This window comes from Vigna umbellata, chromosome 11, assembly GCF_029865625.1.
Source record: "Vigna umbellata cultivar VRB3 chromosome 11, Vumbellata_1.0, whole genome shotgun sequence".
Taxonomy (NCBI): Eukaryota; Viridiplantae; Streptophyta; class Magnoliopsida; order Fabales; family Fabaceae; genus Vigna; species Vigna umbellata.
This window is the reverse complement of record NC_142175.1, coordinates 32,147,647-32,289,581: the sequence shown is the minus strand read 5'-3', so window position 1 is coordinate 32,289,581 and position 141,935 is coordinate 32,147,647. Positions and strand designations below refer to the sequence as shown.

The 141,935-nt window shown below is 31.0% G+C and overlaps 15 protein-coding genes across 31 annotated transcripts; 2 read left to right on the top strand and 13 right to left on the bottom strand.

Annotated features, from left to right (window-relative positions):
* Positions 1 to 4,674: 4,674 nt before the first annotated feature.
* LOC124846626 (stem 28 kDa glycoprotein-like) lies at positions 4,675 to 5,845 on the bottom strand. The gene is made up of 3 exons (XM_047323916.2): positions 5,385 to 5,845; positions 5,104 to 5,313; positions 4,675 to 4,984 (listed from the first exon to the last, which is right to left on the bottom strand). Exons 1-3 carry the CDS (start codon positions 5,768 to 5,770, stop codon positions 4,807 to 4,809), a joined length of 774 nt encoding a protein of 257 aa, XP_047179872.1. The 5' UTR covers positions 5,771 to 5,845; the 3' UTR covers positions 4,675 to 4,806.
* Positions 5,846 to 18,442: 12,597 nt separating this feature from the next.
* On the bottom strand, positions 18,443 to 20,767 carry LOC124829783 (stem 28 kDa glycoprotein-like). Of its 2 annotated transcripts, none has more exons than XM_047303351.2 (3): positions 20,358 to 20,767; positions 19,527 to 19,736; positions 18,443 to 18,741 (listed from the first exon to the last, which is right to left on the bottom strand). In XM_047303351.2, exons 1-3 carry the CDS (start codon positions 20,756 to 20,758, stop codon positions 18,561 to 18,563), a joined length of 792 nt encoding a protein of 263 aa, XP_047159307.1. In that variant the 5' UTR covers positions 20,759 to 20,767; the 3' UTR covers positions 18,443 to 18,560. The 2 variants fall into 2 exon arrangements, 1 of the variants encoding a protein (XP_047159307.1); XR_015783050.1 differs by having other exon boundaries at positions 18,605 to 18,741; positions 18,881 to 19,736.
* A 13,183-nt stretch (positions 20,768 to 33,950) lies between these two features.
* Positions 33,951 to 35,192, bottom strand: LOC124829782 (stem 28 kDa glycoprotein-like). Its single transcript, XM_047303350.2, has 3 exons — positions 34,756 to 35,192; positions 34,427 to 34,639; positions 33,951 to 34,337 (listed from the first exon to the last, which is right to left on the bottom strand). Exons 1-3 carry the CDS (start codon positions 35,130 to 35,132, stop codon positions 34,163 to 34,165), a joined length of 765 nt encoding a protein of 254 aa, XP_047159306.1. The 5' UTR covers positions 35,133 to 35,192; the 3' UTR covers positions 33,951 to 34,162.
* An 11,305-nt stretch (positions 35,193 to 46,497) lies between these two features.
* Positions 46,498 to 47,695, bottom strand: LOC124829781 (stem 31 kDa glycoprotein-like). The gene is made up of 3 exons (XM_047303349.2): positions 47,276 to 47,695; positions 46,970 to 47,179; positions 46,498 to 46,886 (listed from the first exon to the last, which is right to left on the bottom strand). Exons 1-3 carry the CDS (start codon positions 47,650 to 47,652, stop codon positions 46,709 to 46,711), a joined length of 765 nt encoding a protein of 254 aa, XP_047159305.1. The 5' UTR covers positions 47,653 to 47,695; the 3' UTR covers positions 46,498 to 46,708.
* A 2,210-nt stretch (positions 47,696 to 49,905) lies between these two features.
* On the bottom strand, positions 49,906 to 51,081 carry LOC124829780 (stem 28 kDa glycoprotein-like). Its single transcript, XM_047303348.2, has 3 exons — positions 50,657 to 51,081; positions 50,343 to 50,552; positions 49,906 to 50,246 (listed from the first exon to the last, which is right to left on the bottom strand). The coding sequence occupies exons 1-3, from the start codon at positions 51,022 to 51,024 to the stop codon at positions 50,066 to 50,068; spliced, it is 759 nt and encodes a 252-aa protein (XP_047159304.1). The 5' UTR covers positions 51,025 to 51,081; the 3' UTR covers positions 49,906 to 50,065.
* Positions 51,082 to 58,344: 7,263 nt separating this feature from the next.
* On the bottom strand, positions 58,345 to 59,619 carry LOC124829779 (receptor-interacting protein). Its single transcript, XM_047303347.2, has 2 exons — positions 59,229 to 59,619; positions 58,345 to 59,085 (listed from the first exon to the last, which is right to left on the bottom strand). The coding sequence occupies exons 1-2, from the start codon at positions 59,478 to 59,480 to the stop codon at positions 58,918 to 58,920; spliced, it is 420 nt and encodes a 139-aa protein (XP_047159303.1). The 5' UTR covers positions 59,481 to 59,619; the 3' UTR covers positions 58,345 to 58,917.
* A 383-nt stretch (positions 59,620 to 60,002) lies between these two features.
* Positions 60,003 to 65,349, bottom strand: LOC124829778 (mitochondrial-processing peptidase subunit alpha-like). Its single transcript, XM_047303346.2, has 13 exons — positions 65,178 to 65,349; positions 64,579 to 64,818; positions 63,827 to 64,123; positions 63,191 to 63,358; positions 62,871 to 63,038; positions 62,679 to 62,759; positions 62,500 to 62,566; positions 62,209 to 62,306; positions 61,562 to 61,634; positions 61,407 to 61,477; positions 60,723 to 60,772; positions 60,472 to 60,584; positions 60,003 to 60,385 (listed from the first exon to the last, which is right to left on the bottom strand). Exons 1-13 carry the CDS (start codon positions 65,217 to 65,219, stop codon positions 60,333 to 60,335), a joined length of 1,521 nt encoding a protein of 506 aa, XP_047159302.1. The 5' UTR covers positions 65,220 to 65,349; the 3' UTR covers positions 60,003 to 60,332.
* Positions 65,350 to 68,684: 3,335 nt separating this feature from the next.
* LOC124829777 (uncharacterized) lies at positions 68,685 to 76,820 on the bottom strand. Of its 6 annotated transcripts, none has more exons than XM_088102027.1 (15): positions 76,226 to 76,817; positions 74,836 to 74,891; positions 74,119 to 74,177; positions 73,916 to 73,983; positions 73,538 to 73,604; positions 73,247 to 73,354; positions 72,930 to 72,992; positions 72,700 to 72,780; positions 71,791 to 71,856; positions 70,958 to 71,113; positions 70,355 to 70,432; positions 70,198 to 70,236; positions 69,564 to 69,646; positions 69,298 to 69,370; positions 68,685 to 69,029 (listed from the first exon to the last, which is right to left on the bottom strand). In XM_088102027.1, exons 1-15 carry the CDS (start codon positions 76,708 to 76,710, stop codon positions 68,844 to 68,846), a joined length of 1,668 nt encoding a protein of 555 aa, XP_087958153.1. In that variant the 5' UTR covers positions 76,711 to 76,817; the 3' UTR covers positions 68,685 to 68,843. The 6 variants fall into 6 exon arrangements, 3 of the variants coding, with proteins under 3 accessions (XP_087958153.1, XP_087958152.1, XP_087958154.1); XM_088102026.1 differs by having other exon boundaries at positions 73,524 to 73,604; positions 73,916 to 73,987; positions 76,226 to 76,816; XM_088102028.1 differs by having other exon boundaries at positions 73,524 to 73,604; positions 73,954 to 73,983; positions 76,226 to 76,816.
* Positions 76,821 to 78,754: 1,934 nt separating this feature from the next.
* On the top strand, positions 78,755 to 82,080 carry LOC124829775 (protein CHUP1, chloroplastic-like). Of its 4 annotated transcripts, none has more exons than XM_047303340.2 (5): positions 78,755 to 78,907; positions 79,253 to 79,525; positions 79,615 to 79,703; positions 79,865 to 80,644; positions 81,019 to 82,080. In XM_047303340.2, the coding sequence occupies exons 2-5, from the start codon at positions 79,351 to 79,353 to the stop codon at positions 81,868 to 81,870; spliced, it is 1,896 nt and encodes a 631-aa protein (XP_047159296.1). In that variant the 5' UTR covers positions 78,755 to 78,907; positions 79,253 to 79,350; the 3' UTR covers positions 81,871 to 82,080. The 4 variants fall into 4 exon arrangements, with proteins under 4 accessions (XP_047159296.1, XP_047159297.1, XP_087958050.1 ...); XM_047303341.2 differs by having other exon boundaries at positions 78,768 to 78,893; XM_088101924.1 differs by having other exon boundaries at positions 78,791 to 78,952.
* Positions 82,081 to 82,495: 415 nt separating this feature from the next.
* LOC124829776 (GDSL esterase/lipase APG-like) lies at positions 82,496 to 84,310 on the bottom strand. Its single transcript, XM_047303342.2, has 5 exons — positions 84,031 to 84,310; positions 83,771 to 83,901; positions 83,458 to 83,691; positions 82,954 to 83,209; positions 82,496 to 82,879 (listed from the first exon to the last, which is right to left on the bottom strand). Exons 1-5 carry the CDS (start codon positions 84,272 to 84,274, stop codon positions 82,683 to 82,685), a joined length of 1,062 nt encoding a protein of 353 aa, XP_047159298.1. The 5' UTR covers positions 84,275 to 84,310; the 3' UTR covers positions 82,496 to 82,682.
* A 5,672-nt stretch (positions 84,311 to 89,982) lies between these two features.
* On the bottom strand, positions 89,983 to 93,319 carry LOC124829774 (inositol oxygenase 1-like). The gene is made up of 11 exons (XM_047303339.2): positions 93,081 to 93,319; positions 92,724 to 92,826; positions 91,809 to 91,893; positions 91,431 to 91,635; positions 91,266 to 91,325; positions 91,101 to 91,153; positions 90,885 to 91,007; positions 90,702 to 90,771; positions 90,521 to 90,599; positions 90,342 to 90,423; positions 89,983 to 90,207 (listed from the first exon to the last, which is right to left on the bottom strand). The coding sequence occupies exons 1-11, from the start codon at positions 93,112 to 93,114 to the stop codon at positions 90,181 to 90,183; spliced, it is 921 nt and encodes a 306-aa protein (XP_047159295.2). The 5' UTR covers positions 93,115 to 93,319; the 3' UTR covers positions 89,983 to 90,180.
* Positions 93,320 to 99,284: 5,965 nt separating this feature from the next.
* MED6 (RNA polymerase transcriptional regulation mediator-like protein) lies at positions 99,285 to 103,272 on the bottom strand. The gene is made up of 5 exons (XM_047303337.2): positions 102,904 to 103,272; positions 102,631 to 102,805; positions 101,817 to 101,886; positions 100,093 to 100,211; positions 99,285 to 99,701 (listed from the first exon to the last, which is right to left on the bottom strand). The coding sequence occupies exons 1-5, from the start codon at positions 103,131 to 103,133 to the stop codon at positions 99,540 to 99,542; spliced, it is 756 nt and encodes a 251-aa protein (XP_047159293.1). The 5' UTR covers positions 103,134 to 103,272; the 3' UTR covers positions 99,285 to 99,539.
* A 3-nt stretch (positions 103,273 to 103,275) lies between these two features.
* LOC124829772 (Tetratricopeptide repeat (TPR)-like superfamily protein) lies at positions 103,276 to 106,445 on the top strand. 8 transcript variants are annotated; one of them, XR_015782929.1, is made up of 3 exons: positions 103,276 to 104,676; positions 104,767 to 105,651; positions 105,909 to 106,445. XR_015782929.1 is itself a non-coding variant. In XM_047303335.2 (2 exons), the coding sequence occupies exon 1, from the start codon at positions 103,405 to 103,407 to the stop codon at positions 104,965 to 104,967; it is 1,563 nt and encodes a 520-aa protein (XP_047159291.1). In that variant the 5' UTR covers positions 103,276 to 103,404; the 3' UTR covers positions 104,968 to 104,989; positions 105,928 to 106,445. The 8 variants fall into 8 exon arrangements, 2 of the variants coding, with proteins under 2 accessions (XP_047159291.1, XP_087957940.1); XR_015782928.1 differs by having other exon boundaries at positions 103,276 to 104,989; positions 105,582 to 105,651; positions 105,928 to 106,445; XR_015782927.1 differs by having other exon boundaries at positions 103,276 to 104,989; positions 105,582 to 105,651.
* Positions 106,446 to 107,818: 1,373 nt separating this feature from the next.
* On the bottom strand, positions 107,819 to 112,503 carry LOC124829771 (glucose-6-phosphate 1-dehydrogenase, chloroplastic-like). Its single transcript, XM_047303334.2, has 10 exons — positions 112,170 to 112,503; positions 111,042 to 111,232; positions 110,815 to 110,909; positions 110,466 to 110,580; positions 109,698 to 109,903; positions 109,478 to 109,627; positions 109,257 to 109,377; positions 108,871 to 109,100; positions 108,573 to 108,773; positions 107,819 to 108,281 (listed from the first exon to the last, which is right to left on the bottom strand). The coding sequence occupies exons 1-10, from the start codon at positions 112,378 to 112,380 to the stop codon at positions 108,032 to 108,034; spliced, it is 1,770 nt and encodes a 589-aa protein (XP_047159290.1). The 5' UTR covers positions 112,381 to 112,503; the 3' UTR covers positions 107,819 to 108,031.
* A 13,136-nt stretch (positions 112,504 to 125,639) lies between these two features.
* UBP7 (ubiquitin carboxyl-terminal hydrolase) lies at positions 125,640 to 134,971 on the bottom strand. The gene is made up of 18 exons (XM_047291633.2): positions 134,811 to 134,971; positions 133,981 to 134,126; positions 133,794 to 133,829; positions 133,593 to 133,700; positions 132,117 to 132,217; positions 131,889 to 132,015; positions 131,386 to 131,445; positions 131,228 to 131,295; positions 130,896 to 130,946; positions 129,254 to 129,362; positions 128,530 to 128,618; positions 127,960 to 128,029; positions 127,747 to 127,827; positions 127,546 to 127,641; positions 126,664 to 126,712; positions 126,433 to 126,543; positions 126,274 to 126,348; positions 125,640 to 126,015 (listed from the first exon to the last, which is right to left on the bottom strand). The coding sequence occupies exons 1-18, from the start codon at positions 134,818 to 134,820 to the stop codon at positions 125,960 to 125,962; spliced, it is 1,443 nt and encodes a 480-aa protein (XP_047147589.2). The 5' UTR covers positions 134,821 to 134,971; the 3' UTR covers positions 125,640 to 125,959.
* Between the last annotated feature and the right edge of the window lie 6,964 nt (positions 134,972 to 141,935).

Here is a 141,935-nt window from a genome sequence, read left to right as displayed (position 1 = left end):
TCAAACTTTTTAAACAAGGTTAACACACTATATATAAAGCACTTCTGCAACTTTATATATATTAATTCCTCTGAATACTAATAGATAGGTTATCGCTTACACAAAATAATTACATTTATTAAATACAGATATTCATTTCAATTACTTTTAGTTTGTTCAGTGATTTTTTCTTCAAAATATCTTATCTTTCACTGATATTCGACAATTTGTTACACCATCATAATGTTTTTTTAATGGAAAATAAAAAAATAATAAAATTTACTGTAGTTAATTGACATATTAATATCTATGGAGTTATTTTTTACTTATAGAGATAATATGTCTTAACTTACTTATTTTGTGAACTATCAGAGTAAATTTCGCGAAAAATATGTTACCGAGTACTTCTTCAAATTCTTTTCAAAATTGAAAATTTCCCGAAAAGTATATATATAGTATGGGCCTTCAGTAGGCCTTGTCTGTAGCGATGTGCCCTACACACAGATCCTCTACGAGTTTGTCATTGATGAGTCTTTTTGACATGAGGGAGTTGCTCCCTCCACCCCCACACATCTCTTCCTTCACCTCTCCAATTTTCTAAAATGTCAATTATATCCTTCTAAAATGACAATTATATCCTCAAAAGTTAAAATGGAGTAAAAAATATACAGCATTATACAATGCAGCAGAAAGCCTCTGTATAATAGACTCCAGTTTAGAATAAATGCTACAAGTAACCCATTAAAACAGATGGCCATGAATGCTATAGTCTTAAGAGAATATAACAATGCGACCTTTTTTTCCGTTTCTAGCATTTACCCTTCACCCAGTACACATGCAGTAGTTGGTTGGGTTCAAGTACAGAAAATCGCACTTTAAGACCCACTGCTGTGCTTTTGCTGTCAACCACCACAACCATTAGACTGATCATGTTCTCACTTATCACTGTGCTACCCACGCAAGATCATGTTCTAAACCTATTCTCCTTTCTCTGATAAAACCTATATCCGTTTTCTCTTTAGAATGTCGGAATCATTCATCTTGGATGTTCACACTTAGCACCATGACCACTGGAACCAATTCTCTTTTTCTTTCAAATTTCAAGTTCAGCAACTTGGCTTATGAACACACTGTAACCTTTTCTTTAGATAATGCAAAATAATTTCTTGAGGACTAGAGTCGGATTGTGTGAGTGAGTTCGAATCTGGAACGAATTGAAGATATTGTGATTATTGGTTGTACCAGATATATACTGTTTGGAGGTACACATATAATATATCACATGCAGTAGTTCTGGAGAGTCTGACAGAACATGAAATCCTCCCTCAAACGGATGTCGACATCCGTTTCGCCTTAAACGGATGTCGACATCCGTTTCGCCTTAAACGGATGTTGACATCCGTTGAAGGATGTCATCCTCCAGAGGCAGCGTTGCTTTTTCGTTTCGTTTTTATTTTATGGCTCATGATTATAGGCTTGGATATTAAAAGGATTATTGGAAGTATGAGAAGGGTTTAGGGTTTAGGATTATAGGAAGGATTATGACTACGTACTTGGAGAGGAACCACGACAAGGACACTACACCATAAACGCACTGCACCACCTACTGTACCGAGAACAAGAGGAAGATTGCTTGATAATTCTTTTCACGATCACCAAGCTTTGCAGAAAAATATTTTACTCATACAAGGAACTACGTAGGTTATCAGTGAAATATGTTATAAATGAATAAAATTAAAAAACAATAATTTTAAAAATAAAATTTTACTGAGGGGCAAAATAGTAAAGGAAAGATGGAGGAAGGGGCAAAAAAGTAAAGGGGAGGTGGAGGAAGAGATGTGTGGGGGTGGAGGGAGCAACTCCCTTGACGTGAACATATGATATTGGTCCAATCCAATGGGCTCATCATTCAAGAGCCCATTTCCTCTGTCCGTACGGCCCAGCAGCTAGGTTTCGTTATAGCCTATTTTTGGGGAGTTTTGCTCCCTCCACCACCACCAAATACTCCCTGCACCATTCATATCTAATTTGTCCTTGTTATAAAACGGATGTCAATATCCATTTCGCCTTCAAGGATATGTTGACATCCATGAACGGATGTTGACATCCGTTTACATATTTTATATTTTTTTTATTGTTTTTATTTAAAGAAAAAGAAAATTTCAACCTATTTTAATTATTATTTAAATAATAATACATAAATTAAATTAATAATAATTATTTTATTAAATAAATTAATATTAATTTAAAAATAATTAAGTAATAATTTTAAAAAAATTAAATAATATTTATATATTAATTTAAAATAGAATAAATTAAAAAATTAAAAACTAAAAAGAAAAAAAAAACTTCAACGGTGACGACATCCGTTTTAATAAATTTTTAATAAATATTTTAATTATTATTTAAATAATAATACATAAATTAAATTAATAATAATTTTTATTAAATAAAATAAAATTAATTTATAAATAATTAAGTAATAATTTTAAAAAATTAAATAATATTTACAGATTAATTTAAAATACAATAAATTAAAAAATTACGGATGTGGCACATCCGTTTTAATAGATTTATAAAAAATATTTTAATAATTATTTAAATAATAATACATAAATTAAATTAATAATAATTATTTTATTAAATAAAATAAAATTATTTTATAAATAGTTAAGTAATAATTTTTAAAAAATTAAATAATATTTATATATTAATTTAAAATATAATAAATTAAAAAACTAAAAACTAAAAAAAACTTACAGCGACATCCGTTTTAATAGATTTATAAAAAATATTTTAATTATTATTTAAATAATAATATATAAATTAAATTAATTATTATTATTTTATTAAATAAAATAAAATTAATTTATAAATAATTAAGTAATAATTTTAAAAAATTAAATAATATTTATATATTAATTTAAAATACAATAAATTAAAAAACTAAAAACTAAAAAAAACCTCAACGAATGTGGCACATCCGTTGAAAAATGACATCCGTTTAAATAAAAAGATGAAAGTGTAGAATATTTTAAAATATAAATAATCGTTTTGAAATTTTATAAAAATGTTGTGATGCAAAAAATAATGTGGAGTGGTGTAGGAAATAACCCTCGATTTTGGGGTCAACATTTACCCCATACACAGGATTTAGGAAGAGGTGATTTTGAGGCATGAATGTCTAACAGTGTCATGAACAGTGCATTTTGTTTTTTTAATAATGGTTTCATTATTCATTTGTACATTCATTTTCATTTGACACATAAGAATAAATAATTATAAAAAAACATATTTTTATATTTTAAGAAAAAAAATAAAAAAATATTAAATAAATATAAAAGTTTAATTTATCTCAAATTCATTTCTCTTTTGTCTTTTTCTTTTTCTCTTTACTTTTTATGTGAGGGATTGGCGAAAGCTGATTGGGTGTGATTTGTGGTGTCTTCTTGTGCTGTCATTTTACATTTTGTTTCCTTTCGAAAAAAAACATCTTTGTTGTCTCTATCTATTTATCCGCGGATCTTGTTCCAAATCAATTATCTTGTTTCATTTTCTAATGAAAACGACTTCAAATTTTCAAATTCATGTATCAATCAAATCAATTCTCTTCCTTATTGGTTTCATCGTTTTTCTCTCTTAACAATTAACCTTCTTTTGTTTTTTTCTATATCTATAATAATAATTTTATATTTTTCTTTTCTATAATTTTAACTTCATTTGGTCTCTATATCTTTTAGAAACACTTAATTTCTGCACGTCAAATCGAATCCGTCGTCACACTCAGGGAAGAGAAGAAAAAACAGCACAAAATAAACCACGTTGCTTATTCAGCTGTGTCTGGAAAGCAACGAAAAATTCATTATTGGTTTTGTTTCTATAGCTAAAACATTAATCTAGTTTAATATCTACGTAACATTTTTTTTTTCATGATTTAAAGCAAAAGTTAATTTATTATATAAGATAAATTTTGACCTTTCAAAAGAGCAGGAGTTTACAAATATTCATCTATATAGATTAAAAATAATTAAGATAAGAGATTTATTTGGATATATTTTTCACAAGAATTAAAGTTAATTTATACATATAAGAAATAACTTTTGAAATACATAAAAACTAATTATAACTTTTGAAATACATAAAAACTAATCATAACTTTTGATATACATATAAGCAGTAACTTTTTAAATACGTATAATTACATGCGTTTTTTTATCGTCGTCTTATACGTAACATGTTCCTTTGTTAAATTTTCTTTCTTTCCAAACAAACCGTACATCTTCTGAGCCGAATCATCATAAATATTCATCACAATAAAAAAAAGAAAAGAAACAACTCTTAATAATAAATAAAAAAAATATATTGACATAATTAATAAAATTTTAATACAACATGCGTGTATTTTTTTTACTGATTTATTATATTATCATATTTTAAACTTAATAAAAAAATTATAAATTTACTATCTTAAAATATTGTAAAAAAAATATATTAACTTATCATTATCCGATTAATAACGGATGAATTTGTAAAGTTAAAAAAGGACATATATAATTAGGAAAAAGTTTTTTTTATAATTTTTTGATAATCTGTTACAAATATTTATATAAATTAAATTCAAACCGACCAATAAAATGATATGTTTTGTTGTAAAAAAATGGTTAAAAAAAAATTCAAAGGGAAGAGAAAATAATATGGCGCATGTGGAATCTCTTAGATGATTTGTGTCTCAGATAAAGTCACATATACATGTGCCCTAGGTTAACCATGTGGCTCCATTATTCTTACATATCTTATCTTCTTCGTAGAAGCAAGCCAGTTACAGTCTCAACTAATATAGTACATGGGATCAGGAAGTTTAAAGGTCCTACCCCCAACATTGGTTCCCAAAATATCACTCCACTGGTCTCCGATGTTTCCGATGATGTTGTATCCCTGTTCCTCTATCTTCCTCCTCTCGTTTGATTTGTATGTAACTGCTGTCTTACCATTGTAAGACGGATCCCTGCAACAAAATCCACTTTTGTTTGAATTTTACTTTTTACATAAATTTATAACATTAAAAGGAAAAAAAAATAATGTTATGTTGTGAATATACAGTATAATGTGAAGGTGAAAACTCACTTGGTAATTAGCTTATCCCATTTGTAATATCCAGCTTTCTTCAAGTTTGAAGCTGTTACGTCGAGTTGAGACAGTGGTCTGCCTGTTATGAACACAATCTTTATGCCAAGAGACACCAGTTTTCTGTACAGTTTCAGACTCTCAGGCAGCGGCGGCGCCACCCCACGAAACACCCACTCATTAAACGCCGTAGAGTTATATGGTTCCGCTCTATCATGTTTCAAAGTCATAAATTATTAAATAATAATCAGAATACCATGTGAAAAAGAAAAAGAACATACCCAAATCCATGATCGGCATAATATGGGAGATTACAGAGCGTGGTCTCGTCTATATCAAACACCCACGCGTCTTTGCTACTGATGTTTAAGGTTTTGACGTAGAAATAAGCTTCCCGACACACGGTTTTGGAGTCTGATCTATACTGGTCACCTACGAGGTAGTTCCCTATGTATCCTACGCAGTCTTTAGGAACACTCGAGAATCCGATGATGTTATGTGCTTCCACACCAAGCATCCAACTTTGGCATGAGATCTCCGGAATGTAGTGGCCACCGAGCCCGGATTTCATTCGGAGTGGGAAAACTTGGAAGTTGACGCCATGGTCATCACCTTGGCATTGCCATGCTGCTACAGCTATGGCAACAAATAAAACAAACACCTTCATTTTCCTCACTACTGTAATTTTTGCTGCTTCCTCCTGTTTTCTTCCTTATATAGAGTAACTTCTATTTTGCTAGCTCCATAGAGGATAAAATATCTGTGGACAACGTTTTCTTGTCAGAAACATGATAAATGGGAATTAAGAACAACTTATGTTAAAAACATGTTTGTGTATTAATTATAATCCTATGATAGTGTTTATGCTGCTTTTTAAAGGAAAAACAGAATGATCGTGATGATAGTTGAATAAATAGAAGTGTTATATTTTTGTTTTCTACCATATGTAGATATCATTTTTTATTCTCTTTATTAATTTAACTAATTTTTTATTCATTTTAAAAAATTTCCTTTTTTTTCTCATGCAATGTTCAATTTTTTTTAAGAAAATGAGGCTTAGACGAGTTTGATGTCTTTTTCCCACTTGTACAAAAATTCAGACATATCATTCTCACCTAGAAATTTGTTCCAGTGATAAATAATTGAGTATGGTGGTTTTTTGTCCTTGGTAAAATTAATATTGAATGGATAAAAAAAAACTTTGATTCATATGATCTTCCATATGAAATTTTATAAAAGTTAATAAATTCACTACATATAATAATTTATAAATAAATAAACTTTTTATATTTTCAACACGTAACCTATTTTTAATATATTTTTTTCCCGGAATTCTGCAATCGAAAAATCATAACATAATGTTTAGTCGTACAGATATTCTACACTCGATCTAGTCACTGTTATGTGTAAGTTGCTTTAACTTCTACAATGACTATATATTGCACTTTGAAAAAGTCGTATTGGAGAATTGACTGATGATTTTAACTTTATTCTGGTTACTATTTTTTTTTCCACAAATGAAAATAATTATGAGTAAAGGAATTATATCTACTTTATGATAAGATGTAATCATCATTTCAAATAGTTTTAGCTTCTCAGTGTTAAACATATTTTAAAAAAATTCATTTTTTCAACATTAAAAATATCGTCATCATTTGATCTCAAAGGTGAGAATAACATTTTTCAAATTAATAAACATTTATTTCACATTTTTTACAATATATAATAATATTTATTTTATTTAATTAATTATATTTATTTTTTAACTCAAAATTTAATATTGAAATTATGCTTTATGTTATAGTTTTTTAATTTTTAAAAAAACTAATAATAACAAGATTAATTTCAAATTAATCATAAATCAAAATTACTCTCCCTTAAATTATTATTGATTTTATTGCTTCTCTTGAAACAATTAAAATTTGAATACATTATTTTTATCTAATTTCAATTTTAATATTTTTTTATTTTTGAAATTCGTTCTCAAACAAAACAACCTAGAAAACTTGCATGAATTTAGCTTCTTGAAATTATTATTTATTTTATTTCTTCTCTTAAAACAATTGAAATTTAAATTCTAATTATTTTAAATGATTTTTGTCTATTTTCAATTTTTATATTTTATTTTTTATTTTTGAAATTAACTCTCTTTTTTGAAAAACAAAAAGAACGTAGAAAACTTTCTTGGAATTCGCTGACTTACCAAAAATTAATCCTTAACTGCTACGTACTAAATTTACAATGTTAGACTAGATATATTTCATGAATTTAAGAAAAGAAAATTGAGAAAAATAAATTTTAATTTATTTTCAAAGAATGATGCTCTGTTTTTCAATTTTTCACTTTTTTTTTATTTTGTACGTTTAGCATGCAGTAGTCACTTTCAAATGTCAGACTTTTCAGTATCAAACGTGGACCAGTCCTTCCTCTGCAAATGTCTCAAAAATCACACAGATACTTTTTTTTAACCTAAAGTAATATTTAAACAACTCACGAACCACGTTTTCTAAAAAAACAATATTATCCAAATCCAGTCACTATTTGGGAAAAAAATCAATTAAGCAATGTTGGCGAATTTTTGGATTAATAAAATTCAATTAATATGAATAAAAATCGTGTAAAAAAGTTTAGTTCACACTAATAAAATGGTAGAATTTGAAGTCTACTTTAATAAGATAATAAGTTATAAAAAACTACTACTACTACTACTACTACTATTATTATTATTATTATTATTATTATTATTATTATTATTATTATTATTATTATTATTATTTTTGTTTCTTGAAGTATTAAAAGCGTCCGGAATCTGGAACACATTTACGTTCCCACAAGTTATATGATAGCAAAATTCAGTAAGATTTTTCCATACTTTGGATAAGACGAAATGGAGTCCAGATTTTTTTATTGGATTTTCTTTTTGAGTTCTCAATGTTAAACTTTAAGAAATACATTAATATTAATATATTATAGTTTTTTATATATTTTAAGATATTAAAATCAGTATATTTAAAGACAACACCTAAAATAAAATTCAAATTCCAGAAAATAAGTAAACGAAGTTGAAGAAAAGAAAAGTAAATGACTGGAAAGAAGTGAAATATTATTTTATAAGTGATAGTTATTATAAAAATAAAAAACAAAAAAGAAAAAGATAAAAAAAAAGAGACACCGTAATCAATTATAACTATTTTTTTATTACAAACTTGCGTATTGCATTTTACCTATACTTGCTGCACTTTTCCTCTTAAATTTTTGTACGCTAATTAAATTCTTATGAAAGCAACCTGTTTTATTAAAATAATATTCATTTTCAATACAAAACCCCTAATAAAAAAAAAAGTTGTAATTTTGAGTATATAATCATATCTAATGAGATAAATTATTTTATGATCAATGCTAAAAGATCACGTTTGGCTAAATGTCATTTTACTAGTTATCAGGAGTGGTCTTTCGATACAATTATTATGCTTTGTTCACATTAGATGATTTGTGGGAAATGATTTGGGAAGAGTGATGGAATGAATTTGAAGGTAAAATTTTTGTTGTTTGGTTGAGTGGATTTGGAAGTGAATTTGAAAGTAAAGTCTCTAAGGATTAGTGTAGAATTTGATTGATGTGATTTATTTAAAAAATTTGTTTAATTGGTAGAAATTAAAATTAGCAAAATGTCCTTAGTTATTAAAGTAATATAAAATGATATTTGTTAATGTTATATTTAATTGAAAAATGTTTATAAAGAGTAAAAAATTTAGAATAATTATTAAAATAAATTTTTAAAAAGTAAAAAAATTATATATGTACTGCAATTATTAAAATAAAAAGTAAAAAAATTATATATGTACTGTAATTATATATTAAAATAATTATTAAAATAAATTTTTAAAAAGTAAAAAGAAAACCACAAATGACCTTCTCTTCCTGTCTCTCGCCTTCGGCCTCTCTCTCTCAGCCGCCGCAACCCTTCCATTCCAACTCCAAACCCAAACCTTACTCTCCACTCTCTCCCCCACCCACCCACCCTCTCACGGCCCGAAGCCGAAGCCCTTGCAAACCCCGATCTGGATGATGCTCTCTCCCTTAACCTGCACCACTTAGATGCACTCTCCTCTGATAAAACCCCGGAGCAGCTCTTCCATAGTGAAGTACAGAATGGCAGAGTTGAAATCATTCCACCATCAGAAGCCACCACCCACCCTGCTCCGAAGTGTGCTGGAACCGAATACACCCGCTGAACCAACGCTTGGAACCAAATACAAGCAAGCGAAATCGAATACAACACCCAACTTTCCTCTCACTCTGCAACGTATCCGAATACGCACACCCCATAACCGAATACACAACCCTTCATGCTTTGCTTCTCCATCTTCAACGCCTCTTCCTGCTATACGCAAATAGCTTTTGCATTAATATTTATTATCCATTCCTGGAATCGATTATCCAGTTACGGAATCGAATTGGTTGCATGTTCTCAGCTGGTATTATCATATGTGTTAAGGGTAAAAAAGTCATTTGCCTTCAATTCATCGCAAATCTTCTCGGCACAGCGAGTGATACAAAAAGGAGATATCCCGCAAATTTCTTTAATTCCATCGTTACAAATCCGCAAAAATGAACAACACTGTGGTTTGGATTTATTGCTCGTAAACCCGCATGAATAGTAAAATCTGTTCATGCGAACACGACGTTAATGATTTAGATACAGCACATTTTAGCTATCAGACAATGTGAAAAAGTTAAAGATCACTGTCTATAAAGTGGAACTAAAGTAATCGATATAAGAATTTTGTGGAGAGAAAAATCACAGAAACTCTATTAGTAGATTTTCAATTAAAACTTCAAAAGAATATCTCAACTCTCAAAATATTCTTAACATAGTAGCTGAAGAATGAGTTGTAACCAGACATAATATTGTACTTACAGATAGAAAAGAGAGACCAAAAAGAAAAAAATAAATTAAAATTTTCATAAATAAAAATAAACTTTGAAAAGAATGAAAGACATCGAGCTAAAGACAAAAATTAAATTTGTTAACATATATTGATTATAGGATGATAATTGTATTATTATTATTTATAAATTATAAACTTGTTTATCGGCATGAACACACTCTTTCACACTAATATTATAAACTTGTTTCTCTAAATGGATGTAATTAAGAACTTAAGGTTAAATTATTATTATTTCTTTTGGTTTTGATCAAATCTTTGGTTTATCCAAATGAAATATCTAATGTCTTAAATGGTTACATAGCATTAAATATATATTTTATCATTATTAAATAAAGATTTATTCTTCTCACATTAAAATGGTACCACCAAATTAAAAAAAACAGTAAATATGTTAGTCGCAAGAGTATGTAACACTGCTATTTATGATCACCTAAAAAAGTTACTCGTGCATAAATGAATAAATGAATGTTTATGAGAGAAACTTCTTTTATTATGAAAATAAAAAATATTATAAATCTTGCAATTATACTATTGAAACAGAGAAGCGGGTTACAGAAAGAGAGCAAAACAGCAGCAGAGATATGAATGAATTAATGGGATATGATATATTGCAAAGTTTAAAAGTAAAGCTTATATACAGGGTTCAGTTACTGATAATACAGTAACAGAAAGTAACAGAAAAAACGAACTTATATTGTTTGAATTACACCACAATACTCTTCCTTAATTCAAACTGCATTCAGAGAAACAACACCAATTCTTCTTTTCAAAAAATCAAATCTTTCACCAGTCAACGCTTTAGTAAACACGTCTGCCAACTGCTCCTCAGTTTTGCAATGTGAAAGCTCAATTCTCTCTTTATTCACCATGTCCCGCAAGAAGTGGTACTTCACTTCTATATGTTTGCTTCTCCCATGCTTCACAGGATTATTTGCCAGATTGATGGCAGAGGTATTGTCCATCATTAATTTCACAGCATTCTCCCTCGTAACCTTCAGTTCTGACAGTAATTCTTTAAGCCAAATACCTTGGCAAGCTCCATAACATCCTGCTATATATTCAGCCTCGCAACTGGACAGTGCAACTATGGACTGCTTCTTTGAACACCACGAGATAGGTGCATCGTTCAGGAAGAAGATGTATCCTGAAGTGCTCTTCCTTTCTACCAAATCTCCTCCATAATCCGAGTCACAAAAACCTATCAACTCCAGCTCACGTTTCTTTCTTCCATAAGGAAATAAGATTCCAGTATTCAAAGTGCCCTTTATGTACCTGATTATGCGTTTCACAGCAAGCAAATGACTTCTCCTGGGCTGATTCATGAATCTGCTCGTTATACCAACACAGAATGCCAGATCAGGTCTACTATTGCACAAAAATCTCAGTGATCCAATCATTCGTTTATACATCGTTTCATCTACTGTTTCTTCTGCTTCATCATTCATCAACTTGACATTTACCTCCAATGGACTTTTCACAGCGTTGCACTGATTCATTTTAAATCTCTCAAGCAGATCTTTTACATACTTACGCTGATGCATAATCATTCCAGCTTCGGTATGCACGAATTCCATCCCAAGAAAATAACTGAGTTTGCCGAGATCTGTCATCTCAAACTCAGTCTGCATCTTCTTCTTAAAATCTTCAATATCTACTATGTTTGAACCTGTTATCAAAAGATCATCTACATACAAACAGATGATTACCAATTCTCCTCCCGAGGCTTTAACATATACTCCATGTTCAACGATACACTTGTTGAAGCCGAGATCAAGCAGATACGAATCAATTCTTTTATTCCAGGCCCTGGGTGCCTGTCTTAGACCATATAGAGCTTTGTGCAGCCTATACACCATGTGCTCTTTACCCTTTTCACTGAATCCGGGAGGTTGATGAACAAACACTTCTTCCTCCAATGCTCCATGCAAGAATGCTGACTTAACATCCAATTGAAACAGCTGCCAATTTCTTTCACATGCAATTGCAACAACCAAGCGAATGGTTTCCAATCTGGCTACAGGAGCAAAGACTTCAGTAAAATCCACACCTTGTTTCTGCAGAAACCCTCTGGCTACTAATCTTGCTTTATGCTTTGACACAGTGCCGTCTGGGTTTAGTTTCCGTTTGAAGACCCACTTCACACCGATACACCGCTTTCCAGGTGGCAAATCTACAAGTTGCCATGTTTTGTTCTTCTCGATTGATCGAAGCTCATCAATCATTGCTTCCTTCCACACAGGTTGCTTTAAAGCTTCATCCACCTCCACGGGCTCTGCTCCAGCCATAAGTGCTATATGTAGCACATCTCCTTCTTCATTTATCTCTGCATCTGAATATAGCTCATAGTCAGAAAACCTTGACGGTCTTACCGTTTGTCTCTTTGATCTCTGCATTGTTTCATTAGAACCAAGACTGCTGCTTTCAATGGTTGGTTCATTTCTCTGTTGTACAAACTCATCTGTTAGTCCATGCACCAGTGTCTTCTTCAAGCTTGAATGCATGTGTTTCCAGTCCCATTGTTCATTCTCCAACACGACGACATCTCTACTAATCACCATCTTCTTGTTGACTGGATCATACAATTTATACGCTCCAGTCACATGATATCCTACAAACACCATCGGCTCTCCCTTATCTTCGAGTTTGGATCGCTTCTGGTCTGCAACATGCACGAATGATAACGATCCGAACACCTTAAAGTGCGTTACAGATGGCTTCTCCCCAGTCCAAACTTCAAGTGGAACTTTACCCTCTACTTTCTTTGTAGGACACCTGTTTAATATGTACACAGCTGTTGACACAGCTTCTGCCCAAAATTCTCGTGGCAACCCTTTTTCTTTGATGAGACATCTTGCCATATTCATGATGGTACGGTTTCTTCTTTCCACCACACCATTGTGCTGAGGCGTATAAGGTGCAATAACTTCATGCATGATTCCATTATTCTGACAAAAGCTCTCAAAATCAAGTGAGGTGTATTCTCCTCCTCCATCAGTTCTGAGAATTTTCAACACCTTATTACTCTCCTTTTCTACACGAGTCTTATACCTTTTGAACAATTCCAGGACTTCGCTTCTTGCTTTGATCAAGTACACCCACATCATTTTGCTATGCTCATCAACAAATGCAAGGAAATATCTGTTGCCTGCCAAAGAGGGTATCTCAATCGGACCACAGACATCAGAATATACTATCTCAAGACACTCCTTCGATCTCTTCTTTGACTGAGTTTTGAAAGGCTTTCTGGTTTGCTTTCCTATCAAACACGACTCGCATGCATTTACTGGTACAGATATATTTGGCATACCTGATACCATACCATTCGCACCAAGTCTCTGCAAGTCTCTGAAGTTCAAATGACCAAAACGTAAGTGCCACAACCAACTATCTTCTTCCTTTACAGTAGAAAAACACTGCAGATTTTCAAACGCCTCCAAACTGACTTGAAAGGTTCTGTTCTTTGAGATTTTGCTTCTCAAAATCAGCTTCTTATGATTGTCAAAGAGCTCCACCCTATCATTGTTTCCCATGATCACAGTATATCCCTTCTCGACTAGCTGCCCAATGCTAAGAAGGTTACACTTCATCGCTGGAACAAGCAAAACATTGGAAATAACTGCCTGTGAACCATTTCTTCGTTTGATGATTATATCGCCCATACCTTCAACCATCAACGTACTATTATCTGCAAACTTGACTCTGCTTTTCTTGGTGCTGTCAAAATTAATCAGCCATTCCCGGTTATACGTCATGTGGTTCGAGCAGCCCGAATCAAGATACCAATTATTGGTCAACGGTTCCAAGCAATCAGTAGTTGTCATTACCATCAAGGTCAATGGCTCTGAATCTGATTCTTCTTGCGCAATGTGAGCTTCTTTACCTTGAAATCTTTTCTTCTGTTTGCCTTTTCCAGAGAAACATTCGTATGCAAAATGCCCGAGTTTATGGCAGTTGAAGCATTCAATGTTTCGTTTATCTTTCTTCTTCCAACCCTTCTCAAATTTGTTCTTCTTTTCTACAGTATCAGATTTTTCATCTGATTCATCCGCACCACTACTTTCTTTCCTCCATTTTCCTTTCCTTGACTTACCTTTCCACTGCTTAACATTCTTTTTCTCATCATTCTTGACATGGTGAACTTTTAGAGCCTGCTCATTAACCTGGACAGAGTTCCTCTCATGCATTCTCATCTCGTGAGCCTCCAAAGAACTTTGGAGTTCTTCTACTTTTAACTTTTCAAGATCCCGTGATTCCTCGATTGCCACCACAATGTGATCAAACTTCTGAGGCAACGATCTCATTATCTTCTCTATGACCATGAGATCAGAAATCGTTTCACCGCATCTCTTCATTTGGTTTGAAGTCGTCAACACTTTGTTGAAGTATTCACTCACCTTTTCTCCTTCATCCATCTGCAGATGCTCATACTGCCTCCTTAACGTTTGTAACTTCACTTTTCTTATTTTATCTCCTCCGGCATGACGTCTCACCAGTATACCCCAAGCCTCTCTTGCTGTGGCTGCATTCTGAATCATCTCAAAATGCTCATCATCCACGCATTGATGGATGATAAACAAAGCCTTAACATCTTTCTTAAGCTCCTCCTTCTGCTCCTCCGTGTCATCTCCAAGACCAGACTCATACCCCCTTTCTTCCACAATTGCACTGACGCCTTGATAACGAAACAAAACTTTCATTTGTGCACTCCACCTGCTCCAGTTTTTATCTGTGAGAACAGGGAAACTCGTAGCAGGGATATCGGCCATGACACCTTCTCTTTTCTTGCCCAAGAACTATCTTCTTGATTTCCTTCAACCGTCTCAACCACTCCCTTAGCCACCACAGTATCACCGTGAAGGAAGTTGAAGACGTCACTCACAGGTTTCTATAACCTACGCTCTGGATACCACTATTGAAACGGAGAAGCGGGTTACAGAAAGAGAGCAAAACAGCAGCAGAGATATGAATGAATTAATGGGATATGATATATTGCAAAGTTTAAAAGTAAAGCTTATATACAGGGTTCAGTTACTGATAATACAGTAACAGAAAGTAACAGAAAAAACGAACTTATATTGTTTGAATTACACCACAATATATACAAGAATACTCAAGTAAAAAAAATAATAATCACACTATATTACTTAAAAAATATCATGATCTATACATTAATGTGTTATTATAAATTAAAAAGATTATTGTGTACAGTTTATAAAATCTACGTAGAGGATGACCTTTTTACATGTTCTAGTGTTAGTAACTTTATTACATGAATGAGGAAGGAGAATGTATTGCATAGAACTTATATGAAAGAAAAAGTAGAGAAATCTTACATGAGAAACTGAAACAGAATCATCCTTTCTCCTCCTCTCAGCAGCTGTGTTGTGGTTGTGTTCTTATGTTCTCCTTTAGCTTCTTTTATAACAAGAAAAAACCAGTAGGCTCATATTTTAAAATTACTTCTCCTTCCTCTTTAATGTTACAGTTAATATTCTTGGTACATGATTCTGACCTTTTAAAAATACTTCTACTATTTTCATGAATAATTATGATTTTTTCCAAAATGATACACCAAGATTATTAATTGTGTCATAAATGATGGAGCAGAAATTTTCAAATGTCACACAGTAGAAATTTTCAAATGTCACAAATCTGTACTCTTCTTCTTGGAGTAGGATATGAGAAGAAAAAACAATATAATACAATATAATACAAAAAGAGAGTAAAAGGAGATATAAATTTCGGAAAGATTTTTCTAATAGAAGAAAATTAAAAGATAATACAATATAATACGTATTTTTAAAAATTTGATTTTAGTAAAACGAATACAAATTAAAATTCAAATATAATATATTATTAAATAACCAGTTTATAAAATATAAAATTAATATTTACATTCTTTGTCAATAATATTTCACAAAATTATAAAATTTTTGTATAATTAAATTTTAATGTAAATTCATACTTTATAAATTTTTAATTTATTTTATTAATATTTATTTTACAATGAAAAAGTAAACAATACTATGTTAACGTCCAATTAAAGTTAACTTATTTCAATTTAAATGAAAATCGTAAGTGATTGAAAATTTTAAATCAGCCATTAAATTTAAAACTGATATCTTTTTAAAATTTGAAACTAATAAACAAATAAATATATATATAAATAAAATTGATCTGCTTAAGTTATATGCATATAATTATTGGAGAAATATATATTTTAGATTTAACTTAATTTTTTATGCTATAATTGATCATAAATAACTGGCAACCACGATTTCCGAAAGTTGATTATACATATACTTTTATGAAAAAACAATTGGCACCACTCTTTTTAATTCGGTGGCATATTTCTGGGACAATAAATTCATACAAATATGAAAAATATTGTTTTGATTTAAGATATTATTGACATAAGATTTCATAATTTTATCACTTTTTTTTCAAAATTTTTAAAAAATTATCTAAATTAATTTTAATCTCAATTTTCAATACCTATTGAATATAACTTAAATATGTTTTTTAGCTTAACCAATATAAAAACATATAAATAACCCGTGTTTCAAACTATTCAAAGTTTCTAAATAAAATATCAGATGTGATGGAGGATCGCATCCGAATTTAGTCATTGATTAACACTATGCAATGATTTAGATTTTCACTATAATATTCTACAATATAATATAGATAAACAGAAATATTAAATTATTTACAGTAATTATAAAAGAAATTTTATATACAAATCAACTAAACAAAACTATACACATGTGTTGATTCTTTTTCCAAAACTTGTTCGACTGAAATCTCACCACTCTCTACTCATATTTATCAAATTATTATAATCAAGAACAAGAACATATAACAATGAAAACATAAATAAAAAGAAAGTTGTAATATTGAGTATATAGTTATATCTAAATTATTTTATGATCAATGCTAAAAGATCACGTTTGGCTAAGTGTAATTTTACTAGTTATTAGGGTGGTCCTTGGATACAACTATTGGTGGTCTAGATCACTTATATGAGTAGTCAGCCTGGTCTTCAATTAAAACTTCAAATTTTTTTGATAAAAATATTTACTTACTTGAAATTAATCGAAGAAAATAAAACTTTAAAAAGTAAATTGTATTAATTAAAATTCTGATAATATAATAAATAATTAGAACTTAAAAACATAGATACCTTTGTACTTAATTTTAAATATTCCAGCTAAACAACCTAAAACTAATAGCAAAATGGTGCGATGACGACAAGAGCAGTGTGCTCTTCACCTCATTGCTTTCTCTCATTTATCTCCTCCCATTTTCTCTCACTAAAAAAAGTATAATATCTCAACTCTCAAAATATTCTTAATATCCTCTGTAGCTCAAGAATGACTTGCAACAAGTCTCAACGAGTTCTAAGTGGGCGTTTTATTCTTCTATTCCACTCGCTATCGGATTGTTATTGGACAACCAAATTTCTACTATCACGCACGAGATGTCTATACCTCGACGTGGAGGGAGTGTGTTGAAAGTCCCACATCGACTAGAGATAAAACCAAATTATAATATAAGTGAGGTGCAAACCTCACCTTACAAGCCGGTTTTGTGGATTGAGTTAGGCTTTAAACCCACTTTCTAATATGGTATCAGAGCCATAGTTAGAACCTATCCTAGCGAGTTCTAAGTGGGCATTTTATTCTTGTATTCCACACGCTATTTGGCCGATATTGGACCATCCAATTTCTACTATCGCGCACGAGATGTCTATACTTCGGCGTGAAGGGGTGTGTTGGAAATTCCACATCGACTAGAGATAAGGCCAAATTATAATATATAAATGAGGTGCAAACCTTATCTTACAAGCTGGTTTTGTGGGGTTGAGTTAGGCTTAAAACTCACCTTCTAATAACAAGACATATATATATATATACTTACATATAGACAAGAGAGAATAAAATATAAAAATAAATTAAACTTTTTTATAAATAAAAATAAACTTTCAAAATAATGAAATATAACGAGCTAAACAAAAAAGTAAATTTGTTAAGATAATTTTAATTCAATATTATAAAATTGATTTTTTAAATTAAGGGTTTACATTTATTATTGTAAACTTATTTTATTGTTAGTCGACATGCAATCTTCAACACACCATCATGATATATATACTTACTGAGAATAAAATAAGATGTCAATTGATAATCATTTAGCTATTGACAAATCTTTCAATAATTAATAATATAATAGACCGATCAAATAACAAGGATAGATTTAAATTCATAACTATGACATGTATTATAAGTTTGTTTTATTCTCTCATCGTGTGTGTATATATATATATATATATATATATATATATTTATATTATTGGTTAAAAATAAATACTCATAGAAATTCATGACTTCAGCAATTGGTGCGTTTAGTTGATAGAAAAGAGACAAGGTCACATACACAGCAATTACTGTTACATGTATGCATCTTATTCCGTTCATAGGAGCAAGGCAGTTGCTAGTTAGAGTGTCAACTAATATAGTACATAGGATCGGGAAGCTTAAAGGTCCTGTCACCGGTGTTGGTTCCCAAAATATCACTCCATTGATCTCCAATGTTTCCGATGATGTTATATCCCTCTTCCTCCAGCTTTTTTCTCTCACTTGATTTGTATGTAACTGCTGTCTTACCATCGTATATAGATGTATCCCTATAACAAAAAAAAAAAAAAAAGACAGTTTATATCACGTTCTTTTCTAATTATTCTTATGCACAAAAGTCTGCAAATTCTGATGCCGAAACATGCCAAGTTGTGGACAAACAAGATGATGAAAAAAATCTTAACTGACCTATGTATGTGTTTCTTTTCAAGATTCGTTGTTTTCCTTGCCCTACCAACCTCCTTTACCACCACCCTACCTTTGTCCTCTACTCCTATTGCTTGCCAACGCCATCATCAATAATTACCAGACTTATCACTATGGCCTTTTGTAACATTATTTCTCAAACGATTTTTAAGAAAATATTATACAAACAAGTTAGTATTAATTAATATGTTTAAAATGAAAGATACTCAGCATGTTCTTTCTTTGATGCACAACAAATACTACAAATATATTTAAAACCTACTTAATGTTTTCTACACGTCACTAATTGTTGCTTATCTATCCACGCCATACATTTTCTTTTCAGAACACATGCCGGTTGATCTTTTAGTTATATAATAATAATGAAAATTCATGGCATCAAAGAGTCATCAAATCAATAAACATATATTTCATGGACTAAACATCAATAAGTTTCAAAAAATAAAAAGTCGATATTGTGAAGAGATGGATTTTAAATTTATAATAATTTTATAATGGCTTATAAGTTGGAAAGTCATGTTATCTTTGTTGAATGTAAAATTTTCAAGACATAAAAATTAGAAGAAAATTATTTGGAGTGAAATATGGATGCATGGTTATGGAAATTTTATAGTGAAAAGAAGCACACTTTACGATAATCTTCTCCCATTTGTGGTATCCTGCAATCCTTAAGTTGGTAACTGTGACAGCCTTCTGTTCCAGTGGTCTTCCTGTCAAGAACACAATCTTGATGCCAAGCGACAACAATTTCTTGTACAGTTTTAGACTCTCAGGCAGTGCTGGTGCCTCACCGATATCAACCCATTCATTAAACAATGTCGAATTATATGGTTCCACCCTATGCATCACCAGTTCAAATTACACCAGGTACAAAAAATCACATAATAATCATAAACAATATCAATTTACACATATATTAATTATATGAAAGCGTTTCATTCCATCCTAAACTCAATCAACTAGTGAGATATTAGGTTGTTTAATTCAAAACCTAACTGTTCTCTAAATGGATGTAATTATTATTATTTCTTTTAGTTTCTATCAAATCTTTGGTTTATCCGAATGAAATATCTAATGTCTTAGATGGTGACATAGCATTAAATATTTTATCATTTATATCATTATCTAATAAAAATTTACTCTTCTCACATTAAAATGGTACCACCAAATTAAAAAAAAAAAACAGTAAACACTTAAAAAAGTTACTCTTATATAAATGAGTGTGTGTGAGAAAGAACTTCCTTTACTAAGAAAAACCAAAAATATTATAAATCTTGTAATTATACAAGAATATTTAAACAAAATAAAAAAAAATAATAATCACATTATATTACTTAAAATTATCATCATCATGTGTGTACTATAAAATAAGAAGATTATTATGTATAATTTAAAAAATCTATATATAAGAAGAAATGAACTATGATTAGTAACAGAAAAAAAAGAAAACAAAACATACCCAAATCCATGTTGAGCATAATAAGGGAGATTAGATAGTGTGGTCTCGTCTACATCAAAGACCCATATGTCTTTGGCAGTGAAATTTAGGGTTTTTGCATAAAAGTAAGCTTCACGACAGACAGTTTTGGAGTCTGATCTATATTGGTCACCAAGCATATAGTTTCCAATGTAACCCTCACAATCCAAAGGAACAGTTTTCCAGTCAATTACGTTGTGTGCTTCCACACCAACCCTCCAACTTTGGCACGAAACCTCTGGAATGTATCGGCCACCATGCCCAGTTTTCATTCTCAGAGGGAAAATTTCGTAGCTTGCACCATGCTCTGAACCATCACACTGCCATGCTGCTACGGCTATAGCAACAACAAAACCAAACACCTTCATTCTCTCGTTATTCATTCTATCACAGCTTACAGTTGTAGCTTCATGGCTTAGGGTTTTCTTCTTTATATATAAAACCTTTTGCTGCCTAAAATATTTGTGAATATACTAGAGTTATTTTTTTATGATCCACGTGATTTATTATTTTCAGTAATTAAATAAACAGTGAACGAAATGAATATAATGTTTTACATTTTTTAATTATAAAACCTGATAAAACTTTCCGTTTTCATTATACTATACTGAAAGTTATATATCATGGATGATTTTTTATTAGTTTAGTATGCCCCATTCAAACTTTATTTCCTATTCAAAAGTTCTTGATAAGTGAAAAAGTTCAAATGTTATTAATTGTATTTTCTCCTTAACATCGTGCTTTGTGATAGCAAATATTTTATTGCTAAAGGAATTATGATTGACATGATTTTCAACTTGATATCAATCATATGATATTTATATAAATCAAAACCTTATCTTATAAATTAATTTTATAGAATTATGTTAGATTTAAAATTCATTTTTTATGCTGTTTATTTGAAAAATACATGCATTAATTGTGTATTTATTTGATGTCCTTTGTTTTTAATTACATTGTTCTTTTCATCCTCAAAAGATACGTCTCCATGTTTTAAAATTTTATCTTCGTTTTAAACGTGGAAGAGTTTAACCTTTCCATTTTTTTTTAATTCATATAAAATCTTTTTATATGTCGAATGTATATGTAACGTATCGTCTATAGTTTTTTTTTTTAAATTAAAATATTTTAAAAAAACCCGTATCTTTCATTGACATAATATAAAAGTTTAGATTAAAATTTCAATATATTGAATGTGATATAAAAATCGCAAGTGGCATAATTCACTGTAACTAATTCGTTTCGATTTTGAAGCCAGGGATGGTTGTCATCGTTATTATTAGATTTCAATTATTACATTAATTAATATACTTTTTAAGTGGGAGTGGGTATGGATCATAGTTGTATGTGACCCGCTTTTTTATCCTATCAATCATTTTTTTTTTTAACTTTGGATAAACTTTTTCACCCCTCTCATGTAACTTTCTTTGAATAATGGTATAACAGATGCAATAATTTCTCTATTGAAAAGACTTGCAAAACCAATGGATTTGATAAACCTAGCCACCTTCACATCAACCATGGCAGCAAGTCAGAGTTTGAATGATGATAATGACAACAGCTACGCAACCATTCATCGATCAATTGCTCTAGCTCAAGCTCACCTTCACGTTCATGCCATCTTTTGTACAGGGTGATGATAAATGGAGAACACACCCTAAACATATTCTTACCTTAATTATTTCTTAAAATATTTTAAATAACACTGATCATAAATCATGTAATGGAAAACTATATTAAAAGATGAAGCTCTTTGACCTGTGGAATGCAATTCAAAACCTAAACCAGTCAACATGTTCTTGAAAATGAGATGACATGCTTGGTCTCGCTATCAGATCATTAACATAAGGATTAAATATGTTTTTAGTCCCTAAACTATTAAATGAATTTAGTTTTAATTCCTCTTTTAAAGTAAGATACATTTTAGTTCTTTTATTTGAAAAAAACGTTAATTTTTTATTCTCGTGGGAGGACCAAAAATTAAGATTTTTTTGAAAAAGAAGGACTAAAATGTATCTTATTTTGAAAGAAGAACTAAAAACAAATTCGTTTAATAGTTTAGAGACTAAAAACATATTTAACCTTGACGTAAATATAAACCTGACAAGGAAAAAAAAAAAAAAGAATCTTGTTTGGGCTCCTGTGCTCATCCTGCAAGTTCAGAACCAATTTTCTATAAATACTGATGTAGTAATTAATTATGACACTTTTAATGCTTACTCTGCAACTTTTGCACTTCTTTGCTTCATTCTTATTTTTACTACTAAAACACATATTTTTTTATTTTTTTAAACGTTCACATATGCATTATATTGCTTGCTGATTTATTTATATAAATAAAATGTGCATGAAACAAAATGGTTTCAGTTGGTGTTAAATTTTCAAATGTAAACAAACTACTTTTCATCCTTCAAGCAATCATGGATGTTTTCCTTTTCTAATTTTTTTAATACTTTATATGCGTGTAATTTATTTTTGTCTTCCTTTATGTTCTGCTTTTATCTCGAAGTTCGTCTTCTATCTTGTCCTAATTAATCAATGACTTTTTTTTAAAGTGTCACGTTAATTATAATTAAAACTAATTTAAAATATATAAGTTATAAACTTGATCTTAAATTGATTTTATATTAATTAATGTTCTTGGTGTATTATTATGATTTTTTGTTTTCTGCTGCACATCTTATGATATAATTAATGTTTTTGGTCCATTTTTGTGATTTTTTCTAAAAAGAGTGAAGATGCTAGTAGCAGTAAAATGAATTATAATTAGTCATTTATACCTTTTTCTTTTATTACTTTTGGACATGGGACTAGTCTACAAAGGGATGAATTACTCTTTATAGTATATCTTTATAGTATAAATTTGGACATGTTAATTTTAGAACGCCTAGTTAAATACTTTATACTTCATAACTTATAAGTTGTCTACTTAAACTATATTTACTTTTAAAATTACACTAAATTAAATTTAGACATTGCATATTTTTTACATTTTAATTTTTATTTTTATTTAGACTCAAATCAATAAATTATTGTAAAATGCTCACGACAAAATTTTAATTTTTCAACTATTATTTTCATATTAATTTTAAGTTAAGGACTTGTTTTCGTGTTTTAATTTTTTTTTTCATTAATTATGTTTAAGATAAAAAAAAAAGCATGAACAATCAATTCGAATAACTTTGTATTTCTATTTTATTATAAAATTAATCAGTACAAGTAACTTATTCTATTTTTACTATGTTTGGAAAAAAATCATAGTGCTGCTTTGAAGAATGTAAGGAGTTTTCCAAGCACTTATTAATTAAAAATGTTAGAAGCTTCTCTCACACGGATAAAAGCACCAGTACCTTTTTTTTAGGCTGCTGGTATTTTTACTATGTTTGGAAAAAATCATAATTATTCATGAAAATAGTAGAAGTATTTTTAAAAAGTCATACTCATATACCAAGAATATTAATTGTAACATTAAAGAGGGAGGAGAAGTAATTTTCAAATATGAGCCTACTGGTTTTTTCTTCTTATAAAAGAAGCTAAAGGAGAACATAAGAACACAACCACACCACAGCTGCTGAGAGAAGGAGAAAGGATGATTCTGTTTCAGTGTCTCTAGTAAGATTTCTCCATTTTTGCTTTTATAAGTTCTATGCAATACATTCTCCTTCCTCATTCATACGTTTTGTTCTTTTCAATACTTTATTAGTTTCTACTGTTTCATTCCAACTACACGCATGGAAGGAGATGCTAACTTGCCCATCAGTTTCTTCAAAATTATTCTTAAAACCAACCTTCAAATATGATGGTAAGCATTTTTATGGCTTATATATATATATATATATATATATATATATATATATATATATATATATATGTATATATGCTTGTTTTTTTTTCTTTTTCTTTGAATGTGTCTTGTGATTAAATGAATGTTGTTCTGTTGTGAAACGTTGCAGGTTACCGATTACTGCACTTCAGTTCCTTGAACCAGGTTCTCCTTGTTCGGTGGCACAATAAAAGTGTAAAATCTGATGTGTTGGAAGTTCCCGACAATTCATAGTTTATAAGATGATTCAAACCTCAAGCTGGTTCTGTCAAAATTTTTGTGAAGGGACCTCTCAGTTTTATTAGGTTTTTTTTTTTTAACTTGTTGTCGCTTCAAGCTTAGGTTTAAAAAGCACACCAGTTTTGGGATGCTTCTCGTTTTAGTTTGATGAGCAATAATAACAAAAGAGATTACAGAATGAACAGAGGACCTAACAAAGAAACAAAAGTCATATTTTATAATCCAAAACAAAAAGATGTCACTTAGCTGTTGTATGTTTTCCACCACTCTGACTTTTGAAGATGACTTCGGTTGCATATTTTATGGCACAATTGATGTTTTTGATTTATGATTATAATTTTTTCTAAAAACAGAAAAATTATTATCAATAGGAATTTGTAATACAGCTGTTTACGATCACTTAAAAAAGATATTCGTATACAAGTGAATGTAGGTGAGAGAAACTTCTTTTATTATGAAAAAAAAATATATTATAAATTTGCAATTATACAATAATACTCAAACAAAAAAAGAAATTAATATTTGGTAGTTTTGGTTTTGAATGATCGAAAGTAATTATCAAAGTTAGGTCTTTACCTTTTCAAAAGATAGTGTTCTCTTATGATTTTTTGAGTTCGTGTCAGACCTCATTAAAACGCATCCAAAAACCCCTATGCACGGACGTCAGGTGTCAACGAGATCAGAAATCAGATAGTGAAATGCAGGTGTCAGCAGAGGAGCGGACGTTCGGTTTTGACAAAACTGATTTTTCTGAAAATCGCGTCACACTCTCTGCATGCATCTTCTTCTCCAAAATCTGATTTCTCTCAAATTCTCCTCCTTCTCTCTAGAAGCTCTCCCTTCTCTCTACCAAAACTCACCCTTTCTCTTTTCCGATCACGGTTCAGGCACTGTAGGAGCACTCCCGACGTCCCAAACTTCAATTTGAATCGAACAGTTTCGAGTTCTGAAACTGGTAAGTTTCTTGTCCCTAGCCGTTCGTTCTTGTGAACATGCAAACCAAGTTCTGGTTGCATGAGTCCTTAGTGTCGTTCTGAACCATTTTGGTTGTTGTTTGATTTTTTGTTCGAAGAGTCGTTGAGCGTTGAGGGTAGAAGGAATCGTAGTTCGACGAACTGAGTTTCGGTCTGTAGGACGTTCGTTCACGCTCAGAGGTAAGGGAAGCTTATCTAATTTAATTATATGTTGTTTGTACATTCGTTGATAATGAATGCATGTTGCTGAGTGGTTGAATGTATATAAAGTATGAATGCTGATATGCTTGTTTACATGGAATATGATTATTTACAATGATATGGATTGTATGAAAATTGATTACGATATGAATTTATAAAGTTATGAAATTATGTATTAAAACATGAGTTGAAGATAAATGAGTCCTGAATATGAAATTTTCCTATGATAATGTACGTTCGTCATTGAACGGTCCTTGACCGTTCGGTGTTTCTAGTAAACTTGTTTGAAATGGAATTCTTTCATTTGGAAAGAATCCTAGTTGAAGACGAGCGTCTTCTGTGGTAATACTATGCTTGAACGTTCGGCCAAGCGTAGTTGCATCTGAGTATTCGGTGATAAACCTAAATGTTGTAAATATATGTATTTGTATATTTTAGTTATTTTAAACACAATTCCAATAGTATCTTATTATATTTATTAATCTTTCTATTATAAGTGTAGTAGTGCTCGGTCTCACACCAAGCTCTCGAATTAAGTAGTGTTCGGTCTTATACCAAGCGCTCGTACTCGTTTCTGGTATAATCTATCTTGACGAAAAATAGCGTTCGTCTAGCTTTAATAGAATTTTCTTCTCTACCGTGCTCGGTCATTGACTGGCATTCAAACTTCTTGATGTAAATTCAAATAAGTTAAATATTCATAAGCGTTCGGTTTCTTCAGGTGAATCCTTCTAAGTATTCTTCTCCGAAAGTCTTGAAGTGTATACGTCCATTTGATTCCGGCCTAGAGCCTTAGTATTTGGCCTAGTTTCTTTCTGTGCCCGGTTAGAACTCTCAAGGGTTAGTTCATCTAATTGACTCACTTTGTAAGTGACGGTCGTTCTAGTCATTCTTGCGATATACAGTTGACTTCGGTTTCTTTCGTAATCTGATAGTAACCCTCTCGATCTTGTTCTATTCTGGAACTGGAGACCTCTATGTCTCGTTCTAAGTGTTCGTCCTCGTTATGAGTGAAGATTGAACGTTCGGTATCTGGTGTCTTAATAATCTTTGAACAAAGAGGAAATTGAAATGATTGAGAATGAAAGATGGAAATAAGATGATGAAAAATGAAAGATGAAGAAAATATGATGTGAATGAAATGTTGTGAAATATGAACGAGCGTTCCGGGGAGGAACGACTCATGAGTGAATATTGGAATTGGTAAAGTATGAATGTGGTAATGCTAAGCTGGCGGTTCATCCTGATGTTCCGTGAGTACTCGTCCTCACGTAGAGGAGGGTAGGTCATGTGTGGGAACTACAGGAGGTCCTAGTCCTTAGGGGTACTTTGGACAGATAGGACTAACCTCGAGTGGCAGCTGATGAGAGTATTCTAGTTACTACATCACCTGGGTGCAAGAACGTCGTAGCTACACAGATTTCATACAGTCCGGACAGTCAGTCTAGTAGTAGGCCTTGCTTGAAACGTATGTTGAAATGTATTTGATGTGTTTGAATATGAGAAATGTATGTTTATACTTGAATTAAATTACATAAGCTTACCCTGTATTTCCTGTGTTGTCTGGTTTTGTACGTCCGTCCTTGTCGTTGCAATGATCATCCGTGTGGATGTGAGCAGAAGGAGACGAGCTGCTGGAAGAGGCGCTGGAAGAAGAAAATTTGGTAGAAGTAGAAGTGAAGACCGAACAATAGGACGTTCGGTTAGTAGTTTAGTTTGAGTGTAAGGTGGTCGTTTGATCACCTTCTCTTTTGAGTTTATTTGATCATTCGGTAGTTCCTTTTGTAAACCGTTCGGTCATGTTTGCTTATTCTGTACAGTTTTAGTTGTAATCTGTCTGTAAGGCCGTTCGGCCATAACCGTACGCTCTTGTTAATTTAAGATTGATCTGAATTATTATTCAATGTAATTATTCTATTATATAATTTATACTGTATTTTTGGAATGTTACAGTTCGCATTTCAAATGTTATCATTTTATTGTAGGAGACTTTAACAATTTTAATGTACAATACAAAAAGTTACAGGTTAATTTGCAAGAGTCCTAATTAGTATTGATAACTCTGCATATAAATTAAAACATTAGGACAGTACAAAATTATAATTTTACAAAGACTAAATAATAATTGTTATCGTAGTTAACCATCTAATGCTACCATTAAGAACAAGTTAAAAAGAAGTCTAATTTAAAAAATATTGTAATCATATCGTTTCTCCTTCTCCTACTAATTTTTTATTGCCAGGTCGATTTTTGTGAGACTAAAATTTTTAAAAGGTTTAATCCTTTCGAACATCCCTATTTTTGTAGGATCGTCTCAAGTAGGTCCTCATATTATAAATGTTCTCGATTAGGTCCTTATTATGAAAAATTGAATCAATTTAGGGCTTACCGTTAGTTCCATACTAACACCGTTAAAGGGGGTGACACGTGTCAGTTCGTGGTTTTTTTGAATTTTTGAATTATATTTTTATTTTTTTTATTTTTTTTTATTTTTTTTATTTTTTTAAAAGTAAAATTTATAATTGCCACGTGTCAAACTGATAGTGTGCCATGTGGCAATGGCAGTGTGACATGGCACTGACAGTGCCACATGTCATTGTCAGGCCACGTGTCATTGCATTAGTCTCAATTTGGTCCCTGTATTTTTATTATGTTGTGATTTGATCCCTGTATTTTTATTTTGTCTCAATTTAGTCTTAATTTTAAAAAGTAAACAATTTTTCCCTCCTCAAATTCAAACAAAGTTTAAATTGTATATATTTAAATAAATAACATAACACCAGCATGTTATGTCACTCTTTTTTTTAAACCCTTATAGACATATTTAAATAACATAATTAACATTTCTATGATTAAGTAAATATAAATATAATTAAACTTAATCTTATTAAAAATATTATTTTTAATAAAAATATTTGTTAAGATTTATATACAATTTAAATTTTTGGGAAATATAAAATGGGTTAAATATGTTTTTGGTCCCTTAACTTTCAGCGAAAATTGGAATTAGTCCCTCTTCAAAACTTTGGACTAATTTAGTCCCCAAATTCTAAAAATGTGTGAATTTAGTCCTTTTAACCAAATTTTGTTAACTTTATTTGATGTTTCAAACGCATTTATCAGTGAACGTTGAAGAAAAAATGTGTCAAACCGTGTAAACAACTCAAATGCTATCATGAAACGCACTTGAAACATCAAATAAAGTTAACAAAATTTGGTTAAAAGGACTAAATTCACACATTTTTAAAGTTTGGGGACTAAATTAGTCCAAAGTTTTGAAGAGGGACTAATTCCAATTTTCGCTGAAAGTTAAGGGACCAAAAACATATTTAACCCATATAAAATTTATACGATTTAATTTTAGAATAATTGGAGGTCATAAGAATTTTAAAAAACAAGAGGCACTGTTTTATTTAACAAATTTATTAAAAGCAACACTTTGAAAGAACTTTCTCTAAGTTTTCACACGAAATTTGATATATTTTTTATTTCATATTTTAAAACAAAGTTTATTATTTTTGTAAAGGTCGATAAATTTATATTAAAAAATTTGTCATAAATAAATTTATGTTATTTGCATATACATCGGACTATTAATAAACATAAAAAATCATTATACAAAAAAAAGTCTCTTTTATAATAATGATATTTCTTAAAAAAAATATTATTGTTGATTTAACCAATAAAAACTATTGAATTGTTTTAAAAAATATATGATATATTTTGAATAAAAAATAAACAGAGAAAAAATACATTTAATCGAAGTTACAAATATAAAAATAAAAAATACTATTAAACTTTAATCGTATACTACTCTTAATTTAATGTTTGTCTTCAAATACTTCAATATCTTATTAGATTTAGAATTTATTTCATAAGATGGGTATAATAAAAATGAGTTTAGAGATGTAATAATAATTGGTGAGAGTTAAATTATGATATTAGACAGCTTATTTAAATATAGAATGTATACAATTGACAATTTATAGGTTCGATCAATATTGGTTTACTCTTGCATGTTTTATTTAAATTGAGTGATCTATTTGTTGACACGTAGGCAGATAATAATGCATGAAGAAATCGAATTTATGGAATCCATTAAAAGAAGCATTAAATGTGGTGATTTAACTTTAGATAATATATATACACATACTTATTACGGCATATTGTAAAAGGGGTTTGTTAACGCGCATACGCTGTTTTTCAGTTGGTACATTTTAGTAATGTGTACCGGATTTTAGTAGACAAAAATACCCTTATATATCATGGATTCTAAGTTCTAAGGTTAAGGGTATTTTAATAATTTTCATTCTCAAAACTTAAAAAAAAAAAACCCCGAAACCCTTACTCACCTCTCTCATTCCTCTCAATCCTTTCTCTTTCATCTCTCTCACTCCAAAATTTTCTCTATCATCCCTACTGTAGCATCAATTGAAAAAAATCAGAAACACTTGCCTTTAAACAATTTGTCTTTCTAAAGAGTTGAGTCATTGACATATTCATCTTGAGGCAAAGGTTCATTCAAGATCTCTTCAATTTCATCATCTTCACTAGATTCTCTAATTTCATCATCTGCATATGTTGAATCATCATCTCTAAAAAAACCCTCCGCCAATTACCAATTCTTTCGGATGTCATTATGCTGTTGAAAATTAGATAAAATTAGATAAGACAAAAATTATAAAATAAAAACTCATTATAAAATCATTTTTTGTAAGAAATTGTTTAACAACAAGTATTTCTGATTTTTTCCAGGTCAATTACCAATTCCTTTATGCTTGTGAAAATTGGATAAAATTAGATAAGACAAAAATTATAAGATCAAAACTCATTATAAAATCATTTTTTTGTAAGATTGTTTAACGGCAAGTGTTTCTGATTTTTTCAATTGGGGCTACAGTAGGGTGTTTCTGATTTTTTCAGGGGCTATAGGATGACAGAGAAAAGATTGGAGTGAGAAAGATGAAAGAGAAAGGGTTGACAGGAATGAGAGAGGTGAGTAAGGGTTTGGGGGTTTCTTTTTTTTTTTTAATTTTGAGAATGAAAATTATTAAAATACCCTTAACCTTAGAACTTAGAATCCATGATATATAAGGATATTTTTGTCTACTAAAACCCGGTACACATTGCTAAAATGTACCAACTGAAAAACAGGCGTACGCGCGTTAGCAAACCCCATTGTAAAATATATAATTATTTGTTTTGAAAACTATATGTACCAAAGATCGTATTTGTGAAGTTAAGTAAGTATACAAATATATTTTTGTTTTAAATGGAAATATTTGATTGATTTTCTAATAATAAAGGTTTGAATTCAATAGAATAAATTTAAAATAGTTAAGGCTTTAGTGCCCTAATTCTGAACTTCACTCTTTCTCTGTGCAAGTACAAGTGCAGTTCAATTACTTTTGGGTCCGTCAAAGCTAGCTCATTTTCGGAGGCCTATTTCTTGCTACACCTCCAGAGTTTCGTCCTCCATTACTATAAGCTTCCAGAAATGTTAAAACTACCCTTCAATATATTATTTTATTTAAAAATACATTTCAAATTTTAAGATATTAAATATGTTTCTTTTATAATAATAAATAAACAAATAAAATATTCTACAAGAGTAATATATATATATATATATATATATATATATATATATATATAAAATATTCTAGACACCAGGATTTTCTTTCTCCAAAAGTTTTTTTTTAAAACTTGGCTATTTACCTTGTATATCTTTTTACATTTATTACTTTATATAATTATATACGTTGAAAAAAAAGAAAGAAAATGTACGTACAGTAGCTTGAGTGGAGAGCATTTTTTTGTTTGTTGTATATTTGAATTTTGAAGAGTTCAAGCTTCTATCTTTTAGATCGCAGGTTATTCTTTGTTATTGGCTTTTCATGCTATCAGGTTCTTATATTAATTTTTGAAGTTTACTTTGTAATAAGATTATATAATTTTGTATAATTGTGTGATTGAATATGTGATTGGATGATCATATAATATGTGTATAATATTTTGTATGATCATATAATTTTATATGATGATATGATTTTAAAGTTTATTTTTTTAATTTTACAATGTTATTTTAAAATTTGTTATGTTGAATATGTGATTATATCAATGCTTATTAATTGTATGATTATATGATTGAATTGAATTAACCTTAATTTGTCGTTAAATGTTCACTACAAAATTAATTATTATATTATAATTTTGTAGAATACTTCAAAATATTTACATATGGATCGTACGAATCGAAGAGAAGAGAGCTTGCGTCGGAAAGAGAAGAGTTGAATATTACATTAGTTTAGCTATGGATGATGTAAGTTCTATTAAATTAATATATATATATATATATATATATATATATAAAAGTTGAAACTAAGTTCATTATGATATTTTAAGACTTGTTATATGCATCAAAATATATTGTTTGGATGATTTGTACATTCTTTATTGTGATTCTTTACCGTATAAACTCCATGACTTCGTCAAAGAAATAAAATATAAATGAAATAGACTACCGTACATACTATATATAATAGATATACGGAAAAAGAAAACAGTCTATCAAATGAGACAAAGTTAAATTGACAAGAGTATTTTACACTAAAAATATTATATTTATATCATGTGCCATGAATCTTATTATATGCGGAGAATATTAAGATACGTCATACACGCTTTCATCTACTACGTGTAAAGTTGTCAAGATTTCTATCTGTATTTGTACTAAAAATATTTTTATTATACATAAAAAGAAAAACTATTAAAAAAATGTTTAAGAAAACTTTATTTTGAAATTTAATATAACATTTAAAATGAAATAATACTTAATTGTTTAGTACAATGTGTTAGAATAGTTAAACTTTATTCTTCTTTTAAGTATCTAAACCAAGAACGTCTAATGTTATAAGAATATTTAACTTATGTTTCGTTATCAGGACACAACATAACTTCTAATTGTACTACAGAACTAGACATTGTTTAGTTTGAAATAAACTAATAAAAAAAACAAAAAGAGTGTTTTACTTTTTTTATCTTTGAATAATATTTATTTATGAAAAGTTTTTAAAATATTATTTAAACCTCACTTTCTAGTATTTTATTTTATTTCAAATAAAAGAGAAAAATCTACATCAAATATGTGAATTGATAAATAATTGATCGTGTATGAAACAATAAGACCTTATTATTAAAAGGCATGTCATAATTTGATCAACCTGAACCAGAAAAAGTGAGCTGTTCAGCTTGAATTTTAACACGTGGAACCAAAACCAATTTGAGTTTATATATCTTAGATAATTTTAAATTTAATTTAAAAGTAATAATTTAGATAAAATATATAAGAAGAATTTTATAAGGCAAATAATATACAAAGTTAATTTGAACTTTTATTATATTTTATAGAAATATTTATACAGAAATCTGTGAAGATGTCCATTGCAATCATCTCCTTCTTTCTTATTGGCACTATAACTCTCAGTTGATTACTACCTCTTCTTAATGATTGGAAATATGTGAACCTAGTTGAACCTCTTGTTTATTATCATGGTGGAGACCATTAGTCAATTTTATACTATTGAAAATATTAAACAAATAGTAAAAGTCATAAAAAAATAATATAATTTTATTCTATAAAAAAATATTTAATATATTATAAATAAATCTCAATAATTTTACATATTGATTATTATTTATTCTTTTATTATTATTATTATTTATTATTATAAGTAAATCTTACTAGTTTAAAATGTTATCACTTTAATGTCAACTTATAAACATGACACCTAAAATAATTTAACCTAATTTGATCAAAAAATTATATGCAATTATTTTAAAGTTTAAAAACTAAAATATATCAAAATTTTAAATAAAAACAAATTTTAATTTTACATTAAAATTCAACTACTAAATATATATTTAAAACAATACCATAACCAAATTTATATATTATAAAATGTTTAATTCAATTTTACAAAATCGATTTATAAAATAAGGTCAGTAACTCATTTGTATATTATATTTTGGTATTATTTTTAGTGGAGGTGATATGTTACATTTTCCACCCAGTTAAATTCTTGTATGCAATGGAGATAGTGTTGAGTGAATTTTTAAATTTCAATCCAAATGATAATCTATTTTTTTGGGTTTAGTTTACAAATGTTTTTTTAAATGATTCATTGTACGGCATGCCTCCACAAGACATATTTTCTTTTTCCAAAAGTTATTTTTTAAAACTTAGCCAATTTCCTTTTAATTATTACTTTGTATAATACTTTACCTTGAAAAAAAAGAAAGAAAATGTACGAACAGTAGCTTGAAAGGGACCACTCGTAACGTTAAAAAGATTCATAGTTTATAATTATTAAAGCCACAAAGAGAAAACAACGTAGTCGAGTCTCTACTGTGACTTGTTCACGTACATCACAGACAGCATAAAGAAAACCCATACACAGCCATTAACGCTCCTATTTCAAGCTCATTTCATCTCTGCATGACCTATCTTATTTCATATATAGGAGCAAGCCAGAGCCCTGAAAGGTCAACTACTGAATGTAGTACATGGGATTAGGCAGCTTAAAGCTCCTGAGGCCTTGGTTTCTTCCTTTCAAACTGCTCCACTGGTCTGCAACATTTGCAATGATTCTGTAACCCTGCTGCACCAGCTTCCCTCTCTCTGTTGATTTGTATTCAACTGAATTTTGATTGTTTGATGGCTCCCTGCAACCAAAACCCAATCGTTTAAATCTCATATCAAAAGACACTGTTAAACTTAACCATTTAAACGTAGAAAAATGATTTAAACTCACTTGAGAATCAACTTCTCCCATGTGTGGAAACCGGCTTTCCTCAAGTTGGCTTCGGTTACAGCCTTTTTGTCAGTCAGTCTTCCAGTCAAGAAGACAATCTTGACTCCAAGACCCAGAAGTTTGTTGTAATTGATAAGAGTCTCAGGCAATGCTGGAGCATCACCCTTGTTAACAAACTCTTCGTCATAACGTGTAGAATTGAATTTCTCCGATCTATATCACATAGAAGAAGATCGTGAAAGAGTTACAAGTCATGCATGACAAAACAAACAGAAGCTCGATGAATGAAAACGGAAAACATGGTATGAAAAGAAAGGAAAAGAGTGTACCCATATCCATGCTGAGAATAGTATGGGACATTGGAGAGTACGGTTCCATCGACGTTGAAGATAACTACATCGTTGTCTTGGATTTTGAGATCACTGGCGTAAAAGAAAACTTGTTGGTTAACGGTTTTGGAGTCTGATTGGTATTGTCCTCCTTCGATGTAGGCTGCTGTAGACTCTACGCACCGTTCGGGAATTGTTTGAAAGCCAAAGATGTTTTGTGCTTCCACAGCGAGTCTCCAACTGGCGCATCTTACGTCGTCGTAACTCGCACCAGCGCCATAACCGGTTGGCATTTGGAGAGGGAAGCTTCGGAAAGAAGCGCCATGGCATTGAGATGCCACCAAAACTGTAGCAACAAAGAACACCACGAACTTCATACTGATCTCTGTATCTCACTGCTTCTTTTCTTATCTTTCAGCTAACTCTTGCATCTTCTTCCTCCAGCCTTTGCTTCCTTATATAGACCATACCTCGCTACCTCCACCACAAATTTTCTCTCAACTTTAACCTAATTTACTTTACTTTTCAAAATAATAAATACAACTATTCTGTATTTCTCTGTTATCTTTTATTATTAAAGTACCTTATTTATTTGCTAGCTGAGAATATTGGCCTGTGTACATAATAACGAATCTCTAATAAATAATATCACTTAAATCTGGACTTTTGAATATTCGAGGTATGGTAGTAAAGACTTTGACTATAGCACTACTTTCTTTTTTATTAAATATTGAAGTAATGTATCATGACACATTTTTGTGTAAATTTTTATATTTTTTAAAGAAAGAAAAAAAGTAGAAAAGAATAATATTAAATAAATATAAAAAATTTAGATGTGTTAAGTAATTATTTTCTAAATATTATGATAAAATTGAGTTACTGGAACAAATTTGTGGATAATAAAGAATACCATTAAAAAATGTAAAATTTTACTACAGAAACCACTTTTAGTTATTTTAATGCGATTTATATTATATATATATATATATATATATATATATATATAGATATAGATATAATATTAATACAGTAATGAACATCATATTTTCCTCAATTTTTATATTGCAACGTCAAAATGATTTGCTAAAAAGACAGGACAATAATACTTTGACACTAAAACAATTTTAACATTCATTTAATATTACTTTTCACTATTTTTAATTTTTTTCTTTCTATTTATAAATACAAAAATTAACAGTTAATATCATTTTATCTCTAAAGTGGTTTATTCATGCAAAACAGTAAGGAAACAAAGTAACTGTAAAACACTGAGAAGGCTACAGTGCCAGTGTACGGATGTCAAGAGATGAAGGAGACTGAAATATTTTGTGGTTGTATTTGGATAAGAGTTTGTCAAGAGATTGAACTGACAAAATTTGAAGTTTGTGTTTTCTTAGAAATTGTATTTTGAAAACTTTATTTTACATACCTTTTATAGTTCTACTAAAAAAGTATAATACTGTATATTTAAAAATTATTGTATTAATTTAGATATTTATAATATTATAATTAATTATCAAGTATTTATATATCAAATAAAGGTGATCCAAAAAAACATTATTTTGTTTCTTAGCTTATAAGGTAGTGTTAATATAAAATGGATTTTTTTTTTAAATTTTACAAGTAGGTTTAAAATAAATTACTTTTCATTTTTTTAAAATTTTATTTTTCAAAATTTCTATATACTCTTATTAATCGTTTATTATTTTATATATCTTCTTTGTCAGTTTGTCGAAAGAGGAGAATATATAAAGTGAGTTTGTCAGTTTCTTACCATTGTAACTATCTTCTTTTTTTTTCGTTTTTTCAAATATGTGTCGGTTTTATATTTTATATGTTTGAATCAACCGATAAATGTAAATTTTTTTATAGGAAAATGATTTATATAATTTTTAAATATTCATCAACTTGATATATACTTTGAAAGAAGATTAATGTTTTAACTTTATAATATATATTGTGATGAAAGAAGAAAAGATAACTGTTTAATAACTACATCAGTAAATATAAGTGTATATGTACATTATTCCATTTTTATAATGGGAACAAGTAAAAATGTTCATTATATATTGAAATTTTGGAGTTCTGTCTATTTTAATTAGCAGTATGTGACTGGTGGAATTGTTTTTATAAGTTTTAGAATTAGAAAACTCTATTTCTTTTATTAATATGAAAAACGGATTTTTAAGTTGCATGATATGTTTTGATTTTTAAGAGAATAAAACATAAAGATGCAGTGTGAATTTTAAAAATTTTGTGACTTTGTAGATTTTGATAGTAAAAAAAGCTGAAATTATACATATATTTTTCTATTTCGATTTCTTAATGATTGAGATCATGAAAAAAAATTAGAATTTTAATTATTTTATTTGAATAAGAGGATTTGACTTTGGTTTTTATTGTAACTAAAGTTTAAAGAATTCTTTAGGATTATTTTTAAGAAAATTCGTACGAAAGCATCATTACTTTTTATCTTCTATTGTTCTGGTTTTATGCAAAAATAGTTTTGTCGTCATCCTTCACTATCTTCTTCGTTAAACGCTATCACATCGTTGTTTCGCTCCTCCTATCACTATTCCATTATCCTTTTTTACTTTCCCTTCCATGCCCTCAACTCCACAACTTCCAATTTGCTTCTATTTCGAAACCACGAGAGAGGTCTGCTTATTTTCTTTTTTCTTTTTTTTTATTTAAATGGCTAACGCAACTTTATTGTGCTCCCAAGTTCATTAAAAAAATGTAAGTTTTATTAATATGTACTTTTATATATTTTTTCATATTTATATTGAAGTATATATAATAGATCTAAGAAAATAAAAAAGAAAACATCCTATCACTATCACAACAAGATGACGTTAAATTATCAAGAATTAGAGCTGTCAAAATGGATAACCTTACTCAATTTGATCCGGCTCATCACGGGTTGGTCACTTAATGAACCAACCCGACTCATTTATTAGTGAGCTGAAAAAATTTGAACCCGGCTTGACCCATCACGGGTTGGCTCACTAACTCGTTTAATTATAAGTTTTTTTTAAAATAAAAAAATTACAATTTTTTTAATTTAAATCTAAATAAGCGTCACGCTAAAATGATGTTAAACTCCAAAGACAATTCAAATTAAATTAATAAAAGTATCATATCATCCGAGCGTAATCCAAAAACATGTATAAAAGGCGAACAAATAAGTTTTTAATATTGATAATTTTTGTATCACTTGTCCATTTATAATATTAGAGTCTTGAATAAATAAATCTATAATATTTTTCTCACTTCAAACATCTTTTCTTTATCATCATCTACAATATAATAAAATAATCCTAACTAATAATATTTAAACAAAAAATAATAAATAATTAAATTAAATTAGGTGGGTTGGTGAGCCAATCCGGTGAGCCGAGTTGAAAACTAACTCGCATAAAAAAATTACATTTTTTTCAAATTCAATATGACTCAAACCCGTGATGAGAAGTTGACTCGCGGGTTACAACCCATTTTGACAAGAATACTTCTGATAAATTTAATATTAATATATAAGAGAAAATATTTAATAATATATATTCAAAAAATATCAAATTACATCATAAAAATATAATTGAAAATTTATCTAGTATTAAATTATAGATTAAATATAATTTATTGTTATATGTATATTATACTATCTATATTATATCAGAACAATTATAATTGCTTGAAATTACTAAATACAATATTTTGGGCCCCACTCAGGTGCCATGAATATTAATATATGCGGAGAATATTCAAACACGTGATACACGCCTTCACCTACTATGTCTAAAGTTGTCCAGATTTATATTTGCTCTAAAAATATCTTATTATAGACAAAAGGAAAATCTAGATGAAATATATATGAAAGCAGTGATTGAAACAGTAAGAATTATTATTAGAGGTATGTCATAATTTGATTTGATCAGGCTGAACCAAAGAGAAAAACTGAGCTAGGTTCAGTTTTCAATTTTAACACGTGGAAACCTAAATCAATTTGAGCCTATATATCTTATAAAATTTAACTTTTTCTAATAAAATATAAAATAATAATTTAGATAAAATATATAAGAAAATTTTGATATAGTATATAATATATACGTTAATTTTAACTTGTATTATGGTTTATAGAAATATTTATAAAGAAATTTGTGAAGATATCCGTAATCTTCTTCCTCCTTTATAACCATCGGCATCCTTTCTTGGCATTCTTCTTAATTATTGAAAATTTGTGAACCCAGTGGAACCTCTTCTTTATTATCAATTGTGTGGAGATAAAAATTAACCAATTTTATACTATTCAAATTATTAACAAATAGTAAAAGTGATAAAAAAAATTATTTCAGGACGTAAAGTCAAGATCAATAGTACAATAATGCAACATAAAATAAGTTGTCTAAGATCAAAAAGTTATTCTAAAGTCTAAGTTATCTTCAAATTGTTCGTTTAAACTATTCGAATAATATGTGGAAAAAATATTCTCATACTAAAATTAATTCAAAGTTAACTGTTCAAATATTAGTAATGTAATAAATTCATATTATTTATTTTTTTATTTCAAATTTAAATTTATAAATTTTGAAATAAATTTTTGATTAATATCAATTTAATTACATCTAATTATTGATAATTATATTTTACTTTTAAGTTAATCAATATAAAATTAATTATTTTGATTAATAAATCGATCGATTTACTTTCTTAATCGTTGAATATTAATAATAATTCTATTTATCTAGTCTATAACCGATCAAGCGGCCATACAAAAAGTAATAATATACTTTATATTATCAGAATTTATTTTAGTAATGGAAAAATATACATTTTTTTAAAATTTTTAAATTATCTTTTCTGATATTTTAAACATTATCTTTATATTGTATGCAAAATAAATATGATCATAAAGCATAGGTGAATTGTCTTTATATTGTATGCAAAACCTAAACAAATCTTACACAATTCAATGTTTTGTTTTTGTATTTGAAATTTTGGATATTAAATTGACATGACATTTAGTTGAAAGGAGGGTAAAGTTTGTATTTAAGAAATGTCCCACAATCACATGACACTTATGTTTTCATGTTCATGTCCTTTGGTGGAGAACATTGGAGAAACTAGGTGGTTCAAACAAGACCTCAAATTTTTGTTTATACAATAATGTCGAGAAGCGGAAATTAGACGTTCTCAGGAGCTTTTGCTTTACGTCATTTTCTTCTTTTCTTCACCGTTCATATAATTCAATTATTTAGGTTGACAATTCAACCCATTTTCTTTACCCTTTTTTTTTATTCTTTATAATTCATCAAATTTTTAATATTAAGAATGTCTTTATGTTATACTTAATTTATATATAGTTTTAAAAGTTTTAAAAATATTATACAATATTTTATTGGAAACACGACATTAATGAGAAAATATAATTAAATTGTAATATATAAATCAATATAAAATTTCACTTTATATAATTAAATTTTTAAAATTAAATTATAGTTAAAATTATATTAAAGTATAATATAATTTATTTTAATTTCGTCTGTAAAGAACATGTGTCGAAGATCATCAATTATAAAATAATACTATACTACGGTATATACAAGTACAAATCAAACTAATTTTATAAAATTTGAATTTAAATTTTTGTTAACCTTTTACAAGATAACAAAATTACATCAATAATAATGAATTTATAAATTTATAAATTTATAAATAAATATTTGCTAGAAGTTTTTTGAAATAATAAAATTATTAGGGTTATGAAAAAGCTAAACTGATTTTATTAATTTTTTTTAATTTCTTATTTGTGTTTTCTTTTTCATTTCAATTGGGTCGTTATGATTTTTTTTTCAAATTTAATTTTATTCTTATATAATATTTTACATCCTATGTATAAGAAAATAAAAGAGATAAAAGTTATTCGTATACTAATTATTTTCACTTTATCATAAGAAGGGAGGAGAGTAGATTGTAAGGAAAAATTTTAGACCACAAAGTTTGAAAGGCATAAAAATCACGTGTCAATTTGAACTAATAATATCTCTTAGGTGTGGTGCCTTTACTTTCTCACACCAACCCTATCAACAACATTATCCTATCACTTTTTCATTTCATTATATATATATATATATATTTCAGTTGTACGATTATATTTAGGATAAATAGGGAATCTTTTCTTTAAAAATAGAAAAAATAAAAAAAATGTATTTAAATTTAATTTTATGATTGAATTTGATCCACTAAAATTAATATTTACACCCATGTGATGTTTTATCTTTTTATGCGATGCTCACAGGTTTTCTTTATTTCTTTATTTAACTTAATCGTTTAGTATTACTTTTATTCAACTTGATAATTTATTGTTTTTTTCATTTTTCATAATAATTGTAAATAAGTTTTTCCATCCATATAAATTATTAGAAAATATATCATTGTTTCTCTTTACTAATATTTCTTACTTTTTCATATATATCTTTTCTTCCATTCACTGTGTGGATTTTTTTTTAAAAAAAACATGTCATTATTTTGACAACATTTTAACATTATCCATGTGTCATTTGTGATTAGTCCATATTGATATTTATGATTATTATTATTATTAATTGTGAAGTAATTTTGAACCAATCATAAAATGACATGTAAATAATATTAAAATGTTGTAAAAAAATATTGTTAAATTATCATTATCCTTTACCATATTCATCATTTAAATACTAAATAATTATAAGATCAAATATGAGTTTTAAAATGTGCTTTCAAACTCTAAAACAAATAAAAATAAATTCAAAAACTTTATAAAAGTAATAGTTTTAATAAAATAAGATAAAATTATTTAATAAATACAGTAAATAATATCATCATATATATTTATATTCGTATAAAAGTTTGCTATTTATCCTGTTATTTGTTTATTCTATATAAATATTACTGCTACAAATGTAATAAAAAGAAAAATGTTTTCAGAGTTCGACAGTGTACACGTTATCATATTAAGAAACGAACGAAACCTACGTTTTAGGATAGAATTTTGTATAAACAATTGTTATACATCTATATTTGAAAAATATATTTATAAGTGTCGGTAGTGACTTTTATACACCATCCATCACTAAAACGTGGTGTTTGTACGAAATAAATTACTTTTAATGTATTAAGAGATTCCATGTAAAAGATTTTATACAAAATTTTGAATTTTTAGTGTGTTTAAGTGTTTTTTTTATATATCACTTAATATTTTTATTTTTAAATTTTCTATATTTAGACTCCAAACAAATAAATAAATTATGAATATAAGAAATTAAGCTATAAAAATAGCACTATACAACAAACAACATTTCCGTACTTTAATTATATATAGTGTTGTAGATAAGATTTATAATTTTAGATGCTACTTTTTTTTAGATCTGCACAGTATCTCATAATGTTGTTGTGTCGTGTGATTTTGATAACTTCTGTCTCAACATTATTGCAATGTCCTATGGTGGACAATGTTGTAACACTTGCTTCTTACAAATCACATCATTCAATAAATTTATGAAATTACAGAGATGTTGTGTGATGGACATATCTTACATTTCAAAACACTCAGTAAATTTATGAAATTTAAATGTATTACTCTGCAAGCAAGGTCTTGTATCTCTATTATGAACTACAATAAAAAAAATAGGAACTATAAAAAAAAATACTATGAATAGTCTTCAAATGAGTACGAGATTAAAATATATAATATTATGATTAAAATAATATTTAAAAACGCGCAATATAAATTAATTAAGTACACAAGTATAAGGTTTAATTAATTAATTGATGGGGTTGGTATTGGTATTAGATTAATAGCCGGGTGAATGCTTTCCCTGTTCTTTCGAATTGGGCTGAAAACCACACTTAGAGCCCAATTATATCGGACCATTGTGCTGTGCACGCAGACAACGGACTGGGTTTTTCTTCCTGCATTCCATTAGTACTAACTGCACTCCAAACTAACATGAATATACTTAATTACCCTTCTGCCTTCCACTACTGCGCTGTCACGACTGCACCTCCGTTTTCTAATGAGTTTTTTGAGAGAAAAAAAAACGAGAACTTGTTTCGAAAATATAAAAAACTCATTTTGAAAAATTTTATATTAATTCTGAAAAATGTATTATCTTATTTTTGTTCTAATTAGAAATAATTGGAGTGCAGGAAGAAAATGTGTATTGAACTGTACATTAACGACATTGGGCCTACACAATATTTGGGCTGAAACTTTGTACCTAAAACTTACAAAGCTGTTGCTCCCTTCACCACCCCAAGTGCTCCTGCACCTCTCAACTATTTTCTTTTAGGATGTTGCTCCCTCCACCTCCCTTTTACTATTTTGTCCCTCAGTAAAATTTTATTTTTAGAGTTATTATTTTTTAATTTTATTCATTCACAACCTATTTCACTAATAACATATTCTAGTCTCGTACATGAGTAAAATACTTTTCTTTCATTTTAACATTATATTTCTTCCTTTCTTTCTTTCGTCGTTGTGAGATACTACAAGTTGCAAAGGTTGGTGGTGGTGGAAAGAATTATCAAGCAGTTTCCCTCTCGTGATACAGTATCGCTCTCGTGGTACAATGCGTGGAGTGGTGCAGTGCGTGGAGTGCTTCCTCGTATTCGAATAAACCTTCAAATAAAACCCTAAAATAAAAAACGTAACCTTTAAACGGATGTTGACATCCGTTGAAGATGTCACCTCCGTTTAAAGGTTACTTTTTTTTTATTTTAGAGTTTGTTTTATTAGGGGACATCCGTTGAAGAGGATGTCACCTCGTTGATGTATACTTCCTCACACTGGTTGATGCTTTGGATGCTCTTCGATGTTCCTCCACACCACAGTGGCGACGCTCCTTCACACCACGACCGCAATGGAAGCTTTCAAACCAAAAAAAAAACTGGGAACGAAAAGGAATGGAAGTGCGAAAGGTGGGGAGGTGAAACGAAAATGGGGAAAGGGGAAGAGAGTTCTGTGGGTGGGTGCTGGGAAAGTAAAATTAGGGTTTTAAATTATTTAAAATAGGGTAAAAGTAAAAATCTTTTTAACTTAAGGATATAATTGTATTTAAAATAATGTGAGGAGGTGGAGGAAATATAGGGTGGTGGTGGAGGGAGCAACACTCTTTTATTTCAAAAATACTTTATTCCAAAAATACCTTACACTTTTCCACTATATTCAACAATCTTTCACTTTCTCTCTCCACATTAATGGAGCATTCACATGGCTCAGATTTAAACTTGTGATATATTGCAAAATTTTATTTACACTTTCCCTTATATAAGTTTGATTCAATCTTATTTTTACTGTTCAATATTTTTTTTTTTCAAATTACTTAATAAATGGTAAAATTTTGTTTTAAATTTCTAGAAAAATGTTTATATATATGTGTTTTTTTTACATTTAATATCTATAATTTTAAACATTATATTATGTTTTAACTTACCGACATGTTTGACTCAAATAACTTAAATAAATTATTTAATTTATTAGATAAATAATATAAAAATATTATTAAATACTTAAAATATAAAAGAAAAGTTATTTGTTAAATATTTAGAATTTATTTAGTTCTTTCGTCGTTATAAAGTTAGTATATAATAATAATAATAATATATTATTTACTATTAATATTATTTTTATTATTTTGTATTTGCATCTAACTTTTAAGTTTATAAAATAGAAGTGGCAGAAACACTAATATTGAAGTTTCCTCTGAATTTTATATTTTGCAATATATCACACCTCTGAATTTTATATTTTGCAATATATCACAAGTTTAAATTTAAGTCATATAAATGCTTCATTAAAGCAGAGAGAGAAAGAGAAAGATTGTTGAGGATAGTAGGAAGGTGTAAAAAATAGCGGAGAGATGTAGAGTATTTTTGGAATAAAAGAAAATAGTGGAGAGTACACTTGAGGTGGTGGAGGGAACAATACCCAACTTACAAATAAGGCGCTTCTTAATTGAAAAAGAAAATTGACACTGAAATTGACAACAATAATTGCAGAGTTATTGTATATGTGAATATTTGATAACAATCACTAAACTAATAATAAATCTTGCAAGGAATTAAATAAATTAAATTTAATTTTATCTCATTTAAAATTATTTCGTAACATTGACAATGTTTTTTAATCAAACTCTATTGATGTTATTTTTTAATTAAAGTTTATTTAAAAAATCTGATAAAAGTTTCGCCTACTTTTAATTCAAATTGTTTTCAATTAATATTCAACATAATTTTAGTGAATGCTAGAAAAAAAAATCGGTATTGTTAATTATAAGAAAAAAATAGTTATGCTAGACATCAACTAAAAACTTTAGTTCTCATTTGAATAAAATCCCCAACATTATCGAAGAAAATTTTAATCAATATCAAGTAAAAATAATAGTATTCTATAATAATAATAATAAAAATATTCTCTATAATATAAATAAAAATAATTTTTATTAACATCAATAAAGAAATTCTAGTTAATATTAATAAAAGAAATGGTTCTACCATTTTGTATAAAAAATCTTAACTAATATTGATTGAGAAATAATTTCAACATACAATAAATAAATAAACATATTTGATATGAAAAAATTATAACAATTCAAAATAAACTGAAAACAACCGCTAACATAAATATAACAAAACAAGTTTGTTTGAATTTAGCTGAAATTTATATTTAAATAAAGACGGCACTGTTCAGCTCCATGCTTTGGCTGTTCTTGCTCTCAAGTTTCTCTCTAAAAGAATTTGAATTTTTTTATAAATATTTTTTTTATAAGATTTCAAACAAATATATAATACTACAGCAAAGCTAGAAATCCTTATAAAAAATTTAGACTCTTCAATGGCTCCTAATTTTTATTTTGTTTTCTTCATATTTCACATTTAACGTCTTGGAAGCTAACGGGGGTGGGAAAAGAAATTCTTTCTATGCATAATGGATTAGAAAGAAAAATAATAAGAAAGAAAACAATAATTAAAATAGATAACCTACTTATGTATAAAATTCCGAAGAGATGAGAAAACATCTATGTTAAAACAATAAACGTGTATAAAATTTCATATTAAACATTCATGGTTTGAAAATTACACTAATAATTTATCGGTAATAAAAGACATGTATGTATATTGCAAAATCAATTTTCTTTTTCTTTAAATCAAGAATATTACAAGGTCAATTTTAGATGTTATATAAATATTTCATTATTCATTCCCTTTTTTTTTTCTAAGAATATCGATTTAAGAAGTAGTATATTATAATAAACTTGAAATGTTGAGTTCAATTGTCAAGAATTTTTTTAGCTTATTTATGTATTAAATGTCATATATAATTTATTATTAATGCATGTAACGTGATTAATATCTTTCTCTCATAATTTTGTTAACTAGATGACTTTTTAATATTCAATATATCACCAAAAATTTAACAAGTCTCAAATCAACATGTTCAAATTTATCAAAAACTTCAGATAATTAAACCTAAATTTTATTATTGAATAGAACTCCATATGTTTTTGGGTTGAAGTGAAAATTGTTACACAATGAAAGTGAAGTTTAACAAGTTTCCATAGCAAATTTATATCTAATTTACTTGAGGTTTACACAGTATTGTTTTCAAACAGATATACTTCAAAAACAAAAATATTAAATTCTGAGAACCAGGTTTAAGCCAAGAAATTATCATGCAGAAAAAAAAAAAGAACACAAGAGTCCAAATTCCTAAACAGAACATGAACTTTCATAATTCATCAAAGTCACACAAGAAGAAAACAACATGGTTGATTCTCCATGGTTTTTCATAGTTCAAGTACACACTCCAACAAGATAAACAAGATAAAGACACCCATAGATAGTACCAAAGTGTCCCTATTTGATGACCTAACTTATTTTATTTCATAGTTAGGAGCAGAGTTACAGACATGGGAGTTCAATCATAGTACAAGGGATTTGGCAGCTTGAAGGTCCTAAACCCTCTTTTATCTCCCAAAATATCACTCCATTGGTCTCCAATATTTCCAACGATTCTGTATCCCTCTTCTGCCAGCTTGCTTCTCTCAGAAGATTTAAAAGCATTCGATAATTTCCCAGAGTATATGGATGGATCCCTGCAACCAAAAACCACTTTCTCATAACCGTTCATCAAACAGCACAACATAAAAAAGACATCTTTAGCTTAAGAATAACCAACCTGGCAATTAGCTTGTCCCATTTGTAGAATCCAACATTCTGCAAGTTGGAAACAGTGACATCCTTCAGATCCAGTGGTCTTTCTGTGATGAACACAACTTTGATCCCAAGAGCCAACAGTTTGTTGTAGAGTTTAAGAGTCTCGGGCAGTGCAAATGCCTCCCCATAGGAAACCCAGATCTTGAAAGCCGTAGCATTATGTTCTTCCACCCTACCACCAAAGTAACATTCGTCAATGATCACTTCCAGAGCTATACTAGATACACAGAAAATAGTTGAAAAGCCAGAAGGGTATCAGAGAGCATACCCAAAACCATGGTTAGCAAAATATTGAAGATTTGAAAGTGCAGTGTCGTCGACATCAAAGACAAAGATGTCTTTTTGAGTGATATTGAGAGTTTTAGCGTAAAAGTAAGCCTCACGGCAAACGGTTTTGGAGTCTGATCTGTATTGGTCGCCAAGAAGATAGTCTGCTACGTGTTCTTGGCATGGGGCAGGGACAGTTTTCCATTTGACGAGGTTGTTTGCCTCCACGCCAAGTCTCCAACTTGCGCATGATACCTCTGTTGGGTATTGCTCATTGTAGCCAGTTTTCATTCGGAGAGGGAACACTTGGTAGTCTGAGCCTTGGCATGGCCATGTTACAAAAGCTAAAACAAACAGAACACACAACTTCGTATTCATCTCACTCTTTTTGCTGTCACTACCAACTTTTGCATGTAACCAGACCAAACTTTTGTTCTTTAAATACACAATGGCAGAGGCAACATCTGGGGTAGGATCACTCGTGAAAGGAAAAAGGAAAACAAAAATAGTTGTACACACATTTTTTTCTTAAAACATGGACATAATTATTATTTTATTGATTTATTATTATGTTATCATATTCTAAATTCAGTAAAAAAAATAACACGTATATTATATTAAAATATTATTAAAAATATAAGTTATATTCAAATGAAAAATATAACCTAACAAATGTGATAGCATTTATGAAATTATTGACAAAGTATAAATAATAATGTGAATAAAATTGTAATATATACTTCCGATGTATAAATATTAACTACGGTTCACTTGATAAATCATAGTTTATACTCAAACTATAAACTACGGTTTCTTTACTGAACCGTAGCCGATACTCAATCATCAAGACTACAGTTTAAAAAAAAACCCGTGACATATAGCTCTCAATAAGGTTCATATATGAATTTGTTTAAATATCAATCATTTCAGCTTAATTTACACTGTTTATTTTTTTGTTTGCGTGTTGAACGCAACGCAAAATTTTTTAAGAAAATTTTATTTTGACACCACCTTTTTTCTTACTTCCTATTTACGACCTCCTTAATAATAAAATATTGCATTTTAGTACTAAAATTAAATACAAACAAATTTTAAAATAAAATAATAATTTTTTAAAATTGTTAAATGAGAATATAAAGCAAAAGCATCACCATAGCATGTTCCAACAACTTACTACGAATCCGAACGTTTTGAGGGTTTGAAATGTTGAACCCGTACCTGTTGCAGTGGAGGTGTCAGACTGAAACGACGGTGAATTTTAAATCAAAAAACAAAGTAAAATATTTGGTTTTGTCCTTATCCAAGGAACTAGAGTAACGTCAGCCCCTTGGTTTTATTTATAAATTAAATGATAATACAAAATCATCAAATAATAATAATAATAAAACTAATTTAAAAAACATAAGAGATAGTAAATTTTATTACAATTTGATTTTATAAATTTGAGTAAAATATAAAATTTAATTTTTAACATAAAATTTTTCTTAATAAAATTTATTATTTATTGAAAATATTATTTCATTTATTATTAAATTATTATTAATATATATTTTAATCATCAATTTATGATATATAAATAAATAAAAACTTCACTTCTTAACCAAAAGTTTTATAAAATTTAATAAAGCGTATTTACATAATTAACATTTAAGCAATGATGATAAAGCTGTTTTTCTGCAGCTATAATTAGAAAGCATCTGAATAAAGTAAAATATCGTACCCATATTTTCAGGCATCTTTCAAGTAAAGAAACAAGAGGGTAGGTAAGGTAACTGTACGATATTTTTCCACCATTAAACCATTTCACAAATTAGCCTTTTTCAATGAAAAATGGACACGAAATTAGTTCTGTTATTAGGCTTTTAGGTTTTAAAGTTTTTTCATCTCATCATTACTAAAATTTTGAAAAGTTTCCAGATTTGAGAGTAGATTTTTAAGAGTCCGAGATATTCTTTACATTGAGATTTCAGCTTTCTAAGAATAAATTTTCAGCATTAATCATATTATTTCAGATTGCGAATTCTGTTCCTTTATGAATTCTGAATGATGAACAAGAAGTCTTGCAATAAATACTATTGATATATATAGGTTATTTGCAAAATTTTTTATTGAGTTTATTGGGAAATAAAAATTGGTAACTATAATTTGATTGAATAGAAAGAAAAAAAGAGAGTTAAGACTGAAATTGAATATAAATAAATAATTTTAATAAGAATGAAGAAAAAGCCCCTTTAAAATGGGCATAAAGTTATCAAATTGTTAATAATACAAGGGTTTTGTTTTAAAATAAAGACACGTAATCTATTATGTTACTAAAATAATTAAGTGCGATTTTTTTATTCTTTACAGTTTTGAATCAAACTCCATCTATTTTTAACGTTCATTTTTCTTTATTTTATAACATGTTAGACATGTTTTATGTTGAAGTTATCCAAATATATTTTGAAAAATTAAGTGTAAGTTTAAATTATTTGTTGAGTGGTAAAAAACCTACAAATTTATTATTCTAAAATTTTGAATTATAAAATAGTATCAATTTTAAACAAGCATATTTATGATGAATAACATTACACGTAGAGAATCTTAGCAACGGAAATGTAATGATTACAATAGACATTTTAAAGAGACAGATAATCTTAAAAGACAAATTTCTAAAAACATCATGAAACATAACACAGGTATTAAACAAAGTCATGCAAAAGAGCTGGTTAGGGCTCCTATTCTAACTCTCTCTCCGTCAGCACATTACATATCTTATTTTTCATAGGAGCAAGGTTTAAGCTTTTAGGTCTCAACCAATGTAGTACATGGGATTAGGCAGCTTAAAGGTCCTTAAACCTCTGTAACTTCCCATCAAATCTGTCCATTGGTCTCCAACATTTCCAATGATTCTGTATCCACTTTCCTCCAGCTTCCTTCTCTCAGTTGCTTTGTATGTAAGTGTTGATTTCCCAGTATATGCAGCTGGATCCCTGAAACCAAAACACAACACCTTATACTAAAGTCTGCAACTTTAATCACCAAAATCTGTTTCTACATGAACAAGTTCATGGGAAAATGAAACTCACTTCAGAATCAGCTTTTCCCATTTGTCAAATCCAACATCCTTTAAGTTGGCAACAGTTATAGCTCTCTGAGACACTAATCTTTCGGTTAAGAAGACAACCTTGATGCCCAGAGACATAAGTTTGTCGTACAGCACAAGAGTCTCGGGTAGTGCGTATGCTTCTCCTTCAGCAACCCAGTTTGCAAACGCTGTAGCATTAAATCGCTCCACCCTGTCACCAAACATTCGTCGAAATATATGTAACATTCAGGGCGACATAAACATGAAATGCATGAAACAAAATAAAATAAATAATACTTTCTTTAGGGAACGTACCCAAATCCATGCTTGGAATAATATTGGAGATTACAGAGCAAAGTCTCGTCTACGTCGAACACAAAGACGTCTTTGTCAGTTATATTAAGAGTTTTGGCGTAAAAATAAGCTTCACGACAAACAGTTTTGGAGTCTGATCTGTATTGGTTGCCTAGAACATAGTCCGCTACGAACTCTTGGCATGCTTCTGGGACAGTTTTCCATTTGATGAGGTTGTTTGCTTCCACGCCGAGCCTCCAACTTCCGCATAAAACCTCCGTGGAGTACTGCCCAACATGGCCAGTTTTCAATCGGAGAGGGTACATTTGGTAGTCTGAGGCATGGCATGCTACCAAAACTGTAGCAACGAACAGAACAAGCACCTTCATTTTTTTTTCACACCCTTTCAACTTTCAACAGAGACTTTAGCTTCTTCTACATGGAGGATATTGTTCTTTAAATAGACAAGCTGTACGATATGAAACTGTAACCTGATGTGTTAAAGAGAATAGCTTTTATTTTTTTGTTTAATTTAGTTTTTTATTTTTTAAAATAGTTTAATCCGGTCATTTATGTTACATGGACATTAATGTCGTTTTTTTACATGTCATTAGATGAAATATAAACTTTATATCTTTTTAATGTTTTTTAATTTAAAAGCAAAAAAAAAAAACAAAAAATTGTCATGTGTGAATGGTTACATAGTCACAACAGTGTTATATGTCATTAGTGTTTGTTTTTAATTTATTCTTTACATTTGTAATTTTAATTTAATTTAGTTTTTTCTAATAGAATAATTTGATCTTTTTTAATTTAAGATAAAATTAATAATTAATTTTAGGTTTAAACTCTCATTTGGTCCTTGTATTTGTGTGTCAATCTCAAGTGAGTCATCGTTTTTTTCGGTCTCAATCGAGTCCGTAAACTTGTAAAAATGAGCCAATTAAGTCCTCTCCGTTAAGTTTTCACTAACGACATCTTGCAGATACTGAACTGTAATTTTTTTTAGTTGATGTGACAATGTGTATTAAATTGAATGAGTGTTTTTAGTTAAGGTGACAATGACGTAGCCCTAACATTTAAAGGGATCCTGACATCCAAAGGTCGTTGCGTTGTGAGTCACGGTCACCGTTGTTCACCGTCGGAGGCATCACCGGCATGGCGTCAAGTCCTCCCTTCTCCTTCTTCTCTTCACGCGTGAGAGAGGAGCTCTCTCGTTCCTCCGTCAATCGCCTCTTGAGCGAGCCCGGCCGCCGCGAGTTTTCTTTGGTTGGGCCTGCAAAATTTCTATCTTTTTCGCAACCCTTTTCAAAGAAGGGGTTGCGTTTTGTTTTCGCACTAGTTGGGCTTGAGCTGAGAAGATTTGAGTTTGTTTTTTCTTTCTTTCTGGGACGTGTCTGTTATTGCATACACTGTTCGACCATTGTTCCATTTTGGGTACCTATTTCTTGGAATGGCTTTCTTTGTTTACTCTATTTTAATTTCTCTTTCTCTATTTCGATGAAAGCATGTAGCTTGTGATGAGGTTCAGATTTCTAGGCTGTTAATGCATATGGAGATTCTGGATTCGCTTTTGTTCACTTCATGATGAGTCGCTTGTTTCCTATAGTTTTTCTTCTGGTGGGTTCATTTGAATATATAAGTTGAAGATTTGGTATGGCTTTGGCTTTAAGGGGATTGCAGTCCCAATATTTTGATGTAGTACCGAAGAGGTGTTGATGTATTGTATGAAAATGTATAATCGATTACTTTGTGTGAATAATTTTCTTCTGCTGTATAAGCCAATAGACAAACCTATATAAAATATGTTCTCTGAACTATTTTCTCCACCTATGTTGAAACTGGTTTGTCAATTGAAAAAACTTTGTAGTTTGAGTATAACATGTCATGGTGTTTTTGATTTCAATAATTGGATTCGAGTCTTTCATTTTTGAATTTTGAGAGCAACATTGCCTACTTTTCATGGCCTACATTGAGTTGCTGGAATGATGCAGCAGAAGATAGAGCCAACTATTTTGGGAACCTTCAAAAGGGTGTGCTGCCTGAAACTTTGGGTGGATTGCCAACAGGACTTTGCTTTGCGATGTGTGGTTGGAGTTTTTGACGAGGGAAATAATTTCTTCTATGGTAGACAGACGCCGGAGATGCGGCAGAAGCAGATTGTCCTCCGAAACAGCCGCCGAAGATGCTGAAGGTACTCGTGCCGAGAAGCCTCTCCCCATGTAGGTGCTGATGACGCCGGAATCCACTGTCGGCGACTGGAATCTATCGGTAGTGACCTCATTGAGACGACGACAGTACGTGAAGGAAAGAAACACTGAAGTGAGATCCACAAGCGATGGACACTGGTCACCCCTCTAAGCTCTTGCAAAGAACCTTAAGAAGGACGGGCGGTGGTTTCCAAATCCCTCGTTCCCTTTTCAATTTTGCCATGTCATACTTATTTAATTTAAATAAAAATTTCACATAATGAAACAATGCACTTCAGTATAAACATATCATCACATGACGTCGTTAATGAAAACTTAACGAAGAAGACTTAATTGGTTCATTTTTACAAGTTTATAAACTCGATTGAGATAAAAAAAAAACGATAATCCACTTGAGATTGACGCACAAATACGAAGACCAAACGAGAGTTTAAGCCTTAATTTTAATTACAACTAACGTATACATGTTAAAATACTTTTCTAAATTTATATACAAGATAAGACTATAAATTTGAATAAGTGAAAAAGTGATTTTATTTATTATTATTATTATAATATTACTGCAACAAAGCATTAACTATTAAATTGAGTCTGAATCATATATGCACGAACAAAAGATCGAACAAGATCAAACACAAGTTAAAAATTAAGTCAAATCAACATAAACAAAATATTGAACCTAATGAAAATCAAATTCGAAACAAAATTCAAATTAATTTTACCATAATCAAAAATCAAAGTTGGTCGAGACTGAATATGAACTCAAATCAACAATAATCAAAGGTGAGAAATTGTTACAATACATCTCATTTATTTCAATTTGTTAAAATTCCTCGTACAAATAAGGTAAACTAATAATGCTTAGACTCTAACAATATTATGTTAATAGATTTGATGTCAGATCATTATGATCCAAATTTGATCCAACTTCTTTAATATATTGAAATTCAATTTTTAAAGGAAAATAGGAGAAAATTCAAGAGGAGAAGCTTAAATTAATTTAAAATGATAGAAAATTAATATAAGGAATTACATTTTGTCAAGTAATTTCATAATTTTGATAAATAAACGAAATCTCAAGTCATTTTGTAGGTATTCCTGCTTAGAATCATCTATGTAACAAAAAACTCAATATACTCAATGTGAAAAGAAAGGCATCAGATTATTCATCGTTTCAATATTTTATATCACATTAGCTCATTGGTAAAATGTGATGTTTTGATAGAAAAAAGAAAAAAGTTACATAGAAAAAAGTTAAACCTACATAGGCTAACATGTTTCATTCGACAGAATCATGGAAAACAAACAAAGAAAACCTGAGAAAGAGAGATTTTGGTAGGTTTGAACTGAATGGAAAAAGTGAAAAAATGTAAAAGAAAAAAGTAAAAATGATCTGAGCAAGAAGTACATTGATAAAGACATTTGACAAATATGCACTCCACGATATTGTTTACCATCTGAACCTTTTAAGAACTATATAAATGATAAAAGATGTACAAAAGAAGTCTGAAAAAAAGCACGTCTAGTCTTATTTCTCATTAATAAGTAAAAGACAAAGACACAAAGACAAAGGATAATAACCTCAGAACTAGTATAGAAAAAATTAATTAATCTTTTTATATATGAATACGATACAATCATAGAAAAATAAAAATTACAGCTTACCCAAAATATTATCTACTAATTTGTATTCTTGTCACCAACATTCATAAAATATATGATAAACACCATAAATAAATAATATTAGTTTATTTTAAGGGAATATATACAAGGATAATAATACTTTGACAATATTTTTTTCGCAACATTTTAACACTATTTACGTGTCATTATGTGATTGGTTTATGTTGGTGTTTATAATTAATGATTCTCCCTGCATCTCACCAAGTTCATCTTGCACTTCCTAATTTTGTTTTAACTCCAACTGTACCCCTACCCTAACTTTACTTATGTTATGTGATTTTCTAAAAATGTTGACTCATCCACTCATAAAATTGAAAGTTTTCCTTAGCCGTGTCTCACTTTAAACCCTACACCCCTGCTTCTTTCTTCTCTCTGCCGCATCTCATGTGAAACCTACCCTTGAGTCTTTCTTCTTTCTCTTCTCTACGGTTCTACCCTCTTCCCTCCTTTTTCACAATTTTTTGAACGTGAATGTTCTTCTTTTCCCTCTGTTCAGTGTTTTGGACACTGTTTTTCGTGTTGGTGCCGAAGCTCTCATCCCTCGTTTCTTCAATCGTTGGTATCGTGGTTGTAGGGTGTCTTTTTCTCGTACATTAACGTGTATGTTAGTTAATTTATTGTGATTTATGGTTGTTCTTTAGTATATGCGGTGGGAAAAAATGATAGAATGTTTGTGCTTATATCTCTGCTTTGATCTGGGCGGGAGTTGCAGGCCAAACCGCACATGGAACTGCGGTTAATGGTTGCCGCACTTAGAAGTGCGGATATGGTTGCGCCGCAGTTGGATCTGCGTGAGATAGTAACCGCAGGTGTTTGCGGTTAGTTTTCTGAGGTGCATGGCCGCTGGCGCACTTGGAAGTGCGGATCTGGGTTTTTCACAGTTGGAATTGCGACTAAGGCCAACCACAGTTCGATTTGCAGCTGTATTTTTCGATTTAGGGTCTCTACGGTTTCGGTCCTGGACTGTGTTATTTTGTTATTAAGTTAGTATATTTTATTTTAAGAATTTTTTGTTTTGTTTGTAAAATTTGATTTTTTTTGTTAGGTTTTAATGTTAAATGAAATGTAATATATTTTTTTCCTTCTTCCTCTTCCACTCTCCACAACACCACCACCACTCTTTTCTTCCTCCTCTATTACTGTCCACACCACAACCACAAAAAACAATATAACAGTGAACTGAAGAACTGAAGGAGTGAAAAATGAAAGTTAGAAAAATAACAGTGAATAACAGTGATATTTAGGGTTTATACCATTTAGGGTTGTTGGAGGTTAGGAAGATTGTTGGTGGTTGAAAAATCATTAAGTAAATAATTAATTTTTCTTTGACTTTTAGTAAATGAGGGCAAAAATGTAAAATGAAAAATGCTGGAGAAATATGTGAGGTGTAGAAAGAACTGCTCTTATAATTATTATTATTGATTATGAAATAATTTTGAACCAATTACAAAATAACACGTAAATGATATGAAAATTTTGTTTAAAAAGAATGTTTTCAAATATATATATATATATATATATATATATATATATATATATATATAAACGAACCTTTTCCACTAGATAATAGAAAATTACATGTCGCATCATCAAACTTTTCATCCAAGAGCTTCAATTCCAGTGTCAATTCCAAATGCGAATTTTATAAGAAACTAATATAATAGGTTAGGATTTGATATTTTTTTAGTAAAAAAAATAATAGGAAGTATTTTTTACATGTCTCAAATTTTAATTTTAACATATAAACATGAATTTTAAAATAATAAATTAGTTGTTCTTTAATATTTTAAAAATATATAAATAAGGGTCTTTGTGAAATATAATTTCAGTTTGGAAAATGACACTTGAACAACCATTTTTGACAATATTTAAACACGCGCACACGTGTCAAAATCTGAGTGGTCCATTTTCATTTAATTTTTCCAACTGGACCACTCAGATTTTGACACGTGTGCGCGTGTCTAAATGTTGTCAAAAATGGTTGTTCAAGTATCATTTTCCTTTCAGTTTTAACATAGGAATTTTTTTTTTATAAAATGTTATATTTTTTATTAATATCAGACGAAAATAATTTCAAATCTGTCTAGTCATAACTAAATTTGAAAAGACTCCTACCATCATTTTTATTACAAGGTTTTAACTTTCTTTATATCCTTTAGTCACATCACTTTTATATATTTTTTAATTTTAATATATATTTTTTTAAGATTCATATTCTTAGTAATAATTTAATTGATCATATATATATATATATATATTGATTGAATTGAGGTGCTTTAAAGAATCTTTCAGAATCCACAGACACTGGGTAGTGTTACTTTGGAACTTTATTTATTCAAATGTAATAGTTCCATTTTAAAATGAGTAATTTCGAGTGCATGTCAGGATAGATTTCTGCTAGTCACATCATTTACATAGTTCTTATTTTCCACATAATTTGGTTAAAATCTTTTATTTGTTGTTGCTTTTTGCTCTGTTTATTGTTTTCAAACTTTGCACACTCTTTCTCTATCCACTCACGTGACTGTACTGTACCATAGGTGACAGAGATTCTTCAGCCTTATTTATTTCTGTGTCAGAAAACAGAAAGTAAAAGAATGAAAATTTTAAAAATAAACTTAAGCATTTTTTAAATAAAAATTATGTTTTTTTGAGATTATTTGCCTTCAAAGGTTTTTTTTTATTGCATTATTTTTATCTAATAAATATATTATTTTATAATATAACATTATCTTAATTAATAATAATATTTTATTAATTATTTAACTTTCATAAATTTTGTAATACCAATTTCATCACATTATAAATGTATATATATCAATAACAAATACAGTTAAAAATATAGTAACTTAAAAACATAATTAACCATGTAATTAATTATGTTTCATTTTGATAAGGATTGTCACCCACTTTCTCACCTAAAGTACCCATAAATGATCATCTTATCCTATCACAGGAGAAAAAAATACATTACACACAAGTAGATTGAATACCACAAGAAAAAAAAAAGCATATCCTTTCATTATTTTAAACAATTAATTACAACAAGTTAATGATCTTATCATAACATATCCTACTACATTTTGGTGACAAAAACATGTAGTAAAGTGTACTATTATATACTTTCTTTATATTTTACACATTCTGCTTATATGGACCATCGTATCCTCAGATAACATTATTGCTACCAACACGATGTTATCATAAGCCTAGTTTAGTTTAGAGTATGCACCTAATGCATTAGATAAATCGACATACATTATTGCTGTTGATTTTATTTTTGCATGGAACTTGTTAACAGATTCATAAACTGAGTCATCAGTGTTAGTGATTCCATCTAAAGCATTCAGGAACTATTTCAAAGGCTTCCTTTGAAATCAATAAGGATATTTTTACCTTTCTCCATAAGTCAAAATCTGCCTCACAATATCTTCTGGTGCAATCATTTGCAAAAAGGATTGTTTTTAAGCATATCAGAATCATACACAATTTAACCAACCCCATTTTTCATCTAGAATATAAGATAAAAGAAGAATCACAAGGCAGAAGCATGACATATATATAGATTCTCATACCAAGAAGATCAAAGAAAGATACATCAACCGGTGAAGCTGCATTCATTTCTTCCTCTGTTCACTATTCAATTAAGACTATGTTATTCAAGTCTTAAGCCTTTAAGTGAAAGAATCTAAATCCCTCAAATTCTAGTTAGTTAGACAGTACCGTAACAGAATTCGATTGGTGAAAAATAAACTTTTCATTTATCTTTCAACCATAATAAACTAGAAACATCATCATTCAACACACCAACAAGACTAAAATCTAGAAACATGCACACAGTTAAATCTGATATAACATTGTCATGGAACCAAGGCGCCATATAACTAGAAACATGTCCATACAGTCAATTGTCATTAATCATACGAAAACACCAGAAAACTAGAAACATGCACATACAGGCTAGGTTTCTAATGCTATTTTGAGTCCAATGGGAAGTGCTATGATCTTGGTCTTGCTTTGTTCAACACAATCGTGAAGTGGACCTGGGAATAATCAAAATCTTACTGAAAGAATATAACTTCAAATGCATCAGGTTCGTTAAAGTCGTGCCAAAGAAATAAGAAACTTGGCACGAATCATTAGATTTTGGAAGCCAATGATGTCAACGAGGAAAGGTCCTTCAAATAATAGCACTGGTTGAAATTGTAATCCAATAACTATGAAGTGGAGAAAAAACAGAAAAAGATATACTTGAACGGCATCGACATTCCGAATTCTTTTACCATGAGAATATCAGAATCGAATATCCAAAAAAAAGTGGCACCCTTTTCTCGATTTGCATAATCCAATAAAACTTATGAATTCAGAGGAAAAAAGAGTATTAAATAATTAAAATTGGAACTCGGAATCATCCCATTGAAGAACCGCAGAGCCTATGTTCTGTTCTCTTTTGAGCTTATCTTTGAGGAACCAATCACAAACCTTGGCTGCATTGAGCTCCTCGATTGGACACCCTTCTTGCTCCGATATCACTCTTAGCAAGTTCAGGGATGATATCTGCACCACAAATAAATAAAACTTGAAGAGTTTAATGAACATGTATTACACTGCAAAAAAACTACTAAAAAGTCATTCTTTATTTATATGGAAAAATAATGGACGAAAGATTGATCGGAGAGATGATATGAGAAGAGAGCTACCGTTAAACGGCATAGAAAGCGTTCATGTGTACTCAAGCCTGATATCTCGACCAAACCAGCTTCTTCCATTGACAAAAACGCCCGTCTCTCACCCTGGTTTTCTCCTGCACTGCATTTCACTTGTGTTCTTCTGTTCAGTGTTTTGGTTTGTGGAATGAAGCATGTTTGAGTTTGGTTAGTGCTTGGAAGCTTTGAAGGGTTAAAGAGAAAGGTTGTTTGAAGAAAAGTGTTACAAGGTAGTAGTGAAATCATTAGTGTTGGTTTGGTTTTTGTGAGAGAACAGAGAGAATGAAGAGTGTTGTGGGAAGGTGCAGAAAGGAAACAGAATATGAGTTGAATTCAGTGTCAAGTTTTGGATTGGGCATTTGGGGCTAAAACATTACAACGCCCCCACACTTATCTGTTCTGAACTTCGCTTTCTATTTATTGAAAATGTATAAAAAATATGAATCTCAAATCTCATTTAATTCAGCTTTATATTTCTAAAAGATTACAACCAAAATGTCATGAATTTGCCACCAAAGCCAGTCTTTCAAGTGTCTACGTTAAAACTTCTAAACAAAAAATAATTTTCCAGTATATTTCACCTATAAACTACTTTCAAAATACGCCTACATTTTGTTTATTTATTAAAAACATTAGTTGGAAATGTTGTTTAAGCAAGCCCTAAAATACACGGGTAGAAAGATAACTTTTTCCATGCTCTTTAATGTATTAAGTAAAATTTATAGAGCCTTCAAAATGACAGAAGTAATGTTAAAAGCGAGTAGGAAGTGATTGATGAATGTATATTGCTGGCATTCTTCATCTGGTAATACGTGGCTCCTGTGCTCACTTTGATCTAAGAAATGAGAAAATCAATTTATAAAAAAAAAGGTGATCGTTAGCCTTTAGTTTTAGACTATGCCACCTAATACACTAGGCAAATTGTTCTGTATGTAAAAAAAACAAACATGGAACCTAAACAATGGTTCCTCAGATCCGCACAAAAATTTCTCTGGGATTTATTTTCAGCGTTGCTGATTCTGTGTAACTTGAAAATTGGAAGTGGGCATGGCAGTGATCCGGGAAATATAGTGACATTAGGGTGGATCACATGCAATTTCATTTTGCATGGAACTTTCTGTTTACAGATTCGTAACTGGGCACACTAAGGACTGCCACAAAATAAAGAAATGATGTCAGTCAAAACTTGGCGTTATTAATCAGTCAAGAGTTTCTTAAAATATGAAAATCATATTACCATCCCCATATGATGCCATGGTCAAAGGTGAGGAAATAATCTTCTGAGAAATTTTGGTGATATCGTTCAACGTGATTTCATCTACGGCCTTCAGGAACTGTTCCAAAGGCTTCCTGAAAAGGTTATTACAATTTACAAAGAATTACATTTCCATTCAAGAATTATAGCTTGTTAATAGAGAATGGTCTTATTACAATTTCTCCACCATTTTAAATATTAAAAAAAATTCCCAAGAACATGGCCGAGTTTACCTTTCTCCGTAAGTCAAAATCTGCCTTCCAATATCCTCTGACGCAATCATCTACAAAAAGGATAATTTTTTAGCATGTAAGATACATAAAAGTCTAAACAACCCCGTCTTTTCATTTAGAATATAACGCAAAAAAGATCACAAGGCAGAAGCATTGCATGATGCTCTAGCCACATAACAGTTTCAGAGGCTTTCCCCGACTTAGACTGGACTGTCATCCCTCCAGAAAATACATTATTTCTAGCTGAAAGAAGGAAATGTGGTAGTTTGGGCAAAGGGTACAATTGACTTCTACCATAACACATTGAACGTGGAAAATATGCCAGATAGAGAATTTGGTTGGAGTTGAATAAGGATAATTGTGAGGTGGGCAAATTGGGGAAGAGAATTTTGAGGTAGACTTGGGAGATTGCTTCATGCAGTTCCTGGGTATGTTTCTCTCTTGATATTCAATGTGTTTTTCCAAAGGATCTTCCTCCGTTTTAAGGATCCAAGCTTACCTTTTTGTTGGATAATAACATTTACTATCTTCAGTTTATATCATTATGCTAGACTAGACTAAAAGAATTTGGAAAAAAACTGATGTCCCTGGAAGGATGCACAAACAATGGAGTCTAAATGAAAGAGGAACAACCAAAGTATTTGGAACATCACAATTATGTAAAGCAGAAAGACAAGATCATACTCTAGATTCCAGATTCATTAGAACAGCAGACTTTGTGGATTTTTTGGCTCGGTCAAGCTGCACCTGTGTAACTGTCATAGCAAGAAGTTCCAGTTTAATTTTGCAAAAATGAAAATTCTTACTAAAATACTTCAGAAACAAGAGAGAAGTAAAACCTTGTCCAGGGGAAGCAATTGCTATTAGTTCTTTGGCTGCTATATCCACAGCCTTTGGCGCAAAGTCAGGGCTCTACATCCACAGATTTGAATGTGTCAAATTAACATACTAAGCAATGGACTATTAACTAATGGTTTAGCTTATTTTGAAGAAATAATTGCCTACTTTTTACAGTTTCCTCAAAGATTTTGGCAAACAAGCAATTATTCCATTTAAAAAAAAAATGATGTCACAAACATGCCCTAAAAGTGATTTTTCTTTTCTGATAATTATTTTAAAGAGGGAAGGAAACAGCTGTAGGCCTAAGAAATTCCCCTAACTGGATAAAGGAAATATATATAATACAGTTCCCCACCCTATTGAAAAGAAAACCCTGTGCTAAAGAGCAGTTAGTTAAAAGAGTTTCTATTTCGGCAGTTCAAGAGGTAAGGAATTAGATTAAATTGAGGGATAATGTAGAAATGGTGGGACTAAGATATTGTTGTCATTTGGGAATTGAGTATTAGTTGGCTCAGTTGTAAAAGGGAAAGAAACACTTTTTAAAAGCAAATACTTGGAAGTAGAATTTTTCTCTCAGGCATTCGTGTAATAATATTAACACCATGTAGAAAGGAACGTCCAGAAACAATTATGATTTTTTGCTTACAGTGCTTGCATAAATGCCAAACAATCCTGTATTATTGAAGATGCTGTTGAATGCAGAAAAGGATTGAATCTGTTGATATTCGTTCAGCACACGAAGATCTGGACACATTTATACATGCAAAACAAGTTAAATATTAGAATTGAGAATGTATGAAAATAAAATGACAAGTGAAGTTCACATCAGACAGATAAGTGTCACTCGTCCAACCGAGAAGTTAATTAAATATAATGGCAAGGTTAAAGCATATAGCTGACCAAACTAAACAGCGAGTAAGACATAGGTAAAACTTACATAGCCTTGAGTGCATCCCTTTTCCAGGGCCCCCTGCTGAAAATGACCCACCGCCTCCCATAAGCATCTGAGTGAAAACATGTTCAATTATTGTGTTCTTCCTTTTTGTACAACAAAAACAAAGATGCAAAACAAAACAAAAGAACAGCATTTCTATCAGACTAGGACACAATGAATACCTGTAAAACAGTCAAAACTATAGCATCTTTCTCTTTATGCCATCCACCAGGCACCTCAAAAGCAAGAGCAACATGTGTACCCTGCCCTTGAAACATATCTTAGCCGGTAAATAACAATGTTTGAAGGGGGATAAATGAAAGGAATGAAATATAAGAAAATGTAAATACGGTTGTATAAATACTTGTACACACCCCTGATTCACCATGACGACGAAAATCACCTCCAACATAGACAGATTTAGGTTCATCAGGACGGGGGACATTTGGTAGATCAGAGAGAAGTGGCTCAGCAATAGATACAAGTTCTTCATGCTCAACCCCAGCTGCTGCAAGTACCATTCTAGGTGCCGTGTAATTCTCCTGATTTTATATATTCCGCAACAATTAGATTCTCAAATAGATAAATAAGGGTGGAAAAGCAGAAAAAGAAAATGGAAAAAAGTTATAAATGTCTCATAAATTAATTAATACTGGAGGATTCATGTAGTATCAGAAAGGATAACAGATCTTACAGCAACAAATTCCTCCAAACTGGGGCCACCCAATCTGTTCAATGCTGCTTCAGGAGCCAAGAGAGGATAAGCCAATGCACCAGAATAACCAGCAGAGTGAATTGCTTCCAAAAGCAAGCCCTGAGGATTGTTGGACAGTTCTCCAAGCTCTGCTTTCACCTTCCGAAGCTGTTTCATTCGATAGAAAGTTCCGCATATCAGCTATCAAAATAAAAAACTATACTTCCAAAATAGGATGGAAAACTTTTATTTAGATTCCTTAGTCAGATAGGATCCAATTGCAAGGCATAAGGCTTACAAAAAATATATAACTTCACATTCAGTATGAGTTAGTATAGTTGGAGCTAAGAAAGGTAGAATATGTTGCCTACCTTTCATACACCTTAGTTTGGCGTGATTAAAGTGTAGCTACAAATATAGAAAAGGTGTTTTATTTTCGTTTGTTTTTTCAAACAACCAAGACAGGGCGCTTAATATTCTCTAAAAGAAGAATGCATGTAATTGTTCATCCATCCTACTATGGACTATAAAACAGAGAAAAAGTTTGTCCATTAGTTGAAGAAGATGACTGAGCTTGCTGACTTAAGAATTACAAGATCAGTAATGAAGAAAAGATAAACATACAAAAATAAATACCTCTTCATTGACCTCCCAGTCCAAGAATGCAGGGTTCCTTACACAGTCAACCAATAGTTCCACCATTTGTGGAACATAGGTTTTCAAGGCATCAAATGTATATCCCATTTGCTCCCGCGAGGCTGATGCTCCTATATTACCACCAATTGCTTCTACTTCCCTTACAATACGAAAGTGACTACGGTTTGTTGTGCTTTTGAAAGCCATTCGCTCCAGCATGTGTGAAGCTCCGCTTGAGAATGGTGTCTCATAGATGGAACCACAGTCAAGATATAACCCAATTGAAGCTGCAGGGTTCTAATTAACATGCGAAATGAAAAACAAAATCAATATGCAAACCAAATACCTCAAGAACACCATTACGTTACAGTGAGTTTCGGCACTGAAATACCAGCAACAAAATAGAAACATGCCCATAAAGCTAAACCTTAATATCATATAGTAACATTGTTATTCATCACGATGCCAAAAAACTATAAACATGCACATACAGTTAAATCCGAGAGGAACATTGTCATTGAACATGCCAATCCGCCAAATAACTTGAAACATACCAGACAGTAATACTTAAAGTAATGTTGTCATCAAACATATCATGACGTCAAATAACTAGAAACACGTACATAGAGTAACATTGTCATTAAACATACCTAAACATCCAAAAAAACTAGACACGTGGAAACAGTTAATTTTACAGTAGCATTGTCATTAATCATATTAATATACCAAGAAAACTAGAACGATGCACATACAGGCGAGGTCTCTGATGCTATTTTAAGTCCATTGGAAAGAGTTGTGATCTTGGTCTTGCTTTGATCAACAGAATCTGGAAGTGGATCTGGGAGAACAACACCACCGAGGGGTATATCCAGAGAAGGAAGAGAACTAGAACGCTCCCCAATAAGCCAGCTAAACAAACCACCTTGGGAAGTCCTTGCAGCTACAGCGGTTGAAGTGGAAGACCTAGTGGATCCCAACTTGCTTCCATGGCCCTAATCACATGGTTTCATTACACAAAATCACACAAACAGCAGCAGCATTCACCAGAAGAAAATAAAATATTCCATTACACCAATGCCACAATTTTTTTTTTCACGAGAATAAAAAATATCAGCTTATAACATGAAAAACAACCTAGGAATTACCAAACCCAGTTGGATGAAAAACAATCCTGCCCACCAAACTCATTTCCCAGAAAATCAACAAAATAACATTTTTTGCCCATCAAAATCAAATTTTGTTACCAGGGTAAGATCCAAAAATCTGGAGGAGGGATTTGAGGTCCTAAACTTATAAAAATTGAGTTCGGGTGGAAAAAAAAAGAGGGGATGATTATGGTATTGATAGTAACCTTGAGATGCCTTCTGAACGAAGAAGCTGCTGCTCTGTACATGGCGAGGAGGGAGGAATAAGAGAATGAATCCCGAAATCAAAATGGTTTTGTTTTCCTTCAACACGGCCAACAAGCAAGCCCTATGAAACTGGGAGACGCACCAAAGAGAATCACTTCAATTTGGAAACAGTCAATTATTTTTATTTTAATCAAAATTAAAATAAGTAACAAGACGAAAAAGGACCGAGCTGGAGTTACTTGGGCTTTTAGAATCCGACCCAGTAAAGTTGGGTCTCACAAGGCCCGAACACTTTAAAGGGAAAATTATGTGAGTATTTCTCTTCCCACATTATCTTAATATTAAAATTGATTTTAATAAATATATTATCTTTCTCTTCAATACACTAATACTTTGTTCACTGGCAGGTTTGGAAGAGATTGGAAGAGAGTGATTGAATAGATTTGAGAGAATTTGAAGGTAAACTTTTTGTTTTATTTGAGTGGATTTAGAGGTAAGTGAGAGTGAATTTGAAAGTAAATTTTTTTAATTTGTCACATCAATCAAATCCTACACTAATTCTCACCAATTTTACTTTTAAATCCACTCTTACTTACTTCTAAATTCACTCAAATAAACAACAAAAAGTTTATCTTCAAATCCTCTGAGATTCATTCAATCACTCTTTTCCAAATCCATTCAAATGAATAAAGCTTAAAAGATTGGACTCCTGTTACCAACTCAAATTGTCCACATAGATTACTAAGATCTATGTTGTGGGGTATGTTATTTTGACATTTTTTTTTTCTACTCACATGAGTTCATTCTTTTTATTAATATAAAATTTTATTTTTTATAGACTATTTTACCTTCAGATGTGAGTTATTGAATGAATCTTAATGTTAGAAAAATATTTTTCATGAATTTTAAAAATAATAATCTTTTTTAGGTCAACTCTCGTGTAACTTTTAAATTTTTTAAAATGGTTGAGTTAGATTTGACATAATTGGCTCAATTGTTCTGTAATAGAAAAAAAAATTGACAAATTGAATATCTTTAAAATGTAATAAACAAAACAAATTTTAATAAGACATTGGTTAGAGACTCATTTACATCTTGGTGTGAAAAAAAGTGTTATCTAATTTATTAACATTTACACAAATAAATTATTACATTTAAATAGGCAACATGTAACTCCAAAAAATACTTTAAACCCTCCAACTTGTTTAATGCAAAAAAATAAAAAAGTAATGAGAAATTTTCTTGATATTTGAGATTTTTTTTAATGAAAATGGTTGAATCAAACAATGAGTAAAGAGAGTAAATTTTCAAACTTAGACCATGATCACCTTTAATTTGTTGATACTTAAGATAAAAATAAGATAAATAATTTTTCTTGATAAAAATAAAACTAAATAATTTTTCATACGATTTGTAACTAGCCTATTCAAACTTATATACAATTTATTTCCATTTTTGTAACATGAGATGAAAGGTCATTGTTGACACTTTATAATATGCTTAAGATTCATACTTCTTTTAAGAATAAAAACGTGAAAGAGTTTCAATTTTCAAACAACTCCAAAAGGCTAATGAATGACATCACAAACGTGGTGGAACCATCCTTGGTTTCTTAGAGAGAAGGAAGCAACGATGCCTCAAAGATTGTTGGTATCATTCAGGAACGGGGAATTAATCAGGTTTACATACGTGGAGGAGATGAAATGCAGAGGGAAGTTCCTGTGAATTTTGAAGTAATAGTTTGAATTTTCCTATGAAAAAATTATAACTTTTGAGGTAACTAAGGTTTTGTTATCTTATTACAGGAGATTAAAAGACATGGTTTGAAAGTTTCACTGGTTGGAATTCCAGAATCTGTTGATAATGATATCCCACTAAGTATGCCTGAATTAACACTTGAAGCCTTATTGAAGCTATTTTGTTGAAAAGACAAAGCCTTATTGAAGCTATTTTGCTGAAAAGACAAAAAGAAATGAAATTAGTGAGAAAGAAATATTATAAGTGATTCCTAAATCTCCGTCATAATTCATCAAGATATTCTAACAGGTGTTTATATCTACGTAATAATAGGTTTTGAACTTATTTATAAATTTGTCACCGCATTTTAAATTATAATTGATATACAAAACTACGTTATAATATGTCTTAAACTTGTTTATAAGTTTGTCATCAATCAATCTATTATGATGGATAATTTTTATCTGTCATAATAGGTCATGATAGAAAGGTATTTTTTCACTGGTGTAACTAATCACCTGGTTAACCATGTTGTACCTGAGTTGAAGAGGCACAACAGGCCATAAATGTTGCTCACGTGGAAGCAGAAAGCACTGAGAATGTCATTGGTGTTGTCAAGCTAATAGGTTGTAACAGTGGTAAGTACCTTTTATATCTCATAATTTACAAGCTTAACTCAGTTATAGAAGATCTGAAAGATGACATGGTAGCTGATGTGGTGCTTGAATATAAAGGGTTATGCAGTTCTTAGTGAAATGAAAATTGATACATAATATGTAATGTGTGCACTGCAGCGGATAATTGAGAATGAGAAAAAGGTTATCATAACTGATCGCATGTGCAGGGTCACTGTCTTTAACCAATCAACCAGGCTTCATCAATCCTAAAGACATTACCAACATTGCACAAACACAACACCAATAGTATACATGGAGTCATAAGGTATATGTTGTTGGATATTTTGCTAGTATTTTTAAGTGATAATTATATAAAGCCGAAAGACTAACTTGTTCGAAATGAACTTTATGTGAGAAAGGTGGTGGAAGATAGGGTAAGTTTGAATCTTTTTTGCAAACAAATTCACATATTAATTAATTAATGAATAAATAATGATACGTTTAACATGCATTCATTTAATATGACTTTTGTAATAGAAAATTTACATATTAATAAATATACACAATATTTACATTTATTTGACAATTTTTGAAATTATAAAAAAATTAATTAAACATTGACACGTTTACATTTATCTGATTGTCATTTAAATCAAATATATGAATTAACAGTCATTTAAATCAAATATAAGAATTTAATATAATTTATTTTGATTTGATTTTAATTTAATATAAAATATGAACTAAGCTAAATCAATATTTTTGAATTAACTTTCGTAATTTCTATTACTTTAAAATTATTAAACATTATTTATAGAAAGACTTGTAAACACTTTTTATTAAACAATTAAAGTGTCAAATAACGAGGCATACTACAATTATTTTATGATTATGATTATATTCATAATTTCAATGATATTTCATATTTATAAATAAATCACACAATCTCAATTAAAAATTATAATATGAATTTATTACTATTACTATACTTTGATGAAATAAATTTTAAAAAATATTTATGTGATGTTTAATATTATCAATAGGTAACAAACTTCTAACCTAATACTGCATTTTAAAAATTAATTAAATAAAAATGTTAAATAATGTAAACATTTAATAAGAGATGTGATTATATATATAATAAAGATTCAGTTTTAGAAATGAGTAATTTCTAACAGCAAGAAAACGTAGGTCTTACAAAATTCAAGGTACGAAACATATTTTATGGTACCAATGAGTGATACTTTACATCATGCGAATTAAAAGATTAATATAAATGCACAACCTACATATATAATGTCTGACCAATCACTACCTCCTTTTCATCCTTATATCGGGAAATACAGTGTTAATAACCTCTTTCAGATTCCTGCAACCAACAACTTTCATCTTTTCTAAACCTTCAGTTCCTAAAGCTTTCTCAGCAACCTTGGGGACTATGCACATTCTGAAACCCAATTTCGCAACGGTATATACCCTTTTATCCATTCTATGAACCTGTACAAGTAAATAACAATGCAAATCACAAAATAAAGAACAGTTTGGAATTAAGGCTTAATGGATAATGGATACATTACAAACAATAACTTCACCGAAATATCATTATTTTGAAATGTTGAGATGACACAGAGGACACCAGGTATGAGATCTAATCTCACAAAAAATTCTTCAGGTATATGCAAGCAGCTTCATGCTACTGAAAGACTCTAAATTTTGAGCTCAATATTGTATTCACTATTCAGCAAAATTGCAAAGAAAGTCTCACCATGCGAAGCTCACCACCGAGGCCAATTTCACCAATGAATGCAATGTCATTTGGAATTGGGATTTCCAAGCAACTGGATAAAGGGAAAAGACAACAAACATAACATATTCAACTAATTCAGATTAAATCTATAACAGTACATTAGAACATATACCCTATGGGAGATAAGATGCACAAGGGCAACAATATATTTAATTCTAAATTGGCTGCAAAATTCACTTCTCCAAACACCCTCCCAATCCTCTGATGACAAATGAAACACAAACCTGCTGCAAATTGCTGCTGCTATAGCAAGATCTCCAGCAGTCTCAGCCAGTGTCAATCCACTAACAACATTCAAAAATACAGCCTGTTGTATAAAGACAAGGATATAGAATACAGTCAATACTGATATCAAAATGAAAATATATCTGCAGCTTATATTATGAGCACCAAACAAGGATATAGAATACAGTCAATACTAATATCTACATTAAAATACTAATATATCACTGGTTTCATAGTTCAGTGATGTGGTGAACGACTGTTTTAAATGATAAGTTAACTTGCAAAAGTTTTGCTAGAAAACATCAGATGACCTTGCAAAAAACAGATAAAGAATCCAGATGTGAATATCTTTTGGTTGTCAATCTTAGCTCATTAAAATTCTAAATTCTCAGAAGGAAAGATGCAGAGAACACCAGTATTGCTTTCTCCCCACAGAAAAAACACAAACTAGGTTCTTGAATGAAATTATTCTATTTTTGCAACCCAAATAATATAAACTAAGTTAATATCAAAGGTACATACTAGTTGGCATTGCCATTCCCATATTTGGTATTAGCTCTGCTAAGTTTATTCAATTAGGATTTAATTCTTTGAAACTTAGAATATTGTTGACATATTCATGAATCAGCTCACATGTTCTCGGAGACGAAGACCAGCTTGCTTTATAAGAACCTGCAGTTTAAGGGAATGTTAGACGTTCAAAAACAGTTTTACTCTTTTAAAAAAAAAATATCATTCACCTTCCATAAAGAATAGAGAAATACTAACAAAACAAGAGGCACTAACTCACGGATATGATCATATCAGCTCTATTTAGTTGGATACCGTTAACTTGCCTTGAACCAGTTGAACTAGAAAGACAAAGTGCCTGCAAAATAAACTAGAATTAACTAAATACTTCTTTGAAGGATGTCAGAGTAGAAACAAAAATCAAAGGGTTCTGATATTATATTAGAGTTCTTGGTAGTTTTCTTCATTGACATGAAGAAAAGAATGAACACCACAAATCGAAGAAGTGACAAGTAAATCCGAATATTTCAGTAAGAACTCGTCTGGATTGACATTGTAAACATTCATAACTTAGATTTCTTTCAATAGCTACAAAATCTTCAACCCAATATAATTTCCAACTGACAGTACTGAAGTGAAAAGTATAGAATGGTAATTTCACCACAACACCAAGTATTATATTTGAACCAAAATTCTCAGAATGCAAATAGTGGATTGCTGGCACATATTGAAGAGTGCGCTTGCAATTTGTAAGATAACATAATTAATGACAAAAGGGTGGTGGTCACGATGTTTCTAAAACCAGAACTGCCATGGTAGGAAATTCATACAGTGCTTGACAATTTAAAATATTTAATATCATGAAAGCAAAAAAAGAAAATACCTGGATTTCAATAAGAAATGTCCGGGACCCATCCATGATTACAGCAACAGCTAGTCCAGCTAAAATTTCTGAATCCAGATGTTGCTCACTGAGAAACATTTTACTGGCATTTGAAATAGCCTGAAGTCCTGAATGTGACATCTCAAAAACTCCAAGCTGATCAAATGAATCAAAGACAAAGCGGATCAAACATATATATATTTTCCAGATAAAATAATTATAGAGAAAAAATAAGCACCAGCCAAATAACTTTAAGCAACTTGACACACTGATACAAAAGGAAGCAACTTATCTGCGTTGTTAAAATGAGAGATGAGGGAAGCACAAGCAAAATCCTTCAAAATGTAACTTTTAATCATTTACATGGAAGATATTACATGTCACCAAACCTCGGTTCTACAATACCACCAACTTATTGCCAGATGTGCATTTGACCACAAAAACCAATCACCTTTGTACGAAAATAAGAGTATTAAAATGGTAACAATCAAAACTGGGTTTTGATTTTTTGTCTTTCAGCCAAGCATTTGTGACGAGTTTGTTATGGCATAGTCAACATGAACAAAGGTGGACTAAGATAATTTTTCATTATTTTCTCCCGCTCATTACAACATTAAATAGTAATACAAAATGAGTCATTGATGAGAATAGGCATATAGTTGCAAAGGTGCAAAATTAAGCACATCTCAAAGGTGAAAACAGATACAGACCCAGAAGAACATTCTAATGCCTGCCAGTACACACTAGTCGAAATATTATCTATTCCATTCAGTTAATTCATTCAAAGTATTTGTATAAATAAATCAATTGCTAGCATAATTATAGTGGCACACCTCATCCGTGGATCCAAATCGATTTTTCACAGCTCGAAGCATACGATGGGAAGAGTACTTCTCACCCTGAGTAGTAAAACAAACAAACAATGAGCACAGGAAACATATGGTGATTTAGAAAGGCCAACTATAAGTATCATGAACAACATATGCTAGGCGTTACACAAATAAAAACAAAAGTTCCAGATTTTAGTATGATTAAATGTAAGTCTGAAGTCCCACGTCAACTAAAAATTGAGTAAAATAACTAATATAAAAGTAGAGAGAGGGACTCATACATTTAACAGGGGATTGTAGGGATTTAACTTTGGTACAAAATCCTACATCTATTAAAAACGAGAAACATGACTATAGTTTAGGGTTTGGAGTTTGGGGTTTGGGGTTTAGGGTTGGTCAGTTAACCGGGGTTAGTTAACCGGGGTTAGTTAACCGTGGTTAGTTAATCGTGGTTGGTTAACCGTGGTTAGTCAACTATGGTTAGGGTTAACTGTGGTTAGTTAACTTTGGTTAGGGTTAACTAGGATTAATTAACCATGGTAACCATGGTTAGTTCACTATGATAACCATGGTTAGTTAACTATTAGTGGATGACAGAAATTGTTAGGTCAACTTGAGTTATAACTCCCAGTGAAAATGAACAAGAAGAAACATTTCAATAGTAGAAAGTATAATGATAAGCACAGAAAAAAAGTTGTAACAAGATACCAACTTCCATATACAGAACAACATCAACAATATGCTCCAAAACAAGAAGAAAATGAACAAGAAGAAACATGTCAATAGTAGAAAGTATAATGATAAGCACAGAAACATGTGAATAGTAACAAGTGAAAATGAACAAGAAGAAACATGTCAATAGTAGAAAGTATAATGATAAGCAGAGAAAAAAAGTTGTAACAAGATACCAACTTCCATATACAGAACAACATCAACAATATGCTCCAAAACTCGAGGTCCTGCAATCTCTCCAGATTTTGTCACATGTCCAATCTGAAATACAAAACAAAAAGGTAAGAGAAACTAGAAAAAAAGAAATAAATATGTGGTCATGTGTATCAGCAATTCGAAGGCCTATAACAGAAATGCCACAAATGATCCATTATTACATAATACACAAATTGATTGACATGTATGCTCACCAGAAGAACTGGGATGTTTGTCTTCTTTGCAAATCGGAGTAAAGCTGAAGTGCATTCTTTCACCTGTCTCACACCTATTAAATGTCAAGTACAATGGAACAAAGCATTTCACTTCACAGTCAAGAAGGTATAGCAGATGCATCTTTACACTTTTGTTACAAAAAAAATTAAACTTATTTTACCCATGACTTCAAATACAAATGAAGGAGTAGTGTGATAAAGTAGAATAAACTAACTAATTAAATAATTTAAAGCAACAGAAAATTACTACACCAAGACTGTCTGCCTCTTATAATAAAGGATAATGATTTCCCCACCTGCATAATCCCTCCAGGACTTCCCATTACTCCTTTTAAATACACAGTTTGTATTGAATCAACAATTAGAGCCCCAGGAGAGAGATGCTGAACTTTCTTCAATATATCCTGAAACCGTACAAAATTGGAGAAAAAAATACAATAGTTTTGACTTCTTTACAATACTCCTGACAATTAATTATCAATAATAACATTTTAAGTCAAACAAACTTTTTTATAGCAGTAAGTAATCACCAAAACTCATGTAAAAGAGTAAGCCCAAGAAAATACTAGGCACCTCAACATCATTACTTGAATATAAATAAATATCTGATTGAATCCTAAGCCGATCCGCTCTGTTACCAATTTGCTCAACACTCTGTCACATGAAATACCAAAATTAACATAAATGCAAATACATAAAAAGTACAACAAATAACACTGTAATCAAAGGAGAAACTACACCCATCTTTGGCACAATAGAATGGAAACAAAAGGCTGATAGTATTAAAATGAGGCTTACCTAGTAATTTTCTATAGATTAGCATTAAATTTTATTTCTTTTCAATCATATAAATGCACTAATAAAATGAATTAGATTTTTACTCGCTCTATGAGCTTTTAACTTCAGCAATTTGGAATATCAATTTTCAAAATTTAAAACTAGCGAAATACTTGCTTAAAGCAAACCTCTTCACCAGAGACATATATAACTGGAGATGCTTTACCATCATGGTGCCCTTCTGCAATGATTGAAGCTATCTTCCAATCCAATGTTAAAAGTAAACAAACGTTAGCCAGCATTGTCCAAGTCCATTAAATAAATAAATAAGTTAACCATCTAAAATTCTAAAATCCAGCTTTACCATCCCAGTGGCCAGTATAATTCATACCTGCAGCAAAAGAGTACTCTTCCCAACACCCGGATCACCACCAATTAATGTCAAGGAGCCTTCAAAAACCACATTTACAGACAATGTTAGCCATTCAATGCAATTGGTAGCAAGGCTTCAAGTGTAGTTGGATTAAGAGAAACATGATAACTTATTATATAGCTAAAGCATTAAAATGAGAACTCAAATATTAGGATCATGGGAACACCAAGAAAAAAAACACCAGAACAAGAATCCATAAATAACATAACAATAACCACCATCCATTCACCTAGAAAAATCACCAGAAGTTGCGCATCTTTTTAAACAAGTCTACACCTATCAAATGAACAATTTATTTCAAACATGATCAAGAGAAAACGTTTGTGAAAAATGGGGTGAACCAGTGACAAGGCTCCCAGTTGAAAAAATTTGTGAAAACTAAGCATGAATTAATTAGAGTTGTAATTGATCTCTACATTCAGAATAGAAAAGCCGCATTTTATGGAAATAAATAAAGTGGTACGTTAATACAGTTTGCAGCAAAAAATATATAATTAAAAACCAGTAAAAAAGTAAAAATCCAAATCAAGAGACCATGATGTTAAACATCCTTGCTACAGATGCACCAAAAAAAAATTCAGCTGAAAAGTTCTAAATACCTGCAGAACAAAAAGGAAAGAAAAAGCAAAAAAGATTCTCAATGATTATCAATATAGTTAAGAAATTGGAATGTACCTGGTATGAGACCACCACCAAGCACTCTGCAAACTTCATCTCCGAAAGGACCAGACCTGAAATTAAAGCAAGTGACACGATCTAACCCTTGAAAAAGACGCCACATTAATGTATATAATAACTACCGAGTCCTTCAGATCATTGCCAGAGATATTTTTCTAACTAAAATGCTTATGAAGAACACAATTTTTCATTAAAAAGGAACAGTGACGTAGAGCTTTTTGTTATAGTTTGTTTTTATGAAAAATAACCTTTCTTTTGAAAAAAAAATATCAATATTTAAGTTACTTTTAAAACATCAGAACAAAAAAAAATCATTTTTTTATTAATTTGAGAAATAACCTTGACTAGCTTTTACATAAAAAAACTCTAACTATCTTTTACAAAAATAAAATAAACACATGCTTTCTATAATGGTAAGTATAGGAATTTGAGTTTGAGTCTAACTTAAGTACTTAACCTCAAAAGTTAGCCCATGGGGTAAGGGTCACTGCCCAGTTATATGTACCACTTTTCCATAATTTCTTCCTTGTTTATTGGGTAGGCTGGGAATGAGAAACTACTACAATCACACACACACACAAAAAAGAAAAATTGTTAAGGAAAAACCCCAAAAAATGGATCTTCTGGACAACTTACACAAGTTGAAATGGATAAAAGATGTTCTTCAATAGAGATGTTTGATAAAACCATTCTATGATTCTATTCGCCTAACATATAATAGCTTAAGCTTTTAACTTCTCTAAATAAATAAATAAATAAATAAAAAAGTCGGATTCAAGCTCAGGGTAGGGGGGGCTTGTACATTGTTTACAAGTCAAGCTCAACCGTCTCTTGGATGAGAGATTTAGATATGCAATAAAACCCTTCAGACACACATCTCAATATGTTTAAGATTTTGAGAGAGCTGGTGCTTGACAATTGGAAGTGTAAAATCATGCAAATTGGAGTTTCTTCCGGAGGTTAGCAGACACAGAACTATGGAACCATAAGAACTTCACCGACCATAAATCCATAATACAGAATGGCAGTAGACCTTACTTCCCTACTATTCAAGTTTTAAACGCAAAGAACATAAGTTGAGTTGAACCTAATATGACTTAAACCGTGTAAGACTCAAGTGAAATGATATATGAAGTATGAGCACCTGCCTCAGTGCAACAATCACTCTATTGACACCACTCATTTCTCTCTATCTTTCTATTTTTGTTACAATATGTTACCTATACACATACATCTGTCTCTCTTCTCCGCTTTACTTTATCTACGTGTATACAAACACAAGGTGTCCATTATGGATCGTTTTTGGACTCAAATCGGAACATAAGATGCTATGTTTCCAACAAGAACAATAAAATACTAGACAAATACAGAGAAGAAGGAAACTTACAAAGGAATTCTCCAATGGTGATGATCAATGCCCCTGTTTACCTCTGCCAATCTCAAGGGACGTAACTCTCCTTCCTGTTGCGGTAGCCAAGACCCAACACTATCTTCCAATACTGAAAACCCACTAATCACAGTACCAGCATCACTACTGAATTTGGCCTCTTTCATAGTTCCAGATACATTGCATGAACGGCACACGCCCCACCATTGTCCTGCACTGTACCCACAATTGCAGCAAACCCATTCAACTTTCTCCTTCGACTTCTTCTTCTTCCCAATAACAACCCCACCACCACCATCACTACCACCCATCACTCTCCCTCTTTCCTTTCCCTTTCGAAATTCTTCATCAAAATTAGCATTCGAGCCATGAGGGCCGGTTGAATTGGGGTCCTGCGGGGTGTCAATGTTAAAGCTTGCACTTACTCTTGGATCTGCCCTACGAAGTAGGAAAGGAGAGAAACTAAACTTGGAGTAGGAAAACATTTAGGAACAAAATTAGGGTTAGGGTTTGTGTGAATCTGTATAAATCTGCAGGGTTTTAGTTCAGAAATCATCTTATGCAGGTTACAACATTCAATTTTCCAGCAATTAACGATTCAATGTCATCGATTATATTAATTTTGAATAAAAATACTAATATATTTTATTTAATTAAACTTCCATCTAAAAAATTGATATATTTTTTTAATATTCCATTTGGCGGTCCAAATAAATAGGATAGTTATGAAATTTATTTTGTGTAATTTTATTTTTAGTATACTTTCTCTGGGAGAATCTTGGAGTCAAGTTATTATTTTAAGTGTTTTCTTTTAAAAAGTGTTTTTTTCAAAAATATTTTTCACAGTATGATAATAAAAGAATAGATGTATAAAAGAATAGATGTAAAGTACGAGTAGAAACATATAGGGCAAGAAAAGTAAAATAAGAACAAATTTAAACATTATTTTGATGTTACATTTTGTTTAACTCAAACCTTGGATGATCTCTTATTTTAAAGTAAAAACATTTAGTTTAATTATTTTGAATAATAGCTATTCTGATTTAATATTCTCTATCATATATACTTATTCCCTTTTTGTTAATTATAATTATTTTTTTATTAATTAAATCATTTTTCATGATAGGTTGTACTAAGCCTAAAATAGAATAAAATTAGATATCAATGATTAAGTATTACATTATAATTGACGATAAAATATTTTATTTTAAAATAGAATAATAAAAAAGTGTGAATTAAACAAAATAAGAACACCAAAATTTTATAGAAAACTAGTCTTAAATTCTTCTGACAAGAAAAGGTAAGGATGAATCGAGAAAGGAGGCAGGAAAAAAACACTGAACTGTTATGTTTTCACGTGATTTTGTAAATGCTTATCTAATTTCGAAATATGCTCATAATTAAATTTTATTAAAAAATTGAAATTTAATCTAGATAACTTATTAAAATAAAATTTTATTGAACTTATTTCAATATTTTATTAAAAAAATTGAAATTTTATTTAACTTATTGCCACGTCAGATTGAAAAATAAAAAAAAAGTTATAGTTGAACCAATCGGAGCACGTCACGTAAATATGTCAAAATTTAATAATACATTTAATGTGTCGCCAATTTGGTGTTACATATAATTCTCAACATTGGTCCTAACTTCATATCACAGTATTATGAGTGCAAAAAGAGTTTTTCCATTTCAAACACTCTGAGTGACATTAATAAGACTAATAATGTATTATCAATTTTAGAATATGTAACTTCTTCAAGGTTTTATCTTTAAAAAATGCTTTGAAAAAAAAATAAGTATTAAACGTTATTTGATTTCGATTTCTAAATGATATAGAACTATTGAAAATGATAGTACCATGTGTATGGGGAAAAAACACATAAGAAACATTTATAGTAGGTTGTTAGGTCATCTTAAGATTGAATTATCCATACAATTAGAAATATTTATCTAAACACTTTGAGACTTAACGGTTGGACTAATGAATCGAAAAGTCGTCCTTAAACAATAATTAAATTTGATAATAATTAGCTTATATCAAAATATAATCATATGGTAATTTAGAATTCTATTTCAAAATTTATAAATATAATTTTGAAATAACATGAAATTGAATTTATATGAAATTGAATTTATTGCTAAGCTTATTGTTACTTACTTTGACATCGACAAAAGACAAACAGTAGTGAAGACAAACACTTTGATCCAAGACTTACGAGATTTATAACTTTGATCCTATAACCAAAATCGGACACGTATGCTTAATTGTGAGCATCCATTTCCTATATTTGATCTCACAGGGTAACTTTCTCTATAATTAAATAACTTACAGGATAAATATGAAGAATATTTATTCCATTTACAGTTGGTTGTTACGTAAATGTGTTGACAATTAATTTCAAGTTCAATTTCTGTTCTCCCTCTCAAATGATCCTGTTTCCATGTCGCCTTCACCCTTTACGTAAGACAAAAATCCATGGCCAGTATTTGTCGCTAAAGACATATTCGTTCTTTCTTCTAAGGTTGCGTTTAGACACAGTTGTTCCTTTGTCCACGAGAGGGACGCACAGATACGCTATTCAAACTGTTACAAAACACATCATCATAGAAACGCCCCTTTTAATCGAGTCACGAGGCGTTCCAGCATGATCATGTACAAGTAAATGTAAAGTTCATCGGGTATTGCTTATGTTCATGTTTCCCATGATTCATCAAGTTTTCTTGGTAGTGGATCACGAATATATTTTTTTCCAAGTATCGTTGTTCTTCCTTTATTATTTCTCTTGTTTAGAACGAATCGAACTTTCTAGCTCTTTTATGTTTTGATTTTACGTGGTGCATGTGACTTTAATGGTTATTATGTTAGAGAAATTATGGTTAGTCAAATTTTCTGTCAAATGTATTTAAGATTTTCAATTTGCGAACAAAAATTAACAATATTCTATATTAGCTAATAATTTTTCTTGGTTTGGATTGTAGGCTTTTTCTTTTTCTTTTTCTTATCGATGGTCGTTGTGTATGTAGGAATAAACCAGAAATGGCTCTGTGTTTTTCTCTTGGCCATGACATGGGATAGAGGATGGTTACGAAGAGGGTCTAATCTGTGATCTCTCTCATGATTGATGGAAAGAATAATTAGGTTTTTTGGTTTGATAACGAAAGAGGAAAAGGGTATGAAGCCTTTTCTTCTGAAATGTGGTTTGGCTTTGGCTCTTACCTTTGCTGGACTTCTCTACTCTCATATCGGAGCCAAGAGAATCAAACCTTCTCCTACTTCCCCCAAGGGACACCCTTCAGGTTTGTTTATCAACATATTAACAAAATTTCTGTCCTTTGTTTAGTTTCATGAATCTAAGTGATGTTTTATATGTATAATGTGTTTTCAGGTCATGAAAGCGAAGATAATTTTGTGAGAGGTAAAAAGGATGCTTCTAGTTCTGGCACCAATCTTTCAGAGGAAAATGTTTTGGATGCTGTAAGTGACATGAAAAAGACTATCTTTCTTTTGTTGTTTCAGCTTTCTCATTGTAATTGTTGACGGGTTCTGTATAAATGTAGAAATTGAAATTTGGGAAAAAAAATATTTCTAATTTAGTTCAACTATAACATAGGATTATTAAATTTCTTCTATGCCAGGAAGAAACATGCATCAGCAAGGTGATTGGTAAAAATTCCCCATTGGGTCTCTCTTTGAGGACTAAAAGAAGTGGAGAGAAAGATGAGTTCATCCATCCTGAATTTAATGATCCTATCAAGGATGCTGAATTTGGAGTCATCATTGAAGGTAGTTCTTTTAAGAAAGAGGTAGAAACACCAAGGTCAAAAGTAGGATCTCCTATGGCATATGCAAATGTTGACAAAGATGACTATGAGAAAGAGATCAGGAACCTCAGGAGCATGATCAGAATGCTTCAAGAGAGGGAAAGAAACCTTCAGTTTCAACTACTTGAGTACTGTGGCATTAAAGAGCAACAAGCAGCAGTGATGGAGCTCCAAAATAGATTGAAGATAAGTAATATGGAGGCTAAGATGTTCAATCTGAAGTTTGTGACCTTGCAGTCTGAGAATCGGAGATTGGAGGTACAAGTGGCTGATCATGCAAAACTGGTATCTGAGCTTGAGACTGCAAAAACGAAAGTTAAGTTTTTGAAGAAGAAAATTAAGTATGAAGCTGAACAGAATAGGGAGCATATCATGAATCTTAAGCAAAAAGTTGCCAAGTTGCAGGATCATGAATTTAAAGTTGCTGCTAACGAACAAGAGATTCAAATTAAGCTGAAAAGGCTTAAGGATCTTGAGTGTGAGATAGAGCAGTTGAGAAAATCTAATTTGAGACTCCAGATAGAAAATTCTGACTTATCTCGAAGATTGGATTCTACTCAGCTCCTTGCAAATGCTGTTCTAGAAGAAGCCGAGGTAGTAATATTACTTACAAGTTACAAGCAATCCAATGACTCGGTGCCAGTTTGATTCCCCTCTCACCCCTTTGTTTTAAAAACTGTTTTCTCAAACAATTCCACACTACTTAAAATCAATTTCCATAAAAAATCTAACAAGTTTTGAAATTGTTTACAAAACTAGTTTTTCACAACCAGAAAACAGAAACAGCTGGAAGATGTTTTCTCATCTTTTTTTCGTTCTAATCTTGTCCAATCTCTCCCTCAATTAACACCCTTGTTTATTAGCAAGATGAAAACTAAAATCAGTTTTGAAAAATAGAAATAAACACACCCTCAGTCACTGCTTTTTTAACTTGAACAATATTTGATAACTAATGCTTTTGGATGCAGGCACAAGCTCTGAAAGAAGAAGGTGAACGTCTCAGACAAGAGAATGAAGGGTTGACGAAAGAACTTGAGCAATTACATGCAGATAGATGTTCAGATCTTGAAGAGTTAGTTTATTTGCGGTGGATAAATGCTTGCTTAAGACATGAACTACGAAGTTATCAGCCCCCACCTGGTAAAACAGCAGCAAGGGACTTAAGTAAAAGCTTGAGTCCTACCTCTGAGAAGAAAGCCAAGCAACTTATACTTGAATATGCAAACAATGATGGGCGAGGGAGCGTTTCTGATGTGGACTCTGACCAATGGTCCTCTTCACAGGCTTCTTGTTTCACAGACTGTGGTGAGCATGATGATTATTCTCTTAATGATACTTCATCTGAGGCCAAAGCTAACAATCCAAGCAAGTCAAGGATTTTTGGCAAGCTTATGAAGCTGATACGAGGCAAAGACAGCCAGCAACAACGTGATCGAGTTATATCTAAAGAAAAATCAATTTCCCGGGTAGATAGCAGCAGTTCACATTTCAGCTTGAGTATGTCAACTGGAAATGAGTGTCTTAGGAGCGAATATACGACTCCCTCTGTCACTTCTAGAACTTCCTTTGATTATAACCAAGCCACGAGTATGAAGGATGATAGTAGGAGAAATTCATATAGCCATACCCCAGGAAGCTCCAAGAATTTCAGTCCAATGAGAAGAAGTTCAGCAGATTCCAAAAACCGCCTCGATTCTTTCTCAGAATCCCCTGGCATGGAGAAAACTAATTTGGTCAAATATGCTGAAGCTTTAAAAAATTCCAGTGAAGCCCCCAAACATAAATCACACAGAAGATCAGCAGCATATAGTTCGTTTTAACTTATTAGCTACATATGCAAGGATTTTACATTACGATGAATATTACAGATTAGCAGGGTTTATTTAGCAATCAATCCTGATGTACAATATTAGACGTTAGGAGCTGTTCAGATAACCATGTAATAATTAAGGAGGGAGGCACTTAAAATCATAGGCAAGAATTCATGCATAGTAATTCTGTGAGTATGGTAAAATTTTAACTTCTGGCGATTCATTATGATCCTTTTCTCTAGCCATAACTTGCTTCTTTGCAATTGGTAATTTCTAGATTAACTATATTACAAAATTCTGATGAAAAATTTTGAACCGTCAGGTTTAGTATTAAGTTCCCTTCATCCTACTTCAGGAATTCTGCTCATTTTGCTTTTCCACCACAGTGCTACATGGACTTGTTCAAAAGTTGTGTCTGTTGAATATTCAATCTGGTGAGGCAGATTGTGAGGTGGAGATAAACTTGGTTTTTTTCCTCTTAACAATTACATGTTATTTTGATTGTATATATTCGGATGAATCGTATACTTGCTGTATCATATAACCTTCCTTCCTTAATTATATTGCAGTTGTCTTTCTTAAAATCATTCATGATTGGATTTTCCTCGTGTTAGTCTAAGTTTAACCACAAAAATAATGCTAGTAAGTAAATATTTCTGTTATTATGAAATGTTTTACAACAAGTTTATCTGAAATTTCTCATGATCTGAAATACATAGAGCAATTCTTTGTCCATACAAAGGAAAAACAGCAAACATTGAATCACTTTCACGCTGTGTAGTAGTACACAATACTATCTCCACACAAATAATCACGACTCTTTATGTGATAAGACTTATGCCTTGGATAATTAATGAATCAGCTAGAACTTGGTTAGCTGCTTGTGAAGGATGGACACTATCCCAAAACACATACTGGGTGGCATTAGAACAAGTTCCAGGTGATTTTTGATTACACAACAAAGATGTTGTCTCCACAGTCCCGGTACCACAGCAACCTCTGTTTGCCTCCACAAAACCTGCAAAGCATCGTGCCATAGGTTAGAGAGAACAATATCATTTTACTGCAATGTTGAATAGTGAATATTAGTACCAAATTTTGAAGGGGATTGAACAAGGTCATAGAGAGGCTTGTAAATGTCAAAAACAGCAATCTTGAGACCCGGAAGTTGCTTTTGAAGATTTGCTACAGCTGAGTTGATCTTCTTGTTAAATGCTTGGGCATCAGAGTTGATTCTTGAGACACAACCATTCTCATGGAAACCAAATAAAGTCCTTGCAGCAGGTAGGCAACCCAATGGTGGGAGTGAAGTCACTCCAAGTCTCCTGCCTCCCAATTTATACAAGTCCTGTGTCCAAAACAAAGTTAGTTTTTCAACGTTGGACTAATTCTTGAGTTGAATGTAGACTGGTCTGATCTGTACCAAACATTAGGTATATTGTTCAAAAGATTGGAACCAATTGAACACATGCCCTCTATCTGATATAGAACTTTTACTTGTCATGGGACTTTTTTAGTAATAACACACACACACACATACTCACATATGTTCTAACAGTAGCAAAAATAACCAACCAAATCAGTTTGACATAATACCTTAACAAAACTGGTGAACGAACCAACTAAGAAGGAGCCATACTGGTCAGGTGTGTATACTTTGTTGATCCAAGGATTGACGTAATAGTTTTGCACAAAGTCGCTGCTGCCAGCACTGAGCACGTACAATGCATCTTTGATAATTGAGGCTGCCTTTTGACTGCCAGCTACCTTGGCCAGCTTGCCTTGGTATTCCTTGAAATAACTTAACTGTTGGGACAATGGAATTGCATGCTGCCCAGAGGAATAAAAGAAACTGTTAAAACCAGAATTCTTGTAAAACCATACATGAAGTTATTCACTCCAAACTTACATTCAAAATAGCAGCATTTTCATCATAACCAGATGCAGCAGAAGCAAAGTTTGCTCCAATAAGGAGGTTTTTCCCTGACGCCTGTGGGCTAAGATATGCAGGAGCATAGGTCTTAAAACCCAACGTCTCAGCTGCAAAAAGGAAACATTCCAACAATAATGAAACTTAAATGCATGAGTATGAGCAGTGCTACATATATATCTAATCTACTCTATAAAGTAGGTGCAAGTTTGATCTTTAAAGGTTTAATTTTGCCATACCAGTGATATCAGTAGCTAATTTGCCATTGCAGAACCTCCCAGTTGGTTGGTGGTTAGCAAAGTCTCTCCCATAGGGAGGGTAATTAGCCTTATAAATTGTGGGAAGATAGTCATTATTTCCTACATCCACAGCAGAATCACCAAATGTTACGATGGCAGGCACAAGGGTGGTGGTGTCTTGTGCATACACACAACTAAGGAAGGAAAATGCAAAGAGTTGAACAAGAAGTGCAATGTTCATCATGATGCTATTCTGGTTTTGGATGCACTGAGTGCAGCAGAAAATGGAGAACTTATATATGACAACTGAAAATGACATCTATTGAAGGAGGAGGATGGGAGTTAGGCACGGCTATTAAATGTGAACGCGTAAAGTGGTTCATTATATACAATTTCTCTTATTCTCTCTCTCCATTGATGATACTAATATCTTACTTGTCTCTTCTGGTTAATTCAATGCATATTATAAGCTTCTTAGTGATCACTCTCTCTGCGATTTTTTTACCAGAACTAATCAATCACACTCAAGTCCCTAATACAATGACTTTTAGCTTCTTTCATTTACTATGGTGGAGCTAAGTGGTTGAGATTCTGTGGGAGGGATTAGAGAGAAGCATGTGCATGAGTTATTTCGGTTGTTGTACACAAAAAGGTAGACTCTACGTACTATATTCAACTTGGCATGCATACTGCACTACTTTTTATATTTTCTGTAATTTTTTGGCTCAAAATTGACTAGGATGTTAATACATGATAATGAACTTGCAGAGATGACAGGTTACCTGCTACAAGTCATTATATATATATATATATATATTTCATTTCTATTGTATATAGAGGATATCAAAATATTGGTCTTCTGCACTTAAATCATATAGTTAGATTTGAATCAGATAATAGCGGTTAAGGTATAAATAAATGGAAGTACGAGAAAAGTTATATATGCCTTAAAATTTAGAAGAGAAATATGAATAAATAAAATAAAATTGACATTTCAGTAAATTAAAATCAACTTATATAAAAGCTAAAAGTATGCAAAAGGAAGAAAAGCAAATTATTTTATGTATAAAATAAGTTTATCTCATAAAAAGTCAATTTTAATATTTTTGGTAAAAAAAATAAGTGAGAACAAATTCGAGGACAGAAGGTAATAATAGTGTTGATAAGATGGTTTGTAAGAAAATAATAATTAATGTATTCACTTAAAGTATTATTATTATTTTAAAGGAGTGACTCTAATTAGTTTATAATATAAAATAGATTAAAAGACATGTGTATCTTTTTAACTAATTTCTAACTAAATTTGGGTAAGAGATTAATATCTCCTAACTCTTAACAAAGCGGTTTAATGCACCAAACTTGTGCTATCACCCATTTTAACAAGTCATGTCATCACATGCAAATTTATTCATATCATTTTCAGTTATCTATCTATCAATATTATGTTAATGCATGCCTTTTTTTTCCTTTTTTTTTCTGTGTGTAAAATAATACTTGGTCTCTATTAAACTCTCCTTATAAATATAATAGTACTAAATATCATGTTAACTACATGATTTATATAATTAATGGAAAGATGAGAATTATATTATAAAAATACATTTAACATGACATATATATTTTTTAATTATTATCATCAATATTGTTGTTGTAATTATGATTGTTATAATAATAATAATAATATATAATAGTAAAAAGTTCAGACTTAAATGTGTTTCTTCTCGAACAATTAATTTAATCCATTGAATATTATAATGGTGTAATTTTGATTATTAGCACCATTGGCTCTTTTGCTTTGTTTTGTTGTAGAGAAGTACAAAGAAAAATACTTAGAGCATATGCCAAAAATTTATCATAAAGTAAAGTTTTTACCAAATTTTAAGCAGGTTCTATTATATTAACTTTTGTATACTAAAAAGGAAATTTATACAAAGACAAATTCATTAAGAATTTGAATAAAGTCTCACACATTACCCCCCACATTATGGTTCTATGTTTACATACTGGAAATATTTTTTTTATTTTAATTTTGATTAGTTAATACAATAAAAAATATATTCTCAATGCATAATGTATTTCACTAAACATTTAAAAAAAAGGAAAAAGGAATAATTTTTGAAGTCTTTAATAAAAACATATTGATAACGTTATATATAAGAATTTTAAAAAAATCATATTAGTGATTTAGATCCATTTAATAAAGGATATGAAATAACAGTAAAAATAAAAAGAATAAAAACAAGAAGAAATTTATTAAAACTGTAGTACTTCAATGATTTTAAACTTGATACCTTAGAAAATAATTGGATACAAAATTTAGTGTTGTGACTTCATAATCACGCTACAAACCTTATTTTTAACAACTATATTGAATGAATTGTTGTAATTCTAATTTATATTTTTTAATTGCATGCAGAGTTTTGTCTTATTGAAGTTAGGAAAACAAAATGCATAAAAAATATGTAGTAACCTTGTTAATATAATATAAACAAAGTGACTTTCTAACAATAGATAAACAATATTCTTAAAAGTTTGTTTATGGTATGTAGCCAAGCTCTTAGGTATAAGGGTTATGTTATTTTAAACTTTGGTTTAGATTCAAATTAGATTTAAAAATTTATATTAAGTTTATAATTCATATATACTTTAACTATAACAACTTATTTGATTTTTTTAGTTTCATTTAAAATATATTAAATTTAAATTGAATCTACTTTGTCAATCAAGTTAGATATAATGAAATCGATTTATATACTTGACTATTATATCTATTAGACATGAGTTAATCCAACTCATTTCGATTTGAGCTTATTCGTCTATTTCAATTTAGTTTGGATCACATTTCAATATTGACCAAAGTTATCTTAAGTCAATCTGGATCTGAATCAACTTCATTTAATTTAAATTTAGATCTATTTGGATCTAGATCGACTCGGCTCAACTTAAGTATGAGTTAGTTCAACTCAACTTTAGAATGTATTGACTTGACTTGACATTAGACATGTGACAACTCAACTTAATCATGGGTTCAATATGACTTAACTTGACCTTTGGCTTAAGCTGATTTTTTGGCTTAGGCCGATTTGACTTAATTTCTTTGGCTTGGATCAACTTGAACTGACTTCGCTCTACCTTCAATTGAACTGACTTGGCTTAACTTGAGTAGATTCAGTTCAACCTTCAATTGAATTGACTTCGCTCTACCTAAACTATTTTGACTTGACTTGAGACAACTCAACTTAAATTAATTCTATTGAGATGTTTTAAAACTACTTAGAAATACATTCATTTTAGATTTTCAAAATTCAAAAAATTATCCAACATAAATCTAATTCAAATTCAATTAAGTAAATTGAACTTAAAATCTAAAAAGATATGAATTTAAATTTAAGACAACTCTATTTGAATGGATTTAAAGTAATATAAATTTAAATTATTATACACTACATTCCAAAATTTAGATTTTTTAGATTTTGTATAGCTTCGAGTGATATATAAAACCAGCAAACATAAAAAATAAATAAGGAAAAGTGTAGTTTGAAGTTGACGAAACACGTCTATTTATAAGAGAAGAAAAATTAACCTATAAAATCACACTTTCCACTTACCACTATCTCACGAATTCACATGGTATTAAGAAATAAAGGCCAAAATCCCACGAATATAAGATGTAACATTCACATAACTAAGTACATAACTTCAATAAATCTCAATATTTAATAACTTTCAATTATGTTTGAATATTAAGATGGCCTGGGCCTGTAAAGCCCATTTCCAACGCTAGCATGTATACCATTTTCTTAAATTTTAGTTTTCAATTAAAATTATTTTTAACTTCCAAAGACCTAATTACAGATATTAGCCAAACAGGCCAATAATAGAAAATACACTGTTTATGTCATCTATTATGTTTAGAATATAGGTTTAATAGGTTCGGAAGTCCCTATATTTGCGGGTTCGTTTTAATTAGGTCCTTCAATTTTGGAAGTGATCAATTGGGTTTTTAATTTAGTCAATTTAATTCAATAATAGCATTTTCGTTAAATGTAGTTAACGACGTTAACTTTTTAACAGGTGGCAAGCTGAGGCGTTACCTTTGAGCTCTATAGATGAATTTTTAACATATTTAATTGTTAAATATATTAATAAATGAAAATATAATTAGAAATTATTAAACATATTAAATTATTAAACATATTAAAGCAATGTTTCCTATTTTTGAAAATGTTAACGTCGTTGTATTTAATAAAAATACTATTATTGAATCAAATTGACCCCGCAAATATGGAGAGTTCCGAACCTATTAAACCTAGAATATATGTAGAGAAAGGTTAAAAGAAATAAAAAAGTGAAACAATTTTTTTGTTAAATTAAAATTATTTTATTTACATGTTAGAAAAATAACGAGTGTGTCAGTTGAAGGAGAAAGTGGCAGCTGGATAGCAATAAAAGTAAGTAGCAGTAATTGTTCTTTGTGAGTTTGGTCAACGCTTATTGCAGAGTGGAGGGAAGCAATGCACGTTGATACACGCGACATCGACTCAAACATTCAAGGACATGTTTGGTGAATTTATGTGACAATAAGTGCGTTTGTCTTTCCATTATTTACAACTTTTTTTATTATTTAAAAGTGCTTCCATGTGGTCTTACACAGATGGAGTAACTATTCTATTGCCACAAGCCAAGATTCACATGTTCAGAACTTCAATCTCTCATAAGCTATTCCAAGCACTTTCCCATTTCATATAAAGCACTTCGATTTTCGAAATCTGCTTTTTTATCACACAATTGCGTTTGAAAACCAACTCCACATTTTCTGAAGCACCAAATTTGTGTAAGTTTAATTTTTTAAATCAGTTATATAGAATTATGTTGGAATTAAAGTGTGTTTTTTAAAATGGTATTAAAACTATCCAAAACTTATTTTAATCAAAATTATTGTTTACTAAACCCATATTATTAGACCAGTATCTGATCATATATTAATGTTTAATAGAAAAAAAATACTTTTTATTAATATCACTTAATCTAAAAAATTCTGGCAAAAAAAACCAAACACAATATTATGTGTTGAATATATCAGTTTTAAATTTGAGAAAAAAATTAAAATTTTGTGAACAACAAAGAAATTGACATTGTAACTCGCTTTTATTGCTACACCATTGACCATGTGATATCACAGTACTATTCATTATGACTTGAACTTTCTAACTACCAATTAGATATCATAAAATAAAATGCTAAAAGATTAGATAAGATCGTGTGCTATTAATTTTTTTTTAATATTTTGTGTTCATAAGATAACAATCTACTGTAGATATGTCTGAGATAATATATTACTAGAAAAGTACCTCTCATTCAGTTACTTCATTTGTTAACTGCACTCTTGGTTTTCAATATAATTATATTTATTGCACACAAAAATAATAAAAATTAAGATGGTAATTTGTTTATTAATATTTTATTTTAATTATTTCAGTTTATAATGAAAAACTACTTATAAAATATATAATATTATAAATTAATTAATTTATAGAACATTAATATTAATCAACAACTATTCAAGATTTGATCATAGTTATTAATATTATTTTCAATCCAAAATTTTAAGATAATAAGTTAATAGATTTTTCTAGATACTTCACTTATTATTTTTATTCAATATAAAAGTTAAAACAATGAATTAATAAATTTTCCTCAATACTTCACTCATTATTTTTATTTAATATAAAAGTTAGACTCATATTTTAAATTCTAATTATTAAGACAAAAAAATTAATAAGTTTTAAATTTAATTTAATCTTATAAAATTATTTATGTAAATATTATGTTTATTTATATAATATAATTTCATCTTGATTTAAAATCTTTTAAGGATTAGCTGAATTATTAACCTCAGTTAAAGATTATATAACTTAACATCTCGTGACAAATCCATAGTTAAGGGAAAGATAAACAAAAACAGGGAAAATATTTCAGATAGCACTTCAGCTACAAATATTATTTCATAGAAGAATATCTTCTAGCACCAAAACATATAAATTGATTAATACTGCTACATCTTTCTAGCTTATTATTTCCTCAACTACATAAGAAACTGTTTGGCTATCATCATAAATTATGGCCTCTTTCATGGTTCCAATCAACTTTTCACCACTTCAGCTTTGCAGGGAAGTACTGCACCAAACAAGTTAAGACACTTTAGTATAAGATTATGATACGTTAACAATTCTTTTACAATAGATTATGTATCACTGCATAATATTTTCAACTGCAACAAAAGAAGACACAAAAGTTTCCAAAGTAGTAACCTTTTCGACGAGTGAAAGATAGTATGGTTTGACCTTTTCAACATCAATTCGAGTTTTACTCTTGCTGTAAAGGTCATACTTGCTGCAGAATAGTGTATGCAGATTGATGAAGTTAGAGAAAAGAAATCAAGAAATCCTTGAGCAATTAAGACATTTCATTTATATAAATGTGATCTTACTTGAAAATGTGGAGCCATTTTAGATTCTCAACATCCTCATCATTCATCAAATGCTTATAGGCTCCTTCTCTGTGTAATGCTGCAAAACATATTATTGGTTCAAATAAGATTGCAAATAGTACAGTTTGACAGGTTATGAACTTACAATCAGTTAGAAACTTTTGCTTCTAAACTAAATTACCATAGAATGAATGGTATCTTATAATGAACAAAGCAGCAGAGGGCAGTGTGGTATTATTCTCCTTTGCCACCTTAGAAAACAACAAAATTAGACATTGCCTTAAAAATTTATGAAACAATTGTATTCAATAATCCTACATAACAAAGCAAAAGAAAAAATGAACTTGGCTTTCATAGGACTTACTAAATACATGTAATCATCATGTCCCCATGACATCATCACATTGTCAAGTCCACATTTTTCTGAGTAAATCCCATGTTTAGTGTTGTATGATGAATTGTTGTAGTCTGGATTTTCCTTAAAATACTGAAGTGGGAATGCAACACGTGTCAGGTGTTTGATTTCAGAAGAATGTTTGTTTTCCACCCCAAAAGGATATTATCTGATAAACAAATTTACCTTGTGGTGGACAATTGATTCATCAAATCTGCAACCTACTGGGAATGTGTCCCCTGTATGAGCACAGTAAATGTTCAACATTAGTGAATGTTTTAACCAGAAACTGCAAAGAAAACATGATGTTTTAATTCTGTAGGTTTCAATCTATATAAACACCACACATACCTACTACAGCCCATTGAGGAAGACCTCCAAAAGTAGGTAAATTCAGCACCTTGCCAAGATCTGCATTGAGAAACTCTTCAAATAATTTCCCATGTTCCATGTTAAACCAAAAATACAAAGGATCTTGAAAATTGCATTAAAGGGTAATTAGAATGTAAAATCTACCATGGATAAGGCCTGTTAAGTGCAACCAATCTTCATCTGGGTAATCCTTTCTTATAGCTTCTGCTGTCTGGAGCAAGTGTTCAATCTGAGGTTCATCCAAGTCAGGGTCACTCTCATCCACCACTTCATTCAGCAGTTCACAACATTCCCATATGCTCATCTCTACCTTGTTCAATTTTGCATACTCCTGTCTCATTTTCTTCACCTATGTATGAATACAATGTTCAAATCAATACCATATTTCACCCTTAATCATTTTTAAAGTATGCAGACCCAAACTGTGGCAACTGTGTTTAATCTCTCCATTTTCTGTATGAAACATGATTTGAGATATGAGGGCAGGACACAGTAAATGCAAATTTTCTGGTAGATGCTTACAAAATCAAGTGATTGGTAGGTGTGGTTTTTTCTGTAGAAATTCTCCACTCCTTCATGCCTAGCACTTTCAGCATCATTATAGGTCCTGTGTTTACAATATATTGTTATTCATGATTTCGTTAATCTTTAATCCTTAATTTTAATTGGCAAGTAAAATGACAAGTGCTAGCTTGTTTGATATGTGGAAAGAGACTAAAAGCTCTAATAGTTTAGGTTAGTTGCTTTTTATATAGAAAAGGATTGAAGAACCAATATCTGGTTTATTTTATCTCAATTTTAAAGAAAATTACATTGTTTTATATTGTAAAATTATAAAGCTGGAAAATTTCAAAAATTTGACAGGTAATTAGAAGATATAAAAAAAAATCATTCATAATATACTACTCTTTCTCTCTATATATTCGTATATACGTACGTATGTATGTGTATGAATCAATCTTCCAAAAAGGAGAATGGAAACGCCAATGGGCCAGACCCAAATTTCAACGACAATTCAAGCCCATAAACTATGCATATGGATGCTTTAGGTGCTGAATATCTGAATTGAAAGAGAAATTTATTCGACCCCACAAAAATATACTGATTTTGTCGACAATAAGAATGGATTCCGTTGACCCAAAAAGAGAACAGAGAGACGAATTCCTACAACCAGATTGCTAGATAAAAGCTTTTTCAATCTCAAAGGAAAACAGAACAGAAAAAGGATTAAAATCTTTAACGAAAATGAAAAGGAAAGAAAGTACAAGAAAAAGTCATGGATTTGAAGGAGTAATTAAAATCTCTTATTTTCTTCTTCTTTTTTCCTTTTTATTATTTATGATACAGGATCATCGAAAAAGGGTCTTTGTCTTTATATATAAATATAAAACTGGAGAAAATTATTAATGGGTGTGAATAGGTTATGGAGATTGAAACCTAAAAATTTGCCCAAATGAATTGGTCTGTGGTATCAGAAATCCACCATCCAACACCAGTTCTCTCTCATTTAGTGGTTCAGTCTTTGCATCAACTTCAGCCCCTGCAATTTTAAAAACCTATTAACTGAATACCACGTTTTCTTCCTCTTTCAAATAAAAAATGGTGCTTCATGTCCAAAAAGGACAGATTTTGCACAGTTACTGTCACAAAGGTACAATTTTTCATGGAAAAATAAACACACAAAAAAAAACCCTTTTTTCTTCTTCTTGGATTACACTGCAATATAGGGTTTTTTTCTCTGATACTAATGATAATATAATTTGCTAAAACATAGAAAATTACAAAATCAATTACCAAGGTGGTCAGGTTGTTGGATGAGGATGGTCATGTTGAATGGAAGAGTTGGCAGAGAGTGAAAGAGAAAGAGAAAAATGTAAGAAAATGCAATAGAAGAAGAGTAATTTGAGGTGTGTTGTCATGGTTGTGGAGAGGTTGAAAGTATTTATAACTGGCCGGAGAGTCCTTCCCTGAGAATTTGGAGATCCCAAGTCCTTACCTGAAAATCTTGCTTTTCCTTTTCATATTTCTGGTTTTCCATTTTCAGGACATACAAACATCTTTATCAACCTCTAACCCTAATTTTAACTCAAAAAACTACTATTTTTACATCAAAAAAATTTCCCCTATTTTAAAACAGACAAACAACCATCCGACACCCTCTCCATCTTCTCTCGTCCAAGCAACCAATGTCAATTCCATTTCTTATTGAAAAGAGATTAATGTTTAATCTCACGTATCTATTTAATTAAAAAAATTTAACTTTTATATTTATAAAATAAGAGAAAGATTGAAAAGGAAAATAATGAATATAAAATTTGTATACAAATTTGTCTTGTAAAAATAATACTATCTAATTAAATTAATCTAAAATCATTATTAACAAGTTTACATTCCATGTAAGAAATATATTTATTGAAAATAAGAGAAATTTGTTGAAAATATATTTATTGATAAATTTAACTTTTATATTTATAAAATAAGAGAAAGATTGAAAAGGAAAATAATGAATATAAAATTTGTATACAAATTTGTCTTGTAAAAATAATACTATCTAATTAAATTAATCTAAAATCATTATTAACAAGTTTACATTTCATGTAAGAAATATATTTATTGAAAATTGATAATTCTTTTACTATCTATTGTTAATTGCACATAAGTTTTTTTTTGTATAAATTTATGAAATCAAATGTCAGAGGATTTTGCATTTGTGGGCCCACATGGATTATTTATCGTCAAACTGAGTCAGCATGAGGTGGATCACATAATATCTCCAAAAAGTGGGTCCACAGTGACGTGGCATCTAGTCAAGTTTGTACCACACGTGTTGTTTTTATAAGGTGTTTGATGCATCACAAGTTCCCACACCGTTGCCATTTTTTCACCACCGTTCGTTTCTTTCTGTCTTAACTACTCAACACGTGTCAGTCACAGAATGCAACACGAACATTACAGTGCATTCGAGAGCCTTACACGTTCCTGCACAATCAATCTTACGTGCGGTACAAAATTTAATTCAATAATATTATGAAAAAAAAGTGGTTTAACACCATTTTTATTTTTAAAATATCATGTTTAATATAATTAAAATGTTAAAATAAAATAATAATTTTGTAAAGTGTCATTTGGAAGTATGAAAAAATTTACAGGATCAAATATCATTGCCTAAAATTATATATATAATTGGTTTGGTTTGATAAGGTGAAGTTAATTGAATATATTAATGTTATTGTCATCGTGTGATGAGATGATCTCCATGTTAGTCACTGACAAAATGAGTAGGTTTTATGCTAACTTTTCAGACCTTTCAACACTTAAAACTGTAAATTCAACTTTACCAAAATTATATTTAAATCAAATATGTAAATATAAAACAAATATAAAAGCAATAGTGTGTGTATAATATATATATATATATATATATATATATATATATATATAAATTAAATATTTAAATATTATATTTTTAATTAAGATATTGTTTAACTTCTTTATTAATTGAGTAATGTAAACTATTATTTTTTCGTTTCTATGTTAAAAGTTGTAAAATTTTGTAATTAATAAAAAAACATATTATTGTTATTGTAAGATAATAAGTTATATTTATTATTTTGATTGAATTGGATGATAAATTATTATAATTTTCAATAATATTTATGTCATTTTCATTGATTATATTATACTTTTATTATTTGACATTTTTAATAAAAAAATATAAAATCTCATATTATTTAATAAATTAAAAGCAAATTGACATAATTAACAAATAAATAAAACGATAAATAGTTTAATTAAAAGGTATACCATTTTAACTGCTTAATAATTAGTTAAAATTAATCAATTTTTTTAAATTATACAAGTAATTAAATTTTAAATTATTACAATAATATTGTAATTTTTAAAAATTTAAATTATACAAATCGTGTCAAATTGATATGAAGAAATTATATTATATTAAAACGATTTCATAACTGAAATTATGTTATGTTTGTAATGAAACTAACTTAAATAATAATATTATATTAGGACTATTTCAATTTTGTAATGAGATGAATTGAAATAGTGCGACTATTTCAATTATATAATAAAATAAATTTATCATGGTAAAAAATCACTTTAAGCTTGCAACCACTTCAATTTAAAAAAAAAACATTATAACTTTATAACTTCAATTTATTTATAGTAAAATTATTTAATTTAATATAATTTTTTTATTTTGAATTCGGTTCTAAGGAAAACACTAACTTGATTAAGAATAAAGAAAAGATAATAAAACAACTAATTGTTTTCATTCTTAAAATATTACACTCTCCTAAACAGTGTTGAACATTAAAATTTACAAATAATATAAGTATATTAGAAATAATGTTAATCTGTTTTTCAAGTATTGAAAAACACTTTGGAGTTAGATTCTAAGAATTAATAAAATACACCAAGTTGTAAAATAAAGTAACAGATATTCATATTATAAGAATTAATTATAATAATATAAAAGAAAACCATGGTGTGTTTTCTTATTATCAAAAGTCACTAAGAATTAATAAAATACACCAACTTGCAAAATAAAGTAATAGATATTCATATTACAAGAATTAATTATAATAATATAAAAGAAAACAATGGTGTGTGTTTTTATCATCAAAAGTCACTATCTACAGTACAACTCAAAATTAATATCTGAGAACTATGCATGGTATTATCCATTGTCTGCACCACAACTTAAAAAATCTGCTGTCCTGTAAAATGCTAGGACAAATAATGAAAATTTGAAAAATATAAAAATGAAACATTAAAAAAAATAAAACTTGATATTTTATGAAAATATTTTATTTTATTTTTTATAATTCTCCATTTTAAATCTAATTTAATTTAATTCTAATTTATATTTTAAAAATTATTTATTGCATTAAATTATCTAACTTTTTCTTTTTATTTTTCAATATCAATTAGATCATTCTGTAGATTATTTATTTTCTTCTTCAATAGAAACAACTCCATCTTCTATCTCTTTCTGTTATTCTTCTATCTCTAAAATTCATCTCAGTATAAAGGTCACTTTCTCCTTTCCTAATCATCTTTCAATCACAAAAAGCTCTGGAGTAATGGATTACTGTTCTGGCATAAAATAGCAGATATATATATATATATATATATATATATATATATATATATATATATATATATATATATATATATATATATATATATATATATATATATATATATATATATATATGGGTTTGCTAACGTGCGTACGCCTGTTTTTCAGTTGGTACATTTTAGTAATGTGTACCGGATTTTAGTAGACAAAAATATCCTTATATATTATGGATTCCAAGTTTTAAGATTAAGGGTATTTTAATAATTTTTATTTTCAAAACTTAAAAAAAAAAAAAAAAAAAACCCCAAACCCTTACTCACGTCTCTCATTCCTCTAAATCCTTTCTCTTTCATCTCTCTCACTCCAACCTCACTCCAACCTCACTCCAACCTTTTCTCTGTCATCCCTACTGTAGCCCCAATTGAAAAAAAATCAGAAACACGTGCCTTTAAAAAATTTTCCTTTGTAAAGAGTTGAGTCATTGACATATTCACCTTCAAGGCAAAGGTTCATTCAAGATCTCTTCAATTTCACCATCTTCACTAACCTCTCTAATTTCATCATCTGTATTTGTTGAATCATCATCTCTAAAAAAACCCTCTAGGCCAATTACCAATTCTTTTTTATGTCACTATGCTTGTAAAAATTAGATAAAATTATATACGACAAAAATTATAAAACGAAAACTCATTATAAAGTCATTTTTTTGTAAGAAATTGTTTAACAACTGAGTGTTTCTGATTTTTTTCCAGGCCAATTACCAATTCCTTTGATGTCATTATGCTTGTGAAAATTAGATAAAATTAGATAAGACAAAAATTATAAAATAAAAACTCATTATAAAATCATTTTTTGTAAGAAATTGTTTAACAGCGAGTATTTCTGAATTTTTTTCAGGTCAATTACCAATTCTTTTATGCTTGTGAAAATTGGATAAAATTAGATAAGACAAAAATTATAAGATGAAAACTCATTATAAAATCATTTTTTTGTAAGATTGTTTAACAGCAAGTGTTTCTGATTTTTTCAATTGAGGCTATAGTAGGGATGACAGAGAAAAGATTGGAGTGAGAATGAGGAAAGAGAAAGGGTTGAGAGGAATGAGAGAGGTGAGTAAGGGTTTGGGGTTTTTTTTTTTTTTTTAGTTTTGAGAATGAAAATTATTAAAATACCCTTAACCTTAAAACTTAGAATCCATGATATATAAGGATATTTTTGTCTACTAAAACCCGATACACATTGCTAAAATGTACCAACTGAAAAACAGGCGTACGCGCGTTAGCAAACCTCATATATATATATATATATATATATATATATATATATATATATATATATATATATATATATATATGTATATGTTGGATTCCACCATGCAGTAACTGATGCATATCTGAAAGGACAAGTTGAAAATATTAAATATTGTGTCACTTTTCAGAAAAAGATGAAATGCTAGCTGTGAGTTGGTGATGGAAGTGGTTTTCTGTGTGGAATGTAGCATGATGTCAAATCTTAAGTGTGTCACTGAAACTCCTAATAAGACAAACACGTGAAGCTGTTTGAACAATTTGCAGAAGATGATCATAAAGATACTTCCTGCATGAGATCGTAGATATATACACACCACAAAGATTTATATTTGCAGCTTTTGATTATAAGATTATGCACCACACGAAATATAATAAGAGGTTCTTATCATCTTAATATTCAGCACTTGTTATCAGTGATAGAATGCATGCAGAAATAAAAGTTTCTTCTAGAAATGAGCTATATTTGGTTAAAAGAATTCAGAAGGGGCTATTTCTATGTCTGTGAGAAAAAGTATTATATAAAGAGATGTTTTTCTTTTAAGTTTATATGTGTTTATTTTTTTTATTATATTTTAAGGTTAAAAAAAAATATATAACAATATAAAATCATTAAAATATTTTCAAGTTTACCTGTTGTTATTAGACTTATTTAATATATTTTTATTATTGTCATTTGTTTATTTCAGACTTAACCTTTTATCTTTATTGGACAGCTATTTGGATTTTCCAACATTAGTAGTGATTTTCAAAAAACAAAATATTCCAAAATTCTTTAAGTGTTCTAGAAAATAAATTTCATAAGTGATAGGGTGTAGGAAGAAAATGATAGGGTGCCATCATCAAGCATCAAAGCAACTTACTTTTTGAAAGAAGTAACATGAAAGCATAATTATTTAAATCACCATTATATATATGTCTTGACAAAAATAACAACAATTATATATATGTCTTAACAAAAATAATAACAATAATTAAATATTTAACATTTTATAACAATTCTTTAATTTATGTAACATTATTTAATATAATCTAATATAATTATACTATTAAATTATATAATATTGTATTAAATTATGTTAAACCATTTTCAGTTTATCATATTTTAAAATTTTAATTTCTCGTATTATTATTAATTGTATTAATCTAATTATTTAATTTATAATTTTATATTACATCATTTTTTTTTAATTTACTCCTTCAACAATATACTCCCGAATTCGAGCCCTTTTCCTTAAAGAATATCTTTCCAATCACTATCACCCCATTGCATCCATTCTATTTCTAATATTTTGGAAACAAGCTAAGGTCTTTCTCCTTAGTCTCCCCTATAAGTATTCATAATAGCAATAAAATAAATGAATAAAATATTTTAAACCTTCTTTAAAAAAAATCAATTTATATAACAGGATTTTAAAAAAGTTAAAAAAGAAAATTTTACAAAAGTACTAAAATATTGGTTGTATTGAGCAATTCCACAGAGCTCACTAAATTTCTACATAATCGAGAATCTAAGACAATTCAATCTATGCCCAAGGGACGCAATATTGTTCAGGTAAAACTAGGATGAAAGCAAGACCTGCATCAATGTGCAATAAATAGAAAATGTCCAATCGTTTCCATTTGCTATTGCTAAGTAAATTGTCTAGAATGAAAATACAAGGGTGTGATCCTATTTCAGTGATCATATATCTACATTTAAGGCGAAGACAGGAAAAGAGCATCGCCTGTAGAGACCAGAAAATAATAGCATCAAGTTAATCACAGTTCCAGCAAGGCTGCATGTTGGGAACAATATAATTTTCCTCCACCTGTATAACTAGCCATTACAGTATGTCTTTAATGTTAAAATTTCATTCTTTTTGATGGTCCTTGATCAATTATGGGATCAGCAGTAGGAGCTTGCGTTTCTGCTGCTTCCTGAGTTTCGGTGCCTTTCTCAGCTTCAGCTGTAGGAGGCGGTACATACCCTTCTGGAAAGGGTGGTGGAGGTGGAGCTGGTGGTAACTGCACCAGGCAGCATGTTAGTACACTCATTTGTCACCAGCAATAAAGGATGAGATAAATTTCCAACACTGTTAGCATGTCAAATTTATCAATCAATACACAACTATTTGTTTAAACTATGTGTGCATCACCACAAAAGAACCAGATCTCTTATATGACAATACAAGTAGATTAGTTTTAGGTTCTGCAAGTATTCTATTTTTATGAATAAATCCAATCTCATTGCAACAGAAAGGAAGCAAGAATTTCATGTTCTTCCTTTTGGGAAGAGTTAGGAAAGCCCTATTAATGGCACTTCTCTCCAGGCCCCGTGAAATGCAAGAAAAAAGACTTTAATAATATGATCACGATGTTACCCATGAATGAAAGGGATGATACTTTTTCAACTTACCTTGCGTTGCAAGGATGCAAGAATATGATCTACACGCTTAACTTCCTTTATGTCAATCGTCTCCTTAGCAGTCTTTGACTCCACCAATGCAGTCTCGTTTTCAGAATCCACAGACCCAGCTAGAAGAATCACAATTCAGTTAATGTGTACAGAAGTATGAAATATAACAGTTCTATGACTAAACTCCCAAAACATGTCTTACAAGCAGGCAGAACATATGTAAGGGGAAAAAATGGGTATGAAAAATTAGATGGTAAAATAACAGTGGCAGAATCTCCTGATGCTTTAAAGTTGCAATAGTGAGATACTGATGTTAATCGTTGCTTAGATGATACTAAGGGTGGTAAAAGAAACTGACTAATTGAACCAAACAGAATTATACCAGGAAAAACTGAACCTATTATAAAAAACACAGGACCGAATTGCACCTTTGGAACAGATTCTACTACAAACAGAACTGGTTTCACATTGTAATTCAGTGCACCATAACTCATGTTTAAACAAAGTTTAAAGCATTTCAGTGTTTCTCTCTCAAGTTTACCCGCTTCAGCTCTTTATCCCCAAATTTACAACAACCCTAATTCTCAAATCAAGCCACCCAAAGAACCTTAATCTCATGGATTGTCAGCAAATCTTTGTCAGCCTAAATCAACCCTTAATGAGCATGCAGGTTTGGATGCTTTCTGAATTAGACAACTTTAGTGATGAAATGTATATTAAGACAAAAAATTCAAAAGATCTGGCAACTGCCAAGACTGCAAGGTTGGTCACCTCCATAAGCTATGTTAATAGTTTACAAAGTTCTTAAGTGCTGATAACGTCCAAAAGACTGTACAAAAGAGAATCCTTGGAATCAGGAAAATTGTGGCGTAAAATGAAAGAAAGACGGGAAGTTTGCTTTTCGAAATAGGAGTAAAACTATCAGAAACTATATCTAAACCAGCAAGGAAGGCATAAAAGCATCCCGATTTTTTTAAAAGAAAAATAGTTCCTTAGTCCTCCAATTATAAATATATGAAAATGATGCTTCGAGATTAATGCCATTAGTCCTTGATAGCATAACTAAAAAAGATCAATATGATCTATAAATTATATTGTTTCAATATGATAGAAACCAACTGGTAAAGAAATTATTACTGTATTACTATCACAAGAACTGGTCTCTAATTACCAGATTACACAGAACACAGAAATTGAAATAGAACAACACTTAGGACAGTAGACATCTTCCAAGTTTCCAAGAACTTGGTCTCTCACTTCTCAGATTGTTCTCTCCAGTCCAAATCCCCCTTTTACCCTCCTCTCTCCCTATTTCTGCTGTCCTCATAACTGCCTAAAAGCAGTTATGCTTGCCCTTAATAAAACATTAAAAGCTGCCAAACTAATTAAGAAAACTGCAATGACTTATTACAATAACTGTCTCTTATAGAGCTTAATTATAAGAGGTCTAACACAATGACAGAACATCAGCTAGGTCATTGTCTTCGAAAGTAAAAAAATTGATGTCCTAGGGAAGAATAATCTCAAATTGCGAGAGCAGCAGAGTTGTCTCACTCCATTTAATTTATCAAACAATAACGATGGCATACCATAGTAATATCACAATTATTGCTTATTCTAGGAATATAAGTGTAGCACTACGGTGTTTTTATCCAGCTTCTGTAACATTGCTGTAAGCAACAATCTCTGATAAAGAAAAGAAAACAGCCATAGTTTGCACTTACCATATCCAATCTTCTCCAACTTGGAGGCAGCTGTAGTAAATGCCTTTTCTATGTAATAAAGGGCCCTTCCCTGAAAGATCAATGACAAAACCAGTATTAGACACCAAATCTCTCCAATAATAAAAAAAATTGACGAAAAGAAAAACTCCTAAACTGTACAAAAATTGTACAATAAGGCCCTTAAGTATAAAACTGTAGTACTTCCTGTTCAAAACACCGAACCTGAATACTAAAAAACAGATAAAACTAATACAGCTTCGAACAGAAAACAAAAACGTTATGTTTAAGGACTGAAAAGGATTTTCTCTAAGTTTCACAATCCAACCACGAGTACTCCTCTTGTCCAGAGTACTCCTTCCATTAACAAACAAATCTAAAACACTCCTTTAGGTGGAGAGCTCCTTTGGTTCATGTTCAGATATTCTCAGAAAAAGAAATCACCAATCATGCAAAAAGTCTAAATAGCATAAAACACCCCTAAAGAGAAATCATAACTCAAAGGTAATAACTACACCCTAGATAAATCATGACTTTAGTGAAGTAATAACACGATCCAAGATAAACCTTTATTAGATACCCTGCACAAAACGGAAAAGAAAAATTTTAAACCCCAACAAAATAATAAAATATATCTTAAGTTTATATTGATAAATACCATAATCTTTCCTTCAACATGATCCTCCTCCATTCTACAGCACACACGATCACAAACATGCATTTCTTCTTAATGTCATGCAAGCAAGTTTTTCACAGAAAAGAATCCTCCCTAACCTAAAAACAGTAAGAAAACTTATAGTACAGAGAAAGAACTCACAATTCTGGCAGCAAAAACATTGCAGAGTTGCGGAGCCTGGTATATGGAACCGTCGAGGACGTAGTAGGCGAGCATAGGCGTAACTTTGTCAGGGCTATCTCTCTTCTGCTTGCGAATAACAAAGAGGTGCGGCTCCATAACTTCGCTGAGCATATACTCCGTCCCCGTCATTTTCCTGAACAGCAGAACTACTATTATTCGATTATTACATTCCACGAAACCTAAAAGAGTATCGAAAAGAAGGAAAGAGAAGGGATTTAGGGTTTTACATACGAGAGTTGAGAGAGGTCGAGGGGGTGAACGGATCGCATACGGAGTTGCTCGTTGTTGCAAGTCCAATCATAGAAAGGGGAAAGGGCGAAGTAATCGAAGACAAGGTTGCGATCTAGAGGGAAGCTGTTGAGCCAGAGCTGGTCTCGGAAGCATATTCCGGTCATATCAGTCCCCGGAGGCGGCGGCGCTCCTCCCCCCTCCAGCATTTGGTTTCCCGGCGCCGTCGCCATCTTCCTCTTCCAATTTCCGAACCGCTTTCTTACGTTTTCTAGTTCACTCCGCTGGCGGCACAGAACAACTTTCGGAGAAACTATGGTTAGTCAGGGCAGTTTGATTTAGGATCCCGTATGTTAACACTGCCTATGTGTCAAAAATAATATTAATTTAAACTTATGCGGTCCCACTGAAGGAAGAACGAAAGTAGAAATATGTAAATTGATGAATCGATTCCGAAAGAAAAACATGTCCCACCTGAAAATGAGAGAGAAGAAGCATTGAACAATGCGAAACATTGAAGTTCGTCGATTTTGCACTCTGATAACCGAAGCAACCCATAGAACCCCAACAACGAAGCCATTCCTTCCCATACCTCACCGAACCCTTCCCGAACCTCGAGGCCAGGATCTGGACTTCATCACCGTCGCTCACAGTCACGTCGTCAACTCCCACTGGGAAAAGCTACATCCTTTGTGCCCCGTTCTCACACCCTTTCGTCTCAAACACCTCTTCCTCAACCTCCAAAACGACCACGTATTGTCCCTCAAACTTTCCCAATGGCTTCTCCAACACCACCCATCCATGCACACCCTCGAAACCCTCTCGTTCCTCCTCCACACCCTCGCCACACATCGCCAATTCAAAACCATCCAAACCATCCTCACAAAAATCCTTTCTTCACACCCTCCCCACACCCTCTTCGACTCTCTCTTACACTCCTACCCTATCTGCAATGCTTCCCCTCTCGTCTTCGATGCCCTCTTCAAAACCCTCGCCCATGCCAGTAAATTCCGCAGCGCCACCCTCACTTATACCCTGATGAAGCAACACGGCTTCTCCCTCACCGTTGAGTCCTGCAACGCCTTTTTAAGTTCTCTGCTTCGCCTCCGCAGAGCAGATATCGCGCTGTCGTTTTACCGGGAGATGCGTCGCTCTTATGTTTCGCCTAACGTCTACACTCTCAACATGGTTATTCGCGCTCATTGTATGTTGGGGGGAGTGCAGAAGGGCTTTGAGATTTTCCAGAAGATGGGGGACATGGGCTTGAGTCCTAATGTTGTGTCTTTCAATACTTTGATTTCGGGGTATTGTAACAAGGGGCTGTTTGGCTTGGCGTTAAAGGTTAAATCTTTGATGGGGGGTCATGGAGTGCAGGCTAATGTGGTTACTTTTAACACTCTGATTAATGGGTTTTGTAAGGAGAGGAAGTTGCATGAGGCGAATAGGGTTTTCAATGAGATGAAGGTTGCCAATGTGACCCCGAATGTTGTAACTTACAATACTTTGTTGCATGGGTATGGTCAGGTTGGAGACAGTGAAATGGGTGGGAAAGTTTACGAGGAGATGGTGAGGAATGGGGTTAAGGCTGATATATTAACTTATAATGCATTGATTTTGGGGCTGTGTAAGGATGGAAAGACAAAGAAGGCTGCAGGGTTTGTAAAGGAGCTTGATAAAGAGAACTTGGTTCCAAATGCGAGTACTTTTTCTGCTCTTATTACTGGACAGTGTGTGAGGAACAATTCTGAGCGTGCCTTTCTTATTTATAGGAGCATGGTGAGGAGTGGTTGTAATCCAAATGAGCATACTTTTCAGATGCTGATATCTGCTTTTTGCAAGAATGAGGACTTTGATGGGGCTGTGCAGGTTTTGAGGGACATGCTGGGTAGATTGATGAGGCCAGATTCCAGCACGTTATCTGAGCTGTATCATGGACTTCACAGGTGTGGGAAAAACCAGTTGGCATTGGCTCTGTGTAGCGAGATAGAAGCGAGGCGACTCTTGCCGGATGGGTTTGACAAAGAAAAATTATTCATCGTCCATCCTGAAAATGAGACAAGTAGCTGAACTCTGGTATTCTCCATCAGAGGTAATTTTGTTCGAGACACTTCAGATACTAGATGTGGTGGACAATAGATGTCTATATTAACGCAGATACGAATATTAGTTTGTTACATCGTGGAATTTAAGTCCTTTGTATTAGATTGAACCCTTGGTGGTGGTACTTGTCTGGTTGTTTGAAGCTGAACATTACCCTGTACTTGGTTAACTTGTTTGGTTCTACATTTCATACCCAATAGAAGTATCATTGTAAATATTCCATTAAATTAACCACGGAAGGTACATATTTGAGATCGAGATGAATTTGCTTGAATGGGGATGCTTGAGTTGTTATTCATTACTAATTCTATGATTAGTCAGTCAGTTAGTTAAGGGCTTGAAGCCTGGATCTCTTGTATTTCCTTGGAATTTTTTTGTGGAGATACACTCAGTCAATATATAAAAAATTTGTCTTTCTTCCTATTCTGAATTTTGATCCAGTATCTATCATACTGTGCAAAACGGTTTATAAGAATTTTTTTTTTAACCAACAATTACTCCCAAAAAAAATTGACTAGAATGCCGTGAGTTATCTGAATTCCAATAGAACTCTAAAGGAGCACTAGCGTTCATTGGTGTAGCGGCACTGTTCATGACAATTTCTGGGCTGATATCATCTTCCATCTCCGAGCTCACTATGTTACGCTATTTGTGAGTATCTCATCTCATTTGCATTTATTTTTTATCTTTTTCTCTTCTTGGAGATTTAAATTGTAATGTTGCATTTTTAGTTCTTATATGCTTTTGATAGATTAGATTTGTCTTTTCATGGTAAATAGTTGTTTTGATGAATTTGTGCTAATTATGTGTTTTTCGATACGTTTTTAGTATTAGGATTGTGGTAGTCTTGTTTTAGTCTTTGTAAGTGTAAATTTCAGTTTTTGAAGTTAATCTCATGATGATTTCAGTCCCAACTTTTTGGTGCAGGGAGTAGGATCTGTACAGCAAGTGAAGCGTGAGCTGCTGCTGGGCCACAAGATCAAGACTGCACTTGCTGTGAAGAGCTGGCTGACCTTTTCTGGACTGGTGATGCGGCTGGAGCAAGCTGAAGGGGCAGGCCAAGTCAATTTGGGCCATGTGAGGAGCTGACTTACACTTAGAAGGCTGAACCTGAATTAGTCTCGTAAATTAGCATTAGGCTGGATTCATTTTCTTTTCCCATTTAAGAGCAACTTAGCTGTGTAGGGAGTACAACACCGCTAGACCCATGTTACGACACTTTTACTTTTTTAGCAAATTTGTGGAGATTTCCATCTTGTAAGGTAGAGTGCAGCCTCCAACCCTTGTGAGTGCAGAGTAACCTCAAGGGAAAGGAGTGTAATCTGCTGTACGGTCTAGGTTTAGCGGTTTTGCTCCAATCCTTGTGAGTGCAAAGGGAAAGGAGTATAACCCACTGTACTTTATTCTGAAATCAATACAAGTTTGCTATCTTTTCTTCATTCCAATTTACTTTGCCTGCATTCTTTACTGTTCTTGCAGTGATTTACAGTTCTTTGCACTGTTTTTACTTTTCTGCCTGATTTTACTCAGTTCTTGAGTTGTTTTTCGTTCTTGCATTAATTCTTTAATTTTCTTGCAATCCTTTATCAATTTCTTGCACTATCGTTGTTGTATTAGTATTGAATTTCTTGATGTCAACCTTGATGCACTGAATTTCTAGTTTTGCACATTTTAGTTTCGGGTTTCTGGTCAAGAACCTAGATCTAAAGACTCCAATGGGAGTTTTAATTACTAAGATGTCTTCTTGAAATGCAAAACTAAGGTGTAGCACACCAAGATTGAAGTGAGACTTTTAATTCTGATTCATCCGAGTTTGTTTTCCTTAGAACTTGAGCGTTAGTTTCTGTTTTCCATGCTTTAAATCTGTCGTCAAGAACTTGTTCTGAACTTTACTTTCTTTTTTAAATTACTGCACGATTAGATTCCTAATCCAATCCTCTAAATCATTTTCTGATACATTGCATCATGTTAGCATAGTTAGGTAAGTAGGTAAATTCGGTATTGGGATTTTGGGTATTGACTTGATTTTTTCCATTCAGTTCTGCATTCCTACATTCATTTTATTTTCTTTTGCATCAATTGAACTTGTTGGTAAGATACAGTTTGGTTTATATCCCCAATTACTGTTTCTGAAATGTAAAAAAAAAAAACACCAGTTTCCCTTTTTATTGTTAGCTTGCTTTGATTTAGAAATTCTAATGCTGCAGTTCTTTTGCTTAAACTAGTTTGACTAATCTGTAAATCATGTTCATTCATATATATATGTTTGCATCTTGCATTGCATGGTTAAATCAGTCCAGCCGACATAATTTACGTTTGATAAACTGATATAAGCACCAGTGTGTTGTTTGCTGCCAAACTAGGTTCTAATTAGTGAATTTTGTTTTCTGCATGCATTTCTTGTGATTAAATAGCATCTTTCATTCATATTCATCATTTTAGACTTGTTTCATTCGTTGCATATTCATTTTCTGCTCTTTTAATTCATTGAAGCATTCTCACAAACTATTTGGTAAAATGTTCAATCAAGCATTTCATCAAACAGTTTGAGATTTTGTAATTAGGCATAGTTTTTCATAATTCTAAGCATTCCAGCATATTACATTACATCATTCTAACAGTTTTAAGTAATCATTCTGATTTTCTAACCAGTCTAACATCATTTCATAATGCATTAGCCATCAACTTAGTGCATATGCACACTGTTCTGTGATAGCTCATTTTAGGAATAGTCCTTGAATTAGAAATATTAGTTTACATGCATTTTAATTCATTTTATCATTCCCCCATCTTTGCTTCTATTTTTTAGGACTGAATCTATACAAACAATTCATTTAAAATTTCATCCCATCTCTTTGGATTTGACACCCGAGTCTTTCCGTAAACTACATTAGGAGAACTTGGTTTTTGTATGAACTTGATGCAACTGTATAAGTTCAATCAGTGAGACAAGCTGTGTAGCTGTCCTATAATGTGATGGAAAAGGTATTGATAATGAATGTTCTTGATCATGGGAGAGCTCTGCCATTTATTAGTCTTCATTACCAAGATCTCCCCATCTAACATTGTGCCTTGCAGCAAGGTAATGTGCTCCAACCGGTCCTCTGCTACCATAGGGGTAGAGCTCTGGAGCAATCTTCTTGTTTTCAAGTTCTTTTAGCAAAGGAGTGAACAGTGCCCAAGCTGCATCAAGCTCATCACTTCTAATGAACAGCCTTCGCTCTCCTTCAATGGCATCTAGGAGTAACCTCTCATATGCATCTGGTATTTCACTTGGATACCTTCACAGAAAATCAAAGTTTCGTATTAATGCCTACATCAAATACGTTTGTATTCCCTCCAATTAATAACCAGTCTTAGCAAATGAATTTTTTTTAAGACTGGTAAGCTATGTTTCACAAGCAGTAGTTATATCCAAGGATAATTATGAACAAGGAAATGCAAAGACATTATTAACAAGTGTTGAAACATTATGTTCTGCGGAAAACCCTCACTCAATTTAAGTCAACAACTTCGACAACTGAATTTAAATCAGTCAACTCTACACAGAACATGTCTAGAAGATCTCGCACCTTGCTCGGAAAAGCAAATTCAAGTCACTTCTGTCTAATCTCATTCCCAGACCTGGCACTTTATTGTTGATTTTCAAATATATAGCTTCATCAGGTTGTACACGAAGCACAAGCTCATTCGTAGCCTTGTCTAGATCAGTTCCAAAATTCCTCTTGTACAAGTTACCTGGGACGTGTCTGAATTGTACTCTGATTTCTGCACTGGATACAAATTTAAATTTTTTCTTGAAATAGTTCCAAACAGTGCAGAGAAAATTGAATGGCCTAATTTACCTGAAGATAGAAGAAACTTGCATACCGTTTAGTATGGAGAGCCTTGCCAGCTTTCATGAGAAAAGGAACCCCATCCCATCTGGCATTGTCTATAAAAAGAGCTGCTGCTGCAAATGTTGGAGTAAGACTACCCTTTGGAACAGTTGCATCATCCGTATAAGCAGGATATGATTTTCCACCCTTGTTGTGGCCCTTGTATTGACCAACAACAGCATTTTCAAGCTGCAGTGGTCTCATTGATCTCAGAACCTTCACCTGAGTTAAAACCATTCTCAGTAATCACTGTGAACATCATAATATTAGTTGAAAATTTTTCCATAAGATTATAGGATATGTAGGAGGACCGAATTTAAACATTAATAAAATGATGTTATGTAGGTATACTCTGCTAGACAAAAAGAGATGTATTACCTTTTCATTTCTGATGTCCTCAGCAGCTAAGCTGACTGGTGTTTCCATTGCAAACAAAGCTAGTATTTGCAGAAGATGATTTTGCATTATATCCCTAATGATTCCGTAGTGATCAAAATAACTAAAGAAAAGCACAAAGCCAGATCAATTAGTCGTGTGAGTTATCATTCTATACAATACCATCAAGACAAGTATATGACAAAATTACTCAGTACTCTCACCCTCCTCTTCCTTCAGTTCCAAAATCTTCAGAAAATATGATCTGCACATTGCGAATGTAATTCCGGGACCATAGAGGCTCAAAAACAAGATTTGAAAAGCGAAGCACTGATAGATTCTCCACAAGCTCCTTACCCAAGTAATGGTCAATCCTAAAGAATTTCCAATCAGTCCATGCTTTTCACTTTAGCTTGTTTAAAAAGAAAAAAGAACCAAGTGCACCTGAATATTTGGTCTTCAGTGAGGTACTGCTTCAAGCATTTTGTTAGCTCACTAGATGATTCCGAGTCACGACCAAATGGCTTTTCAACGATAACCCTTGTCCATCCATCTCTGGAAGAAGCTTTTTGGCTAGCGCATCTCACCACATCCACAAATATGTTTGGAGGTATTGACAAATAAAACAATCTGTTTGATAATTTTCCACCCTAGAAAAGACCAGTGCCAAATATATCAGTATAATTAGAAGATCAGCTATTAGGCAGGCAGCTAACATGAAGAATTTGATCTTCTTTGCATGACACAATAGAATTTTAGTTATAGAAACATAAAATGCCTTAAATTTTATGACAAATATTAGAACCTTTTTTTTTTTGTAGAACTACAGTTTTAATTTTCAAATCACCACCTGACCGAAAGCCTTTTGCACCCTATTAAACTTAGCTCTCCGGCTATGAACGAATATTGAATTTTATGAAAAAGCAACTGAAGTTCCTTTTTGTGAAGCAGGGAGGGACTACTTAGAAAGTAACCGTGTCACAGCCTAGTAGAAGAAATTCATGTTCACGGGAATTTGAAGCATTCATGTTAAATTTGAGAAACAAATAGCATACAATATCTGATAACATGATTCAACCAGTGTTTTTGTTTTAGTGTGTTCACTTCTGGTGGAAAATGTTCTTCAATATTGTTTTATTTTTTTTATTTTCTGTTGTATGTATGTACAGGGCTTAGTGTAGCAGGGCAATATGGCAGATAGTATTATATTACCTCTTTCTCTTTCAGCTTGATATCCAATTCTGAAAAGTGCTCCTCAGAATTATATTGACCAGAATGGTAAAAGCATCTTTTTAAGAACTGATCCATTTTGTCTTCGCAATTTTCTCTGCAAGTTTAGACTAGTATCAATATACATAAAATGAAGGGAAGTAGGGGAAAAGTATAAGGTAAGGTTTAGCCCAATAACATAAAAGTTAAATTGTATAAATGTGTTGTGGTGATATAGACCTAAGAATGCTAAAAGTGAAAAGAAAAAGTTCATTGCATTTAATCAATTACCTGTTATCCAGCTACTTTTTAAACCTTACATACCAAATAGAATTGCTGTAATGAAATTTACCTTTTGTCAATTCTGCATGTTAAGGTTTTGCTAATCATGTTCCTTAATTCTTCATCGGTCATTTTAGTTCGAGCAAATCCAAAAACAATAAAATTCTGCATAAAGATTACAACCAGACAGACTCAAACACAATGTTCCAAAATATTTAAATCATCTAAGATATCTCAGTTCCCAAACGTTTAAGTATCACTACCAATTGAAACTAAACACTATATAACCAGTCCGACCTCAGGTAGCCAATCTTCATAAAAGAGTGCAAAGAGTGCTGGAAAAATCTTCTTTTTGGCAAGGTCTCCAGAAGCTCCAACAACTGTTATACTAAGATTGGATCCTGTACATTCTGAGTCTGACAATGGAAATAGTTCAGGAAGTGGTTGGAGCTTGCTATCTTCTTTAGCCAACGAAGTTCCAGCTAAACCTAATTAATTTATGAATATATGACATAAGACTTTAGCTAAACTAAACAATGCTAGTTAAATGTAAATGCAGAAGTAGTCAACAATATGTGAACAGTTAAACAAACAGGTCATGTGCCCACAACATGTGGTCTGATTTCAGTGCAATAGAGGACTCAACAAAAAACTGCAACATGGTTATTGAATTATTATAATCCATGGTTTCAACATTCAACTAAAGCTTTAAGCAAAATGGTACTTAAGTACATAGAAGCTAAGGGAGGGAGAAGAGAACATGGTGTGATGATCCCTTTGGCAATAAGGAATGGGAATTTTCCAAACTAGAAGAAATATCAAAGTAGTAAAAATTAAAGAAAATTACAGATGTTCTGTCAACATGAAGCCAGTCCAACTCCAGTTGAAGCTTTCAGTATGATTTAATTTTTTCTCTGATGGAGGCAAATTCATATATAAGCTGAGACATAATTGAAGTATGAGAAGTGAAAATCATGAGGGAAAACCAGGAGTGTAACAAAGAAGGAAAAGGGTAAGAGAAGAAACTTCCACATAAAGGAATATAATCTGAATTTTTTCTTTCTGATTAACAGATTGATTACCAGGTCCAGGGAGTTTAACAATAATGCATATAGTTTGTCAATGTGATATCAGCTGTTTTAGGAACAGATCAAGGTATACAATTGAACAATAAAATAAAATTTCACTACTAGGATAACAAGACACTAAGGAGGCTCATAAATACTAACTCCAACCAATTTGGCACATTTCTAATTGAAAAGTGTAATCAAAGGCTGCAAAGGAAGGACAAACAATTGCTAGATCAAACAAAAGGCATGTGCAGCCATTTCAATCCAGTTGAAGTTTAGCTTCTTAATATATACAAGTTACAACATAATGATAAAAGAAAAACAGATCATGTAAAACTGAGGTTGAAGAACAAACCATCATTTGAAGAAACAGCATTCAGTGGAAGCCCATTTGAGGATTTGAGCTGAAAATGGTTTCTAGCAGATTTTCTAGCGCGAGTGCATGAAAACCATAGTGGTGAATGAGAGTTTTCTCCTACTGCAGTGATTTTAGAGACAATTAGTGGCTCATTTCTTAATGCATAGGCCCTGACTATGCTTAAAGAAGGACCTAGAATACTGGCCATGCAAGAAGTTGGTACTGAAGATTTCAGAAGAAAACCATAAAAACTGAGCAACAAAGTAAAAATCCAAGATCAGAAACGGTAAGTTGAACAAGGTGTGGGAGTTCAGTTAATATAGTTAATTGTTGATGAAAAATAAAAGGGTTAAAATCTTTAGTGCTATGATTTATGAATGCGACATCATGCCAAAATTGCCTTTGGATATGTTAAAGGACCACTTCAAATTGGAAGGTTGCTCTGTATACACTCATAACAAAATATCCTGAAACGTGAGGTCCAAATTTGTCTTTTTTTCTTCAAGTTTCCGAAAAGATAATAATAATTAATGAAAGGAAAAATGAATGCTCTGTAGAGAAAATTAGTATTCATTGGGTTGTGTGAAAGAAAAAAACTAAGATAGCTTAGAATGGGCCGAGATTGCTTTTACTGTGGTGCATTTAATCCACAAATCATCCGTATTGATGCGAGGAAAAAATTAGGTAACGATATTTAACACATTTATTTTATAATATTTTAATATTATTTATGTGTAATTATGTTATTGGTTCATGTTAGTGTTTATGATTATTATTATTATTATTAGAGTAATTTTGAACTAATCACATAATGACACATAGATGATATTAAAATATTGTCAAAAAAATGTTGTCAAAGTAGCATTATCCAAAAAATTAAATGTATTTTTGTATTATGTAGAAAATATAAATATATAAAAATACATAAAAGTAGAAATAATTTGATATTTTAAATTTACAAAATGTAATTCTTTTCTTTTGAACACTGTGTATTACTCATAGTTGTGACTTGTACATAAAAAGTAAGAGTAGAAGAAAAAAAACACACATTGTTTAAAAACCTGTGTAGGCTTTTTCTTCCTGCAAGCCATGATTTCTTTCTCCACCTCCACAAGAAGTGTAAAAGACAAAGTTACTCTTTTACCATTTCCTTTTATGTTGTTACTGTTTAGTTTCTTCAACTAAATTCTTTATAAATACATGTAATTAAATATTATAATCCGTTTTATTAACTTATTACAGTGGTTTGTGATTGAATGAGTGGAAGATTATTACATAAAGTTAAGAAGTTGGAGATTCTTTGTTCTGAAATTCAGTCTCAGGTGTGTTAGATTAGATAATCAAATTGAATACACCTTTCTTGTTATATTATATATCATTAACTAGCTTATATCTTACAGTAATTAGAAAATATTACTTCCTTTAAAGACACTGACATTCATTTATGAACATGGTTTTTTTTTTCTTCTTTTTTCCAGCACACAACTACAGGGAAAATGTCAGGTACTATGATGTATGTATGAAGTATTTATTTTCATGATACATACATACATATTCAGCTATCCTAGTTACCAAATTTTCATGATATCTTGAAAATGTTTGTTAACATCAAATTGCAGTACACAGCACTTACATATGCATAAGCGTTAACGAGGAATCTCCTTTGAACCAACTTCATCAATTTAGTACACGATCAATCTGACTCTGTCCTACACACTAAACTAAATTATAACCAAATTATTTGTAAACATCTTTCGAGTATAATGATTAATCGTTGATAGCTGTGTAGTATAATTTCTAGTTACCAGAAATTAGATGACCAGAATTTTAAAATTGTTAAAATATTATTATTATTTATATTCAAATAATGATAATACTGTTAGTAATCCAAGTTTAAATAAGAATAATAAATTCTTCAATCCTAAGTTTTTTAGAATACATTATATATTTTACTTTCTATTTATCTTTTGTTCTTGTACATACGAAACTTGTTCATAAAATGTTCATAAAAGGTTATCCTTTGTTTTTTTGTCTTTCGTTAATTTCTTAATTTCTCTCCTTATTATTTTAACTAGAAAAAAGTATAAATTAATTGTGTAGATCCTTGATATTTTAGTCTTTTCATTGTTAGGATTATGGATTAAATATCTTGCATTTGTAAAATAAGAAAGTTAAATTAATTCTTGTAAGCTAAAATGAATTTATACAGTTAAACTTTTAGAAAAAATACACACCCGTATCTTCATCTTAACACCATAAAAACATGATTTTAAGTGTATCCATTACACTTTTTCATGCACAAACAACTTCCCACTTCACTCAACATGTATACCCATTATAAAAACAACACTTTTTCATAAAATATAACCAAATATATCCCATTATATACCCCATATGATAGAAAAACGAAAATGAACATGTATACCCCTTTTTAACAACAATAACACTTTTTGAAAGGCTAGCATATACAACTCAAGGTATACCCCTTTACAACCAAGACGAAAATGAATAAGTCCCCATGCACCATTCTATCCATGCAACAACACATGAAATTTAAACATATAAGAAGAGTACATGAATCACCATGTTTTTTTGGGTCTTACAGTGTTCATTATAATGCCTATTTTAATAAATCATACAAAATTATATAATTATAGTAATTCAGGTGATTATAATAAGTATGTATTATGATTAAATCAATCAATTAAATTCTTGTATTTTACATAACTTTTTTTTTACATAATACGATAAGTAATTTATTAAATTTATAAAAATAACCAAATATTAAGTCATCATAATATATATATATATAAGTATCATGATGATATCTACATTTTGACTATTTATTTTGTAATAATATCACTATATTTCTTATTTAATACAAAACAGTATTATAATTACAGTAACTAATTAGGTTATTACCATAAATGTATATTTTGATGGAATTGATCAATTAAATCTTTAAAAGTTGCAAGAAAGTTGATTTAATATAATACTATGTTTAAATTAATAGTTTGTTACAATAAATTTCATGATTTATTATAGTGATTTTTGTATTTATTCACAATCTCCCAGGATAGATTAGATAACAGTTAAGATTTTGTTTTATGAATACTTCCTGAATCATGAATTAAAATATACCCCATGTGATTAAATATGGAAATGTCCAAAATTACCATAATTAATAATTTCTAACAATGATTAAGAACAAATCTTGCTGTATATATATATATTAAGGTGCTGTCAATAGCCTTGCACCAGTAAAAGTTACCAAGAGAAAGTTTGGAAGAAATCTTTTTTGCAGATAAAACCATGGAAAGCAATGGTGAAGCAGAAAACAGTAGTGGAAAAGTTTGTTCTCCATCATCAGAAAAGCCATCACTGATGCTGATGAAGAAGAAGAACAAGAAGAACAAGAAGAAGAAGCTTTGTTGCAGATATTGTAACAAGAAGTTCAGCAGTTTCCAAGCCTTGGGTGGACATCAGAATGCACACAAGGCAGAAAGAGCAGTAGCACAGAGAGAGAAGATTCTGAACATGGCTTCTGCATATGGCAGAACTTCATATGTTGGTGGTGTTGATTCAAACAACTGTCATGGATTGAGAGGAAAATCATGTGGGGTGTCAGAAATTTCCATGACTCATTTCAAGCCACATTTTGGACTAACACATGATCATCAATGGTCAAAGCAGTACACTTTGGATTATGTTCAAGCCACAATTCAAAAGTTGCAGACTTTGAATGATGAAGGGAGTGGATTTCATCAAGATCACATATCATATCAACCTTTAACTTTTTCTATACTTGGAGATGAAAAACCAAATTCAGAGTTGTTGTTTAATACTAGTTTATCTAATCAAGAAAAAGATTCTGCAGTGATATCTCGTAATGAAATTACAATGATGCATTATTTGAATGTCAAGAATTCAAGTGGTGATGAGAACTCTGATGAAGAAAATGGTTTTTCTGCAATGGCTGCTGGCAATGGAGTGGTGGAGGAACTTGATTTGACTCTCAAGATTGCCAATAGAGTGGTGGAGGAACCTGATTTGACTCTCAAGATTTGAATCTCAGTTGTTGTTTTTTTACTTCTGGTTTATTTTGTTCAATCAATAAATTTCATCTTTTTATTTTAGAAACTCTTTTTTTGATCTAAATCTGATGGAATTTTGATTTCTTTTTCTGTTCATACGAATTAAAGAAATGATGGATCAAGAGCTTTGCAAGAACTCACCCCTTCCTACTGATTAAACTAAACATATGTTTTATTTATATTTAATATTTATGAATTGATGGCTACTTTAAATTCTTTTCTCAGTGCATGGTAATGTTAATTTTGTACTTTTGTTTGCAAAATACAAATTATAATTTTAGTTTTTTTTTTTGCATTCCTTCATTTTATTATATTCTATACATTTTAATATAATGTAATTTATTAAAATAAATAATAACAATAATATGTGTTTTATGAGTTATTGAAATTTTAAATAGAGAAAATAAATAAATAAATCATAAAATAAAATAGATTCATCTTTTGGAATAGATATTAAATCTCAATGGTACATCTGTAACTAATTATTTAATTGATGGTTAAAGAATGTAACAATTAGATATTATAATGTGTGATATTATACTGTATTAATAGCTTACACATTACGTTTACTTATATCTTAAAAGCATTGTCTTTAATTGAAAAAAATAAAACAAGTATTTAACATTGGTTCTTGAATTGTCTTTAATATTTAATATTAACGGTCGCCGTATTAAATATTAATTTTTTTTAAAAATATGATAAACATAAAAGAGTTAATAAATAAAAATGGAATGAATTAATACATATCATATCATAGTAAGAATCATTGTTGCGTACACTAATTTTTTTAAAATGATACTTATAAATTTTCGATTTAATATTTATTTTAGTTTTTATTTTCGTAAGTTTTGTTTAAAATGATTCTTTATATTCAAAGTGATTTTTTATTTTTTTTAGACATTTAAAGTTATTTCCATTTTTATAATTTTTATTTAATTTGATATATTTTTTTCGCATCTAAATTGTTAATGGCATAGTATTTACGTGAATCATTAGTGGATGATTTGTGTTTAGAGGTGGTTGATGTGAAGGTTTCATTGTTCTTGAAACTTTTATGGTTGATTGCAATGATGATTTTCAAGTTTGATTTCACGATTGAGCGAATTTGTGGTGGTTGAACGAACATGGTGTCTTGTCGTGGTTGATTCAATTTGAGATAGTGGAGATTTATGTTTATAATTTGTGATCTTTGACTTTTTGATTTACAAGTTCCAACTCGCAATGGAGCTTCGTGTAGAGGAGGCACGAAATGGGTCGTTAGGATTTCGCTGTGGCTTTTGTTGGTGATGCGGGAAAGTGGTGGCTAATAAAAGTTTCTGCGATGGTCGTGATTGCGCAATTGGTGGCTTCGCTTTTGGTTTGGATGGCTGGCCATGGAAGTTCTCGCGATATGTAGATTTAAGGTTTTTCGCAAGTTGCTCATGAGGTTGCAATCTATGATTTACAGCTTGCTCGAAGAAGATGTTAGTTGTCTTGCGATGGTGGTACAAGGAAGAAGATGGTGGTACGTTGCGGCAACATAATAATGGAGAGGGAGAGTTCAGTGGTCAGTGATGCAGCAACGCCCGAGTCAAGAATGTTAGGAAGAAAATGAGATGGTGTATTTACTGATAACTTATATGGACACTGTGATACTAAAAATTTAGATGCCATCAGAAAAAATATCAAATTTAAATAAAAATTACAAAAATTAGAACTTTTTTTAAAGTCAAGAAAATTAAACCTAAATTTTTTGAAAACATTATTCTTTTTTTAAATATAAAATTTTATTGACTATTTTATGTCAAATCTATATGTAAGTGACATTGTTATTACTCTATTAAATGTTTGTTCTGTTTTATATTTATCTGCCTTCCATCAGATACCACAAACCAATTTACAAATATCAAAAGTTTTTTTTAGTATCTCTTATGTCGTCATAAGCACAATTATAAATAAAGCATTATAAAAATTGTGTACTATAAATATTATTTTACTTTACCAACTATAAGCATTGACAAAATATTATCACGTGCTTATACTTCTAACGTAGTCGAATACTTTTTTAATTCGATCATTGTGTCTATTGAAATATGTTGGGAAACAGCGGTATTTGTTCCCTCCTCCGTGAACCCCAAAATGGGCACTGTGCGGAAGCGTAAAAATAAAAGCGTAAGAAAAGAGAAAATTAACACTGGAAATTTTAACGTGGAAAATCCTCTCGGAAAAAACCACGGGACCTAGTCCAGAAAATTATCTCTACTATGAAAGTAGGATTACAGTGTTTTCTCTCACTCTCTGAGGATCTCTCAATAAATATCTCACCCTCTCGGATGGTATACAAAACTCACTTTCACACTCACAGTATCTTCTATTGTACTGCGTCTACACCTCTCGGTATTTCTCTCACACACACAAAAAAACTCTATTTCTCTCCTTCACCGTGGCTCTCTTTTCTTCACGGTGGTATTCTTCTTCTCTGTTGGTGTGTGTGGCTTCACTTCCCTTGCTTCTCAATTTATGGAATTGAGAAAGTGCAAGAGTCCAAAGAAGAGGATGGTAATGGTGCACTCATTTTCCGTAAAATAAGCAAGGTGGGAGACAACTTCATTTGGCTTCAACTTTCGGTGGAGTGGTAGAGAGAAAGTGGAGGGTCCCATTTTTGTTTTATTCCAACAAAACTCCCCCATAAAACAAATAAATGGGTCTTCCGTCCTTCATCCCATCTTTGCATCTTGTCTTAGTTGGAAGGTAGCATGACACCAGCACCTTGACAACAATCTTCAACCTTCTTGGTTGGTACTGATTTAGTCATCATGTCAGACCAATTCAAGTCTGTATGGATTTTCTCTATCTTCAATTTCTTCTCATCCAGCGCTTCTCGTATCCAGTGATACCGCACGTCGATATGCTTCGAGCGTGAATGGAACATGGGGTTCTTGGTCAGATGAATGGTACTTTGATTATCACAGTTCACCACATAATCATCTTGATTATGTCCTAATTCACTTAGGAAATTCTTCATCCATAACATCTCTTTAGAGGCTTCAGTCACCGCTACATACTCTGCTTCAGCAGTAGACAATGTCACACATTTTTGTAGCTTTGACTGCCAAGAAACAGCTCCCCCTGCAAAAGTAATCAGATAACCTGATGTTGACTTCCTTGAATCGACATCTCCAGCCATGTCTGAGTCTGAATATCCGATTAGCTTTAGATCTCCATTGCCAAAACACAAGCTTCTTTTGGCAGATCCTCTTAGATACCTTAGTATCCACTTAACAGCTTCCCAATGCTCCTTTCCTGGATTCGACAGGTATCTGCTCACAACTCCTACAGCATAGCCAATATCTGGCCTTGTACAAACCATTGCATACATAAGGCTACCTACGGCAGAAGAGTAGGGTACCTTGCTCATTTCTTCTTTTTCTTCTTCATTCTTTGGACATTGCGAGTTGCTAAGTTTGAAATGTCCAGCAATTGGAACACGAGCAGATTTGGCATTGTGCATGTTGAATCTTTTGAGAATCTTCTCAATGTAATCTTCTTGAGATACCCATAGCATTCTTCTAGAACGATCTCTGGAGATTTTCATTCCAAGTATCTTCTTTACTGCACCCAGGTCTTTCATTGCAAAAGACTTGCTCAATGCCTTCTTGAGAGCAGTTATTTTAATTTTGTCCTTCCCTACAATCAACATATCATCAACATACAAGAGAAGTATGATGGACTCACCATTTTCATAATGTTTCACAAACACGCAATGGTCTGCGGAGGTCTTCTTGAAATTATGTTGGATCATGAAGGAATCAAATTTCTTGTACCATTGTCTTGGAGCTTGCTTCAGACCATAGAGGCTTTTCTTCAGACGACACACCAAGTGTTCTTTGCCTGGTTCTTCAAAACCCTCTGGTTGCTTCATGTAAATTTTTTCCTCTAAGTCTCCATGTAAGAATGCTGTTTTGACGTCCAGTTGTTCAATCTCCAAGTCTAGTGTTGCTGCCAGACCGAGAATCGCTCTAATGGATGTCATCTTCACTACTGGTGAGAATATTTCATCAAAGTCTATTCCTTTCTTCTGGTTGCACCCCTTCACAACAATTCGTGCTTTGTACCTTGGGCTTGGGTTGTTCTCTTCATTCTTGAGCTTGAACACCCATTTGTTCTGTAATGCTCTCCTTTCTTTTGGTAATTCTACCAAATCATAAGTCTCATTTTCCTTTAAGGATTGCATCTCTTCTTCCATGGCTTGCAACCATTTGCCTTTGTCGTCCATCTCCATTGCTTCTACAAAGCTTTGAGGTTCACCTTCATCAGTAAAATTAACATATTCATCTGAAAAATACCTTCTTGACGGTTGCTTCTGCCTTGTTGATCGTCTCAATTGGGGTTCTTGCGGAGCATCCTCAATTGGTTGATCTTCTTCCGTCAGATTAGGTTGATCTGCTTCTTCAGCCATTTCATCAAGTTGTAACTCTGGTTCGGCTTGATGAGTCTCTCCCCCTAAGTTGTTCATCACAATAGGGCTTTGATCACTTATTAGCTTAAGTGTTGGTTTCTCCACTTTCTTGATGTCTTGGATTGTCTGATCTTCAAAGAACACCACATCTCTGCTTCGAACAATCTTTCTGTTTGCAGGATCCCATAATCTAAAACCAAATTCATCTCTTGGAGAACCAAGGTATATGCACTCTTTCGCCTTAGCATCGAGCTTTGCTCTTTCATCTTTCGGAATGTGAACAGATGCCTTACATCCGAAGACTTTCAAGTTGCGATATGAGGCCTTTTTACCGGACCATACTTCTTCTGGTATTTTACCGTTTAATGGTCTTGATGGTGATAAGTTGATCAAATCAGCTGCTGTCACCACTGCCTCCCCCCAGAATGACTTGGGAAGTTTTGCGTGAGACAACATGCTCCTGACCTTCTCGGCAATCGTTCTGTTGAATCTTTCAGCTACACCATTCATCTGAGGTGTCTTGGGAGGTACTTTCTCATGTCTGATCCCATGAGTCTTGCAATAGTACTCGAACGGACCTCTATACTCTCCACCATTATCACTTCTCAGACATTTCAACTTTCTACCAGTTTCACGTTCAACTGAGGCGTGAAACTCCTTGAAGATTCGTAGAACTTCATCTTTTCTCTTCAATGGATAGACCCACAATTTTCTAGAGTGGTCATCAATGAAGGTAACAAAATATTGAGCACCACCAAGGGACTTTTCAGATGTTGAACAAACATCTGAGTGTACAAGATCCAAAATATGCTCTTTTCTTCTTCCATTTTCAGATCTACGGAAGGACACTCTATGCTGCTTACCTGCTAAGCAGTCTTCACATAATTCAAGTGGTTGTCCTTTTATACTTTGGAGATGATCTTTCGCAAGGATCTCTAATCCTTTCTCGCTCATGTGGCCCAGTCTTTTGTGCCACAACTCCTTACTTTCTTCTTGAGCAACATTTGTCTCTCCTTTGCATATCTTTCCTTGCATGACGTACAAAGAGCCTTCCTTTTTGCCACGAGCAACAATCATGCTTCCTCGGCTAAGTTTCCATTTTCCATCTCCAAACTGGTTGTTCATTCCAGCATCATCTAGCTTACCGACTGAGATAAGGTTTAGACGCATCTCTGGTACATGTCTTACCTCCTTCAGCACAAGTTTGTTTCCATTTTCTGTCGTCAAAGTCACTTCTCCTATGCCCACAATTTTGCTTGTGACATGATTTCCCATCTTCACTGTTCCAAAGTCTCCTTTGTGATAGGATGAGAAGAATCCCTCATGAGGAGTAACATGGAAAGATGCTCCGGTATCTACTATCCAAGTGCAGTCATCAAAAGCAATATTTAGATAGTTTACCTCAGTGATAAGGAACACATTCTCATCATTTGATACCACCGCTGTTGTGGTCTTTTCCTCCAACTTCTTTTTGGGATCTACCACATCAGGGTGTACAGTTCCATTCTTCTGATCTCTCTTCAGGAATCTACATTCTGGCTTCTTGTGACCATCTTTTCCACAATAAAAGCATGTCAGACCTTTGGAACGAGACTTGAATCTTCCTCGTGACTTTTCACGTTTTCCTTTGCTTCTGTTTTCACTCCTTCCTCTATTCTCAACCACATTGGCTTCTGAGTGACTACTCGATCCCCTTTCTTTCCTTCTGGATTCTTCATTCAGTAAACTGTCTGTGATGTTATCCAGACTGAGTTTTCCATCTGGTGCTGAGTTACTGAGAGTGACCACCAACGTGTCCCAACTCTCCGGTAGAGAACTAAGGAGTAAAAGAGCTTGTAGCTCGTCATCAATCTTCATATCCGCTTTCATTAACTGGTTCACAATACCTTTGAAGGTATTGAGATGCTCGATCATATTCTGGTCGTCAGAATACTCCAACTTTACGAGTCGTCTGACTAGGTGAGCTTTGTTCCTGGGAGTCTTCTTTTGAATCATTGATTCAAGCTTTTTCCATAACTCATACGCATTGGTATAAGTCGATACATGCTCAAAGAGACTTCTGTCGATGTATTTCCGAATCATAGCCACCGCTTTACGATTCAGAATCTCCCAGTCTTTTTCGGTCTTCCCTTCCGGAATTTCCAGATTTGTGATCAGCTCATACAAATCCTTGCAGTATAGATGATCTTCCATCATCGGCTTCCAGTAGGAATAATTATCCGCAGTTAGCTTGAACATGTCTCCTTCCATCTTGAGTTTCACAGGATTTCTGACTTTTTCGAACCGGTAGCTCTGATACCACTGTTGGGAAACAGCGGTATTTGTTCCCTCCTCCGTGAACCCCAAAATGGGCACTGTGCGGAAGCGTAAAAATAAAAGCGTAAGAAAAGAGAAAATTAACACTGGAAATTTTAACGTGGAAAATCCTCTCGGAAAAAACCACGGGACCTAGTCCAGAAAATTATCTCTACTATGAAAGTAGGATTACAGTGTTTTCTCTCACTCTCTGAGGATCTCTCAATAAATATCTCACCCTCTCGGATGGTATACAAAACTCACTTTCACACTCACAGTATCTTCTATTGTACTGCGTCTACACCTCTCGGTATTTCTCTCACACACACAAAAAAACTCTATTTCTCTCCTTCACCGTGGCTCTCTTTTCTTCACGGTGGTATTCTTCTTCTCTGTTGGTGTGTGTGGCTTCACTTCCCTTGCTTCTCAATTTATGGAATTGAGAAAGTGCAAGAGTCCAAAGAAGAGGATGGTAATGGTGCACTCATTTTCCGTAAAATAAGCAAGGTGGGAGACAACTTCATTTGGCTTCAACTTTCGGTGGAGTGGTAGAGAGAAAGTGGAGGGTCCCATTTTTGTTTTATTCCAACAAAATACTATATTATATTTACAAACTTCAAACAACTATAAACAGTTAAATTATTAATGAATTGGTTAACTATAATAAATTATTTGATTTTAATACTTTTTTATTTTATATCACGTAATGGTTGTCATTTATTTCATAGTAATTATTATATCCATAATTTTCAAAGTATTTTTTATATTGTAGTTCAAAATAATATAATTAAAGTAATTAATCAATATACAAAAGTAAACATACAATGCATCTTATTATATGATAATACATATTTGATACATTATTTTCAATTCTTTTTGAATAAAATATTGTGAGAGTGTTCTATATCATTTTATATTTCATACTATTTAGTATCTTTTTTATCTCATAGACAAGTCTTTATATATATATGTGCTTGTGCAAAAAATTCAATTTCAAAATCTCAAATTATGTCGTCTAATTGGTCATCCATGGTTGAATAAATAGCTTCTTGAAATAGTTACATGTTTGACAGATCTAACCATTAACCATATCCCATCCATGTTATATAATTTATAATAAAGTCACCACAAATGAAACATATGTTTCTTAATCTTTATAGCATATAACCTTTTTTTTCCACTCAAACAATTCACATAATATCCAACATCATAAGTGAATGTTGAATTAATTCAATTTTGACCCACACTTACATTGTATGTGTTGGGGGTTGACATTAGTTGTCATATCCATGTAAATATCACTTATTTTAATCCAAAAGGTGAGATTATATTTAATAGAGAAATATTTACTATTTTATGGTTGATTAGCATGTAAAACTTAATTAATATTTATTATATTTCATGAAATTTCGATAATATTTTTTATTGGTCTTATACAAAATCAAAGCAATGACATGAAATCAATTTCAATAAAATACGTATCAAAATAATACAATTAGTTGAATTGTAGATTAAAATATATTTACTAATAAACTATTCAAAAGTGATAGTAACATCATAATTCAATATTTGACATAGTAATTATGCATTGTTTTTTTTATATAAAAGAAAATAAAAGGATAATTCAAATTGGAGATAGCAATTTCATCTTTATATTGAATCCCAAATAAAAAAAGTTTCACTCAATCCACACACTTAACAAAATTTTTATTACATAACACTTTAATCAAGGGTTTAATAAAATATATAATTTGTTGGGTTGGACACACACAATCAATATCATTACAAAAGAATCAATAGAAACAATATTAATTATTTAAAAAGTATCATAAATCATAACTATAAATGTCAAAGTTCATACTCCTATTTTCCAAAGTGCAAAAGTAAGATATAATTACATTTCTAACAAGTCAAATTAATTAGTCTTTAATAATATAACTAGAAGTCACTAATTAACCATTAATTACATAACCAAATAACTATAGCACTTAACAACTAAATTTAGTATATAATATTCCTAAATTTAATAAAATTTTAGGAATGTGTTAATACCGATTATTTAACTAACATGCAAATGATAAAATAATTGTAATTAATATATTTTTAAAGATAGAGAAAAGGTAGAGAAGTGGCAGGAAAAGAGAAAGACAGGTGAGAGAGGAATATGTTATCATCTTAATGTTTTGTTAAATACTGCCAAAAGAATTATACCACCTAAATTCACTCTAAAAAAATACAACTTCCATTGTTTAAAAATTTAAAAACTAATGTCCATATACAAACTACAATAATAAACAATATTTTAATGTCCAGAATATGTTGGAAATGAACACGCATTTTGCTTTCCTTTTCAAAATATTATCCCCTCTTACCGTCATTAATCAATACCGACAATACCGAAAAAGCATGTCAAACAATTTTAAAAAATAAAAACTTGAACAAGCTTAACATAATAACATATTATCTAGTACTGTTAAAAGAGCTCATGAAAATGATATCATCTAGCATTAGTAGTGCATTCTAAACATGATTTTTAATTTTAAAAATTAGCTATGAATTTCTCTATAATGAAAGCTCCTATTAGTATGTCAATAAAGAAGCAATTTTATAAAAGAATGTTAAAAGAGAAAACATTTCATATGAACAGGTAAAAAATGTTTGAAATTATAAAATTAAATAATTCACCTGTCATAATCAAATTAAATATGCCTATGTCATAGAGGAGGTTGATCTCGCTTTTCAAAGAAATATACTTGGCTTCAGCGTAAAACAACAGCTGCTACTTCATATTCAACTCAACTGCCTCTGGGATCCATGGCACCATACCATGCTTTAACTCAAATCCTTATACATCCTTTAAAAAATACAATACCTAAAACAAACACTGACTAACAACCACCATTTCTCACTCGCAATCCATCAATCTCCGAGGTAAATCATCAATCTGCTCTTCCTAGCAATTACACAGATACAACACGAGCCTTGTACATGATTATATACGCCATATGCCAATCACCTGGAGACAGATGACAGAATTTTTTTACGGGGTAAACATATAAACAAATTTGAAGTTTATAAAATAACGAATGCCCTTTTGATTTCCTAATCATAAAAACTAAAAAGATAATAAATTTGTTAATCCTTGAGAGAGGAATTCAAGCTACAAAGATACAAATTAAGGATAATGCTGCTAGGTTGAAATTCGGAGAGGGAAGTAGGATGGAGGAAGAAGTAAATAATATGCATGTCCGTAAATTAATTATATGATATTCACCTCCTCCAGAGAGTCTAGTGATGTCGTCTTCCACTCTTGGTTTGGGATTGTCATCGTCAAACTCAATCCATTTCCCTGCCAACAACAAAATAAATATTGTTTGAAAGAGGCCAGGACAGATGGTTAGATACAAACACAATTCTATTTCCTAAAACCAACCATTCTCTTGCTTGACCCAACCAACATAATGTCCTGAATCAGCACTTCTACCCTTGTGGGTCAACACAGCAACCAAATCATAAATTCCAGTCATCTGTGTTTCCTTTTCACCTATAGACGGAGAATGATGAAAACAAAGCAGAAAGAGAGTTAGTGTGTGTGCATAAGTGTGTTTGTATAAATTACTGGCAGCAGAAAATAAATGAGTAGCAGATCGTTGCAAGTTTTTACCCTCGTCCATGGGAACTACAGATGGCTCCCCATCAACGTTCGATGATCCCTGAATCAACAAAGAAGCAAAAACACAGAATTGTATTTATTTATGCTAACTGTAGTAGTACGTAGAATATGCAAGGGGCGTTAAATGGACTGAAATCAACTGTAATGATCGATACATAGAATCAATGTATTTCAAACCAATAAGTTTATCTGTAAAAGAAAAATTAGATGAGTTTTAACTTGGGTCGTATATACATATCCTGCTAACCAATGTCTTTCTTTTACAAGAATATAATTAAAAAATCTTCTCAAAAAACTAAACAGTTCTGTAATTTTATTTGTAAAAGAAAAAGTTGTTTTTCACCCGCATATAGGAAAAAAAGAAAAGCATTACTTGTTTGATTTAGTTTTTTAAAACAGTTTTAGTAACCAATTTGAAAAACCGATTTTTAAAATAAGTTAGGAAAAAACTCGAAAACCGCTTTAGAAAGAAAATGAAGGAAGAATGGAAATAGAAGGAGGATTTTGTCTGGCAGCAATGGAGTCCGGTTGAGAAATGGAACAAGTGGTTGAGAAAACTAAAAACAGAAAACACAATCATTTTTTAGCTGTTAAAAACAGAAAAACTAAAACAGTAATAAAAAAGTTTAGCTTTAAAAAATAAAAAAACTGAACTGTTTTTAAAAACAGTACAGAAACAAGCCCTTGGTATTCCACGGAGAATGAAATCCCCGTCACAATATTCTATTTAGGAACAGAACTCAATTCTCCACTCCAAATTCTATTGCGGATCGATGGGATGAAATTACTACTCCATGATAAGCATGGAAATCATCGAAGGGAATCACAATCACTGCATATCAAAGATGATGTTAAGTTTGGCTGTTTCCTAACCTCAGCGTCGGCCATTTTCACATCATTTTCCTTCTGAGCAGAACTTGTATCATTCACTTTCAGACCAAGCTTTTTGCCTTCCTCGTTTCTTAGGATCTAAAGGTACAATATCCAAAATGTATAAACCCACACATTATAAGCAAGCATCTTTCTTCTTACAAACAACCATAAGATTTTCATATTTAAAGACAAAAAGGATACCTGTCTAGGAGCATCCAGTTTTTTACGAAGATCATCTGAACAAAAATCATAAACATCCAACTCCAGAGGATAATCCACTTTCTGAGATAACCAAGCACAAAGGCATAATAAAATAAATTTCAGAGCAAGCAAAATCTTTGAATGATAATTAGTCAAAACCCAACAATGACCATCAAAAAAGAAAAAACAAAAGGAGAAAATAGTGAATGTTACCCGTAAAATCTTAGCTTTCTGGTTGGATTCCCTCTTCCAAAAGAAACGGACAAACTGAACAGTCAAGTACCTTGAGAAGGCAAAAGTTGAAAAGTGCACCACTCAGCAATTACCAATGAAAAATTAAAATATGACAAAAAAAGCAACCGACCTTATCTGATGAACTACTAGGCCAGTATTTGAGAACCAACTTTGTAAAACGCAGACCAATATTTAACTATAACCCATGAGACAGATCATAAGTTATACAGTAGAATCTTAACAACTCTTTCAAACAAGGTCTCATGAGTCATTACTAGTATTGTTAGTTTAGACCATCCACACGCCCGTGGAATTAGAATGTACAGCCAAAATTAGGCTGACTCCTTTTCAATAGACTGAAGAAGGATGTCTTGGCACAGTCAATGCAGAAACCAAGCCTAAATAGTAATCTTATCTAGACTCTTTATGCAAGTTATACTATCAAAGATAGCTTGTACATGTATAGCTCAAAGTGTAATCCAACTGAAATCACGTGGCATCAAAGAAAACAGTATCCAAAAAATATCATTTGAAAAGGATAATATCAACCTTGGCAGGGAATTAATGCGTGATTCCTTCAAGTATGTAGCACTACGGCCCAAAGCAGGTGAAGCCTTTTCTAACTCAGATTTTAAACCCTACAAAAGTAAGCTAGGTTAGTAGAAGCTCACAAGTGTATTCATCATAGCAAACAATATTTAATAAGATTAAACAATTTGATAGACCTAAATTAGTCAAACTATTGAATTTTCATTTAGCAGTACTTATATGAGGGGATGGAGAAAAAGCTAAGAATAATAGTAATTCTAAATTAGTAACCTGTGGCGATACCAATGGTTAATAAAGTCAACATGTTACATATTAACCACTGCATGAAGATCATTGGTTAATAAACAGGAAAAAATTTACCAATAACTTCTTTATTGTTAATTTCCTTCTGGTTTGTGTGCGCATGCATGCACAAGCGTGCTACACTCATTTGAACCAACCTAAACCGTGGCTACTTCCCACTCCCAAAAAACTCAGTCCAAAACCAAGACCTTGGCAAACCAAAAAAATGTCTTTGCGGCAGGTAACAGTGCTAGAGATAAACTATAACATACTGGTTCTCAAGAGCCAATTATTTTTCAGCAGTAGAAGGAAACACAAGTTGCAGACCAAATAAGAAAATTATAAAGTAAACTTCCAGAGCAACATATCACTGAACTTTCACTGCATAATAGTTATACATGTGTCTCGGTGTAAAGACAAAGAGAAATGGCTTAGCACTTACATGTTTAATCCCTTCATGTAAATGGTTCACCTCCTGCGATATGTGGCATTTAAGTGAATAAACAGACTCTGATTCCGAGCTTTCTTCATTACTCTCTTGACAATGAATCCTAACATGTTATCCAAAAAAAAAATGGAAAACGACCATAAATTAACAGGATGCAATTTAAGGGGCACCAATTAGCATTTTAGTATATTTAAAAAAAAATGTGCACTGTTGTCTCTATTAATCCAAAAAAAGAGTGAACTGATCAGAGTGCACCACAAAGCAAGAACTACAATGTTACACATGTAAAAAACAATTTTTTTCCAGCCAAAAGACTCAGAGTCATGGACACATAAACTATAATACAAGTCCAAACCCTCGCTAGGTTACCACTTCAAATATGAAGGGGGAGGATCAAAATTGACGCACTCATGTACTGTAGTTCATATATAAATGTGCTTTAATTACCGTTGCAGCATGGCAACCGCAACTCAAAATTCTGATTTTCTACCATGTATATGTGTAATTAAAATACCTAAAATCATATTTATAACACACACACACGAGCTTCCACAGACTCAACTCTACAGTAGTCATTCCTTGAATAAAAATATTTAAAATTTCATTCATGAGTGCTTACTGATAATTTTTTTTAAAACTTGTTAAAAATTATATTATCATAAGAATTTTCTTAGTACATGTATCTGAGGAAATTTTACTAAGATTGAGTTAGAAAATTATTTTGTAAAATTAGGGTGGTAAAGAATAAAGAGCGACAATTTAAATGTTTTAATGTATTAAAGGAATTCAATTAACGTGTCAGAATACACACAATAACCTATTTTATTTTAAATGTGCAGAAGAAGTTGAAAAATAAATCTAAACATCATTATTAAAAAATAAAATAAAATAATATCATATAATTATTAAATTTCAAATATGGGTATATGATTAACACTTACAACTGAATCATTGAAACATTTTAACTGTAAGGTATTTAAGAAAAAGGAATCCGAATATGCATTAAATAAAATATACTTTGCTATTCTTGTAAAGATTTTATTTAACCAAACCATGCATAGTAGAAAAACTAGCTTCATTTGTAAGTTGATAATAAGCAGCTTTATCTTAATTCCTAGTTGCATCAAATTCAAAAACATTGTCGGCAAACAATTTCTTCATTAGCATAGTTATCACCCTCAGGTGTTAAATAAACGTTGCCTTTATTTTTGTATTCCATGAGCTACCAACTAATAGGTTTAATTTCTAAAAGTATGATAAGTGGATAATGTGCTTTCTCTGAGAAGTACCACTGATGCAATTTGCATACAAGAGGATGACAAAGGAAAAGAAATAGCAAAAGACAATAATTGACGAGATGACAATTGAAACCTGGCAACCTCAGAGGTTAGGATAAATATAAAAAGATTCATAAAGAAGATGACAATGAGACGTCCACAGGTTAAAATCAATAAAAGAAAGAAACTACTTGCTTTCTCATATATTCAAGGAAAGCCTGTCAGATCCCTAGATTCAAATAATACCAAGAACAATGCTACAAATGAGAAAAAAAAAATTAATCTAGAGTACTTTGTGGATGTAACTAACATATTGCACATTAGTAGCCAACAATTGAAGAGAAAGCATTGGAGTGTACCTGCTAATAAGTTCTATGCCAAAGATGGCCTTCACAGCATCAAGATTTTCACTGAAAACAAAATAAATTTTATTAGATTGAATTAACATTCTGAAATCAAAGAAGTGGATGAAAAATATTGAGTAATATATTATAAATCGGGAGAGTTCGACAGATCTAGTATGCCACAGTGAGAAGTACAGAAAATGGTTATCAATACCCACTGTTTAACAATTCATTTAAATCTGACACCTTTTTCTAAACAATAAGCATTAGTTGCAAGATACTGTCACAGTTGCAACAAGATACTGTCACAGTTGCATGCAGTTCCCAATAAACATGCACAGCGTTACCTAGATCCAGGGGATCTGAGGGACTGAGAGAGTGTGTATAGAAGTTGTGTCCAACATTCTTCAGCATCCTGTTAGACATGAAAAACAAATTGGGTAAGGTAAACCAATTCACTAGAGTGGTAAAACTAATTCCATAAGCTGGTATGCAACTTATAAACCTGTTGCATGAACACTCCATTATGCAGCTGACCAAATTGAGGATATTTTTTCCGCAATACCTGGCCATTCACCGTCCCCAAAAAAGGCATGAGGCAAGCTCAGAGCAGCAAACAAATATCAAAAGAATTATGAAAACATAGCTTTTTAATGTACAATGACAAAGAATAACTAGACAGCAGAAAAGCCCTAAAATAAAAGTAGCCAAAGATAAACATCAATAAATTCCTAAATCACATTCTAAAAGTGAAGACCCTCCACTTTGGATGGTAATTTCAAAAGGAAGTCATGAATATATTGACCACAAAAAATGGGCATACATAAACATTTCGATACAGAAACTAATATATACATCAACCAGCACTCCCAATTCTGCGTGCTACTGTAACATTTCAAAAAAAAATTGAAAAAAAAGGTCTTCTCACCCACAAACATGTTACAGAGATAAATAATTTTTTAAAGATGAACAATTAGTTATGTAATGAACACTATAAATATAATGTACCATCCAAAATTGCATTGGCGCCACAGGCTTGACACTTTTATCAAGCTCATTGAATAAGTCACGGGTTGCAATGGTCAACATATGAGAAGATGGATCCACGTCATTGTTTCGTTCTGAATGTGAGTACCTGATTCCAAGAAAGTTCATAAAATATTCATCATATTTCATTGTCTGCCTCAAAAATGCAACAAATAAAATGTAAATTCTTACTCCTTGAAAAAGACTTACTTAATCAAAGATGACTTTAACTCAGGCACAGAATGAAGGCATTGCAATGTTGAGTTCATATAACATGTATTTCCCAAATTGAAAAGACCAGCCGTGTGTCCCTGGGAAAATCAATCCATCACACAGGCCCCACCCACCCCCAGAGGAAAGAGGAAAAATAATCAAATGCTAAAACAAACAAAAAAATGAGTACGACTCAACCAAACTAAAGAAGAAAATAAACAAATAAAAGATGTTAAATTAAACATCCTTCACACAAGTGAAAACATGGCACAGCTGAAACTAGTCATTCAATGATAATAAATTAACTCCATCAGTGTTTCATCCTTTCAGGACTGAATTGCTGCTATTTTATAGATAAAAGTGATGGCAAAATGTGAAACCCAAGGACCAATTTTATATCACTAAACTCAGAATATCTCCTAAAAAGATTTCTGTAAAAAATAGTCATTCAATTATAATAACTCACTTAGTGTTTCATCCTTTCAAGATAAAATCACTGCCATTTTAAGAACCAGTGTGATGGGAAAATGTGAGACTTGAGTATCAACTTGATGCATGTTATCAAGAACCGATTTGATATTTTGTTTAAATGGATGACCAATGCAATGCCATGTATATCTTTAGAGGACCGGACATAGGAACCCAAGACCAATTGAACAAGAGATCAAACACAAGAATATCTTCAATCTAATGAACTTCTATTGAGAAATAAAACACAAAATATGACATTCAAGTACCACCTTGATTCAGTTATCAAGAACTGATATGATGTTTTGTTTAAATGGATGACCATGCAATGCCATGTATATCTTTAGAGGACCAGACATAAGAACCCAGACCAATTGAACAAGACCTGGATATCTTCAACCTAAACTTCTATTGAGAAAGAAAACACAAATTTGATATAGACAAGACAGTAAGGGTCCATTTAAGCTTTAAAAAATTGATTTTATGTCGACTTCCTTGCTCATAAGCTACTATTTTTAAGTTTCTGAGCTAATCCTCAAATTAAACAACTCAAAATGATACCTCATGCATTGTTTAACATGCTCAGGCTTCTCATCCATCTCCCAAGATGGTCCGTGGAAGAAAAATGTGATAGGTAAGAGATGAGAACCGTGCTGAATTGTTTCTTTTCAAATCAAATCACAGGGAAGGTTAGCTAGAGTTTTTAAGAGAAGAATAATAAAAATGAAGACAGAGGGGCTATTGTCGATCTGTTTCCCAGTTTCACGGTTGGGTTATTGGAAAGGATTGACTTTTAAATTTGAACTAAAGGAAAAAACTATTAGCCTTATGTGCTCTATAAATGACTGATAACACAAGGAAAAAATACAAGAGTAATATATTAAATATCAGTTAAGATACTTATAAATCATGTCCGTTACTTGAGAACTACCACTACTATAAAAATTACAAACACAGATATTTTGCAGTTCATCAACTAGGGCGTGTGTAAGAGTTCAAACTTACAACAGCAACTACTTGCTCTTCTTCAGGGAGATCTTCAACAAAAACAGTTCCCTTCTCTGGAGACTTCACTATTTCATCAGCTGTACCCATCATCATTAGCTTTTGACCCTGAAAACAGGAGATTTTGTGGATCGATTAAATGTAAGAAAACATGAAACGTAGAAGAACGGTATTGCAAAAACACATGCTAGCATTGCTAACCTCTTTCACTCCTAATGTTGACCAATCAGCGTCATCCTGCATTGCAAGATGAAATCAAAGGAAGAAAAAAGCTTCGAAACAACTTCATTCTTGGTTATTGTTAAGATCTTTTTAAAAGACCTACTAAGATTAGCCTAAGTTTTCTTTTTCTCATTACTTAAAGTAATCACTTCAACAATCTATTTACCTTCAAAAGACCACCCTTGACCATAATCTTTTGTCTTTCAGGAGGCACACCAGTCAAATCGTACAATTGGCATTTAAAGACGTAAGGAGACTGGGTAGTGTCAATTTCCACTTCTTTGAAAATCTCTTTTTGCCATTTTACAGTTACTGCAGAGAAAAAATCAGTAGAGTATCAGAATGATAAAATCAGATAAAAGAAAACAGCAGTCCACAAGGCAGCACTGCAATATATCAGTTAACGGAACCCGAAATCGTACGGAAAACCAGGACTATCCGTTTATCGCTAGCATTCCATCAGCTTAACGATAACATCCGTTAAGAGATGTAAAACGAGGAAAACATCCATGCAGAGTGAAAAATATTTAAAACCAGCTACCCAGCGTAACTTCTTCACTGCTCCTATAGCATAGTTATACTTCAAAAGAAGTTGAATGCAGCTACCTCTCCATTTTCGAAAGTTCCAATAAACCAAAAAAAAAACATTTGAATATCGATAATAAGTCAGTAACAAAGTTCCCCGAACGAACCGCCAAACATGAAAGCAAATATAACACTGAATCATCCTAGCTTACACAGAACAGATTAATTTTAAGAAAAAAACCATAAATCAAGCTCAAAAGGCAACATCCCATCCGAATTCCAAATGAAAGCAAATTCTTTATCTCTCTAACACAAACCCTAAATTACGAGCGCCGCATCTCTCTGAATTGGAAAACGCAGCAGAAATCGAAAAAAACAGCAGCATATAAAATTGGAAAAGAAGGCAACGAATGCACAGAGAAGAAAGGAACAGTGGCTTGCGGGAAATGGAAGAGAGAAACGGTGCGAGACCTGTAATCATGACTGCAGAAGGATCGAGGAGGGAAGAGAGAGTGAGATGAAGAAGAAGCAGAGAAGAGGTTGGCTTGAAGAAAGGGCAAAGGGAAAGGAATTGAGGCCTTTCTCTTGTTGGTGTTTGGGGGCTTATATTTGGGGCGAGAACACTCTCTGGCCCACTTCTTTTTGCTCCTGTTCGACGAACCTTACCCAACCCCACCAGACTCTTCTTAAATCAACCTTCCCAAAAACATTCACGAATTTTTAGTACCTCCTTAAAATACTTATTTTTATACAATTATTGTTAAAACTTAAAATTAATATCTTTTTAATATATACATTATGTTTTTACGTTTATAATTAATCAATTTACTTGTCACAAAAAGTTTATTTTTAATTATATCTTGTTTTCACCAAATTTGGCTGAGGTTTCTTCCAAGATTATAAGACTCTCTTATCGTCCTTTGTTAAAATTTTCAAGTTTAAAAAAAAATGGACTAATTAAACCTATTTATCGATTCAATAGAAGCCCAAAGAGATGAATTGAATAGGATCCTAAATAATGAGAGATATGTGAAAAACAGGTTTCATTACGTCTATTCTTAATCCTAAATAGAATGGACGTAGAAATCTATATGTAAACATAGTATCTATTTAGATACGCTCAAATGAACCCTATATAACCCCATTTCGGGATCGATGTAAGATTTATATGTAAAAGACTTTTATAGTTAAGTTAGCAAGAGTATATATAACTAATATATATTTTTAATAAAATTATTTTTATTAAAAATAGTTATAAAAATAAATAGTTTGTGTATTTATTTTTAAATAGTTTTATATTATAAATATTTATTTGAATTAAGAGAACAATTATTAAAAGGATAAAATATTTGATTTAATTTATAAAATAATTAAAGTTAGATAACGGGTAAAAATATAAATGTGATTATTTTAATTTAAAATAACGATTGCTTGAATTTGAAATATATATATACACGGGTTTGCTTGGGTATGTTGTTTATTGGTATATTTTAGTAATGTGTATCGAGTTTTAGTAGACAAAAATATTTTTATATATTATGGATTCTAAGTTTTAATATTAAAGGTATTTTAATAATTTTCATTCCCCCGACTCACCTCTCTCATTCCTCTGAACCTTTTTCTCTTCCATCTCTTTCACTCCAACATTTTCTCTGTCATCCCTATTGTAGTCCCAACCGAAAAAAATTAGAAACACTCATTTAATCCTAATCCACATTCCTCGCTTATCCAATTTGTTTCTCTCTTATCTCCATCCTCCCTCACATCCATACATAGCAACCCGCGACATCGCAATTTGTTGTTCTTGTTTTGTCGTTCATTTGTTTTTCGATTTAATAACAAAATTATTTATGAGGTTGATGTTGATTTTTTATTGAAAGGTTGTGTTATCTCTTTTCCCTTCTAGTTGTAATTGAATTTGTAAAAAAACTAAAGTCTACCATAATTTCAATAATTTCAAAACTAAAAAAAAAACAAGAAACCTCCCATGAAAAAAATGTTAGCATCAACCCATAAACCCATAATAGTTGCAAAGCATTTAGTTTCTTAATACCAATTTTGATAAAATCATAGAAATGAAAGGAATAGAAGTTAAACTATAAGTGTGATTGGTAACAAATTTATTAAGTTTAAAATCCAATTTGAAATTCAGTATGTTTTGTTTTTCTTAATTTCACTTCTGCATCAAATGATAAATCAGAATGACAACGTCACCAATACAAATCGTATAACATCGTTGTTTTTTGGCCTTTCACGTTGAATTATGAGGTCAACGTCATATCGAGAGATGTTAATTTGACGTCGAATTTTGAATTTAAAAAATTCGACGTTAATCAAATTGACATCGAATTTTGTTAATATTCGACGTTAAACAATTTTTTTGTTTTTTTTTAATTAATTGTAATCCTTTTTTACAACTCTACGAGACCTGAAAAGCAGAAAAACAACAAATTTCAGTTTTTGATATTTTATAAAGCATGAACTATGAACGTATAATATAGTATCAACAACAAAAAACAATAACAAACAAGTTCAATTAAACAACAACAACAAACAAATTCAACCAAATAACAACAACAAACAAGTTGAACAAAAAACAAGTTCAACAAATAAGTTTTTCAAAACGAAAATGAAAACTAACCTTCAAAAGGTAGGTTTGTCGGAATAAAGTGTTTCCAACAGTGAGAGAAAAAGCAGAATGCGCCTATGAAGGATAAAAACACGAAAATAGTCGGTCAAAACAAACGAAAATTATACATAAAGTAGTTAATTAACATGCACTTGTATAAAATGAAAGAAAGATTACATATGACGGTCGTCAAACTTCATTCAAGAAAAGTTTGAGAAGAGAAAAGGGTTTCGCGCGCTAAGATAAAGTGAATGAATTTTCAATCTCCCGCTCAAATTAAAAAGGGAAACTTTTGGCTGACAAATAATACGTTGAAGCTCCTACAAAATTCGACGTATTATATGTGATCTAAAAGAAAAAAGAAAACAAATTAAAAAGGGTTACTTTTTGGCTTTTGGCTGACAAATAATACGTCGAAGCCCTTACAGAATTCGACGTATTATTTGTTGTTTAAAAGAGAAATTAAAAAGGTGACTCTTTGGCTTCTGACAGACAAATATTACGTCGAACCCCTACATGATTCGACGTACTATTGGTGGTTTAAAAGAAAGAAGAAAGCTAATGACGCGCTGGTTTAAATAATTATCATCATAGAACGTCGAATTGAATGAGACTTCGACATTCTACAATTGCATTTATTTACAAAAATGCCACCAGTCATTTTTAGCGTTGGTTATTCAGTGTTTGGATGTTGAACGCATGACGTCATATGTGGTTTTTGCACTAGTCGTCATGTTTATATTGACCAAACAAGTTGGAGATGTGAATTGTTTAAAATAAACTTACATGATGTGATTTACTTTGGAATGTAATTTTTTTGTCCAACTGAAAGCTAAGAAGTTCATTATAACTAGTTTACTAATTTTTGGTTGGTTTTTAATTAGTTGGTATATTAATACAGTTCTTCTTAAAAAGTACTTAATATTTTGCAATCTGCTTAAATCTAGAAGATGTGTAATTTGTTATAATATTTTTATTATTTTTTTCAAAAATGAAATGAAAATATGCTTATCAATATGAAACATTCGAGAGGAAATGAGCAGTGGTCTCTTTTCTCAATAAGGGGCAGAGTTAACAACAATAATTTTTTCTGTTCACAACTCTCTTCAATAAATTTTTTTAATGTGTTTTGACGTTAGTTATATGTAAGAAGGTGAAAAGTATATTCCATTTTCTGGACAATAACTTATCCCTTCTGAAATCCCCTTTTCACGTAATGGTTTTTCTCTTCTGAAAAATATTTTCGGACAACTTAATAGTCAAAATATCAAATACCTTGACCTTAAAACTTATAATCCATAATATACGAGAGTATTTTTGTCTACTAAAACCCAGTACATATTGTTAAAATGTATCAACTAAAAAAAGAAGACCTTACCCATGTTAGCAAACCCCATATATATGTGAATAACATACAAAATAGTATGACTAAAATTTCTATTTAATCAAATTCATTTATCATTTTTCTAAAATATTTTCTCAATCTTCTTTTTAGATTGTTTACTTCATCCGTGGTTTATTTGAAAATCATAATACACTATATTGCTAAGTAGGTCACTAATTTATTTAAACTTATACTGATTTAATTAAAAAAGATTTAATATCTATTTTGGTTTATTATTCTTATTTGTTAGTTTTGTTAAAAGTAATTTTCTTATTTTTAAGTTGCTCAAATGGTTCCATCTCACTTTTGGTTGATGACATTTAAAACGCGTAATGTTTACCTTAGCCAATATTAAATTACTTGTCTAGTTTAAAAATATGTGGTCATGGTCATGTGACATTGGCAATATTAAAAGTTTTTATTTCACTTCTTATATTTTATTTTATTCTTAATAGATTTGATTCTTAATAGATTTGATTCTCATATTCTTCTCCCTAAACACATCACCACTTCTTATATTTTATTTTATTCTTAATAGATTTAACTCTCATATTCTTCTTGCTAAACACATCGCCCACCATCGCTGCTCGCACCTAAACCACCACAAAAAACCCCAAATAACATAACTCAAATCAAAATTCTACTCCCAAATCGCGAGATCAAAATCTATAGAGAAGAATCAAGATCTGAAACCCCAAATAATATAACCTAAATCAAAACCCTAGTCCCAAATTGCAAGATCAAAACCTGTAGAGAAGAATCAATAACAGAAACCCCAAATAACAAAATCCAAATCAAAAACCCTAGTTCCAAATCGCAAAATCAAAACATGTAGAAAATAATCAAGATAAAAAACCCTAAATAACAAAATTCAAATCAAAACCGTAGTCTCAAATCGCGAGATCAAAACATGTAGAGAAGAATCAAGAACAAAAACCCCAAATAACAGAACCCAAATCAAAATCCTAACCCCAAATCACGAGATCAAAAACTTGTAGAGAAGAATAAAGAACTGAAACCCCAAATAATAGAACCTAAATCAAAACCCTAGCCCCAAATTGCGAGATCAAAACCTGTAGTGAATAATCAAGAACATAAACCCCAAACAACAGAACCCAAAACAAAAACCCTAGTTCCAAATTGTGAGATAAAAACCTGTAGAAAATAATCAAGAACAAAATCCCCAAATAATAGAACCCAAATCAAAATCCTAGTCCTAAATCGTGAGATCAAAACCTGTAGAAAAGAATCAAGAACAAAACCCCAAATAACATAACTCAAATTCAACCCAGCCAATCATGACCCCTAACCAAAAAATAAGAAGACGAAACCTCCTACGTAGCCACCAAGATTCACGAGTTCGAACTGAAAAAAAGGAGAAGAAGAAAAATTTACAAAAACTAGAAAATAGAGAGGGGAAGAAGTTTCTAATAAGACTTTTACGATAATGAATTGAGGATTTAATTAAGGTAAATAAAGTTTAATTGTAATAGAGAGGGTTTAACTAAACCAATGACTTTTAAACTTGTCACTTCAATTGGGCTAATGTTGTCATTGCAAGACTAAACAGGTGAAAAACAAGAGCTTTGAACAAAACAAACAAATAAGAGAACCAAAATAAATAAGAGAACCAAAATAGGTATTAAACCTTTAAAAAATATTATTTAAAATTATGAGCAACCCTTTACATATGTTTAGATAAGAGCAAAACAAAGTAAAGAAGAAAGTAACACGAGTTACGAGTGTCCTGGGTAAGAAAAAGAAAAGAAGCCACCAGAAAAGAAAAAAGCAAAGAGCAACCAATTTATCATATGCAAGTTTGTGCATATAAACTACCTTAGAGAAAATATTTTATTCCTTATATATTAGATTGCCTCAATCGCTTATTTAAGCACCCATTGAAGTTTTTTACCCACCTTGTTGATGAAGAGATTATTTTTGTTAATGCTTGGAAGCTTCAAGAAAACTTGTGATCTATTCATTAGTAATTATCAGAAGAAGATTTCATTGAAGTTTTCCCACGTTAAAAGTTTGGGTACTGATTATTTTACATATTATTTACATAGGAATCATTTGACCCTAGTTTTACTCTTGCTATTTAATATTTTTACTATCTTTTCCAAAACTTTATTAAAGCCTAGTTAAAAGTTTTATTAGTGCTATAGAAATGGAAGACTATGGTGGTGTAGGAACCATAATAAATTACATTCTATAAATTATTCAATGTGAAATCTCACATGAAAGATTTGTTATTTTACAAATACCTATACGATTAGGTAGAAAAAAGATGTTAAAGCCGTGCATAAATCTGATAAATAAAAAATTATATAGCTTTAACTCCAAATCATTTATGAATTCAATCAATGCTTTAATGTGAAACTAAGCATACAAAAATTTACCTAAAAGCCTGCCTAACATTGATATTTCAGCATGGTTTTTAAAATCAAACACAAAGGGTTGGATTATCCTAAAAGAAATACCTCAACATATTACTTGTCTCAAAATTAAAGAGTCACATGCTATATGATTTAACATCAATGAAGATAAGAAAAAGAACTAGAAAAGGTAAGAAAAATAAAATAAAATTGTACATTAATTTTCAACTTTTAGTGATTTTTTATGGTTCCTATAAAAAGGAAACATTGTCATTCTCCTTTAGAAAACATAGTTAGTTTCATGTTGTGATATTAATAAAATCATCTTAAAAGTTAAAGTGATGATATTTATGAACTTATTTGAAATGTTTATGAATATTTTTATCATAGAAAAAGTGAGGTAAAATAAAAATCACCTTCTCCATAAACTAAAATATTTTTATGAATAATATAATTTCATTTTTATTCTTATTGTACTTAAAAAATTGTATATGAAAAAGTTTTTTCTAAGAAAACTTTACTTTTTTTTATTTATTATTGTTTGAAGGACATGTGCATAGATTATATTTAATATTTGGATCAAGTAAATATTCTTTTATGTGTATAAAGATATTTTTTAGTAAATATATATTTTTTAAAAGATAAATTTATACTTTACAAAATTATTTTGACTGCATAACTTTTTTTAATTTTTTTTATCTTAACTCATATAAATCATCAAATCCCCTTAACTGAGTTGAAATGACAGGTGGAGTGAGGCAAAGTAACAATCTAATTATTATATACCACACATTTTAATTATATATATTTGTTATTTTTATTGTAACCATTTTGTTCTCAACATTTTATTTCCACTAAACTTTCTTCCTTTGTTCATCATGATTGAAGACCATATTTTTCCATAACATCTTCATTTTTTTTTATCTTTTCCTCTCTTTTGACACTAACAACCCAAAATCACAAAATCAATAAAACTAACAATGATATTTATAAATTCAAATTATCTTTTAAAGCTAAAAAAATAGACTTGCTGTTTACAAGAAAAAAAAAGCTCCATCATCTAATTGGAAAAATTGAACTAAATCTCACTCTTTAAAGTTAATATGAGTTTGTTCTGGTTGAAGTTAAATCGAAAAAAAAAAATTTGAACAAGAGTGATTAAGACACAGATTATTTTTTTTTTGGAAAAGCAATAACTATGAAAAAAA

What these genes read in the sequence shown, in the direction of transcription:
- LOC124829781 (XM_047303349.2), bottom strand. Translation starts at nt 47,652, where the DNA reads ATGAATACGAAGTTGTGTGTTCTGTTTGTTTTAGCTTTTGTAACATGG. An exon ending in TTTGCTAACCATGGTTTTGG is followed by an intron (nt 47,180 to 47,275) that starts GTATGCTCTCTG and finishes CTTTGGTGGTAG; the next exon opens with GGTGGAAGAACATAATGCTA. An exon ending in TGGGACAAGCTAATTGCCAG is followed by an intron (nt 46,887 to 46,969) that starts GTTGGTTATTCT and finishes TTTTGGTTGCAG; the next exon opens with GGATCCATCCATATACTCTG.
- MED6 (XM_047303337.2), bottom strand. Translation starts at nt 103,133, where the DNA reads ATGGCGACGGCGCCGGGAAACCAAATGCTGGAGGGGGGAGGAGCGCCG. An exon ending in CTCGACCTCTCTCAACTCTC is followed by an intron (nt 102,806 to 102,903) that starts GTATGTAAAACC and finishes TCTGCTGTTCAG; the next exon opens with GAAAATGACGGGGACGGAGT. An exon ending in ATGTTTTTGCTGCCAGAATT is followed by an intron (nt 101,887 to 102,630) that starts GTGAGTTCTTTC and finishes TTGATCTTTCAG; the next exon opens with GGAAGGGCCCTTTATTACAT.
- LOC124829775 (XM_047303340.2), top strand. Translation starts at nt 79,351, where the DNA reads ATGGAAAGAATAATTAGGTTTTTTGGTTTGATAACGAAAGAGGAAAAG. An exon ending in CCCCAAGGGACACCCTTCAG is followed by an intron (nt 79,526 to 79,614) that starts GTTTGTTTATCA and finishes ATGTGTTTTCAG; the next exon opens with GTCATGAAAGCGAAGATAAT. An exon ending in AGGAAAATGTTTTGGATGCT is followed by an intron (nt 79,704 to 79,864) that starts GTAAGTGACATG and finishes CTTCTATGCCAG; the next exon opens with GAAGAAACATGCATCAGCAA.
- LOC124829772 (XM_047303335.2), top strand. Translation starts at nt 103,405, where the DNA reads ATGCGAAACATTGAAGTTCGTCGATTTTGCACTCTGATAACCGAAGCA.
- LOC124829782 (XM_047303350.2), bottom strand. Translation starts at nt 35,132, where the DNA reads ATGAAGTTCGTGGTGTTCTTTGTTGCTACAGTTTTGGTGGCATCTCAA. An exon ending in TATTCTCAGCATGGATATGG is followed by an intron (nt 34,640 to 34,755) that starts GTACACTCTTTT and finishes TATGTGATATAG; the next exon opens with ATCGGAGAAATTCAATTCTA. An exon ending in TGGGAGAAGTTGATTCTCAA is followed by an intron (nt 34,338 to 34,426) that starts GTGAGTTTAAAT and finishes TTTTGGTTGCAG; the next exon opens with GGAGCCATCAAACAATCAAA.
- UBP7 (XM_047291633.2), bottom strand. An exon ending in CGCATTAATTCCCTGCCAAG is followed by an intron (nt 128,030 to 128,529) that starts GTTGATATTATC and finishes TGCCTTCTCAAG; the next exon opens with GTACTTGACTGTTCAGTTTG. An exon ending in AGAAAGCTAAGATTTTACGG is followed by an intron (nt 127,828 to 127,959) that starts GTAACATTCACT and finishes TGGTTATCTCAG; the next exon opens with AAAGTGGATTATCCTCTGGA.
- LOC124829778 (XM_047303346.2), bottom strand. Translation starts at nt 65,219, where the DNA reads ATGTACAGAGCAGCAGCTTCTTCGTTCAGAAGGCATCTCAAG. An exon ending in TAGTTTTGACTGTTTTACAG is followed by an intron (nt 62,567 to 62,678) that starts GTATTCATTGTG and finishes GTTTTCACTCAG; the next exon opens with ATGCTTATGGGAGGCGGTGG. An exon ending in AATTGCTTCCCCTGGACAAG is followed by an intron (nt 61,478 to 61,561) that starts GTTTTACTTCTC and finishes TTGCTATGACAG; the next exon opens with TTACACAGGTGCAGCTTGAC.
- LOC124829777 (XM_088102026.1), bottom strand. Translation starts at nt 76,710, where the DNA reads ATGTTTTCCTACTCCAAGTTTAGTTTCTCTCCTTTCCTACTTCGTAGG. An exon ending in CACCATTGGAGAATTCCTTT is followed by an intron (nt 74,892 to 76,225) that starts GTAAGTTTCCTT and finishes CTTTAATTTCAG; the next exon opens with GTCTGGTCCTTTCGGAGATG. An exon ending in GTCTTCGTCTCCGAGAACAT is followed by an intron (nt 69,647 to 70,197) that starts GTGAGCTGATTC and finishes TTTATACAACAG; the next exon opens with GCTGTATTTTTGAATGTTGT.
- LOC124829779 (XM_047303347.2), bottom strand. Translation starts at nt 59,480, where the DNA reads ATGATTTCACTACTACCTTGTAACACTTTTCTTCAAACAACCTTTCTC. An exon ending in GCTTTCTATGCCGTTTAACG is followed by an intron (nt 59,086 to 59,228) that starts GTAGCTCTCTTC and finishes TTTGTGGTGCAG; the next exon opens with ATATCATCCCTGAACTTGCT.
- LOC124829776 (XM_047303342.2), bottom strand. Translation starts at nt 84,274, where the DNA reads ATGATGAACATTGCACTTCTTGTTCAACTCTTTGCATTTTCCTTCCTT. An exon ending in ATTAGCTACTGATATCACTG is followed by an intron (nt 83,902 to 84,030) that starts GTATGGCAAAAT and finishes TCCTTTTTGCAG; the next exon opens with CTGAGACGTTGGGTTTTAAG. An exon ending in AAAATGCTGCTATTTTGAAT is followed by an intron (nt 83,692 to 83,770) that starts GTAAGTTTGGAG and finishes TCCTCTGGGCAG; the next exon opens with CATGCAATTCCATTGTCCCA.
- LOC124829771 (XM_047303334.2), bottom strand. Translation starts at nt 112,380, where the DNA reads ATGGCCAGTATTCTAGGTCCTTCTTTAAGCATAGTCAGGGCCTATGCA. An exon ending in GGAACTGAAGGAAGAGGAGG is followed by an intron (nt 109,378 to 109,477) that starts GTGAGAGTACTG and finishes GCTTTTCTTTAG; the next exon opens with TTATTTTGATCACTACGGAA. An exon ending in AGGACATCAGAAATGAAAAG is followed by an intron (nt 109,101 to 109,256) that starts GTAATACATCTC and finishes GTTTTAACTCAG; the next exon opens with GTGAAGGTTCTGAGATCAAT.
- LOC124846626 (XM_047323916.2), bottom strand. Translation starts at nt 5,770, where the DNA reads ATGAAGGTGTTTGTTTTATTTGTTGCCATAGCTGTAGCAGCATGGCAA. An exon ending in TATGCCGATCATGGATTTGG is followed by an intron (nt 5,314 to 5,384) that starts GTATGTTCTTTT and finishes GAAACATGATAG; the next exon opens with AGCGGAACCATATAACTCTA. An exon ending in TGGGATAAGCTAATTACCAA is followed by an intron (nt 4,985 to 5,103) that starts GTGAGTTTTCAC and finishes ATTTTGTTGCAG; the next exon opens with GGATCCGTCTTACAATGGTA.
- LOC124829783 (XM_047303351.2), bottom strand. Translation starts at nt 20,758, where the DNA reads ATGAATAACGAGAGAATGAAGGTGTTTGGTTTTGTTGTTGCTATAGCC. An exon ending in TATGCTCAACATGGATTTGG is followed by an intron (nt 19,737 to 20,357) that starts GTATGTTTTGTT and finishes GGTGATGCATAG; the next exon opens with GGTGGAACCATATAATTCGA. An exon ending in TGGGAGAAGATTATCGTAAA is followed by an intron (nt 18,742 to 19,526) that starts GTGTGCTTCTTT and finishes TTTTTGTTATAG; the next exon opens with GGATACATCTATATACGATG.
- LOC124829780 (XM_047303348.2), bottom strand. Translation starts at nt 51,024, where the DNA reads ATGAAGGTGCTTGTTCTGTTCGTTGCTACAGTTTTGGTAGCATGCCAT. An exon ending in TATTCCAAGCATGGATTTGG is followed by an intron (nt 50,553 to 50,656) that starts GTACGTTCCCTA and finishes GTTTGGTGACAG; the next exon opens with GGTGGAGCGATTTAATGCTA. An exon ending in TGGGAAAAGCTGATTCTGAA is followed by an intron (nt 50,247 to 50,342) that starts GTGAGTTTCATT and finishes TTTTGGTTTCAG; the next exon opens with GGATCCAGCTGCATATACTG.
- LOC124829774 (XM_047303339.2), bottom strand. Translation starts at nt 93,114, where the DNA reads ATGACCATCCTCATCCAACAACCTGACCACCTTG. An exon ending in TCATTTGGGCAAATTTTTAG is followed by an intron (nt 91,894 to 92,723) that starts GTTTCAATCTCC and finishes TTGTAAACACAG; the next exon opens with GACCTATAATGATGCTGAAA. An exon ending in AATCAATTGTCCACCACAAG is followed by an intron (nt 91,008 to 91,100) that starts GTAAATTTGTTT and finishes TTCCCACTTCAG; the next exon opens with TATTTTAAGGAAAATCCAGA.